Source organism: Serpula lacrymans (genome assembly GCF_000218685.1).
Source record: "Serpula lacrymans var. lacrymans S7.9 unplaced genomic scaffold SERLAscaffold_2, whole genome shotgun sequence".
In the NCBI taxonomy this organism is placed as follows: domain Eukaryota; kingdom Fungi; phylum Basidiomycota; class Agaricomycetes; order Boletales; family Serpulaceae; genus Serpula; species Serpula lacrymans.
The window spans coordinates 4,894-144,625 of NW_006763291.1; the positions used below are offsets into that span (position 1 = coordinate 4,894).

The 139,732-nt window shown below is 43.7% G+C and overlaps 32 protein-coding genes across 32 annotated transcripts in view; 14 read left to right on the top strand and 18 right to left on the bottom strand.

Annotated features, from left to right (window-relative positions):
* Positions 1–1,185: 1,185 nt before the first annotated feature.
* SERLADRAFT_444856 (uncharacterized protein) lies at positions 1,186–4,045 on the bottom strand (the record flags this gene model as incomplete). Its single annotated transcript, XM_007313110.1, has 11 exons — positions 1,186–1,454; positions 1,518–1,719; positions 1,787–1,970; positions 2,078–2,365; positions 2,423–2,564; positions 2,614–2,702; positions 2,776–2,955; positions 3,028–3,188; positions 3,261–3,458; positions 3,519–3,629; positions 3,709–4,045. The coding sequence occupies 11 exons, from the start codon at positions 4,020–4,022 to the stop codon at positions 1,335–1,337; spliced, it is 1,989 nt and encodes a 662-aa protein (XP_007313172.1).
* Positions 4,046–7,757: 3,712 nt separating this feature from the next.
* Positions 7,758–9,122, top strand: SERLADRAFT_432937 (uncharacterized protein; the record flags this gene model as incomplete). Its single annotated transcript, XM_007313111.1, has 3 exons — positions 7,758–8,268; positions 8,319–8,372; positions 8,425–9,122. The coding sequence occupies 3 exons, from the start codon at positions 7,758–7,760 to the stop codon at positions 9,120–9,122; spliced, it is 1,263 nt and encodes a 420-aa protein (XP_007313173.1).
* Positions 9,123–9,295: 173 nt separating this feature from the next.
* SERLADRAFT_377204 (uncharacterized protein) lies at positions 9,296–9,708 on the bottom strand (the record flags this gene model as incomplete). The annotated part of the gene is made up of 1 exon (XM_007313112.1): positions 9,296–9,708. A coding segment is annotated over one exon (197 nt), but the record flags the coding sequence as incomplete, so codon positions are not given.
* Positions 9,709–9,837: 129 nt separating this feature from the next.
* On the top strand, positions 9,838–10,089 carry SERLADRAFT_377206 (uncharacterized protein; the record flags this gene model as incomplete). Its single annotated transcript, XM_007313113.1, has 1 exon — positions 9,838–10,089. A coding segment is annotated over one exon (252 nt), but the record flags the coding sequence as incomplete, so codon positions are not given.
* Positions 10,090–10,127: 38 nt separating this feature from the next.
* On the bottom strand, positions 10,128–10,409 carry SERLADRAFT_432939 (uncharacterized protein; the record flags this gene model as incomplete). The annotated part of the gene is made up of 2 exons (XM_007313114.1): positions 10,128–10,261; positions 10,316–10,409. 2 exons carry the CDS (start codon positions 10,407–10,409, stop codon positions 10,128–10,130), a joined length of 228 nt encoding a protein of 75 aa, XP_007313176.1.
* Positions 10,410–21,082: 10,673 nt separating this feature from the next.
* Positions 21,083–22,533, top strand: SERLADRAFT_456184 (uncharacterized protein; the record flags this gene model as incomplete). Its single annotated transcript, XM_007313115.1, has 7 exons — positions 21,083–21,133; positions 21,195–21,235; positions 21,325–21,413; positions 21,491–21,661; positions 21,715–21,865; positions 21,925–22,311; positions 22,363–22,533. The coding sequence occupies 7 exons, from the start codon at positions 21,120–21,122 to the stop codon at positions 22,383–22,385; spliced, it is 876 nt and encodes a 291-aa protein (XP_007313177.1).
* On the bottom strand, positions 22,532–23,175 carry SERLADRAFT_456186 (uncharacterized protein; the record flags this gene model as incomplete). Its single annotated transcript, XM_007313116.1, has 4 exons — positions 22,532–22,728; positions 22,780–22,870; positions 22,930–22,980; positions 23,035–23,175. The coding sequence occupies 4 exons, from the start codon at positions 23,107–23,109 to the stop codon at positions 22,652–22,654; spliced, it is 294 nt and encodes a 97-aa protein (XP_007313178.1).
* A 426-nt stretch (positions 23,176–23,601) lies between these two features.
* Positions 23,602–25,281, top strand: SERLADRAFT_353836 (uncharacterized protein; the record flags this gene model as incomplete). Its single annotated transcript, XM_007313117.1, has 2 exons — positions 23,602–23,872; positions 23,927–25,281. The coding sequence occupies 2 exons, from the start codon at positions 23,672–23,674 to the stop codon at positions 25,271–25,273; spliced, it is 1,548 nt and encodes a 515-aa protein (XP_007313179.1).
* A 6-nt stretch (positions 25,282–25,287) lies between these two features.
* Positions 25,288–27,504, bottom strand: SERLADRAFT_444859 (uncharacterized protein; the record flags this gene model as incomplete). Its single annotated transcript, XM_007313118.1, has 7 exons — positions 25,288–25,530; positions 25,591–26,132; positions 26,202–26,347; positions 26,415–27,041; positions 27,093–27,260; positions 27,319–27,350; positions 27,432–27,504. The coding sequence occupies 5 exons, from the start codon at positions 27,258–27,260 to the stop codon at positions 25,397–25,399; spliced, it is 1,617 nt and encodes a 538-aa protein (XP_007313180.1).
* Positions 27,505–28,145: 641 nt separating this feature from the next.
* On the bottom strand, positions 28,146–29,719 carry SERLADRAFT_491410 (putative quinone reductase; the record flags this gene model as incomplete). The annotated part of the gene is made up of 6 exons (XM_007314257.1): positions 28,146–28,467; positions 28,594–28,807; positions 28,870–29,023; positions 29,076–29,133; positions 29,183–29,287; positions 29,629–29,719. The coding sequence occupies 6 exons, from the start codon at positions 29,717–29,719 to the stop codon at positions 28,340–28,342; spliced, it is 750 nt and encodes a 249-aa protein (XP_007314319.1).
* Positions 29,720–30,514: 795 nt separating this feature from the next.
* On the top strand, positions 30,515–31,582 carry SERLADRAFT_491411 (putative 1,4 benzoquinone reductase; the record flags this gene model as incomplete). The annotated part of the gene is made up of 5 exons (XM_007314256.1): positions 30,515–30,734; positions 30,790–30,847; positions 30,903–31,056; positions 31,104–31,317; positions 31,377–31,582. The coding sequence occupies 5 exons, from the start codon at positions 30,515–30,517 to the stop codon at positions 31,514–31,516; spliced, it is 786 nt and encodes a 261-aa protein (XP_007314318.1).
* Positions 31,583–32,143: 561 nt separating this feature from the next.
* SERLADRAFT_456201 (uncharacterized protein) lies at positions 32,144–34,647 on the bottom strand (the record flags this gene model as incomplete). The annotated part of the gene is made up of 9 exons (XM_007313119.1): positions 32,144–32,505; positions 32,661–32,840; positions 32,940–33,098; positions 33,169–33,312; positions 33,396–33,665; positions 33,718–33,810; positions 33,874–33,923; positions 33,979–34,085; positions 34,214–34,647. The coding sequence occupies 9 exons, from the start codon at positions 34,516–34,518 to the stop codon at positions 32,398–32,400; spliced, it is 1,416 nt and encodes a 471-aa protein (XP_007313181.1).
* A 411-nt stretch (positions 34,648–35,058) lies between these two features.
* On the bottom strand, positions 35,059–39,986 carry SERLADRAFT_432947 (uncharacterized protein; the record flags this gene model as incomplete). The annotated part of the gene is made up of 17 exons (XM_007313120.1): positions 35,059–35,080; positions 35,136–35,387; positions 35,443–35,733; positions 37,543–37,725; positions 37,793–37,812; positions 37,875–37,936; positions 37,988–38,170; positions 38,231–38,441; positions 38,495–38,588; positions 38,666–38,712; positions 38,782–38,847; positions 38,905–39,075; positions 39,130–39,347; positions 39,398–39,434; positions 39,491–39,502; positions 39,562–39,841; positions 39,904–39,986. 17 exons carry the CDS (start codon positions 39,984–39,986, stop codon positions 35,059–35,061), a joined length of 2,232 nt encoding a protein of 743 aa, XP_007313182.1.
* A 624-nt stretch (positions 39,987–40,610) lies between these two features.
* Positions 40,611–42,778, top strand: SERLADRAFT_345379 (uncharacterized protein; the record flags this gene model as incomplete). The annotated part of the gene is made up of 10 exons (XM_007313121.1): positions 40,611–40,809; positions 40,866–40,998; positions 41,059–41,159; positions 41,244–41,486; positions 41,549–41,725; positions 41,789–41,844; positions 41,917–42,106; positions 42,173–42,254; positions 42,324–42,632; positions 42,694–42,778. The coding sequence occupies 10 exons, from the start codon at positions 40,611–40,613 to the stop codon at positions 42,776–42,778; spliced, it is 1,575 nt and encodes a 524-aa protein (XP_007313183.1).
* Positions 42,779–43,357: 579 nt separating this feature from the next.
* On the bottom strand, positions 43,358–46,075 carry SERLADRAFT_456213 (uncharacterized protein; the record flags this gene model as incomplete). The annotated part of the gene is made up of 14 exons (XM_007313122.1): positions 43,358–43,635; positions 43,705–43,724; positions 43,787–43,848; positions 43,903–44,085; positions 44,146–44,356; positions 44,410–44,552; positions 44,618–44,627; positions 44,696–44,761; positions 44,811–44,981; positions 45,035–45,252; positions 45,303–45,339; positions 45,392–45,403; positions 45,465–45,744; positions 45,807–46,075. 14 exons carry the CDS (start codon positions 45,956–45,958, stop codon positions 43,449–43,451), a joined length of 1,752 nt encoding a protein of 583 aa, XP_007313184.1.
* Positions 46,076–46,442: 367 nt separating this feature from the next.
* On the bottom strand, positions 46,443–47,996 carry SERLADRAFT_377243 (uncharacterized protein; the record flags this gene model as incomplete). Its single annotated transcript, XM_007313123.1, has 5 exons — positions 46,443–46,487; positions 46,538–46,629; positions 46,680–47,067; positions 47,127–47,536; positions 47,660–47,996. 5 exons carry the CDS (start codon positions 47,994–47,996, stop codon positions 46,443–46,445), a joined length of 1,272 nt encoding a protein of 423 aa, XP_007313185.1.
* Positions 47,997–48,653: 657 nt separating this feature from the next.
* SERLADRAFT_377249 (uncharacterized protein) lies at positions 48,654–49,161 on the top strand (the record flags this gene model as incomplete). The annotated part of the gene is made up of 3 exons (XM_007313124.1): positions 48,654–48,760; positions 48,817–48,894; positions 48,943–49,161. The coding sequence occupies one exon, from the start codon at positions 48,961–48,963 to the stop codon at positions 49,123–49,125; it is 165 nt and encodes a 54-aa protein (XP_007313186.1).
* Positions 49,162–49,792: 631 nt separating this feature from the next.
* Positions 49,793–51,633, top strand: SERLADRAFT_412677 (uncharacterized protein; the record flags this gene model as incomplete). Its single annotated transcript, XM_007313125.1, has 2 exons — positions 49,793–50,685; positions 50,743–51,633. The coding sequence occupies 2 exons, from the start codon at positions 49,793–49,795 to the stop codon at positions 51,266–51,268; spliced, it is 1,419 nt and encodes a 472-aa protein (XP_007313187.1).
* Positions 51,634–52,360: 727 nt separating this feature from the next.
* SERLADRAFT_456223 (uncharacterized protein) lies at positions 52,361–53,398 on the top strand (the record flags this gene model as incomplete). The annotated part of the gene is made up of 1 exon (XM_007313126.1): positions 52,361–53,398. The coding sequence occupies one exon, from the start codon at positions 52,690–52,692 to the stop codon at positions 53,056–53,058; it is 369 nt and encodes a 122-aa protein (XP_007313188.1).
* A 1,475-nt stretch (positions 53,399–54,873) lies between these two features.
* On the bottom strand, positions 54,874–55,974 carry SERLADRAFT_432953 (uncharacterized protein; the record flags this gene model as incomplete). The annotated part of the gene is made up of 5 exons (XM_007313127.1): positions 54,874–55,183; positions 55,261–55,442; positions 55,513–55,674; positions 55,740–55,868; positions 55,918–55,974. 5 exons carry the CDS (start codon positions 55,972–55,974, stop codon positions 54,874–54,876), a joined length of 840 nt encoding a protein of 279 aa, XP_007313189.1.
* A 2,866-nt stretch (positions 55,975–58,840) lies between these two features.
* Positions 58,841–60,024, bottom strand: SERLADRAFT_405139 (uncharacterized protein; the record flags this gene model as incomplete). Its single annotated transcript, XM_007313128.1, has 7 exons — positions 58,841–58,992; positions 59,046–59,116; positions 59,137–59,222; positions 59,251–59,508; positions 59,561–59,590; positions 59,652–59,840; positions 59,890–60,024. The coding sequence occupies 7 exons, from the start codon at positions 60,022–60,024 to the stop codon at positions 58,841–58,843; spliced, it is 921 nt and encodes a 306-aa protein (XP_007313190.1).
* A 1,766-nt stretch (positions 60,025–61,790) lies between these two features.
* On the bottom strand, positions 61,791–62,278 carry SERLADRAFT_432955 (uncharacterized protein; the record flags this gene model as incomplete). The annotated part of the gene is made up of 3 exons (XM_007313129.1): positions 61,791–61,895; positions 61,965–62,008; positions 62,071–62,278. The coding sequence occupies 3 exons, from the start codon at positions 62,276–62,278 to the stop codon at positions 61,791–61,793; spliced, it is 357 nt and encodes a 118-aa protein (XP_007313191.1).
* Positions 62,279–62,724: 446 nt separating this feature from the next.
* Positions 62,725–63,184, bottom strand: SERLADRAFT_432956 (uncharacterized protein; the record flags this gene model as incomplete). The annotated part of the gene is made up of 3 exons (XM_007313130.1): positions 62,725–62,816; positions 62,873–62,972; positions 63,038–63,184. The coding sequence occupies 3 exons, from the start codon at positions 63,182–63,184 to the stop codon at positions 62,725–62,727; spliced, it is 339 nt and encodes a 112-aa protein (XP_007313192.1).
* A 2,717-nt stretch (positions 63,185–65,901) lies between these two features.
* Positions 65,902–66,526, top strand: SERLADRAFT_432957 (uncharacterized protein; the record flags this gene model as incomplete). The annotated part of the gene is made up of 2 exons (XM_007313131.1): positions 65,902–65,962; positions 66,030–66,526. The coding sequence occupies 2 exons, from the start codon at positions 65,902–65,904 to the stop codon at positions 66,524–66,526; spliced, it is 558 nt and encodes a 185-aa protein (XP_007313193.1).
* Positions 66,527–87,157: 20,631 nt separating this feature from the next.
* SERLADRAFT_432960 (uncharacterized protein) lies at positions 87,158–91,752 on the top strand (the record flags this gene model as incomplete). Its single annotated transcript, XM_007313132.1, has 11 exons — positions 87,158–87,365; positions 87,454–87,530; positions 87,585–87,758; positions 87,804–87,823; positions 88,646–89,065; positions 89,617–89,954; positions 90,870–90,968; positions 91,047–91,192; positions 91,244–91,460; positions 91,512–91,592; positions 91,640–91,752. The coding sequence occupies 11 exons, from the start codon at positions 87,158–87,160 to the stop codon at positions 91,750–91,752; spliced, it is 1,893 nt and encodes a 630-aa protein (XP_007313194.1).
* A 14,155-nt stretch (positions 91,753–105,907) lies between these two features.
* Positions 105,908–106,132, bottom strand: SERLADRAFT_345841 (uncharacterized protein; the record flags this gene model as incomplete). Its single annotated transcript, XM_007313133.1, has 1 exon — positions 105,908–106,132. The coding sequence occupies one exon, from the start codon at positions 106,130–106,132 to the stop codon at positions 105,908–105,910; it is 225 nt and encodes a 74-aa protein (XP_007313195.1).
* A 5,659-nt stretch (positions 106,133–111,791) lies between these two features.
* Positions 111,792–112,052, top strand: SERLADRAFT_345757 (uncharacterized protein; the record flags this gene model as incomplete). The annotated part of the gene is made up of 1 exon (XM_007313134.1): positions 111,792–112,052. The coding sequence occupies one exon, from the start codon at positions 111,792–111,794 to the stop codon at positions 112,050–112,052; it is 261 nt and encodes an 86-aa protein (XP_007313196.1).
* A 14,341-nt stretch (positions 112,053–126,393) lies between these two features.
* Positions 126,394–131,771, bottom strand: SERLADRAFT_412679 (uncharacterized protein; the record flags this gene model as incomplete). The annotated part of the gene is made up of 23 exons (XM_007313135.1): positions 126,394–126,498; positions 126,755–126,865; positions 126,920–127,074; positions 127,122–127,521; positions 127,567–127,812; positions 127,867–128,022; positions 128,073–128,702; positions 128,860–128,928; positions 129,186–129,280; positions 129,339–129,364; positions 129,433–129,603; positions 129,716–129,757; positions 129,819–129,910; positions 129,975–130,001; positions 130,052–130,073; positions 130,136–130,205; positions 130,276–130,545; positions 130,600–130,658; positions 130,717–130,723; positions 130,783–131,078; positions 131,140–131,206; positions 131,266–131,286; positions 131,342–131,771. 23 exons carry the CDS (start codon positions 131,769–131,771, stop codon positions 126,394–126,396), a joined length of 3,567 nt encoding a protein of 1,188 aa, XP_007313197.1.
* Positions 131,772–132,357: 586 nt separating this feature from the next.
* SERLADRAFT_456230 (uncharacterized protein) lies at positions 132,358–134,266 on the bottom strand (the record flags this gene model as incomplete). Its single annotated transcript, XM_007313136.1, has 7 exons — positions 132,358–132,691; positions 132,759–132,882; positions 132,948–133,283; positions 133,348–133,373; positions 133,430–133,599; positions 133,665–133,880; positions 133,951–134,266. The coding sequence occupies 5 exons, from the start codon at positions 134,206–134,208 to the stop codon at positions 133,078–133,080; spliced, it is 876 nt and encodes a 291-aa protein (XP_007313198.1).
* A 146-nt stretch (positions 134,267–134,412) lies between these two features.
* SERLADRAFT_377262 (uncharacterized protein) lies at positions 134,413–136,033 on the bottom strand (the record flags this gene model as incomplete). Its single annotated transcript, XM_007313137.1, has 8 exons — positions 134,413–134,781; positions 134,831–134,856; positions 134,907–135,073; positions 135,142–135,224; positions 135,285–135,360; positions 135,430–135,779; positions 135,840–135,897; positions 135,954–136,033. The coding sequence occupies 6 exons, from the start codon at positions 135,685–135,687 to the stop codon at positions 134,594–134,596; spliced, it is 798 nt and encodes a 265-aa protein (XP_007313199.1).
* A 390-nt stretch (positions 136,034–136,423) lies between these two features.
* On the top strand, positions 136,424–137,416 carry SERLADRAFT_456236 (uncharacterized protein; the record flags this gene model as incomplete). Its single annotated transcript, XM_007313138.1, has 4 exons — positions 136,424–136,774; positions 136,850–136,983; positions 137,053–137,119; positions 137,174–137,416. The coding sequence occupies 3 exons, from the start codon at positions 136,713–136,715 to the stop codon at positions 137,085–137,087; spliced, it is 231 nt and encodes a 76-aa protein (XP_007313200.1).
* Positions 137,417–139,175: 1,759 nt separating this feature from the next.
* Positions 139,176–139,732, top strand: part of SERLADRAFT_456237 (uncharacterized protein) — a gene marked incomplete at both ends in the record, with an annotated part of 1,120 nt that continues 563 nt past the window's right edge. Inside the window, 3 exons of the mRNA XM_007313139.1 lie at positions 139,176–139,466; positions 139,530–139,640; positions 139,700–139,732. The exon at positions 139,700–139,732 is cut by the window's right edge and continues 393 nt beyond it. Coding sequence (XP_007313201.1) covers positions 139,233–139,466; positions 139,530–139,640; positions 139,700–139,732 — 378 coding nt within the window. The remainder of the gene's footprint in view (positions 139,467–139,529; positions 139,641–139,699) is intronic.

The window sequence follows — 139,732 nt, forward strand, 5'->3', positions numbered from 1 at the left end:
GAGTGGTAATCCAAGGATCTAATAGCTAGGTCCATTTGAAATCATTGATCTCAATCGGACAGTTTGAGTGTGACAAATAGTCCATTTGAGACCATGATCTCAATTGGACCTTTTGGCACTCAGACTGTTCATTTGAGATCATGAGTGTAATTGGACTTTTGGTACTATTATGGTGAAAACCTCTAATATATATCTTTTTTTTTGACCAGAAGTAAAGACTGACACATATCTTACCCTCACGTATTTAGAAAATCATGGTACAATAGCTAGGTTGCGGACAGGTTGCGGATATGACTAATAGGTTGCGGATACCAGGATGGGGCGTCCTGGTAAAAGTAGATTATTAAAGTGACAATATCCCTCCGAAGTATTCCCAGACATAGCATTGGATCGTTGCTATGTCATTTGGATATATTCTCGAGGGTCTACAACAGTTCTCCTTCGTTGTAAGTACGATAGGATATGAGTATGAATGGAGAATAAGAAGAAAAAGGATACAAGTAATAGAATGCCAGCTGTAATCTCTAGTCCAAGAGCAAGAGGAGTGACAGGGAATGAATCGGATGACCATGACATGATGGGAATGTGATAAGAAAAATTGATTCCTCACACATACTATCTTAAAACAATCTAGTCAAATCAAAGAGCTCAGCTTTCGGGGGGAAAGACTGAGGTATATTTGAGTCCTACCTAGTCAAATCAAAGAGCTAGGTACAGGAGTAAGTAAAGTTAAACTACACATATAACCAGGTATATATTCACCTCAGCTTTCGGGGGGAAATACTGAGGTGGGTGTGGTTGCTACGAAGACTTATAAATCACCAGAAAAACGGAAGCAAAGATGTAAGTAAAAATTTCTCCATCAAAACGCACGGGCCAACTCAATCACAACTCCTTCCTAATCTGCTCGCGCCACATCCTGTCTTCGGGCTCGTACAGCGCTTGCCTACAGACTGTATTTCCAACATACTAAAGGCCCCAGAATTTCCGCCAGGCCTTCCAAGCCTGAAATTGCCTTACACCGATCGATATTATAATTGGCGCATTGTAGATTTCAATCTTTCCCGCAAGACAAACCGTAGTCTCCGGTCACAAAAGGCTTGGAACGAAGATTATTGACTATCTGTGTAGAGGCTTGGAGACGGGTGTGCTAGATATCCCTTGCTCGCAAGTTAATAATATTATATATATGTAATATATTGGATTTCTTGTTTTAACACCAGAATATGAAGTTCCTACTCAGATTATTACGTTATTGATTAAACTACAATAGCTACTGGAGTTCCAGCATATACTATTCAACTCACAAAAAAAGCCATCGTGCATGCTCACTATCATGATAATAACTCCGTCAGTGGCCCCACCTGCGTAACCTCTCTTGCCTTCCTCTTCAGCTCTTTATCTTGGGCCTTTGCCATCCTCTCTCCAGCTTTGGCTCTCTTTTCGTAGCGAGCCTGCGAGGTCGAAATTCATACATCTGTCAGGATATCATCGGCCGGGGCACCAGTAAAGCTCACCTGAGCACCATGCTTCAACCGCGTAATAATATTCGCAGCCTCGCCTTTCGTCAGCCCATCTATCCGCTTAACAGAATCTGAATCCAAAGTTGTCGCCAAGTCGTCGTTCGCAATACGGGACTTCTTCGTCCACCTCTTCTGGATAAAAAGCTTCTGGCTGTCGCTAGCAGGCGCCCTCCTCCACTGCGCGGAACGAAGCAGCCTAAGCCAAAAATTTACATCGTCAAATTATGCTCCAAGACACATAGAAGTTTGTTACTTGTACATACCCCAAAGCCAGAGGTCCACGAATAACCTTTTGCACAGCATACGTGTCGCACCCTCTAATCGCACCAGATAGATCCTGGGCAGTTAAAATCGTCCTACTGCGTAAATAAGGCGATAATTTGAGAGCCATGGCAGTCTGAATCGGGATGGACTCAGTATAAGTTGCCTTGTAATGTTCGGGATCGGCTGTACAAATAAAGATGCAAGATGCATGCGTGAGTAACTATGCATATATCCAGATATCCCAAAAATAAATAAAGTTAGATATGAAGGTACGAAGGGAAGAGACTTACACTCATCCCCTTCAACACGCATGACTTTAATAAATCCTTTCCCCATGCACTCTAGCACATATACACCGGCTCCACATCCTACCCATGCGTTCGCACTCATCTTATTAATCCATGGCGCACCACACGACTGTGCAACCAGGGAGAAAGGATCATCATAATCGGTGTAAGTAACAGAAGTAGGGTCAGGGATCTCATCTCCGCTGCTCAGTTGAGGCGGGGAATCCGAGGAAGAGGTGGCAAGAGAGGAGGGGATGGAAGTGCGGGCTTCTAAGGATTCGGTGGTTTCGTCTTTAACAACAGCATATTAGTTTTGTCGGTTGATATTCATACAACGAAAAACAACACCATCCACGATTTCTGCTGGATCAAGCCCGAACAGTGTTGGCGTTGACACTACGCCTGCCACGCGGCTGGTGCTATCGACGAAATCTATGATCCGACAATCGACTTTTCCGGTGTCAGGGCATTGTCTCATACCACGACCAATCTGTGAGATGTAATTAACAGGTCGTTCATACGATTCATACAATACTAACCATCTGAGCAAAAACGTTCCTTGACCGCGTTGGTCGGGCTACAATGACACAGTCGATTGAAGGGATATTCGTACCTTCTGTTAAGATTGCTACACAGAAAGTGACAAATTAGACCTTGTCAATACTGCATATGCTTAGGAGATAACGTAAACGATATCGCACCACAGTTAACAAGAACAGGGAACTCTCCTTCCCTGAAGGACTGTATCAGAGCTGCACGTTCTGCAGTGGGTGTGCCAGAATACAGGTATCGTGCGTCAATGCCGTAGGAGCGAAACGTGCTCGTAAGCTCCCGTACGTGTGCGAGATTAACACAAAAAACGAGCGTAGTGTTTCGGCCCTCTAATGTCATGGGTCAGTTCATTAATACACGATAGCTACATTCGCGTTTGCAGTCGCTGCAAATATACTTACGTGCACGATCGAGATAAGTTTGCACGACGATGTTGTTCACTGTTGGGGTGTTGATAAAATTACACAAACTCGCTGCGTTGAAATCGCCCGTTCTCCTGTTTACTGTAACATCTCTCAAGTCGATGTTCGTGCGTACAGTCGTAAAGCGCACATTACACAGCCTTTACCAAATTGTCAAACCAACTCACGGTTGATGTACTACATATCACACATAAGGACAGACAAGGACGTACCACTGTTCCTTGATCATCTCGAGAAAATCACGGTGGTAGACTATGCGTTCAAATACTGAGCCGAGGGCTAAACCGTCATGACGACTAAATGTGGCTGAGAATCCGAGGATGGCAACGGAGTGAGGAAGGACAGGTGGTTTGAAAGTACTGTCAGGGTTTTTGATTGCAGGGTTAAAGTGAGATAGGATTCGACGGTAACTATCGTATCATTGATAGATTAACAGATGACTGAAGGAAGAAATGCGGAGGAGAGCTCACGAAGGTGCAGCTGCATGATGGGCTTCGTCAATAATGATTGCTTTTATATTGTGAGGGTCAAATTTTGCCAGTCGATGAGGCTGGAGTAGAGTTTGATATGTCGCGACAGTTCTTCACGTAAACACATTTCAGAATACCATTTAATAAGTCGCATAGGATAACGAGCCCAAAACGAAGGAAATCTACTTACACATCAGCAATTCCAGACGCCCTATACTTCACGCCCTGCTCAATCTCGACGTCCCAGTGCGGAAATAGCGCCTTCGCTTGTTCTGCTGCTTGCTGTGCGAGCTCGACGCTGTTCACAATGATGAGAGACCTAGACGTTTGAGGAGAGGGTGCGCGGATTTTGGAGAGGAGAAAGATGAATACTGTGGTTTTTCCGGCTCCTGTGGGAAGAGAAACGCCTATGCGATTTGAGCCGGATTTGATAGCGTTTGTACAGGCATCGATGCAGGATATTTGGTATGGACGCAGGTTAACGAGGGGCGCGCTGGTTACCATCCCACGGAAACGCAAGAGGCCATGGGTTATGTGTTGGAGACATGACCGCGACAGACCAAACATGAAAAAGGTTGCGATGCAGGCTTGGCAAGAAAACACACCTCAGGTTCTCGGCACCAATACAGTCCCGGACAGCCAAACTCAGGTTGTGGCGGACCGGGACATTTTCACGGAAAACTGACCTCAGATTCATACTCAGGATGGCAAAATACGCCTAAAAACAATGCTCCGAGATTTTTTCCACGACGTTTTAGGGTGGCCAAATATTTTGGCGTAATCAGTAATATTTTAAACTCCTTGTGTGAGGGTCGGTCAGTTCAGTAACGACTCTATTGCCATCATGGCACTCTCTGACACCTGCCGGTGTCACTTCTGCTTTTGTATAGCCCATGCAGCGGCTTTCCCAGTCAGCCCATGAGAGAACACTGATTGCTGCATGGCACAATTACTTAGCAAGCAAGATGACTTTTGTGACCAGCAGTTAATGGTTGAGAAGTTTATCAAGGATGCAGGACACGAGTGCATCTTCTTACCAAAGTTTCACTGTGAGCTCAACCCAATTGAGATGGTAAGTTCTGATTGCTTGTAAAGATGCTATTTCAATCTAAAAACATATCTCAGTACTGGGGTTGGTGCAAATATCAATATCGTGAGGTTCTGAAGAAGTCCTTTGAGCAAGCAAAGAAGTACATGCTGTAAGGACCATTTATATTTTCTTATGTTCTTATCTTTTCGTTCCATGTCTTGGTTCTCAGACACTTTTCCCATCACACCTCTGGCTCTAGGGCTAGAGGTATCATTTGCTATTTTGCTTCTCATAGCCCTCACAGGCTTTCTCAACCATCATTACCACTTTATATTGCAGATCAGAGACAGGGTAACACTCCCAGCCAGCCAGCACAATGGGTAAGGACTGGTGGTAGACATCTCGCCAACCAGCTCCAAGCCCCATCAGTGCCTGGAGATATTAATAAATGCTTTAGTCAGGATCGTACCTCATCACAAGGATACGGTTCCTTGTGATGAGGTATGATCCTAACACGCGTAACAATATTTATTATTAGTACACTCTCTCACCTGCTGATTAATCCATAAAAGTCGTACAATAGTTATTCCTTTTCTTATTGGTTGATTTCTTCCTCAGACCACTTTTCTTTTATTCCTCTTTTGGTCTGAGGGATAGACGGTTAGCTATATAAGCCCTACACATTCATGAATAGTTCTTTAGCTTTTTGTTACTTGAATTACCCACTTTACTCCTCATCAGAAACCCTTGAGTTTACTCCCAAGTCCTCTACTTGCTATATTTGCTAGCATCTGTCAACCTCAAGCTCACTGTACCTCTTACTCCCTGCAAGTGCAGCCGGAGACGGGTATTATTTTTGTTATAGTTTAACATTGCCTCACACATGCTTGGGCAGCTTGATACTTGTCCCACCAATGTGATCCACTGGTTCATTAATTGTACATGGAGATTCATGAGTGCATATTGTATTGGGCACATAGGGGAACACTTTGTCTGCATGTTTTGAATATTGAACCCATGTTCCTCCGAGACTTGCTGTAAACCCTTTGGTTTTCTATCTGACAGTGTCATCTTCTGAACCTTGCCTCGGTGTTCAACACAGGGATTGGACTGTGGAATGTGTTAGGCTATGAGAAGACTTAAAGAGAGTATTTCTCAATCTTATAATCAAGAGACTCATATTGAAGGATAATCTACTTAAAAGAGAGTATTTCTAATAGTGTAAAGTGAGTATGATTATATAAAGTAAACTGTAAAATAACCAGACATACCTCAGTCTTATAATCAAGAGACTGAGGTTTGTGTAAGGCAGAGTGCTGCGAGCCAGTTTGGACAGGAAGACGCCCAGGGTTTTTGATTAGCCAAAGACGCTGGTCTCAAGCTCTTTGCTGACAAACTGTTACAATTTGAACCATTAAGAAGTCTTATCTAATCTATAAGTCCCAAATCTTATCTCATCATATTACCTTACTGTCACATGATCATTACAAATAGTAGTATTTATCTTATCTCATCATGTGACCTTACAGTCACCTGACCAAGCCTGAACTATAATGTAACACATCAGTCAGCACCTCATGGCTGACTTTCAGAAACATATATATATCATCACCCATGTACATACATTCTTTAGTTGTTGATTATTTCTTAACATTGCTATTTGGACACTACTTGATTGATTTGAGACTTACACCTCTCTGCTATGCTTAAGACCATCATTGAAAACAACGAAAGGATGAATTATATTGTTCAATTGAGAACTTCTGGGAAGTGTCTAGCCACTTTCTGAGAGCTAACAGGGACAGAATTAGAGTCCAGTATGAGTAACTATATTATCAGAGAGTACAGAATGCGTGGGGTTGCTGAAGTACAGTTGGTGGGCCAATATCTCCCCCTGGACCTGGTGCAGGGACATCCTAATCCAGGCTCAAAGGCATGGCAAGTGAAGGTGGCAAAGGTGGAGTAGGGATGGCAGTGGTAGAAGTCTTTTTCAAGCCAGGGAAGTAGCGCTCATCAAAGTCAGCTCTTTCAGAGATAATAGTTCGTTTGGTGGTAGTAACAAATCTAAGTGAAACTCAGCTGCTGCCCGAGAAGCTATAGAAATGACTTTATTATTTACCTAAGTGAAACTACAATAGATGTTAGTTTAAGGTGATCTCTAATAAATGTAATGTAACATACCTCAGCCGCTGCCCAAGAGGCTAATAGAAACAACTGAGGTATTCCTATACTAAACCCCCTACTACTTATAGTCGGAGATGCTACTCGCTACAGTATAATGACTCCTAGGAGAACAATGGTGACTCCATGGAGAACAATAGCTGTTTTGGCAGAGACCGGGTTTATCCGGTTTTGTCAGGTAGGATTATAGAATTTCCATCCCTTGTACCCAGCAGGGTAACCAATGAACACACATTTCTCCATGTGAGAGCCAAAAACACCTCTCTTATCCTTTTGCACATGCACATAAGCAGTGCAACCCCAAACACGAAGGTGTGATATGTCTGGTTTATGTCCATGCCACAATTAATAAGGAGTAGCATTGACCACTGCATCAGTGGGACACCTATTCCAGACATGCACCAAGGCACCTAGGCATTCACCCCAGAAGATATTAGGCAATCCAGACTCTGAAAGCATGGTAGTGATTCTTTCAGAGAAAAGCCTGTTTGCTCTTTCTGCAACTCCATTCTGCTGAGGCCTATTCCAGGTGGTATGCTGTCTGACAATGCCATGATCATCTGTGAATTGCTCAAACTCCTCGGAGATGTACTCTCCACCTTTGTCATCACGCAGAGCCTTGATTTTTCGCTCTAATTGAGTCTCAGCATAAGCCTTGAAATTCTTGAAAGCATTAAAGACATCTGACTTGGCCTTCAAAGGGACAACAACACAAAATTGGGTGTGACAAAACTGGATAAACCCGGTCTCTGCCGAAGCAGCCATTGTTCTCCATAGAGCATAGCCACCACTCCATGGAGTAACCATTGTTCTCCTAGGAGCACAATTGTACTCCTAGGAGTTATTATACTGTAGCGAGTAGCACCTCCGACTATAAGTAGTAGGGGGTTTAGTATAGGAATACCTCAGTCGTTTCTATAGCCTCTCAGGCAGCGGCTGAATTTCACTTAGGTTTATTAGGTTATGAGCCCTGGTGCACAAAAGCTACGCAGGAAATAATTCTTATTTGAAATGGCAACCTCGGAACCATGACCACAGCACGCGATACATCCGCATGTCCAGTTCTCACTGGACCCAACAATTTTCAGATAAGGAAACTCCGGATCATCTCAAAGCTATGTCGGGAAAAAGTTCTCCGGGTTGTTACTGGAGAGGAGCTTAAGCCCTCACCAGGAAAACCTACCTCCTCGGAGGATCCTGAGATCACCTGGATACTTAAGGATGAGAAGGCACATGGAATCATCCAGGACCACATCTCTGATGCCCTCCTAATGAGGACTGGAGACCTCACCAGCTCCAAGGAGTTATTTGATAAACTTGTCTCACTCCATCAAACGTCCAACATTGCCTCGGCCTTTTATTCATTCCAGCAACTCACCAAATTGTCCTGGGATGGGACATCACCTATCCAGGACCACATTGCAAAAATCCAGACAATTGATTCACACCTCTCCGGAATGGAACTAGGAGTTGATACCAAACCATGGCTTTCACTCTTCTCCAATCTCTCCCATGCACTCCTAAATGGCAAATATTTCAGTCATCAGTAATTAACACGATTGAAGAACATAAACTTACCTTTGATGCAGTTGAGATCCGGATCACTGCAGAAGTTGCACGACAGTCAGGAAAGGCCCCTGGAGGTTCCTCAGATCCGAGATCCAAATGAATTGCAAATGGAACCACATCTGCAAGGAGATGTTCCACAAGCAATGGAACCATATCAGCATGAAGATGTTCCGAGAGCAGTGGGGCAATACCTCCATGGAGACGTTCCAAGAGCAGTGGGAGCACCTGATCAGCTAAGACACCCTCCACAACAGTCTCTACAACCAAGACCTGAACACTGGCCATCTTCAGAACGGAAAGCCAAAGTAGAGTTACAGTCAGTGGGAGGACAGCCCCTCAACATACAGCCAGCTGATGTGGAAAAAGTCCGAATACAGCTAGACAGCCTGTCCATTGGATCAGCTTCTGGAAGGCATACAATACCTCCAAGGAGTCATCCAACACCTCCGAGGAGTGATTCAACACCTTCAGGAGTGAGTGGGGCAACAAATACACAAATGTGTCTACTCCTTGGAGTACCTGCACAAGTTCCTAAAAGAGCAGTCATGCCTGCTGAAGCCCTAGGAGTATGCAGAAGCAGTCGCCAGACCCATCCTACAGACAAAAACCGAGATTATCAAAGGACTCTAGATGAGGAACAGTCTCGAAAAGAGCAGCATGACAACTCCATGGAGAAACCTAACACTCCTGAGGTTCATGAAGAAACATCTGATACAGAGGAGACATTTTTTGCTGGAATAGCAAGTACCGGTCCATCTAACACAGACCTTCCAAGGACACTAAAGGAAGCCTTATCACGTCCGGATCCCCCTTACTCACTTTGAGTTTCACCAAAATTCGGTACCTTCGCCGTCCATATTGTAACTGTCATCATAGCTGACGTCTCCATGTAATCCTTCCATCAGAATCCTATCCTCGTCTTCCCTGCGGATGGGACACCAATTGAAACTATGTCCCAGTGCATGACGGTCACAGTCGGGACAATAGTAGGCTTTGCAATAGTATGTGCAATGATCGCTCCAACCGCAGTTTTGGCAGTATGGAGCGTTGTTACGAACACCTTCATGGTATCTTTGTTGGGTGTTGGATGAGGTGTTGGATTGGGAAGTGGTTGGATCGTCATCTCCCAGGTTGTATGTTCCTGTGTACAACTGATTGATCATGGCTGCGTCGTCATCTACGTTGATTGGGTTGGAGGGAGAGCCAGTCTTAGGCTTGTGCATTGCGCCAGGCGGACTGTCTTTCTGTCCCTTCGACATATGAGACTGCCGTTTCAATGGAGTTCTGGCGGCGGGGATCTGGAGTATCACCTCTTGCCGGCCATGTCGGGCTCCTCGTCGGTTCGTCAGGCGACGGGTTTGGGCGTTTGGCACTGGTCGAGGTGGAGATGATGGGGGAGACGGTGGTTTTGGGTTCGACCCAATGGAACGGGGACTGGAGTGGCTCAACTCTTGTGAGATCGGGCTGGTTGGGACGGTGGGAATATATTTTTCCTCCGATGGGATGGGCGTAGGTCGACGGGTGATGATGTGGTAAGTGTGCTCTGGGGTAACACTGGTCTGGTCTGGGTGCGACAGGGACCGGAGGGACAAACCGGGTGGAGGAGTACTTGTACAACCGTCTCGCTTTATCTGCGTGCGAGCTTCGTTTAGCAATGTCCTCCCGCCTGATTCCAAATATTCCTTTGCCGAGTCCATTTGCCCATTCGAGGAGCTCATCCTCAAGCGTCGTTCCAAAGATTCCAAAACTAACTTTTCCATCCGGAGTGCCCAACAGATACTCAAGTCCTGACTGTTGAGCCGCAAATGCTCGCTTTCCAACGAATGTATTTAGTCTATGGCTTTTAGGAGTTTGTCAGCTATGAGGTCTATGGCAAGGAAGGTATGCATGGAAGAAAGAGCGTGATATGCATGGGGGCAGCATTTTTCGGTCTTGTAAAAGAGATAGGTATAGGCGTCTTTTGCTGACATTAATTATATGGTGTCAGTGACGTTGGCTTGATTGTGTCGTTGCCCACGGGCGAAAGACACTCGTTTGTCGGCTAGCAAGTTGGCGTCGCCGGGTATCGAGTAGGTGGTGATAGGGAAGCCGGTGGAGTTAGAAGTAGACATGTTTTGTGTTGAGAGACAGAGGATTGTTGGTAGTGGGGTGATTGTCTCTTCAACACAGCTTGTGGTCTTTCTTATAGGCTTCCAGTATCTCCGCAGCATTGGTTAAATGTTCTTCCGGTTCCCATGAGTTTTTGGAATGAGGGTAATGGCGTCATTTAATCAGGTAGCGGCGCCCACATTTCCAGGGTTTGTGTCTAAGAATACTTTCTACTTTGTATTCCTCTTCTTTGTTGACCAGGTCAGGTGGCGGTCGGATAAAGTTCAGGCCGTGAGTGTTGGTTTCTGTATACAGCGTAAGAAGGGATGCGTGGAAAACATTGTGTATCCTCCAATGGGGAGGCAGGGATAGTCGGTAGTTCACCGGGGAAATCTTTTTTTGGATGCGGAAAGGTCCGATGTGTTTCATGTTAAACTTCTTGTATTTGGTAGCTTTTTCTCGCAGGTTGGTGTTCTCTAACCACACCTTTTGTCCTTCGGAGAATCACGATCACGTGAACTTTCCGTTGTTTCGTTTCATCATTTTGCTTCTCGCGAGTTCGTGTGCTTTTAGGGTGTTTTCCCTTGCCCTAAGCAGTTCGGATAATCGTTTTTCCACTGATGGGATATTCGTGGATCTGTGTTTAGTCGGGATTCCTCGGGGTTCATATCCCATAAGGAGGTAGAATGGTGATTGGTTGTTTGTGGAGTGTGGTCTTTGGTTGTGACAGAATTCGGCGGTTGTAAGGTATTTTGCCCAGCTGTGTGGTTGGTTCTGGCAAAATATGCGGAGGTAGATCTCCAGTTCTTGATTGGATCGTTCTGTTTGTCCATCCGTCTGGGGATGATACGCAGAGGAGAGTGCGGTTTCAATGTTCAGGAGTTTGTGGAGTTCTTTGGATACTTCAGAGGCGATGTCATGCACCAAAGTTGATTGGTAGCATGGACAGGTGTCAATAACGAAGCGAATATTCAAAAAGACTCGCCTTTGCGCCACACAGGCACAGTGCCACGTGGAATAGTAATTAATATTGCCCTTTTTGAACTTGTGGCTGATCAGCACCACCTCTATTAGGCAATCCAGTCACGCTCACCTTTGCTTTTCCATCCAGTACTTTCCGCGTTTCGGCATTTCGGCAAATTTTCGCGTCGCCACTGGCTACACATTGCATTGCGCCCTCGCTTTTGTCGTTTCCCTTACTCCCCTTCCTTTGCCTAGCCCCACCATGGGCCCCTTCCTCTCCTTTTTATTCTCACCTGACGGTCGTTTCTGGGTCCCCATTCTAATCCACTTGTTTGTCACCTCCACCCTCCTCCTCCTCATCTTATTTGCACCCCCACCATTTCTGATGTCACCACTTCCTATCCGCTTCCGTCGCTGATCCGTTGACTACCACGTGCCACTGCTGATATCAGCAAAGCCCCGGCGGCCGGTCCAAATAGGGCAACAGGTCCATCTTCATGACGTCGATCTGCCATCATATACTATCAAAACATCGGTCGCTCGTCTTGCCTGGTTGGAGCGTGGGTGGGTAGTTTTTGAGCTGGAGAAGGTTCATCCCCTTGCGTCGCCCATGTTCATCGCTGTCCCATTCACTTGGGTACACTTATCTTTTGTCCATCGTCTTCGCTACAGCTACACCTACCATACGCTGCCTGGGACTCACTTGTTCCAAATTGGAACTACTCCTCTCCCTCCCTTGTTTGATCAGGTGGTCCAACATAACCAGTCCATTGGTAAGGCCATGGAACTGTCAGATTTGGACTAGGTGGTGGACCGGTGGCTCCAGTTTCTTTTTCTTCAGCAGAACATTCATTTACAGTGCGATTATTTTTGATTTTTGAATCATTTTTATGGACACATATTTTTTTAGAATGCCTGACTGACAATAAAGGAACTGTGTTGATACTGATAGTGTTTTGCCTTGCCCTTTTGTTTTTACTGTATCTTCCCATGACATCATGATTTTCCTGCTCTCTTTTTGCTATTGGACTTTACTTTATGGCTGTACAAACCTGTGACATTACTCACAGCATTTATTGTTCTATCCCTTTCTTTTCCTTTTTTTGACAATCTTATCCTGTACTACCTACGCAGGATTCGTCAGCGTACATTCCTTCCTTCATATTCTTTCTCATTCTTTTTGCACAGCTATACTGTGCATAGCCTACTTTTCTTTTACTATATAAACCCCTGTATTTTACCTTGTAAAAAAAAAACAACAAGAACTCCAATCCAGACTTCTTCTCTACTCACAAGTTCACTACTCTGCTACTTGTGATCCAGTGTGGTCACAACACTTCCCACTTCTACCACTGTCAACTGCTGTCATCGTCACTTCCCACTTTTGAAGTCATTGTCATCCCTTTTGATTAGAGTCCTTCTGAGCACTACAGTTTGTGCGTCAGGAGCCTGCTATCACTGGGAACCTCGTCACCTCGTGATCCTCGTTGTTCTCAAACCTACCTTGTGCTACCATTAGCAAGGTAGTGCTCGTCTATACTCGCCACAAAGCACCTATCTTCCTATAAATTCAACTATCCCTCCTCCTCAAAACCCACACTCATACACCTCTGGGTTTTACTTTGAAGGATCTTTATACGTACCACCCCACGAACAACCAGACCACTCCACTGTTCTAGGAGGCAAAGCCCATAAACAAGTTCCGTGGAATCTGGGAGGATTGTGTGTTAGTTTGTTTTGTGTGTGGTTTTCTAACAACAGTTCTCATCATCGACAGCAAACTGTGGTCCCCTGTCAGATATGAGTTTATTGTGCAATCCGAATCGTTTGAAGATGGAATCGTGAAAGATTCGTGCGGTTTCGAGTGCGTCAATGGTTTTATGACAAGGTGAGAGGATTACCCCCTTACTAAGTCCTTGGTCTACCACGACCATTATACTGTCATATCCTGAAGATTCTGGTAAATCAGTTATGAAGTCTACGGATAGGTACTTCATTGGTTCTGCGGTTTTTGGGGTCTGGTTTGGGATTAATGGTACGGTGGTGGGATGCGTGTTTACTTTCGCTTGTTGACAAGTTGCGCATCCTTTCACGTATTCTTCCACTTGTTTCATCATTCCTGGCCACCAATAGGCCTTTTTGATCAACTGGTAGGTTTTGAGCCTTCCTGGGTGTCCTGCGGACAGGGAATTGTGGTGATCTTTGATGATCGTTTTTTGTCCTTCTACTTCGTCAATCAGTAATTTATTTTGATAAAAGAACTGTCCTTCTTCTTTTCTCCAATCGTCTTTCTTCGTTCTTCCTGGATAATTATTGTTTGTGAGCATGGCTTGCTCGATTGTGTTTTTAATTGTTCGTGTGTGATACAGGAACGCTGAGGCGGGTATCATTGGTGTGTCATTGTTGTCTCCTTCTGTTTCGACGTATAAATCAGGTCTTCTTGAGAGTGCGTCGGGTACCACCATGTGGGTTCCTGGTACGTGCTCCAAGGTGTAATTGTATTGCGACAGTTCCAGCTGCCATCTCCTTTGTCGTGGTGTGAGTTTCCTGGCTTCTTGCAAGTACGTCAGGTTCTTGTGATCTGTCAGGATTTGGATCGTGTGGGGGCTTCCCAAAAGTAAGTGTTTCCACTCTTTTAAAGCTCTCATTACCGCTAATAACTCTTTGTCGTAGATCTGGTAGTTCTTTTCAGCGGGGGATAGAGTTTTGGAGAAAAATGCACATGGGTGCTATTGTCCTTGGTCATTGGGTTGCATTAATACAGCTCCTGTGGCATGTTTGCTGGTGTCTGCAGCAATTTTTGACGGTTTTGAGGAGTCGGGAATTTGTGTTATGGGGGATTCAAGGAATTTTTGTTTCATCAATTTGAAAGTGTCGTCTTCAGTTTGGGTCCAGTTCCACTTCCTATCCTTTTCTAGTAAGGCATTCAAGGGTCTGGCAAGGTCAGAGTAATGACCAATAAACTTCCTGTAGAAGTTTCCGTAACCTAAGAACTTCCTTACGCCTTTGGTGTCTTTCGGGATTGGCCAATCGCGGATCCCAGCGAGTTTGGCTGGATCCATTGATACCTGATTGTGGGAAACAATCATTCCTAAGTATTCGATGGTTCCTGCTTCGGAGGTGCATTTTTCTAGTTTTAGGAATAGGTCATTATCATGTAGTCTTTGTAGAACCTGTTTCGTTCGGATTTGGAGTCTTTTAATGTTGGTGTCAAAGATGAGGATGTCATCCATGTATATGATCATCCAACCTTCATCGATGTAGTCTTTGAATTTGTCGTTCATCAGCCTTTGGAATGTTGCCGGTGAATTGCACATACCGAAGAACATGAATGTTGGTTTGAACACTCCGTTGCTGGTTTTAAACGCAGCTTTCCATTTGTCTCCTTCTTTTATCCTTACGTTGTTGTATCCCCAATGTAGATCTAGTTTTGTAAAGATGGTGGCTCCTTTCAATTTTTCGATGAGGTCGGGTATCAGGGGTAGTGGATAGGGGTCTTTCACGGTATATGCGTTCAGTTTTCTGTAATCTTGGCACAGTCAGAGTGATCCGTCCTTCTTGCCGATGAAGAAGAAAGGGGACACCTGTGGCGACTTGCTCGGCCTGATGTATCCCTTTCTGTAGTTTTCCGTTAAGAACTCCGTTAATGCTTTGTCTTCCTTTGGTGCCAATGGGTATAACTTGCAATCTGTTGGTACAAATTCTGGTTTCATGTTGATTGCATGATCATATTCCCGTCGCTTGGGGAGTCTTTCCGACTTCTTTTTGTCAAAGACATCCGAATACCCTTTATATTCATCCAGGAGGTTATGCTCCTTCTTTTCTCCGTGTATTTGCGCGTGTTCCATTGCCGAGTTGACCTTTAATTGAATCATGGTTCGAGGATAGGGTGTTTGGTCGGATACATATCTATGAATGGTCTCATACATGTCTTCGTTTACTACGGTTGTCCTGATTTTTGTTTCCGTGGTTGTTTGGTTCATCCTGATGGAGTGTTTGTCCGAGTTTGGTAATTCCTTGTCTTTCCAATTAATGATAGGATTGACTTTTCGTAACCAGGGAAATTCCAGTAATATGTCTTCTCCGTCTAGTCCGGTCAATAGGAACTTTGTGAACCTGTTTTGTCCTCCTGCATCTATCCTCTGATAGGTGCAATGCGTAACTTTTCCATTTTTGTTTGTGGTTCCGTCAACATTTTTACATGTTATAGGAGTTGGGAGTTTTTGGAGGGGGAGTCGGTGTCTGATGGCGAATTTTGTGTCCATGAAGTCGTCTGTAGCTCCTGAATCTATCAGGGCTTTGGTTCCAATGGTTTTCTGTTTCAACAAACAATCAATTCGTAAAGAGTTGGCATTGATTGTCGCTATTGTTACAGTTGCCATTTTTGACGGTACTAACATCGGGGTAGTCCGTCGTTTCAAAAACCCTCGTCTTCTAATTCTTTCATTGCCTCTGTTCTTTGATCTTCTCCTAACTCCCTCCACATCCTCATGAGGTTTTGGACCCTGTCTTCTTCCACCACTGTTTTGGTGTCATCTTCCGTTTCGGTTTGACATATCTTTCTTTCGGGAGTTTTTCCTTTGTTCCTACAATTCCTTCCTATTTGTCCTTTCTCATTACATATGAAGCATCTTCCCTCTTTCCTCCTTGATTCTTCTTTGTCTTTGGTTAATCTTCTGGTGCTGGTGGATGGTCCACTTTTGCGGTTTCTGTCGTTCTGTCTTTCTTTGTTTCTGGCGCCCCACGCTCCTTCCGAGATAGTGTTGGCACTGATCCAGTTGGCGTCTAGGTTCGCTACTGTGCTCATCCAGTCTTCGATGGTGAGTAGTTCCTTTCCGGTGAGTGCCCCGCGAAGGAGGGGTGGCCGGATAGCCTTTTGATAAACCATGATCATGGCTTCGTTGTTGATGCCGCTTTTCCCAGCATCTAGCATGAACCTTGAGTTAAATGCTACTGCATTTTCTCCTTGTTCCATCTTCATTTTCATCAAGGCGGCCGAGGCCGTTCCTTTGATGTTTGCCGTTCTGAAACTGGCTGTGAAGGTTTTCATGAAGTCTGCCCATGTGGGGTAGGCATTCTTCTCTTTGTATTCGGTCATCTTGGCTTCGCTCCATGAGGCGGTGTTGCCGTCCTTTGTGTAGCTGAGGGCCACATATACCTTTTTCTTGTCGGAGTTGTAGATGGTGTCGTTGATATCAAAGTGTAGATCGGTGGACGATATCCACCTTTGGGCTTTATCTGGGGTTCCATCGAAGTCATTGATTTTCCCGATCATCGTGGGTTTAGGGGCTGCAGCGTTAGACATGGTGTGTGGTGGTGGGATGTGGGATGGAGCAGGTGCAGCGGGAAGTATCTGTGGAGTGGGAGGTGGTATCGGGTCGCCGCTTGCTGCAAACTCTTCAAAGTTGTTCTCGTCGTAGAGGTTTTCTACGGTTACTGGGGGATCGTGTTGTGTTGTGGGCAGTAGCTGTGGGTGGCTTCCTGCGTAGTACTGTAGCCAACGTGTTCTGGCTTCATAGAAAGTGTTTGCTTGTTCTCTGGTGTGGAGTCGGGTTACGTCTGGTTGGGGAAAGGGAGGTGGTGCTGCTATCCTTTCTTGTCGGGATGACGTCGGTGGGGTTGCTGTTTGTGGGTTGTCTGAGCTTCCTCTTGCTCTCTGGGATCTGGTTGTTGGTCGTTGCGACGTCTTGTTGACTTTTTCTTCCCAAACCTAAATAGGTGGGACTTCTGGTTAGAACACAATTCTTTTGTTACGCACGAAGTGCTTAACAAAGTCTGAGGGTTCGTCGAGGTTTATAAAGAGACTTATCTGAAGACAAGTTCAAGAACGTAGTTCTGAGTGGAGGTCTTCCAACGAGAGTTGGTCTTCTTCTGAGTAGAAGTCTGATCTTAGGAGTTTAGCTTTGTAAGTGTAAACTGCGTAGAATTGTATTGGAGTATACTACTGCTGTTACATGGTATTTTATAATGGAAAGGAATCGGTGATAGGAGTTAGGTCCTATCTAGGGCAGGTCCGTCCGTTGAGGACTAAGTACTATAATAGGTACTGCGAATGTGAGAGGAACGGAGGTATACGTGAAGGAAATGAGTCATCGGTCCGATGATATAACCGATGAGTAAAAAGAAATGAGTAGTCCTTAAATGTCCAATAGAGATCGTAACACAATGTGGCTACGATTTTCACTACAATTGTTGAATGTTCTTATAAGGGTGAGAATTCTTCAGTTTGGCTACAATTTTCACTGCGTTCACTACTACTGCACTGCTGCTCCTGTGTTGCCACCAAAACCACGCGAGCAAAACTAAGCAAAATAACCGACGCAACATGGCTCACACACGGCGTTTGGGACCACTGTCCCCTTCATTATAGACGAGGTCCAGCCCGTGGCTCTGATTCTATGTTGCATGTTTGACTTGCTGTTCTGTTGTTGAATGTCCTTATAAGCCTGCCCTAAACATGTGCACAGTATACTGAATTCAAGCAGATGGTTCATTGAATCTTTACAAACATCAACATATATTGTAATGTAAAAAGTCTATGGTATTACATTGATAAATTGTTGAGAAATAAAAAAACAGACTCCAGAAATAGTAAAGGATGATAATATGATCTGATATCAAAACACTTTAGTAAAAAGAGCGAGAATTGGGGATAAATCTACTTGCCAGTCACAGATAAAGCCAGTCATAATTTTGGGATACACCACATTGACAGTACATCTGTCATTTGAACCATGTGGAAATAGCACTTTTATTCTCTCTCCTCTCTCCTGAAGTGCAGCAAGACAATGCAACGTAAAATTGCCCATGTAAAAACACTGGAACACATAAATCCAGCCCAACCTGTGTCACTGATTGACCTTGAGACTTGTTGATGGTCATGGCAAAGGCAATGCGGACAGGGAATTGACAACGTGATAGCTTGATGGGCAATTCTTCTGATGAAGATTCCAATTTGAGGCGTGGAATAAAAGCTATCTTTCCTGCATGTTTTCCTCCCAAGACACAGCACTTCAATACTCTTCTCTTCATCTCTATCAAAACCATGCGTGTTCCATTACAGAGTCCATTTAGGGGATCAATATTGCGGAGGAGCATAAGTGGACATCCAGCTTTAAGTCTGAGGTGCACTTCAAGAAGGCCAGATACTTGCAAGGAGTTCAAGAATTTCCACAGGATAATGTTCATGCCCCTCTCCAACCACTTTATCAATTGACAGAGCTACTAACTCTTTTCCAGGGAATTTTGTGAGGATTGCTGAATTAAGGTCGCTAAGGGCATCATTTTTGCAGAGAGGATGGTGCGGTGGAGGAAATAATGGTCATCTTGGTCTCCATTTGCAATTCCAGGATAGGTAGTGTCGACTAATGAGTTTATGGTGTTTTCTGGCATAAGCATGTTGGCAGGAAGCTCAATAGTTCCATCTCCTGCAATTCCACGACCACCACCAACATCCAGGAGCCAGCTAGCAAAGGCTTCACTTTCTGGAGTAGGGTCTAGGCGCATGTTCTGTGTGAGATAGCAGATATGGATATTTGTCCACAGTTGTGACCTTCTAAGAGAGGCAGAAATAATGTGTTGCCTTGACCCTCTTGGAACTACAGGTGTTGTTTGGCGGAAGTCCCCTCCAAAGACCATTATAATGCCTCCAAATGGAAGCTGATTATCGAAAATGTCCGGCAATGTACAATCCAATGCTTCAACCCCATGACAGTGTTGCATTGGTGCTTTATCCCAGACTATAACTCCAGGATGTCTCAATATCCCATGGAGGTCAGAGTTTTTTGGAATCCTGCATGTGGATGTTTCATGTACAGGAATAGGGATTCCAAAGTGTGAATGAGCTGTGCAGCCACCCTCCAAGAGCAGGGATTCAATCTCAGAGGATGCTACACATAGAGCAACATTATGATTATATCTTGCTCAAGCAGCAGCGGCAATTTTATTACAAAGATATGTTTTTCTCTTACCTTCAACACTGTGAATAAAGCAAGTTATTCCCCAATTATGATAGATTGACTGTATAATGGTATCAAAAGCATTCCGCTGCTCTTGACTGAGCTACTCCACACTATCTTTTGAGTAATAATAATATAGTTAAGTGATTAAATTATATTTAGTCAGAAGTCAGTGAACTTGTGCTGCTGTCCTTATAAACGTGAGAATCTCAATGTGGCTACAATTTTCACTGCATTCACTACTACTGTACTGCTGCTCCTGTGTTGCCACAAAAACCATGTGAGCAAAACTAAGCGAAATAACCGACGCAATGTGGCTTACACGTGGCATTTGGGACTACTGTCCCCTTTGTTATAGACAAGTTGCACTCGTCGCAGCTTTGCTGCAACTGTCAGGTGCCTCTGGCACCTTCCACACCCGTGGTGCCACAAAAAACCACGCAAGCGAAACTAAGCAAAAAAATGTGCTCCCACGTGACTTTTGGGACCACCGTCCCCTTCGTTATAGATACCACAGCCTCTGGCATACCTGGCCCATGGTTACCAATGAATCCTTTGATGATGTACAACTTAGCATGAAGATGAATTTCTGCAGATACAAAGAATAGGTGAAGTATTCGAATACAAAGAACTCAGTGGTTTTGTGTGAGAATGTAAGGCCATATCATGCTGAAGTCTCCATTGCATTTGAAAACATCTAAACACCAGATGATTGTCTGTCGTTCTGGTTCACTTCTCCTTCTGTATTCCTTTGAGGTGTTTTTGGGCGATATTTTGAAAATTGAACATCGCTGGTCAAAAGTTGAACACATTGTTTCTGCACATTCAATAGCCATATGGCATGTGTGTTGCTCTGGTGAAACACCCTGAACATCGTCTCCATCTGCTACATTGATAATTTGGAACCCTCAAGCACAATATTTGGCAAGACAAGCAACAATGCGTGTTGGATGCGGACCTAAAGGGGAAACTACCATAGGGTTCAAAAGTATTCTGTATTGGGATGTGATAATTGGATATGCTGAAAAGAAAGAGTCAGCAGAGACGTAATTCATGACCACTGTTAAATGGAATCGAAAAAATTGATGTTACTGCACAAGGAGAGCCTGCCAGCTGGTATTTCATAGGGACATGATAATCCACCTCGACACTGGCTGCAAAAGTTTGACTAAGCGTACATCCTTGTCATTCTGTAGGTCTCGAACCTTTATCAATACGACTGCTCCTTCCATCAATGCACGAAGAACAAGGCAAGGGGGAAAACACACCAAACATAACAGACTTTTGTCACACCCAAAATTGATGAAAAAGTCTGGAAGTAGTTAAAATATTTGATTGTATTTTTGGACCTACAATATTTTGTCAGATGAATGTAATTTTATTGACATAATTTTATATTTCCACACAAAACATAGTATCAATGGAAATATGTCAATATAATTACATTATTCTGACAAAATCTTGTAGGTCCAAAAATACAATCAAATATTTTAACTACTTCCAGACTTTTTCATCAATTTTGGGTGTGACAAAAGTTAGTTATGCTTCGTGTGGAACGACATAATGGTGGTACAGTTGTAGAATACAGACCGAATTTAGGGGGAGAAAAACGCCAATAAGATAGCATCAACATCACGTGATTTAAGCCGGGCCGGAGAACCCTGCAAAAACGGGCGGGACACTTTTCCTCAGCCATACCTGTCCCAATTCTGGGCCAAGAATAGCCACGTGACCACGGACAACTCCGCCACAGCGGTGGACCAGTGGAATCTCTTCATCTCACTCTCGATTTCACTGGAAAAAAAGATTACAATGTCCGTAGCAACGTTCGTATCGTTCATTTCATGAGCATTGGAGTGCACTAACCGACCATGGCAATATAACCAGGCAGCCGAAAACGTCTTGGGCAGATGATGTCGACGAACTAGGTACGACTTCGATCTTCTATCATCGTCCATGTCCTGCAGTATTCGAGTTTAAGCCAAGCTTAGTGTTCTTCGTTCGCATTTCATTATAGACCAACAGAAGCCTGAAGACTACATTGATGAGAATGGAATTCGTGTGACGATAGAGTATGCAATCAATGACGATGGGAAAAAAGTCAAGGTACGACGATTTTCACTGTGATCATCCCGAACGAATCCATGCCTATCCTTCCCCATTACGACGCCTTGGATGTATAGATCACGCGGAAGATCAAACGCACACTTCAAAAGTCTGTTGTTGAACACAATGTAGCCGAACGCAAGAAGTGGGCAAAGTTTGGAAAGGAGAGAGGAAACAGTCCAGGACCCGATCGTGGTACGACTACAGTAGGAGAAAATGTGGCTCTTAAACTAAGCGCAGGGAACAAGGTACCGTCGACTATCCCTAGTCGTTACTCCTGTCTAACTTTTCGAGCCTTTAGTCGACTGAGCCTGAACAAACAGCTGAACAATCCCTCAAAAACGAGCTTGCCAAAGCCGGCGCTGGCAAGGTTGTCTGTCGTCTTTGCAAGGGCGACCATTTCACTGCGAAATGTCCTTACAAGGATTCCCTTGCTGGACTCGAGTCTGCAGGTCAGTCTTTTTCTTTTTTTTTTAATCATATTCATGCGACAGCGCTTATGTTACGTCAGATGCTCTCCCTCCTGATGATGGAGTATCTGCTGAAAACCCTGCTGCCGCCTCGGGTTCTACTGGTGGAAAGTACGTCCCACCCTCTATGCGCAGTGGGCGGGGTCCTGGCGAGTCGATGGGTCGGGCTGGCGGAACCGGATCCCGCGACGATTTGCCAACTCTTCGCGTCACCAACATCTCAGAGGACACTCAAGAAAATGATTTGCGTGAGCTGTTTGGTGGGTTTGGGCGTGTCGCCCGTGTATATGTAGGTCGGGACAGGGAGACTGGCGCTGGCAAAGGCTTTGCTTTTGTTAGTTTCGAGGATCGAGCTGTGGCACAGAAGGCGATGGAGAAGGTACATGGCAAAGGCTATGATAATTTGATTCTGAGCGTACAGTGGTCACGTAAGTAACGCATGTATGGAGTACTACCGTATCACTAATAAACTCCCACAGAACCTAGGCCAGATGGACGATAAATAAAAACGACATATTAGCACCTCTCGTTTTTGTCTATTGTCGCACGTCTGAGTTTTCCACGATATATAAAGATAAACATTTTCTGTTATTATTTTGATGTTTTTGTCTTAGTTTGACATTCTTAAGCGAGAGGAACTCGATCATGACACTGACGGCTTGATGGCTACAATTGAAGCGTGTGCAATTCACTACAGCACTGTACATTGGGTTTGATGATATACACTACAAAGCCTATATCCCATTACGGACAGGTATCACTGGCAGATTATTTTCGTCCAGCTTTCTTCGCTGCCGTTCTAGCTCTTGTTATTTGCTTCTTCCATCCAAAACATTGAGTGCATTCTACAGGATACCTGATCAGTACGCGTTATCATAACTAACGTTCATATTTACCTGCAGATCCGTGCTTCTTGCATTGGTATACACCATCTTTGGTAGTGGTCACAGGGGGTGCTTCCAGACCATCACGGTTGATGGGGTCGTACTGCAAAGAGCATAATTGTCAAGGGATGGTCACGCATTCCATGAGACAGGAATACCCACCCCAAAGAAAGCGTCGTTCTCCTCTCGCCCATCATACTGACAATCGGCGCACTAAATACATGAATGAGCGGAGTAATATAGGGACGACCTCGAAGAAATACGTACCACTTCCTTGAAGTGTTGGCAGAAGATGGCATCGTTGATTTCAATGGTGGAGACTGATGGTTGCACTTCTGCCATATTTGGATGAGTGGAGGGGATGTAGAGAGAGGTATATATGTGAGTGACGATGGGAGGGATGAGAATGAGGTGGAACTATCCGGACGGATTATATAGGGCTCATGTGGGCGTAACAGAGTTACCCCAAAGCGGGGTAAAGGAGCAGGGTCCAATTTGGGGCCATTCATTGATAGAAGTTCTCATAATGATATACGCTCACATTCGGATTTGCATGTCATATCTGTTTAGTTGGAAGGAGCAGACACCTGCTCTGTGAAGACATCACAGCTCTAGAAAACATGGTTCAGTGAAAACATAAGGCAGTATGCAGGAAATACAGGCTAGCTCCCTGGCGAGACCCTACGAGCACCTGACCTGGATGAGCACTCAGGAGAGGGCATATGACCTCATTTCGTGGCGTGAGTGATTGCGTTATATTGATTGCTGTGTGGTCGTGTTTTCCCTGTTGCAAAGCACGTGAGCATACGCGGTCGTTGGACAAACACGCGCTCAGGTTGACTTCATCGATCACAACGCGACACGCAGAGAAATCCACCAAACGGACATTGTAAGGTAGCCCAGAATGCCAAAGGACCTTCCTCCTGAACTATGGTCTTACATATTTGATCTTGCTGCGGACGAAGATGTCATTTTTTATCCTGGGTTGCCGACGACAATGGCTCAGTCAACATGGTTTAAACCACCCTGGAAAGATGATTGGCAGCTAAGGACTCCGCAAGATGCTATCAACATGATACAAAGAAGAAGTTATGCCACAAAGAAGGTGAATCCTTTTAAATGACGCTTCACAGATTCTCTGAAACTAACCCGTCAAAAGACTGTTATTGCCACTTGCAGAGGATGGAGGCGCTTAGGAACGGAGTTCCTTGTACGCTGCCTTTTCTTTGACAATCCAACCAAGCTACGTGACTTGTGCGCCATCTTTGACCGCGATCCTGGTTTGGGATGGTGGGCAAGGCGGATACACATCACTCACTTTTCCAATGGTCGAGGACCTAAGATCGATGACTTTGAGAATCCCCTCATATCGATTCTCCATCACTGTCCCAACCTGGAAATCTTTATCGTCGACTGGCCAATGGCCAGTTCATTTGGTCCTATAGCCGAAACTCTCGGTGCTTACTGCACCAAACTACGCACGGTACATTGGCATGTCCCGTCTGAAACTCTGCCCAAAGTCATCTGGGCACTAGATTCTCTCCCTAGCCTTGTTTCGGTCCACATAGAGTTCGACGCTCCTACAGTGGACTCGGACACGATCACCCTCGGAGCCGCATCCAACGTTCGGCTCAACCTCGTCAACCTCCACCAGCTGTCACTACGCGGCTTCTGCCAAGAATTCCTCGAACAGGCAACAGGCTGGAACTTCCCCGGACTACGCAGTTTTTCTTTCGACTTTGGTTCAAATAGACATGATCTTCCAGACCTTGTTTCATTCTTAGCCCATCACGGCACTCAGCTCCTCCTGCTCGATCTAGATTGCATACCACCACTCGATGTCTGCACTATCCTCGATATGTGTCCTCTTCTTGTAGTCTTTTCGTTCAATCCAGATTGGAAATTGCCCTCCATGAACGGCAATGACACTTTGACTAACGCTAATTCAGAAGATGATTTCAGTCAACCAGTGGCGATCGTTAACCGCCCTCACGAGCACATCAAACATATCGGCTTACACGGACTCCTGTATGCGTTTGGCGTAGGGTATGCGGCAGAATATGCGTCTGTCGATCCTCTGCGCACGATGATGATTCGGCGAGCGAACGATCGCAACTTTGACGCTTTGGTAAAGGCAAACTTTCCGAGCCTACGTTGCGTACGCGTACTGAGTCCTACCGTGCTGTTGGACTTGGATGCTGCGGACGGACCTGACGTTCTATGCTTCGAAAGGTGGGAGAGATGGTGGAATATGTGCAATCACATGGGTGTTAGACTGGAGGATTGCACAGGTGCACAATTGGGAATCCTACCTCAAGACGAGGAGGATGAAGAAGAAGAGGTGGAAGAGGAAGAGGAACGATGGGATGACGATGAAACCGAATGCGAATATAAAAACGATACGGGTGGAGGTGTCAGTGTAACAGAGTTGAGACAGCTCTTGGACGAATGTAGGAAGATGTCCGCCGAAAGAGATAACCCCACCTTTGAATTTACTTTTCATTAGTCACAAGTGATCAATTTATGTTTTCAACTGTTATTCTATCTTTTGTAATATATACCTCCTTGTATATTTATGATATTGCACTGTTGATAAATACCGATGGTACAGCGCACAATATTCTATTTATCAATGTTCTCCTGCTTTTCCTTCTGGCTTCCGGGTTTTGAACAGTCCCTTTTGTCGTACATTGTTAATGATATCATGGGTGCGTTGAAGTGTTCGTCTGTCTTGATCTTCTCCCATCGTTATCCTCGTTCGACCTAGCAATCAAGTAAGATCAGTTACATTGCAAGTGCCTCTACGCATGCCAGTGCAGGTACCTATTATCGCCCAATTCCTCGTACTCGGTATCCTCAGTGTCTCACACTCAATTTTCCATCCACACCATTGACTGAGCCGCGCAAGCCAAATTCTGTACATGGAGTACGAACTTGCATTGCTTCCATCGCCTCCCAGATTGAGCCTATCTATGAAATCAGCATCCGATAGCCCACCTTTGGGATCAGTATATTCTGTTGGGGCGGACCGAGTGTAGCGTGAATCAAAAGACCATGCACAGCATGGGATGGAGAGGTATCCGGATGATTGTGTTAGGGTGGCGAGCACCGGAAGCCATGGAGTAAGCTCGTCGGCGTGGTTCCCAATGATGAATGCACCATGTTTAAGATAGGGATCCATGTTCATGCCCAGATCATCAGCGTCAGGGGTAGCTGAGAGGGTCGTCGGATCAAGGGCATGGACGTGTAACGAATCTGATGTATCCTTTGGATAGTGTTCCCAAGACATGCGCGCGCGGACATCAATTCCGTTCCCTTGGTATCCTTCTGAAATAAGGATGTGCGTAAGGAGACCGTTTCCGCACCTTTGAATTTTGTTAAGGTAGAAAAGCTCGCGTCAATGCTTAACAAAAAGTGGTCGACCAAGTACACACCCCAAGTCTACGAATCCCCCTGGAGGCCGAGGCCAAATTTTCCAGGGAGGATCTTCAGAACCATCGCTACTTGATGTCACAGCATGTGGTGCGCCTTCAAAAGTATCCTTCCAAAGTAGCATTAAGAATGTAGCAATTCCGATATCCTGTATTCAAGTTATCTAGATCGGCTGAAAATACCGAGAAGTATTGAGTGAAGAAATAAATACGAACCTCAAAGACATGTTTTAAAGGGTCCGTGACCTCTTTCCATTCTTGAACAATGTGCTTGTGTCTCTCGCGCATAACGAGGTACAGATCTTGATAGGCGTCTCGAGGCACTAAACAGTCATGCAAAACACGCTTTCTATAGTTTGTCAGTGCGCCCCAGCCATAGCGATGCAATGTATCAAGGAGAGCGAGACAAGTGCGGTAGAGCCGTGAGTTCAGATCGGTGGGTGTATCGGGAAATGGAACGACTTCGATGCTCAAGTTGGGCTGCGTTGAACTTGTTGAGGGGATGTAACGGAGGGCAAGGTGGAATACCGTAGGGTGATAGTAAGGTAGGGTGCCACCCTCAGGGACGATGGGCGATAAGACGAGAGTAGAAGGTATATCAGCAGAATCGCCGTCACTGAAAGCATACAAGGTACAGTATTGCTCCAGTCCTGCATCACGGCCAGGTCGACGGGGTAGCAGTTTTCGATGCACGACTCGGATTGAATGAAGACCTTTGAAGTAGGGTAATGACGATGGAAAAGTAATATCATCTGCGGAGGCTTCTGCGACTGTTTCAGACCGCAATATGAGCGTGGAGTTGTACTCGGGATGATGTATGAGCTGCGAGATTGCAGTCTCAAACTAAATGAGATTCAGTGCGTATGTTCCTGTTCGTACAAAGTAATAACTCACGAGTTCCAAAGGAAAATCCGCTGGGCAGCGCAGCAAGGGAAGCCAGTTATCTTTATCTTTAATAGATTTGAGCGGTGCGTAGCTTTCATCAAGCTCTTTTGAGCCACAAGGTGAAGGCGAAAACCGAGGGCGCGTCGAGGGCGTAGTCTGTGGAATTGGGTTCTTCATCTATTGACGTTTTTCACGATAAGCAATGTACTGGATGATAGTCACGGCATATAGTAACCTTGACAGAGATTTGAAGCTTGAAGACGGGAACTTTTCACATAGTAATCAGATAGACAGACGATATCCGTCGTTACTATGATTGGAATGGCTCTCGACATTCAAGATGCTCACCTGGTCCATCCAAAGCTGAATAACGCTTTGAGTGAGTTTGCGATTGGAAGATATGAAGTGCTACAGTCAAAGGTGCCTGCCACTGGTATGATCAGCGCCTTCCTTATTGCGGCAAGGTGAAATTCGCACGCCTTGATAGTATGATTATCTGATAAAAATGTACTAGTACGGCATCATCGTACATTGCTAACAGCTACTACCACAGGCTTAATTACGAGCAGAATACGCCCGACAAAATGAATATCTCTCCATCATGATATCTTGTGCAGATACAATTTCAAGGACTCGGACAAAGTCTCAATTTCCACCACCACAAATTTTGCTTCACATGGCGCTCATGACAGTTGTTTGTTATGGAAAGGATACATAGGGTCTCAACTGTCATAAAACGAGTCATATGTCCTACTTGGAGCTTGAATTCCGGGAAAAGATGAGTTGTATAGTCAAGAAACTGATTCGGGAAGTTTCATCCTTGTCCTTGCATCACTTTATCGGGTGACACTGATGATTGTGTTGTGTAACACGCAGATTGGCATGTACCAGATCAGCGCGCTTATCGCTATCTCAACATACCATCCCTTTTCACCCACGATCTGCACATCTAGTTACTGACTGTATTTCACAGTACAATCACTCACGAAGAAAGGTCGGTGAATCTTACCTCCATATCGGTTCACCACTGTCACACGAATGTTCGGAACCACTAACAACACTGACGGTCTCCAAAACCAGGAATCTAGAGATTCGAATACCAGGCACTAATACGGTCGATTTAAACTTCTGTTACTATACTGACTGCTACAAAGCACTATAATTATGCCTTTACACCACTCCGAGAAGTATCATACATCTAATCTAACTTTGAAAGCCGGTTTAGGCACTCGTGATCGTGATGTCTTAGTCCTCGACTAGAATTTGTGGTTAGAAACGATTTCCCAAAAACCTTTACCCTGAAGCGAAGCGATCTCGAGTTCGAGAGGGGATGGCTGACGCGAGCCGTCACCACCTGCAAACGTTCCTGCACCCCAAGGCGATCCTGGAAAGATGACACACAGTTAGTCTCGCATTCACACGTAGCAACGGAGATATGGACAGGGCGCAGACGATAGGTGCCACATCGAAATCGATATTCATAGATAGGAATTAGTAAAGCAAGACTTACCACCGCGGACTTCAGTTAAATTGGACAACTGAGGGAAAGTGTGTTTGTAACCAAGAGGAACAAAGACCATGCCGTGGTGAATGAAGGTAGAGAGAGTGTTCATGACGGTTGACTCCTGGCCACCACCTGGTGAGCCCGTCGAGACAAAGACACCGGCGAACTTGCCGGCGAGGGCCCCAGAAGCCCAGAGACCACCTGTTGCATCCCAGAAAACCTGTGGGATAATAAGAGACTTTAAGGAAAGGCGGTAGAAGCAGCGATAACGGATCACATCACCTTCCACTGGGCAGGGAAATTACCATAACGGGTGGGGATACCGAAGAGGAAGGCGTCAAAGTTGGTGAGTTCGGTGGGGGAGATGATGGGATAGCTTTGCTTGGGAGGAGCATGCATTCTTGTGAGCACATCATTAGAAAGGGTCTCTGGGATCCTTTGGATAACAGTGAGAATTGAGAGAGAAAAAATGAGATGATCAAACCGACTGGTAGATCTGAACAGAACCGCCCGCGTTTTCGATACCGGTCTTGACAGACTCGGCAACTGGAAGAAAGGGTGAATAGGAGTTATATAGAAAGAACGGGGAACATACGTTTGGCGATGTGCCCATAGAGAGAGTAGATCACAATCGCGACTCTGGGAGAAGACATTTGGATGAAGAGGGCGATGGGGAAGAGAGCAAGGGTGGTGAAAGGAACTAGATGGTAGATGGCCGGTATTTGTAGGTTTCGCGGCGGGTAGGTCTAGGTCAGTGCTCCAAAAAAAATTGCCGCCAAGTGTCGGTATATCGATCAAAGTGGGCTCTCAAGTGAGATTTATAATGCTTGTGGGTCGTTCCTCAAATGTGAACCCACGAAGCTGATAAACGAACATCGGTTGTATCAATGCTGCATCTCTCAGCCAGAAAGGAAAGGTCCGCAGACAAGAAAACGCGAGGATGGCGAATGATAAGTGCTTTATCGTGATTAGTGGAATGCGCGGTTCTACGTCATTCCAGTTCGCGTTTGGGCGAAAGATGCCAGGCAAACAAGAAACAACACGAGTGCGGTATTTTCATTTCTGGATAATGCGCTGATTGCATTTCACCTGTTGCAGCGTTTGGAGACCTTGCTTTGATTAAAAAACACATTTGTCACTTGCTGCCTGTCATTATTAACAATCTCGGGAACATCTTGCTCAGTTTGGAATCGCTGAATAACCCTGCAATTTCCACAGACAGACTTCCTCGTGCTCGGCCCCCGATCTGTCTCACCTTTCCCTCCATGCCAGGTACAGCAAGGAACATTTCCACTCCATCCTCTTCAGAGTCTTCGAACAGCCAAATCGACATGGCCCACTCTTCTTCTGACCGCTCGATGGACTCTTCGTTGCTTGTAATCGCGAGTCGAGCAAATAAAGTTCATGATCTTGCCTGGTGCAGCTGAGAATATTCTTCTGCACAAGGATAGCATCGGCGTTCATTCACGTATTTCAAGAACCACCGCCATCTGATAATCACTGCGCTACACCCTGCTTGCTGAACTTTTTGCCAAATCGATCCAGTGGCATCGTCTTGGTCAGCGTCTTTTTCTACTTCGGGTAACATTTTCAGGGGGCATGGTTCTCTTCATTGGCTGTCATGGAACATCGCAGCAAGAATTTCCAAGTCACTTCTTTACTCCCTCTGCAACCTTTCTGTTTCAAAGATTATGCGGACTTGCTATTTCGTAACCATGTCATAATCCTCCAGTAATCGCTTACAAACATGAAGCAGTCGAGCCGTGTGCACTTTCTCCTTCTCCCTCTTACTGTCTCCGTGTCACGGTCATACCTCTCACGCGTCTCACGGTGGGACATGTCAACGCGTTAAAGAGGTACGATATGCATTCCATCTCTTTAATCCTAACAAACAAGAGGGACATACCTTTTTATAATCGCTTTCGGAATGTGTTTCCCTGGCAAGCGGCAGAAGGACACCTTCGCCGAGCCCAAACCCACACAGATAGATACAAAAGCTCAGGCAACTGATCCTGAACCCACACCGTTTATTCCCGCCCCTTCTGCTGTACCAGAACTTACCCTACAAGACTCCTCGCCGCCTAGCACCATGCCTGCACCAAGAGTAGCCATCGTCATCTATTCCCTCTATGGGCACATCGCTAAGCGTATGTTACTCCCCCGTCTCATCGATGTTGAGTACTGATCATTCATGCTCAATAGTCGCTGAATCTGTCAAGAGCGGTATCAGCAATGCTGGTGGAAGCGCTACCATATATCAGTAAGTCCACTCACTAATGTTGCTCACCACCTAGCTCATCAATTCCTATCCATAGGATTCAGGAAACTCTCTCCGAGGATATCCTGAAGCTTGTCAGAGCACCACCCAGACCTGACTACCCTATTCTCCTCCCTGATGACATGGTCAACTTTGACGCCTTCCTCTTCGGCGTTCCCACCCGGTATGGTAATTTCCCAGTACAGTGGAAGGTGAGTACACCGTTATCTCCCTTGATCATATGTCCAACACATGCCAGGCTTTCTGGGATGCTACCGGCCCCCTCTGGAGCAAGAGTCTTCTAGCAGGCAAGATGTATGGTGTCTTCGTCTCTACAGGTACACAAGGTGGAGGACAGGAGATAACTATCGCTACCACCCTCTCGACGTTCGTCCACCACGGTATGATCTATGTACCGCTCGGTTACAAGCACACCTTCCCACAGCTGAGTGACTTGACTGAGGTCCACGGAGGCGAGTGCCTTGTCATCGTTTATCAAAACGCAACTAATTTTGCTTGCCTCGCAACGCAGGTTCTTCATGGGGTGCTGGTACCTTCGCAGGAACGGATGGCTCCCGCCAACCCAGCGCACTGGAGAGTGAAATCGCTTCTATTCAGGGCAAATCGTTCTGGGAAATTGTTGCTCAATACCATGGTCACAAGTCTTCTTGATTGTGATACACTTCATTCAATAGCTACGCCGGTTCAGAGTAATTGTAATAAATTATTTACACATATCAAATAAGCGTCTCGCATCTGGTTCAGCACTCACTTGTGTGGGCGATCAAAGCTTTTTTTTTTGGTTGCAGCAAGTGCGGAGGTCCGGTTGCTCCATTGTCAATCAAATGCTTGTGTTACATTCCGCGTAATTTGTTATCGGCCCCCGCTGTTCTGTAAACAAAGAAGAGCAGGGCTTAGTGAGTAACGGCGGCCAAGAGAAGTATTTTGAGTGATTGAAGTGTGACAGATCTATTTCAGGAATACATGATGTCGAGGATTTCTCCGAGGATTTGCAAGCGAAGGTTGTAGGGCTTAGAGTGCTACTCACTAGGGGAATAGTGAGCGAGACGTGTGATAAATACTTTGAGCGTGAGTCTGATTACTCGACATGACTTATAAGTTACACGAAAAGCTCTCACCCTACCTAAAAACCAAGCTTGTAACCATGCGTGTCAAAAAATCTGGACGATACTTTCAGTATGCCTATTATCAGGTGGGTCGTAATATTAGAGTCTCTCTCACCGTCATCATATGGGCGCCGAGCACCGCGGTTTCCGTGAAACTGTATTTCAGTGGATGCAATGGAAGTTGAAACGTTACTCACCATTCGGCCTCCGCAGAATACATCATTTACTCAGCGCGTCAAGATTGAGCTTATGGTTGAGGTACTGAGAGGAGATCTAGACGCGGAGTAGCATGTAGCGGAATACAGAAGCATCGTTGTCGTGGTCACGGTCAGGAAGGAGTAGCACACACAATGCGATAAGATTGCAGGTACGATTGCCGTAATAAACAGTATATCTCCCGTTTTATCTCTATGATCTTGCCCCTCTTTAAGAAAACATTGCATCATCAGTCCAGTTACCTGCCGCACGATCAGTGAATGCTGAGTCGTCGTCCACTGCTGGGCCCCAAGAAGAGTCGTCCTTGTTGCGTACAGCCTAAATGAGATATGTCAGCGGCGACATTTAGCATATTATCAATGCAGATCCAGAACATGAGATAAAGATCGACAGGGGAAAGTTAATAAAGAGGTCGATCAAGAGGATTGTTTCGGGGCCGCAGGTGCTTGAGAAATTGGGCCTGGATGACACACCTTAGTCAGGTACTCTCTGCTTCGTGCCATTTCCTTCTCAAGCCTTGCAAGTTGTGCGCCCTGCTCTTGAGCTTCCATGAGCACCCTATCCACATCTTCCTTGGAGAACGTAGGAGGTGGATCCGCGAAGGTGACAGTGCCATCTGCAGAGATTTGAGCCGAAATCTCGGAAGATTCGACCTATTAGGGCAATAAGTATCAGAGGAGATGAAAGTACGACGAGAACCAGCACAAGAATAGCGAATGATAACCGTATTGGTCGATAGAGAGGTTGCTTACCATGCTCAAGATCAACACTCTCACGTCTTCCTCCTTTTGAATGCCCACTGCCCGACCAATATCAGAAAGACCAAGTGTAAGATATGTAGACGTAAGTTTCGTGATGGACCAACGTGGAGCACGTTCTAGAGCCTGAGAAAGGAGACCCAAAGTTTTATCCTAGAGTAGCCAAAAAAAATCACCAAAAAATTAAGACATTTGACTAGGACAATGAAGGTATGATACACACGTTCGTGAACAGTTGATTATCCTTTTCTAATATCGTGCGAAGTTGATCAATATGCTGTGGATAAAAATTTGCAAAGCTGGTGTACGGTGTGTTTTTGATTGAGCGAAACAACATAGGATTCGTGTATTTGGGCAAAGGCATTATCTAACCCCCCAAAAAATACATCAACATCACTATTCGCGATTCGAAAGAAAGTAGATCCGCAACCAGATGACATGACGACACACCTTGCCCCGATAAATCAGCTGCACAATTAACCACTTTTTGAGCGCCTCCATCTGAATAGCGGCCGGCACTTGCCCAGGGCTCGTTACACATATCTCGAAGAATTCTTCAGCCTCAGACCATCTTTTCAACGCGGCCAACGCCATGCCGCCAGCATAATGGTACACGAGATTATCGTTGTAGTGTATATCAGAGAGTGTAGTATCGATGGTAGTTATCGGATGAGACAAGACAGGAAGTGCTGCTGTAAAGTGCCGGGTAGATACACAGGCCTATGATTATATATCAATATTATTCGAATTAAGGTTACCGTGAAGGACGTACTGATAAGAATATGCGATGGACGGTGGTGAGGTGTGAAGGCGTTGGAGAGTATCTTTCTACTAAACTATACAAAGGTGTGATAGCGCACTTCGGCTGAGTATACCGCGTGTTAAAGTTCAACAATAAAGTGGGACCGGATGCGAGAAACAAACTAACATTGCCTATAGTCTCAGAAAAACAGGCGATTCCTTTGGCTAGTAATGTAACTAGAACGCAATGAACGATTGAGCGAATAATTAAAGCCAAAAAGAATGGACTTGCCTCGATCAGGGGCGTAACGAGCCTGCTCTGGGGAAAAGGAACGACAGAAATCTTCGACATATTGGAGTGGAGGTGGTAGCGAGATTGAAGTATTAAGCCTCGCAGATCTAATATGTTGACGTCCATCAACACATCATCACACAAACACCAAATCGTTATCTCTTTATCGAGGCTCTAGATATCCCACCACAGGCCAAGAGAAAATGCAAACACAGCGTTGGAAAAGAAGACTCACAGTATATACAGTACTCCAAGCGTGTGTGATCTGATATCTAACAATGTTAAAGGATCCTGCCCACCTCCCAAGAAACTGGACAAGATTGTTTCTCGCACATCTTTTGGTGCACAATTGCGAAGGGTTTGGTTGAGTGTATGCGGAGATGAAGAAGTGGTGATGTGCACTAGAAGACTGTCTAGAGATAATGGATGTACGTTATCGCTGGAGCTCTGCTGATTTGAGGTTGATGGAGTATTCGCATTGCTAGCACTGGCTTGCTGACCTGGCTGTAAAGGGGGTGTCGGGAGACCTGATTGATTCATATTGACGACGACGATCAGTCTATCCTGAACAAAAGGCTGAATTCCTGCCCAAAAGACGACGATGTAGGTTTGGGTCTGAGCAGCTACGATGTATCTCAGCACCAAGCTTTGCCTTGTGTTTCTTGTGCTAGCCGCTCAGTTGTACTATAACTGACCCACAGGCGGACTTTGCCGATGCCGTCTCGGTCGTTGCCCGACGCAAAAAAGAGTGCCACATTGAATCATCTAGTAAGCTTAATACCATTCTAGCGCAGCGTGGGGCATCTTTTGAAAGATCAATGATGAACCAATGTCGGAGACGTAGGTGTATATACATGGGTACAATGAAAAATCAAACTAAAAAAATGTGAATTGGTGCGTCACATCCGGTGAAAATATAAGGTCTTTAGGGAAATATCTACTTACTCGCAGAGAGAAACCTGCCTGAGGTGATATAAAGCTGATTGAGCAAGATAGCTGATACGTCTAGCAGAAAGGGGGGTTGTGATGATCACAAAGAAGACAAATTGGTAAACAGACTGATATAATGTAGGATCGGATTTAAACAATAGAACATCTTTGGCTTCAAAAAGTAAGTTGTCAGTAGTCTGGGTTCGAGCGGATATCGATGGACTCACAAGACAGGGGAAGGCTCTGCTGTCTCTGGTAGTGACGCCACACCACTTTCGTCGTCGTATAATTGAGTTTGAAAGGGCTGCACCAGCTCGTGATCCATCTTTTCCTGCATCTCTTTATCTTCGTGAGCACTGGACACTCTGCCACTCGAACAGTTGTGGGTACAGTATAAGGAGCTGTCAAACGCCTCAGACATGGTGGATGAACATAAATCGTGCTTCCGTCGGACATAATGAGTAGAAGGAGGCAGGTTTCTGTTGGTAGAAAGTTTCAGATAGACACTATGCTATATCATACCATGCCACGAACCTAGCACCCGAGATATCTAAACTCGGTGAACGAAAGCCCAAACGTCGAGTGATCCAAGAGAATGCTAGACGATAAAAGTGTCTAGCTTCTTCTGTGAAACCAAAGAATGCGAAGAACGCTAGAGAATAAAAAGCGGGGATCCATCGATAGGATTCATAGTTGAAGAGGCTCGCATAATCATCGGCCCACATGGATGTAGGAACTTGCAACACATAATACAAGTCTGGGTTGACGGAAGTCGTTGAAAGTGAACCCGACGGTGTAACCAATTCAAGGAGCAGTGAGCCTATACTGCACTGAAGTGTACATACGATGTTAATGAAGGTGAGAGCTAGAAGGCGCCAGTAGTGACTAAAATGCAGATTCTCGTTATGTTGCTCGAGTTGCCTGTTGTAGACCTTCCGCTGAATAACGGCGTGCAAAGTAAAACCTATAGCTACCCGTTAATGTCTAAAGTATGGATACTGTATTGAGTTACGCACCGGCATATAAAAAGCTCACTATGCCAAAGACAAAGGGCCAGATGAGATAAAGAGGAATAGTAATTTGCGTGGGAGGTACGGTAGGAAAGCAGCCTATATTCTCAAGAATGGAGAATCTGCTGTGTTCGGTGATGTACTCTTAATAAAGCGTTCAACGAGGTCAAGCCTAGGAATATAATTCGACCCAAACATACGGAAGACCGAAAGCACTAAGGGGATGCTAATCCCAGCACAGAGGACGACGATTAATTCGCGTCGAATCTGGGAACTTGGGTTTAGTTGAAGTAGAACGGTATATAGACTACCAGATTACCTCATGACTGCTATCGTTTGTCGACTTCATCGTTATAATACGATATAGATGGCGGACAATACACAACAATCCGACTTGGCTCCCAACCGCCGAAGCCGTGATCAAGCGGGACGCTGCAATAATGATAATTATGACAATATTCTATAGCAGCAGTAGCCACCCACTCACAGAAGTCACACCAAACTGGGGCCCAGTTGACCACGTTGTTATTCCACACAATGGAGTTCACACAGAAAATGAGGCACAGGAAGCTCGTCCATACGATGTACAGACATATACTGATATTCCGTGCTGAAAGACTGGTTAATAAGCACAATATGGGAGGTTAGAAGAAGACACACCTCGACAGTGCATTGGTAAGAGGATAATTCCTGCTAGGAATCCCATAAATCCGAAAACAGTGAACGCTCGATTGGTAGCTTGGAGGGACATCGATAGTAGGAAGGACAAGCGCCGTTTTCGATAGTGCTTATCGAGCCTTCTTTATAATAAAATGACCTACCCTTACGATATTATCTGATAAAAAAGCCCCTTCGATATGACAGCCAGATTGGAGAAGGCCGCCCGGCCATACAGGATGTGACTGAATGATGGACCGACATTGAAAGAATACCTGGGTACAATTGTGCCCTGGCTTGTCACGGCCGACCAAGCCACTGTGTAGCAAGAGACTGCGACAGATCGATAGTATCTTTACGGACAAGTCTAGGAAACAGGACACACTTGAATAACAAGAGAATTCGAGCTCTGATGTGGCCGAATGCGCAGCCATCGGTGGTAACCTATAGGTCTATATCATGATGAATTTGAATTGTATGGGGGTCATCACTTACATGGTTATTCTTATTGCGGAAGCTAAGCACGGTGGTTCGAGTTTGACAGTTCATGAAATTGCATGCCGGTGAAAGTTGCCAGTAAATCGGCTTTGTCCGGGACGGAGGATCACCGCCCGTAGTACAGCATCTATAATATCTATGTAGTATATCAGGACAGTCCTGGCCCAGACAGTAAGCCAATACAAAATGTTTCAAGTTGGAATGTGTAAAAAAACAAAAGTGCGTAATACAAACAAATCAAATGAAGAAGCTAACGACTCAGAGTGACAGGTACCAATATTTGCAAAGCAATGCCAAGCAGTGTCAGTGTCAAACCACTGTGCCGACTTCAAGCCTCAAACGGTCATCCTGTACAAAGGCGAGGCCGTGCTTCACAGCTTGTCGTAAGTGTTGGGCATAGGTTTCCCGAACATATCGGCTCTTCACACTCCATCATAACATATCCGTTCCAACGAGCACTTTGATTTACCAATTGTCGTCGAACATGATATAGTATGCCATTTTTTGCCTCTCCTCCTCCGTCATGGCCTCAGGAGCAACAAAATCGAATCCAAGTCCGTCCAAGGAGCTGTAACCCACTGAAGGATCGCTCCTATTTTCCAAAGGCCCTGCGTAGTGAGCGATCGCCCAGTATGCAATAACCTCGTTGACGCTGATAGATGATTATACGAGATAAGATATCAGTCCCAAAAACGGTACAAGGTAGGAGTTAGACGCACTATTTTGGTAATCCATCGATCTTAGACACAACAACATTCAATTCGAGCTTTAATGGGTAAGGTGTCACAAATTCTGACGGACCTGCTTTCCACCGTATTTTGCGGCAGCATCATTGAGCCACCCCATATAGAATCGAACATTTGCTGAGGAAGTAGATGTGATGAAAATATTGCGACAATAAAAATATGACATACCCCGGAACCCATCGGGACCAAGGAACTGGAAATGCTTGCCATACCCTCCGCGATCAACAACCCGTTCTTGATACAAATGCCACATGTGCTGGGTGGAAGGGAGTTTGGCCGTGTTTGACCACACTTTCGCGAGCGCTAGGGCCAAATAATCAGTGTAAGTGAATGTTTGAATTCCAAAGTTCACTAGAACAGGTAGTAAAAGTCAGAACTCGTAATATGAATACTAAGGGCCCAGACACGAACTTCCCAGGAAAGCCAGTGTGGGGTCTCGAATATAGAATAAATCGAGGTGGAAGTCACGGATATGGGTTCCATCCCTGGCAAGGAACGGTACTACTTTACTACTTGAACCTTCGTGAGGTACGTAGGATGCGTCCTCGTAGTATTGAGGTAAAAAGGGGAACGAATATCGGAAGCCAGTACCAAATATGACGTGGTCGATACCAGTTAGGATCTTTGAAAATGATTTGACACCCAATCGAAAATAAAAACTGCGACTGTACATACAGTACCATTTACAAGCTCGATCCTTGCTGATTGGATGGTTGTGTCTTCATCCAGCGGAAGAAACTGTTTGATTTCTGGGACTATTGTGGTGTTCCTGGGTAACCGTCGCAAATAATTGATGAGAGCGTAATGTGCGCCAGTGCCTTGTTGATTCCGTTTTAGCCTTCTTACGCTTCTTTACACTTCACATAGAAAAAGGAAGGCTTACTATTGTCTGGCTGTGTGGAAACGATAGTGCGAGTATAAGCTATATTCTGACGTTGACAATCCACTGCATCTTTACTTACCCTGATGGACTGATATATTTTATGGGCCCATTTATTCAGGTCTCGCGATATTTCTCCCCCGCTAGTCTGAATTAAATCAGATGTGATTATCACCGCTCAGCACAAAAAGAAATTCAGTCTCACAGCTGCTCCCACGATTAAGACGGTCTTGTTAGATAACGCTTCCGGACGTCGGTATTGCCGTGAATGTATCAGGTGTCCTGGAAAACGTTGTGCCCATTCTTCAAGACCAGGTATCGAGGGCATGTACGGAGCGTTATATCTGCCAGTAGCAACGACAACAGCATCAAAGTCCTGTATGTGCATATAGTCAGATATACATTCATACGAACGCCATACAGACTTCACTTCAGTCCACCAGGTTGCCCTGTATTTATTTTCTCCGATGGGCACGAGTTCTTTGAGCCACAGCCTCCAACCTTGCTCCTGACCTTTCTCGTTCAATCTCTTCTCAATGCGCTCGACTCTTGTATTGTATGACATTATGGGGTTGTCGTCATTGCTATTTAGACCGTGATACGATGCGAAGGCCCGCACGTAATTGCGCAGTTGGTAATGAGAAAGTTCTGGAGGACTTCATAAAAAGAGATAAATACAGGCAATTCATGAGACAAACCCCAACGAGTACCCTCCGGCCAAGGTATCTCGGTGATCTGATTTTTTCAGCAGTCAGCACATATTGTCAGGAGGATGTTCCGTATCTTATTACCTGCTGCGATTTCTTCATAATGGTGCGGGTAAGTTAAAAAAAATCCAGTAAATTTATAGATAATGTCCTACAGCTGGGGCATTGGACTTTAAAGACTCCCACACGGGTTTTGGACCACGGTGGTCTCTGCGGAGGTCGTCATTGACATCAAGTTCTTCTGTATAAGGAAGATCGACTTCTTCTGGGGCAAACGACGGCACAAAGTCAGCAATGGGAATATCAGCATTGGGGACGGGAGCATCGGCTGCCGCCTCTTCAGTATAGTGCCAGTTTCCTCCAGGGACAGAATCCCTCTCAAAAACGCGTAGCTCAAAACCAGCTTCACTGAGGTCTCTATATGCCATGAGCGCACTGATGCACCAACAGTACATTTCAGCGTCTGGACGAAACAGATAATGGATCAGGGGACAGACCTGGGCCCAGCGCCAATGATAGCTACTCTTCGAATGAATGAATCGAAATGATATTCGTCATTCGTTATCTCGTCTGCATGCATGACGAACGGTCGTTGATTCTGTGTGGACACTGCCACTGTAAGGGACAGGACAAGGACAAGAATGGAAAACATGGCTGGCTGTTTGTAAGATTCAAGTTGGTGGAGGGAATAGATACCTTACTCCCGCCAAGGAAGACGCCTCATGCAAGGACAACACGCTATATATAAGAGATAGTAATTCGCCTTATCTCTCAGCGATGAGCTCAGCTCAAAGCCGCTGCTCCCACGTCCGAATCTTACAGTGCTACTACTCCGTCGACCAAAGGGGTGTTCCATAATGCCAGATAGGAGAATCTGGTGAGCAATCTCACCTTATCACGAAATCGCAAAATATGTTATGGGACTGTCGAAATCGTCTAAACATATGGCGCAAGATAAGGCCTGACTGGAGCCATGTTGGTCTCTACCAATATATGTTTATAGTAGTATTTGGTCGGGATTTAAAACTCTCCATGTTGTGACCATATATGGTTATCCTATCATCACCGCGGATAAGTGAATGATACCAGCCATCCTTCACATGTACATAAGCAGCTATATTCTAACACATTTCATGATCCAGCCACCCTACATGGCTATATATGCGCATACAGGGATCCCTGCCCACTGTTCCATCCAACTCCCATGGCCATCATCATCACTCTGGCTGATGCGACCGTAGTCACCCTCACTGTCCTTTTCCTCGCATTTGTGTATCAAAATCGCAGGAAATTTACATCAACAAAATACCCTCCAGGGCCTCCTGGTTTGCCATTAGTGGGATGCGCGTTTGAGAATCCAAGTTCAGAGAAGCAGCCTTACAAGGGTTGGAGAGAGTTGTACGGTATGTCCATCTTGTTGTTTCCAGCTTTCTCCATTCATTGACGCTTTCCCTCCAAGGTCCGATTTCTCATTTTCGCTTGCTCACTCAGGATGTCTTCGTTCTCAACACCCATAGATTGGCTTTCGAACTCCTCGATAAACGTGCCAACACCTATGCCGACCGTCCTCGACAAGTGATGTGTGCCGAATTGTACGTCTTGAATCCCACGTTCTTCTGCGCCCTCCTTACATACTGACCAATCAAATTAAGGATATCTTGGAATAGAGCGATTGCCCTTGCGCCCGCAGGCACAAGGCATAGAAAGTACCGTAAACTCGTGAATAGCATACTCTCTCCCAATGCCACAAAGCGTCTTTGGCCTGTCCAAGAAAAATCCGCATCTGCTTTTGCCGCCACGCTCTTCCACCAATGATTGGACAAACCTTCTGGTGCAGGACAGTCGCATTCAGGATACGAGTTTCTTGAAGTCATTCGACAGGTCATAGCCATGAATATCGTCAACATCATTTATGGCCCTGAATCTATTGTCAAAGGTGAAAATAGAGGCAGTGAATGTCAGGCTGTCGGCTTTTCGAAACAAGACATGGAGAAGTACATACACGATGCAGACGAGGCACAAACCCTTTTTGCTAAAGCACTTGTTCCATTTGCTTACATCGTAGACTGGATACCATGGTGTGAGTCTCCAAGTCCCTCCATTTGAAGCCTGTAGCATTAATACAACTTAATACCAATTGAGTACAATTCCTTCCCGAGTCTACGCCTTTCGTATCGTTCAAAAAAAAAGCTAGGCAAGCTAGGGAAAATTTAGTCAAGTTGACTATGTTTCCTTATACCAAAGTCCGGGAAAGGATCGTAAGGAGTCATCCCTATAGCCTAACCGCATATACTGATATATCTTCTTTGCAGGCTATGGGTCTTCCACAGATTTCCTACGTGGATCACTGTTTCACAACTACCCCTGACCCCACCCCTGAAGACGAGGAATCTATTGCATGGACTGCTATGAGTGCCTACACTGGCGGATCCGATACTGTATGCGCACCTTTTCCAGCTTGGGCTTCAAACTACATTACTAACGAACGGCAAAAATAAATAAATAACCAGACCATCGCAGCCATCAAGACTGCTTTTTTCGCAGCATCCCTTCATCCAGAAGCTCAAGCGCTCGCTCAATTAGAACTAGACCAAATTGTGGGACAAGAGCGTATGCCAGAGATAAACGACCGTCCTAACTTGCCTTACGTGACAGCCTTTGTCAACGAATGCATGAGGTTGATACCTGTTGCTCCCATTGGTAAGAACTCATCCGCTCCAACCTTCATTCATTGTTCCTATCAGACTTACCGTGAGAGATCCACAGCTGTTCCTCATAGAGCAATGAAAGACGAGACGATTGATGAGTATTTTATTCCGAAGGGTGCAATTATTATTCCAAACATCAGGTAAGGAAATTAATATATCTAGGGGTGTAGCTTGTGACTTGTTTTAACCTTCTGGCATATTGTCATTAGAGAAATGCTCCGCGATCCCGATATATATGAATCACCCTTATCCTTCGATCCCGTTCGTTTCCTTCCCACAACAGGCACACCAACGCATCCAGACATCAAAGGCCGGACTGAGCTCAACATTGGCTCTCTCCCATACGGATTCGGCAGGAGAATATGTCCCGGGATGCATTTGGCAGATTCCGGTGTATGGCTCTATGTGTCTACACTCCTTTGGGCGTATCACGTTTCGATGGTAGACGATGATGGTAGTATCGTCAAGGATAGAGTAGCAGAGTGGGAATCTGCACAGTTTTCTAGCGGAGCCGTACAGTGCGTACCTTTCTTCAATTGTTTACTGGATATACAGTTGCTGAATATGGAAATGTCTCAGGTATCCTCTTCCTTTCAAGGTGAAGCTTGTACCGAGATCAAGTGCTGTAGAGTCTCTGCTCAGAAATGCATGGGATGATCTGTGAGCACATGAGACATGCTCACACATGATGTGACAAATCTGTTTTATCGAGTATTTATGCGCCCTAGCCCCAGGTCAAGGCTCGGCAGGATATTGGCCAAATCCTTTTCGAAACATGTGTGACACGAATTTGTCTGGCCGTGTAGAATGCGGTTTGCGAAAGTGACGCATCATGGCCTAATACAACATGGGAATTCGAATCAGAACTTCGCTTTACACCCTTTTTTGAAACTTCTCTTCTCTTATCCCAGGTTGAACATCAGAACCTTGATAGCAAGACTCACTCCTTCCTATAGTTCTGATAGTAGTGGATAAGACTCGTCTGCAAAACGTATCAGCACCATATAAACAAAAATATCGCACAAAACATACCAAGCTGAGCCAAAGTGTTTTTAGAACTTTGCCAAGCTCGACACCCATTTTGCAAAGCAATGTCAAGCAGTGTCAAACCACCGTGGCGACTTCAAGCCTCAAATGGTCGTCCTGTACAAAGGCGAGACCGTGCTTTACAGCATGTCGTAAGTGTAGGGCATAAGTTTATTGAACGTCGGTTCTTCACACTCCATCATAATATATCCGTTCCGACTAGCAATTTGATTTACCAATTGGCGTCGAACATTATATAGTATGCCATTTTTTGCCCCTCCTCCCGTCATACGACTAGCACTTGTGATTTACCAATTGTCGTTGAACATGATGTAGTACGCCATTTTTTGCCTCTCCTCCCCCGTCATGGCTTCAGGAGCAACAATATCGAATCCAAGTCCGTCCAAGAAGCTGTAGCCTACTGAAGGATCGCTCCTATTTTCCAACGGCCCTCCATAGTGAGCGATCGCCCAGTATGCAGCAACCTCGTTGACGCTGAGAGATGATTGTACAAGATAAGACATATCAGTCCCAAAAACGGTACAAGGTAGGAGTTAGACGCACTATTTTGGTAATCCATCGATCTTAGGCACAACAACATTCAATTCGAGCTTTAATGGGTAAGGTGTCACAAATTCTGACGGACCTGCTTTCCACCGTATTTTGCGGCAGCATCATTGAGCCACCCCATAAAAAATCGAATATTTGCTGAAAGGGTGGATGTGATGGGGAAATATCGTGACAATTCGAAACATGACTTACCTCGGAGCCTATCAGGACCAAGGAACTGGAAGTGCTTCCCATACCCTCCGCGATCCACGACCCGTTCTTGATACAAGTGCCACATTTGCTGACATGAAGGGAGTTTCGCCGTGTTCGACCACACTTTCGCGAGCGCTAAAGCCAAATAATCGGTGTAGGTGAATGCTTGAGTCCCAAAGTTCACTAAAGCAGATCATCAAAGTCAGAACTAGTAATATAAACATCAAGGAACTCGACACAAACTTCCAAGGAAAGCAAGTGTGGGGTCTCGAATATAAAATAAATCGAGGTGGAGGTCACGGATATGTGTCCCATTACTAGCAAGGAATGGCACTACCTTGGTACTTGAACCCTCGTGAGGTACATATGAAGCGTCCTCGTAGTATTGTGGCAAAAAGGGGAACGAGTATCGGAAGCCGGTACCAAATATGATATGGTCGATTCCAGTCAGGACCTTTGAAAATTATTCGATGTCCAAAACATAAGGGAGTCTGTGGCTGTACATACGGTACCATTTACAAGTTCGATTCCTGCAGATTGGATGGTCGCATCTTCATCCAGGGGAAGAAACCGTTTGATTTCCGGAACTATCGTGGTGTTCCTGGGTAATCGTCGCAGATAATTGATGAGAGCGTAATGTGCGGTAGTGCCTTGTTGATTCCGTTTCAGCCTTCCTACACTTCTTTACATTTCACATAGAAAAAGGAAAGCTTACTATTGTCGGGCTGTGAGGAGAAGATAGTGAGTGTAAGTTATACTCTTAATGCCGGCACACCGCCGCATCTTCACTTACCCTGATGGATTGATATATTTTATGGGCCCATGTATTCAGGTCGCGTGATATTTCTCCTCCACTGGTCTGAATTCTGTTAGATGATTGTCAACGTTCAGTACAAACACGTTCTCACAGCTGCCCCCACGATCAAGACGGTCTTGTTAGCCAACGCTTCTGGACGTCGGTACTGACGTGAATGTATTAAGTGTCCTGGAAAACGTTGTACCCACTCGTCAAGGCCAGGTATCGAGGGCATGTACGGAGCATTATATCTGCCAGTAGCAACAACCACAGCATCAAAGTCCTTATGTGCATGTAGTCAGAGACCCATTTAAACGAAAGCCATACAGACTTCACTTCAGTCCACCAGGTTGCCCTGTATTTATTTTCTCCGATGGGCACGAGTTCTTTGAGCCACAGCCTCCAACCTTGCTCCTGACCTTTCTCGTTCAATCTCTTCTCAACGCGTTCGACTCTTGTGTTGTAAGACATCACAGGATTGTCGTCGTTACTATTTATACCGTGATACGATGCGAAGGCTCGCACGTAATTGCGCAGCTGGTAATGAGAAAGTTCTGGAGGATTTCATAAAAAGAGATAAATACAGGCAATTCATGAGACGAACCCCAACGAGTACCCTCTGGCCAAGGAATTTCAGTGATCTAAAATTTCGGCGGTCAGCACACAACGTCAAGATGTTCCACATCTTACTACCTGCTGCAATGGCTACACAAAAAGTGTAAGTTAAGTTCAGAAATCGAGCAAATGCATAAGAATAATGTCATACAGCTGGAGCATTGGATTTCAAAGATTCCCACACAGGCTTTGGACCACGGTGGTCTCTGCGGAGGTCGTCATTGCCATCAAGTTCTTCTGTATAAGGAAGATCGACTTCTTCTGGGGCAAACGACGGCACAAAGTCAGCAATGGGAATATCAGCATTGGGGACGGGAGCATCAGCTGGCGCCTCTTCAGTATAGTGCCAGTTTCCACCAGGAACGGTGTCCCTCTCAAAAATGCGAAGCTCGAAACCAGCCTGAGTGAAGTCTCTATATGCCACGAGTGCACTGATGTACCGACAGGGTATTTCGGTTGTGTGGACAGAACAAACATCGATTCAAAGACAAACCTGGGCCCAGCACCAATGATAGCTACCCTACGAATCGATGAACCGAAATGATACTCGTCATTCGTTGTCTCGTCTGCCATGACGAACGGGTGTTGGTTCTGGGTGGACGCTGCTACTGCGAGGGAAAGGACAAGGACAAGAACGCCAAGCATGGCTGACTGCTTGTAAGAATAGTTGGAAGGAATAAATACTTTACTCCTGCCACGGCAGACGCTTCATGCGGGATAAACACGCTATATATAAGAGATAGATTCACCTTATCTCTCAGCGGTGAGCTCAGCTCAAAGCCTGATATGCACATAATAATCACACGTTACTCCCACGCACTGCTAATAGTTTTCCGTCGACCAAAAGGGTATTCCGTAATAGGTGAATCTGAGCAATCCCATCCTATCAGTAAGTCGCAGAAAATGTTACAAGACTGTCGAAATTGTCTGAGCATATGACGCGAGATAGAAGCATGACTGAGGCTTTGTTGTCTCTACTAATATATGTTTACAGGTGCTCTAGAATGCGGTTTGCGAAAGTGACTCATCATGGCCTAATACAACATGGAAAACGGAACTTCACTTTACACTCTTTTGAAACTTCTCTTCTCTTATCCCAGGTTGAACATCAGAACCTTGATAGCAAGACTCACTCCTTCCTGTGCTTCTGATAGTAGTGGATAAGACCCGTCGTCTGCAAAACGTATCAGCACCATGTACCCAAAAATATCACACGAATCATACCGAGCTATCGTGACCCTTGACGTCTTCAGGCTTACCAAGCTGAGCCAAAATGTTTTTCGCAAGAACTTTGCCAAGCTCGACACCCATTTGATCTGATGGCCCAGATTCAGAACATCGTTAGGTTCGCAGAAAAGGTACACACCATAAGAGTTGATACCCCAGATGACACCTTGCGTAAAAATCTTGTGCTCATACAAAGCAATGAGAGCGCCCAGCATGTTGGGCGTCATCTTCGGGAACAAGATGCTGTTACTGGGCCTGTTGCCTTCGAACACCTTACTCTTCACAAGGGCCTCGCTAGCATTACTACCAACCTCTTTGCGGACCTCTTCTTCTGTCTTTCCGAAAGCCAGAGCTTCGGGCTGGGCGAAGTAGTTGGAAAGCAGGATGCGGTGATGCTTGGATGCAGCAATTGGGTTGTGTGTGGTAGCAGGAGCAAGGAAATCGGCAGGAATGAGCTTCGTGCCTTGATGTACGAGCTGATAGAAGGAATGTTGACCATTGGTACCAGCTGCACCCCAAATGATAGGCTAAAACATTGAACATTGACGATCAATCATAATCTGTAAGAGAGGTCCAAATTTCGTACCCCAGTTTGATAATCCACTCGCTGACCACCTTTGGTTACAAACTTGCCATTAGACTCCATGTCACCCTGTTGGAAGTAATCCGCAAACTTGTGAAGATATTGGTCGTAAGGTAGGAGAGCATGCGTTTGAGAACCGTAGAAATCGTTGTACCAGACACCAATAACGGCCATCAGCACGGGCAAGTTGCTTTCCAAAGGTGTTTCTTTGAAGTGCTTATCCATCCCGTGTGCACCCTTCAATAGCCTTTCAAAGTTGTCGTATCCAATGTACAACGCGATCGACAGACCAATTGCACTCCACAAGCTGTATCGCCCACCAACCCAGTCCCAGAATTGAAACATATTCGCTTTATCGATACCAAAAGCAGTGACGGCCTTGGTGTTGGTGCTCAGCGCGACAAAGTGTTTTGCTACATGTGCCTTGTCCTTGGCAGCGGCCAAGAACCAGTCCCGAGCGGACTCCGCATTGGTGATTGTCTCTTGTGTAGTAAACGTCTTGCTCGCGATGATAAAGAGAGTGCGTTCGGGGTCACAAATCCTGAGGGTCTCAGCAAGGTGAGTGCCGTCGATATTCGATACAAAATGTGCAGTAAGGTCTCGTTTGGCGTACGCCTTCAGCGCCTCGGTAACCATGACTGGACCGAGATCCGATCCACCAATACCAATGTTTACGATCGTGTTAATGGTCTTGCCAGTGTAACCCTTCCAACTTCCGCCCCGTACGGCTTCAGAAAACTCTTTAATGTGCGCGAGAACGCCCCCAACCTCATCAACGCCCTCCTCCTGAATCTTGAAGTCGTCAAAGTTGCGCAAAGCGATATGCAAGACGGCACGATCTTCCGATGTATTGATGTGCTCGCCTGCGAACATTTGGTCGCGGTATTTCTCGATCTCAGCTTCTCGCGCTAGAGATAGGAGGGTGGAGAGAATAGGCTGGGTGATGAGGTTCTTGGAATAATCGAGTAAAAAAGTTGTGCTTGGATCGGTTGAGTCAACATATTCTGTGGAGAACTTGGAGAAGCGGGCAGGATCCTGGGCAAAGAGATCCTTTAAGATGAGGTTTGAGTGTTCCGAGTCGTACACTTGCTGGAGCTTCTTCCAGGATTCGTAGCCTAAACAGAGATCGATGACATATCAGCCATACTGATAAAAACGACAGTCAGGGCAGCAGACCTGAAGATAATTTTCCACTCATGATGGTGCTGGAAGAGAATGATAATCGCGAGATTTCGGGGAGAGTTGGCGTTAAAGCAGAGCCAGAGCTTTACTTATAGCAGACAACTCGGGTTAGCCGTGGGAACAATTTCGGTCCGCCTCTGGCTCCCTTTACTCAAGCATCCGTGAAACTTGCTCAAGACGAGAGAAAATCCAACCATGTTAGTTTATTTTAATGCTCGCTGAGACAGACGTTGTTAGGTTTACGCTGGGACGTGTGTTGGCTTACACGCTTATTGGGAAGAGCATACTCTCGTAGTGTACTTTCGTTGCTGATAACGGGAGGAGCCAGATAGATGATCTCGGCATGATTCGGACATGATGGGAATTCTTGGTGTCTTAGTACAATGGAAGGTACAGATTCCCGTAGCTGCGTGTAAGACGCGTCGGATTTCCAGAGCGATATACCAATCATGCGCCTACACGTTCGAACGAGTGAGAAAATAGACTCAAAGCAGAGAAGGGAGAAACTTACACAAACGAACCTACAACTACGCACGAGCAACTATGGCAGCTGACATCAAACGTTGGACCGAACAAGCAATGTGATGCCCTAAAATGATGATAACTAGATAATTGGCATGAGGGGAGGGCATCTAACCTTCTACAGGTGTAGGCAATGAACGTCCTCTGCTTGATTACTGGAATCGCAGCAGGTAAGTATTTCGTACTGCACAAAGACACCGGCAAGGGAAAGCTATCGACAAAAAAGCAAGTCCTCTCACGGTACTGCGTCACCCCCCAAGCTCGTGGCGAAAAGCAATGGATTCGAGAAATAGCATAGAGTGTGGCGTAATAGGAAATAGGTGAACACAGTGCGCCAGATCAACCACGCAGAAGCTGGAGAGGTAATCATTTATAAAAGAGAGCGACAACTACTTACCAGGGACATACAAAAGTAGGCAGATGATCGGGCACACTCAGTAAAAAACATTGAACGAAACCCCCAAGATCGATAATAGTATATGGGACACGTTCGGCAAATTTCTTGAAAAAAAAGCGAGTACATCGACGGTTCAAAACTTCAATTCAGGAGGTTCAAATTAAAGCAGCTCGACAAGAGCTTTCTTTGTGTGTCGAAGCTTGAAAGTTTGAGCCTTGACCATCACCATTATTATGGAAATCTCGCAAACCCAAGTTAACTAGAAACAAGGACGTGTTTCAGTTTGAGAGACAAAAAGAATGCAGGGTGTGTGCCGGAGAAAGCCGGCTGACCACAATGCCACCACGGGTATTTGCCGATGTTTGTACAGTGTTGCATTGTTCTTTGGTCGCTGAGCCAGACGACGACGGTCAAAGCAAAGGCTGCCCAATTTTTGCTCTTATAACCTTCCTCTCGAATTGGTTGATCCATTTTTCTTTTTCTTCCCACCACATCCACATTACTTTTCTATCAATTCACAGCATTATCCCTGACCGGCGACAACATCTTATCTGACTTGTTTGTTTCAATGTCGACTCACAGAATACTCGATTCGTCCCCAATACCTATCCCTCCAACCCGTCCGCCATTTCATGCTGCCAAAGAAGTTGAAGACGCGGCCAAATCGCGCTCATTGAAGCGATCAGCCTCTGTTGCATCCCTCCCTACGCCTCCCCGTACCCATCACAAACGCACTCGTTCACGTGCACGATCATCTGCGTCCAACCATTCTTCAGATGAGAGTGGCTCTGACCCTGATGGGGATCTAGGCGGTGGGTATGCTGCGAGGCTCAGAGCTGCTGCAACCAGGGATGCTGCCGGTAAAACGGGGCAAAGCGACACAGGTTCACTAGCTGTTGGTAGCAAGAGACGACGTACTTCTAAAGTTCTAGCGGGACAGCACGACGAAGAAGAGGACGAGAACGCGTTCTGGACTGGTCGCAGCGGTACGGCTACCACAAGAGCCAAAGGCGTTGCTGCCACTGCGCAAGATGCTTCGAAGGAGGCATCCCAGTCGCGTTCACCCTCTCCTGCACTACTGCGCTATCGCGTGAAAGCTCCCGTCTCACCGCCACCTTCACGAAGACAGTCTCAAGCACCTGTTCAGACACAGCGTGCCACAACCCCACCTCTCGATGAGCCTCCTCTCCCTGTCACGCCACCTCGTCGCCTGTTCGCACAAACTGCCAAACCCGCTCTTCTGTCTCGTAAAAAGTCTAAATCTCGGGAGAAGATTTGGCCCGTCCGTGATTCACCTAACAATCCTTTCTTGGAAATTGCCTCGAGTTCCGCTCCCTTAGACAACGAATGGGACACTAGCTCGGATGAAGAAAGTGACGTTATTGGAGAGGCCCTGGAGCGGGAAGGTACACCGACTCCAGCCAAGGTACATGCAGAGAAACCGACTATTACTTACGTTTTGTGGGCACCTTTTCACTTTTTCTTTACTATCGTTCGCTGACCTCGTTAACTCGTTAGCCGTGGCCAAAAGGCGACTTTCCAGAATCCATTGTATGACCTGCCGGCTAGCGTGCTTGCGGCCTCGCGACTACCAGTAGACCATCCTGACTTCGAAGCATATGACGCCTGCCCACCTAAGAAACTATTCGTGGAAAAGAAGCAAAAGCCTAAGGACATAGATGCATCATCCGGCGATGGTCAAGATACACACAGGGTTGTACGCGAGAAAGGTAGTAAATCTCGCAGTACCAGTGCTGAACGCGAGCCGGTTTTCTCCAAGCCTCCCCCATGTGAGCCGATGCAAGTGAAGTCGCAACCTGGGTCAGCCTCACTTTCGCGCGCATCTTCTGCTGAGCGTGTTGACAAGGGTCGTGAGCGTGCCGATGTTCTTGTACGTGTTAGGGAAAGCAGGGAGCAACGGGAGAGGGAGAGTAAAGCGCGTATGGAGTCGAGGGAGGGTCTGCGAGCTGGCGCAGTCTACACGGAGAAGGACGACCCGGCCAGGCGCGCAATGGGCCCTGAGAGGCTTTCATCGGGCGCTTAACCTTTCGAATATGATTCGTGAGTAGGTTCCATATTCTTGATCGTGATTGTGTCAAAATGCTCGTTGGTTTGATCCCTCTTACTGGCAATCGTCGATCACGGCTTTACGACTTCTGCCCACATGGCTTGAGTGTCGTTATTAACGTCCTCTCATATTCATTCATTTTATTCTTTTGTTTTCTGTTTTTAACCGTTGTTTTTGTGTCTTGGTTCTCTTTTTCATCCGTGCGATACACCCCATCCTCCTCCTTCTCCCGCTGTTTTTCTGTTTACCTTCATTTTTCAAGTATGCACTCAGCGAAACCCACGTCCTCATGATATGTACCGTCGAATATAGTATCATTAAATATATCTGTTGTTAGTGAATATTTGAGCCTCATTTAAATTACTCTCACCTGGTGCGCAAGGCGTTGACATTAATTTGGATGGCTCGGTTTGCGCATCCACGGTAGGCTCATCGACAAGGCTATGCAGCAGAAAAGGTACGCTCAATTCGGTAGTCAGACATTTGTTATCCATCTCATGAAAAATCAAAATTCTATCCAGTACTTCAACACTTCTCCAGTGGAGCGGCCTCGGTATGCAGGCGACAAACCTAGGTTACCTATCACATGGACCAGTTGATCCATTGATCTGGTAGCCAACAAGTTCCAAGATCTTTTCCAGCATGTCAAGCTATTATAATATGGCATGCCGTATGTCCAGTGCAAGAGTGCTTGTATGCTGCTGGAATTTCAATTGAAACATCCGCTGGATAAATTTGAGCATGGCCCATAGGTGAAAAGGCATTGGTGCTGAAAACGTGCATGCTGTCATGATCAACAGGCCCTCTCGCTCTATACTAAGGTCCTATGCTCAAAAACTACAATTTTGGATCATCGTCATTATGTCCAGGTATTTACTATTCAGGTTGAACACGTCAAACTGGATAGCATCCCTGCGCGAAAATCTGGATGCAGGACTCAACCATTCATTGAAAGGTGTATTGTGTCTTCGCTCTTTGAATCTGGTCGAACTATCTTGCCACGATACCACAGTACGTTTAGTGCGCAGTTGAACCGGCTCGATTTATTGACAGGGGATTGATTATTCGTTAGTTAATTGACGAGATACGTATATCAAGCACTTGAGACGAGAGGTTGTATAAGTTATACTGTTTCCACTACCGCGCACGATGCCTTTGTGGCTTTTGACACTGCTCCATCTACATATCAAAAAAACTGGTAAGTACACATGTTCAGTATCTTCAAATAGCTGTATTTGCTGACAACAAAAGGAGCTACTTCTTCAAGGGAATAATACCAGTATCGGGGCGAAAACGGCTGTTCCCTATCTAGGCAGTCTAGAAAAACGTTATTCATGATATAACCCAGCGCATCATCTGTCAAATAGCTTGCTGTCGATAGACGGAAGTATGTTGGCATGCTCGGGTCATCGTATTCATGGACCGTTGGCGGATTTTCTAGTACATTGTCACGGTCGACGTACCAGCGATGGAGACCCTTTAGCTCTCGCCTTACGACCCACGTCGCACTTTACCGCTACCAAACGTCCTGGATCCCCGCTCCATCGAAAAAGTTCTTTCAGTTGATGGAATCCAGGTATTGCAGTGAGCTATCGGGGCACAAGGGCATGTCCGACGTTCTTGTTACTGGGTGGGACGAACACCGGCGAGGGCATCACACCTACAAGGTTTTGATGTTTGAATGCGCAGCTTGTCCGGTCATCGAGGCTATACCGCATCGCTTGTCTATTAGAACACCAAGAAGGTTGGACGCCTGTCACGCATGACTATTTATTCTGCATCGATTTCAGGACATTAATTGCACGTACAGCATAGAACATAGCCCGATTGGCCCCTTCGAGTGCCCGATGATTCGAGAACTGGATGGCGAGTATACTTTGGGACTTACAGCTGCCAAAATTCAAAGCTATTGTGCCTTCGTGGGGAAACTTGTGGGGAAATAGAAATTAATCAATCCACTGCAGCAGAATCATGATCAGGATATCGAAGCAAGTATGTTCTCCCCATGTTCGCCGCACATTTGCACACATCTCCGTTCAGCTGCTTCTGATAGGGTCACAAGTATAGACCATTGATATATATATGGAGAAGAATGAGTGATACACGATGATACTTTGATGGCGGAGCCTAAAGGCTTCCTCACTGCATCTGAGACAGAATGAAGCTGTATAACAACTTACAATCCTCGGGTTAGGCTGAAGTTCTGCAGGGAGTTAAAACAAGGAACTAGAACTATCATAGTGCTGTCGTTTGCACAGGTAACAAAAGTCATATGGACATGATATGTAAATATGAGTACGAGACGTGGGGACTGCGACTCTTTGCACATGAGCTACCTTTATCTGGCAATCCTTATCTTTCGTGTGGGCAGAGTGTTTCTCGACATGATCGGGGAGATAGAGGTTCGATTAAGATGTCAACGGCATACCACAGGCGAATCAGCGAGCTTAAGAGTTCCTCCACTTCTATTGGACCCCGCTGACGTCGCATCGCCAGAACCCCGTTGGTTGGTCAAACCGTTCAACACGATATCGTTGCTTTCCAGTGACACCGCGAGCAACCAGACTCCTATCAGCCATCGTAGTCGCCGTTGTGAATTCTTCTGTTCTGATACATCAATCCAATAACGGTCTTTGATCTTGCAATACACAGACGAGTCCCGGGTTCACATGTGTGTTCGACAAACGCCCATATCCAACCAATAATAACGGATAGATGGAAGCGCCAGGTGGAGCAAAACTGTATTCATTGCGAAAATAAAAAATAGACTGACAACATAGATGTTTGACAATTTTTTTTAACATTCCAGCACGACGTTACGTGCGCTATAATTTACACTTCGATACATCCTTCGACAACCTTCGATTCGTGTGGACCTGATAGCAGTTCCGCTACATCGGTATCGGTATCGGTATCGACGTCGGCTGTAAACAGAAGATGGTTTACGTTAGCTCCATGCGCGAGATCATGTTGAGACCAGTTATAATAAGTTCGGAATAAGGTGTGTAGAACAGGAAGGTTTAACAGCAAGAATGTTCTAGGAAATGTAACTTCTTTGCAATGCGGAAGGACCCACACTGCCAGGAGTATTGGTCAGAGATAAGGGTATAGCTACAGCGGGTCCAGAACCAGATCAACACGCGCCATGCATGTGAGATTTGAGACTTTTGATAGAGATCGAAATGGCAATTATGAGAGATTGAGATATCTAAACGACTCGAAACACGAACGAGGTAAATGAAAACCATAGATCCTTCCGGGAAAGGCGCAAAGCAAATGAAATCGTGAGATCCAAAGGTAGAGTCCCAAAAGAGAAAAAAACAAAACCAAAAAGGAAGATCGAGATCACAAAGAGAGAAAGAAAAAATTCATAGATCCAAGAAAGACACATACTCATGTTCCTCCATCACAACTGGCAACGACCCCCACGAGCTGTCCGAACTTCCTACAGAATTATAACTATGCACCGGCGAGGACAATTCATAACAAGACAAGCTACTTGGCGGCAAGAGTACGATGCGTGGTGATCGAGGGGCGAAAAGCCGCGCCGAGCGTCTCCCGCGAAGTCGCCGGCCTTCTAGTCAATCGTTCCTGGGCGAGAGCGCGCCACCGTCTTGACTGGCAGCGTCAGAATGGAGAGAATGGATAGATTGGTCGGAAGGGCGGCTGTTGTATTGAGGGTGAGAAACTTTGTTCCACAGTGCAGCGATACCGTGTTTCTCCCTCGACGGCGTACGTCCACTCGGATCGCGCGAGGCAGAGCGCGAGCGAATGTTGCCTGCACCCCCACGCCCGGACGACTCGAACTCGGCGGCGTGGTGACCGTGGATCTCGAGGCTTGGACCGCGTGAAGACGTGAGATTGGCGACGCCTCCCCGGCCGGTGGAGTGCCTGAGTGACGTGGGTCAGTATCATTACGTTCTGATAGTAGAGCTTGATAAGGAAGGGGTGAGGAAAGGAAGACTTACATTCCTTCTCCGTGCGCGTGTTTCCTTCGTTCTTCTTGATCAAGGATGTCTGCATTGAGACCATCTCCGTATTGAATGTTTCCGGCTCCGCCTCTACCGGTAGAGTGTAAGGCAGGACTGGGCCCCTTTGAACGAGAGCGAGATGCGGATATGTTGCCCAAGCCGCCACGGCCGGAGGAATGCTATGCAAGATAAATGTGAGACTGTATTCGACTTGCAGCAAAGAAGAAGGGATAAGGAGAGAATGCATACCACTGGATTGGCCTCTGCGTGCAATTTGCGCACCTGCCGCTCATAGTCTGCATTCGCTGCTGCGTGGTCGGAGAGGATGGAGGCGGTCTGGGGATGGTCAGGCCCGATATCACGGGAGGGCGAGCGGATGTTGCCTGCACCGCCTCGGCCAACTGAGAATACCTGCTGTAGACATGAAGTAACGATGTGAGCATGTGGAAACTGTGGCGAGATGATTCGGAACTCACTCTGTCGGCATTGACGGCTGGTTCTCGACCACGAGTGGGTGAAAAGTCATCTGGGCCGTCAGTAGGGCGAGTATCAGTTGAGATGGAGGAGCGGCGGATGTTTCCTATGCCTCCTCTCCCTGATGATTGCTGAACAATATTTTAGCTCTGATGATTGCAACTGAGGAGGTGAACATACGAATGCATCGCGACCTCGCGAGACAGAGCGGTCTGGTGTTGTAATTGAGTCTGCCATTGGAGTGTGGTGAGATGGGGGTGCGCTGGTGGTGGAGCAAAAGAGAGGGGGATTTGAAAGAGGCGCGCCAGAAAAATGAAAATATGAAAAGGAACTATTGACGAATAAGGCAGGTATCACGGTCGAAATACAGCAAGAGCCGGAACTCGATAGAGCGAGGTCTCCTAGCACGATGACCGAAAAGTGTACAGCATGTACAGCCAGCTCATACAGCAGCGCTTACACCCAGGCTGTCATATACAGACACAAAGTTAAAGCAGCCGTACGGGGAAGATAAGAGCCACAAGTAAGACCTGGAACAGTAATTGGGAGATATCATGGGACAGAAGGCTTATCAGGATGGCCGCAGCGGGGTCCTTATCATGCACCAAAGCTTATCGCAGTGCGACACGAGCTTATCTCCACCCTAACGAGATATGCTTTATAAATGAGCATCGTGGATTTAACACTGACCTGATCCCTGGCTGGTTCTCTTATCGTTCACTAATGTCGTTGTCGTCGATGCCCCATCGTCGCTGTCGTGTGTGATGACTCTGCCTAATCGAGCTCCAATGGCTGATATCTGTTCGGAGAAGGATCTTCGTGGCGACATCGACGCTCTCTCCCTCGACGACGAATCTGACCTATACGCCGACGGGCTGTGCGACGCTCTCCTGTGGGTTGTATTTGAGTCTTGTGTGTCCATGGCTGTTGTTCTTGAAGGACTGCAGTGGAAGAAAAATCAACGTGCGCAAGGATTCGCGATCTATTTTCTCAGTGGCGTATATGGTTATGTCTAGCCTGTGTCGACACTGTTCGTGCTTTGTACCTCATCTTCGGTCACAAGCTCTCCCTCCTGACCTGACGCCAGCCAACGTGTCTCGGTCGGATCATCTTTGGATCATCCGGTATGTCTTTCACTTGACATATCCCAGCCACATGCACCGGTTCCATTTACCACCCATATTGGTTGTCTGCCCTCTTCTAGCTTGTTCGAGGTATAGAGCCTCAAAAGTACTACCCAAGTTGTGGAGACCTACGCATGGACGAGAAGAATACCTGTGACTGTTCTGGATGTCGACTTGCGAAAGAACACAAAAAGCTGAGTACGATATTTACGTTGCAAATAGCATAATCATCGCAAATAGAGAAGAGAGAAGTCGAGCTTGAGCTATTCATGTATGCTGGCCTAATCTTGTTTGTGCAAAATATCATCGCGATTCACCTCATTCCGAGTTTTATTGTATTATTCGAACCTGCACTACACTTTAAGGACTCAAAAAACTGAATGGCGTGAAAATTCCAAGGTTAAGTTAAGGTTAAGTTGGCGATCGAACGAAGCCGTGAAGCGGCTTCGTTCGATCGGTGGGCTGGAGGCTTGATGAAGGAGATACCAGACTGCCCTCAATGGAGGTAGACGAGCAGTTTCCGATTTTATTCCTCATCAGTGGTATCTTCAGAGGTTTATATATGCAAACTGGTGGGAGTAGTGGCACTTTAAATCGCATACTCCGACGGAGTCCTATCAAGGACAAGTCCGGAACTTACACACATCACCGATCACAAGACCAGTTCATTTACTACTTGGGCAAGAACCGCTGAGATGGGAGCTGAGATAGGGCAAAATTTAGACTGGGGTAACCGGGCCGGTAGATCTAGACCGCTGCATCACATCGTTCTTTCGCCTAGAGGTGCTATACTTGAACAAGGGATAACCAATTGCCGAGTCAGCAGTGATTACATGACTCATTCATGCTTAGGGTTTGGGGCCCACAGGTAAAGATAACCCGGCATGTGTTCTGAAGCCGCATTAAAGCCGACTGTGCTTATCAGCCAATCATCAAACCACAAATACAATTGTACCACTTTCTAGACCTGCTCTATCTCCCTCCCGGTCCGACACGAATGCCGGGGGGCAGATAACGGTTACTTCCGGATAAAGATGTCATGACAATCACGTCAGCAGACCATAATAGAGTTTAGACTCAGTGACTCCGCCTTAGGGATGATGTCGTTTCATCATTAAGGTCCGGTAGGAAAGGTCCCAGACCATACTGAAGAGTAAGAAAGGTTAACATTAGAGTAAAGTACGAAGTCAGAAAGACCTCAAAGTACAGGGCACAAAAGGCGTCCCCGTAGGGGCGCCGTAGCGACCAAGGCATTTAAGCAGCTCTGCTATCAATAGCGAGTGAACATACATTTGTTAGACGTGGCGACATAGCAAAAGCTCATAGCACCACCCGTTTGTGGACAGCCGAAGCCGCCCAACGGGTACCACAGTTTAACCTAGCTATTAGGTTCTTCAATTACGACTCGTACTCGAAGGTTCAGACGGTTCAGACAGGCGGTTCAAACTGTAGAACCCTCTCCCAGGTTCAGACAGTTCACATGGGCAAGGTTCAGACAGTTCAGACAGTTCAGACTGGCAAGGTTTAGATGGTTCAGACAGTCAGTTCAGACTGTGGGATCCTCTCCGAGGAGCCTCACACAGTTCACATGGGCAAGGTTTAGACGGTTAAAGCAGTCGGTTCAAACTGTGGAACCCTCTCCAAGGAGGTTCGGACAGGTCAGACACACAAGGGTTCAGACCTCTAAGGGTGTTCAGGCGGTTCAGATGGGCATTTTAGAACATTACTCCCATGTTTATTTGCTGTTCCTTTGTCATTTTGAGCATAACATGCCATAGAAAATACAAACATGCATTTCCTCGGAGGTACCAATTGGTTTGACTTTACCGCTTATTCCTATTCCGGTGTTCAGCCGTTGATTGTAATTTCAAGTTATGTTTCTTTGCCAGTTCAGTCCGAAGATGCGGTACAGGCATTTATGTCAATGGCTATTGAGTCACAATGTATTTACAATTAAAGTCATGAAACCAGTATCCCTATCAAGTACTTAATTTTTTCTTTCGGATTTTACTTAAATCCCAGAGCGTCTCTGCCACCACAAGAGACATCTCAGTGCACTTAACTTGTGTCGCAAGCAGTTCTTGGAGGTCCATTCTGTCTATCTCCTCCTTGGATGGTGGGGCCCACGAATCTAATAAAGGTTGAAGTACGCTATACATGGCATGCCCAGAAGAGCAACCTTACCTTTGGTCCACTGATGCTTTAACAGTGCTTTTCGAGTCTCCAAGGACCTCCAGTAGCAGCGCGCCCATTTCCTTTGACATGGTATACAGACGTTCCCCGCGGATTGTCGACTTCCTTCACACAGCACAGTGGCCCCTCTTTCTTCACATTGTTGAGGCATTCCGCACAGCGTATTACCTATATCGCAAGTCAATTCACTCAGTACGTTACACAAGTGACCACTCATATAAGGAATTGGTTTCGATTTCTTCTTCGGCGTGGTGGTGTCCTTGAAGGGGGTTTCCTTGGCCTTTCCTTTTCCCTTTGAGGGACTTGGGACATTCTGTGTGTACCTTTTTTTTGTGATCACCACTTCTACTTGTCTATATCTCGGCTTGATCCTCTTCGGCTCCTTCTCCCTTTCCTTCCCCTTTGACAAGACTTTCCTGGCCGGGATCCGGATCCGAGGAGGACCAATCTTTGTCTGTTGCATGTTTAGGTTAAATAAACTTTACCCGACAGCTAATTTCACTTACCATTGGTGTCTGTGGTATTTGACCGGGACTCTGTCGTTGTAGTATTCTCGGTCAGCTTTAAAGGCACTTGTGGCAACTCGTCTTGACTAACCTGATATTTCGCCGTCGGAGGGACCTCTTCCTCCATGTCATTCTCCTCCTCTTCATCTATGGCATTGTCCTCTTTTGTTTCCATTTCCCAGACATACTTAACCTTCTCCATAAAGATGTTGTAGAGAGGCATCTCACGGACCTTTGGTATGAGAACCTTAGCTTTATTGAACTCCTGTGACAGCAAGCTCTACAAAAGAAGGTTAGTAAATAAATGCCCAGCGTGATTTTCCGCTCACCTCTTGTTGCCAAAACAGTGCTTTTGCCTCGACATCGCTCGGCTTATTTTTTACTGCTTCCATGGTGGCGTCAAACAGGATTGACCTGATAGTTTTGACAATGTCGGAAAGTTGTTTCTGTGATGCGGAGTTCATGGTAGTTTTGTTGAAGTGACAGCGAGTAAACCCTTGTCCCGTGGAAGCTTGTTTGTCGATTGGAATTGGCCGGCGGCTGTCAAATAGTAGTCTTTCCTATTGATCAAATATCAAAAATGGTCTGCTGATAACAATCTTCCATTTTTGGTCTCACATGCCACCTAAACTCCGGGGAGACTGTAAGCCGGTCATCTGAGGATCATAACTTATTTATTTTTACTTTCAGAACACTTCTATATCACACGTGGTTCCAAATAAACCACTATTGTGATGAACATATCAAAAATTAAATGAAACATCCTCTATGTAGTAAACAGCAATCTGACGATGACTTGGTCTCCCAAATCATCAATGATCCAGTTTGACAATTTCTCTGGTAATGCAACAATCTTAGTCAAGTTCCTTTCTCCAAAGGTTGGTCCTCGCTCCATGGAGGAAAAATACCTTTTCAGTCTCCTAGCACAGCCAAAGTTGACACCATGTTTTCCGAGAAGTTGTACACTGGTACCCCAGCATTTGCCACCTGGTGCATTGGGAGTCATTCAAAGGCTCACGTAGCAAATATTTTAGCAAACATCTCAATGCTGATTAAAGTCCATTCCTCTCTGAGGAGTTTACATACAACATTGGGCACTTCTCAAACATTTTGTATAACATCATGGTTGCATCCATTTGCTGTGTGATATTCATACCCCTCGGAGCACTTTATGTTCTTGCTCAACGTCCTAGTATAAGCTAACCTATATCTTGCTTTTTGACTATGGAACTTGACATGCCATGGGTCCATGAGTGGCTTTCCGTTCCATTCCATCTTGTTGTCCTCTTCTGTGTGGAGCGATGGATTTCCTATCCATACGGTTAAGGTGGGTTGGGCGACTGAACACAATTATAATGATATCAGTATTGCCTGAACCAAAGATTATTGGTCACCCGCTGATTCAATTGTCACTCCTATGCAGGCACTTGCAAATGTTGAGTCTAGGTCCTGGGCTAGTGGGGAGTTGGGAGTTGAGTCAATATAGTCATTGTCGGAATATCATCCTGGACATATACTGTTAGCTTAACATCCCATGTCCTATCTTGTATAGATGTTTTCCAGAGAACACCAAAATGGGGTTTTTTTGTCCGTAACTTGTTATCGTTTCATTTTTCAGACAACTCCACTTGTTCTAAAATCTTCATTCCTCAGGTGAGTGTATCATTTATCCCCATTATTTGAAACAAGGGGTCCTTGGATATTTGCTTATTCTACATGAGAAGCCTTATTGATCAACAACATTTCCCTTGCTCTAATGTTGCCATCGTAATTGGCTATTAACTTCACAAGATCTCTCCTCTTTGTGCTCCACACAGAGTAGGCCTCTTCGTATTCCTTCGAGAGTGTTTCAATTGCTTCCCTGTTCCGACTCATTCTCTCTTTCCACTCTCCCAATTTTTGAGTCCGAGGTTCCCTGGACTCCGGGAAAAGAAAGATCGGTTGGCAATGATAGTACCAAAGGACTGTAAGGAGCGTCTGGCAAGGCAGTGAGATGATGCACAGAGGAACTTGTTGTCTCCCTTGCAATAGAGTGCAAAGTTACAAGGGGTGAGTTGAAGCCTTGATGGGAGAGCGCTGGGGAGAATGATTTGTGAGGAGTTGACTGAGGACATTATTAGGTGGCCAGCTGACATCAAGTTTGTAGATGAAGATTTACCACATTTTATCACAACACAATGGGATCCGCACCCGTGTACAGTGATTCTGGACCTTCTGGGCATGCAACCAATCAGTATGCTTTCCAAGTACGCCTTGGTAGCTTAGTTGGTAAAGCACCAGACCATGAAAGCTGGAGTCCCAGGTTCAAGCCCTGGCCAATGCATGCTTTCTCATACTATAAACAAATGTCATAATTTGTCACATTTCTCCTAGGACCACTTGTGGATTCAACCCCCCTACCAACCACCTCACCCCTGCCCTTGTCGACTGTACTGTCTTCAATAATCCCTAGGAGGTAAAGTTCTGAATCTGATCGCAGATCTTGTAAACCACACAAGTCTTTGACTTACCATGGTTTGCCACATAATTCAGGTCAGTGGACTCCTTGGAGGATGTTTTACCTGACGGTCTGTGCAAAACATTTTTCCTCCCGGACTGTTTTGTGAGTTTCCGAGGAGACACCTTTGGCTTCACGACTTGTCTTAAAGCCTCTTGTGATGCAAAAAAGGCTTCAATTTCCTCCATCGGTAGATCATCCTTCGTTGTAGTGACTTCCATGTTTTTGTCACTGTCTTTGTTGGAAAGGATTATTTGTGAGGTCATGTATTTTCTGCAATGCATCTCTTGTAGGACTGTATATGTCTTCCAAACTCGTTAAATACCCATTCATATATCTTGAAAATAGTATAACTGAGCCAATTCATTTTCACATGAATGCACCTACCCTAAACATTGTTGCTCCAGTTACAATGACAAGTTGAGGTTGGTGAACTGAACTCCTCACAGTTAGTTATGTTACAATACAAACAAAGTAAATTAGCAGGTTAATCAATGAGTCGTTAAATGTGCAATTGTTTTTCCCTCTCCATGAGTCCATAATACATCAACACTGCCTTGGTCCTGAACTGCAGTATTGTCCATCTCTTGTACTCTAGTTCAGCCCATTGGTTTCCACTCAAAACGTAATGATCTAATTTATGCTCATTCAAAGCCTCCCAAGCCTGTCATAGTTGAAGTTTTTCATCGGAATGCTCCTTGGAGTCTTTTTCACTTGCGTTTGTTGGACTGTCTTCAGAGAGTGGTACAGGCATATGATCTGTGTGATGTTGGTTTCAGGAACACAGGTAAAGAAAGACTTCCCCCTTTACTGACCTTCCTGGCTCCTTTCTGCCCATCTCAGAGATTCTGAGATTGCGTTAAGAACCCAAATTCCTTCATTACATTGAACATAATCACTTGCTGTCACCTCTTCCTGCATGCCAACAGATGAGTTAGTAGTAGAGCCATGATCTTTTATCCTTCGAATGGAATACCCACCAGCAAGGAACAAAATTTTTCCGTATATTTGATGTAGCGGACACCACCCCTGTACTCATGCTCTTCCGGAACAACATTATCTTTGTAGAGCTTCTCCAAGGCTCTACTAAACTTTCTGGCTTGGTGTTTGGCTTCTGTCAGTGCCATTGGTTGCAGTCCAAATCATGATTGAGCTTTGTAGAATATGTTGTGTAGTCACGTGCTCGACACAGCATCATGGGAACATTCAAGTAGCCGCTCTGACTGGGTAGTCACCATTTTGCCATGTCTGATACGTCCACCTACTTGAATTGCCTGAGCGAGTTTGATTTTGCGTCAGTAGTAACCAGGGTGAAATTCGATCCGACTGACATTGAGATTTTGAGGGATTTTGGGAAGCAAGGGAGTCATATCTGACGGCCATATTTCATAGTCAATGACAGCTTCATACTTAGCATTATGGTCTAATGCTTTATGACCATCTGCAAGGCATTCCAGGCGTACACGGCTCCCCGGAGCACGAACAATTTTTGGGACAAATAATGGAAGTCATTGATTTCTTATTGGCATCAGGAGTACAATAGTCCTACAACACAAAAGTGTGCTATCTTTGCAGTCGGGCCGGCAAACACTGCCTATGGGATGGGGAGATTCAAACATATGTATCAAGGAACATTCCACATCAAGCATCCTTGGACCTTGACTCTGAAATCGCAAAACTTGACCTCAAACGACTTGCGATATTGCAGTTGTTGTCAGATCTCAACAAACGCTTGGAAGCCATGCAGCGCAACCAGTAGCTGCCAATCCTTCCATTGTAATTTAGCGTGGTAATTCAGTTGTTTTTTAGTACAGTGCTCGTAACAGACTTTAGCATCGTTCCGTTGACTCTGCAAGATCTGTTGCACACAGCGGTCTGCAACCCGCAATCCGCTGACCTTGATCCGCAATCAGGCAATCCATTCTCACGGCACAGAACTCAGAAAGCTACAGGACAGGAAGAGCAATACTTGCACCAGAGTCCCTACTATGTATACTGAAATGCGCTGCTTGCTTGAGCATAATAGCTCCTAGGAGTACAATGATCTCCTGGGAGAATCATGGCAATTTGATAATATATAGTAGATGACTGAGGCCGCCACTGCAACTTTGGCCACGTGTTTGCCACGGTCCAATATGAGATGAGCTAGGGTTGACACTATAAGCATTTGCCTAAATGCCGCTCTCTGTACCAGAACGACAAGCTAGACGATTTCAAAAAACGTTGGAAAAACTGTACGGAGGACGCATTGACCCAACTAATAGATGTAGAGGATGAAAACTCATGATGTACATTGAAAAATTATGGGAATTGCTAGTAAGTGGGCGCTAAAAATAATTGACCATCAGCTCATAAAGTATGACTTGGTAAGGATGAGGTTAACACAAGTCAATGCGTGGAGTGCGTCCACGGAGTGAATATTGTCAACAATATTGCGGAGTCCATTGCATGGGCGGTGTCATGCACCAAAGTTGATTGGTAGCATGGACAGGTGTCAATAATGAAGCAAATATTCAAAAAGACTCGCCTTTGCGCCACACAGGCACAGTGCCAAGTGGAATAGTAATTAATATTGCCTTCTTTGAACTTGTGGCTGATCAGCACCACCTCTATTAGGCAATCCAGTCACGCTCACCTTTGCTTTTCCATTCGGTACTTTCCGCGTTTTGGCATTTTGGCATTTTGGCAAATTTTTGCGTTGCCACTGGCTACACATTGCATTACGCCCTCGCTTTTGTTGTTTCCTTCACTTCCCTTCCTTTGCCTAGCCCCACCATGGGTCCCTTACTCTCGTTTTTATTCTCACCCGACGGTCGTTTCTGGATCCCCATTTTAGTTCACCTCCTCGTCTTCTTTGCTCCCTCACCATTTCTGATGTCACCACTTCCTATCCGCTTCCGTCGCCGATCCGTCAACTACCATGTGCCACTGCTGATATCAGCAAAGCCCCGGCGGCCAGTTCAAATAGGGCAACAGGTCCATCTTTATGACGTCGATCTACCATCATATACTATCAAAACATTGGTCACTCGTCTTGCCTGGTTGGAGCGTGGGTGGGTAGTTTTTGAGCTGGAGAAGGTTCATCCCCTTGCGTTGCCCATGTTCATTGCTGTCCCATTCACTTGGGTACACTTATCTTTTGTCCATCGTCTTCACTACAGCTACACCTACCACACGCTGCCTGGGACTCACTTGCTCTCCCTCCCTTGTTTGATCAGGTGGTCCAACACAACCAGTCCATTGGTGGTGGACCGGTGGCTCCAGTTTCTTTTTTTTCAGCAGAACATTCATTTACAGTGCAACCCCTATACCTAATAAATCCGGCTCTCCCAAGGAGGTCCATATATAGCACTGATGTCTATTCCGTGGAGTTCCGTCTAACCTCCTGATGACATGATTTGGAGGTTTAGGGTTGGCTTTTCAACTGACTGCGGTGTTTCAAAACCTTATCCCAGTGGGTGTCCCTATTTTCCCAAATATTATCTTAGGGGATGTTTCCTGCAAAGTGTCCTCATCATTCATACACTAAGTCAACAATGTCACACTGTCATCGTAACAAAGGCAAGTATCACTCTGTGGATCTCCAATTGCACTCAAACATAGCTTTAGAAATGGTCAAATCAAAACCTCATTCGAAGAACGCTGAGATTGTGCAATCCAGCACTGGGGAACTACACAACGACAACATGGAAGTGGACAACAATGGCGAGCTCTCAATGACTTCATGGCAGCCTTTTTTGGCTCAGCCATGTCCTTATAAAACACATCCCCTCAGAAATTGCCTCCCCGGAAGAAGAATAGGAGATTGGCGGGCCCAAGCAAACCCCAAGCAGGAGAGGAGGATATGTCAGTGCCCGACATAACTCTCTCAGAGTTTTTCCCTTGGCTAAACCCAACGGGACTTTGTGAGTTTTTATGTTATATTCTTTGGCTTTGTGATGTTAACAATCATTTCCAACTACAACCGAGTAGGCAGCGAGAGCACGGAACATCCTCATGAAGAGTCGCCGTCCAACAACAATAACCAGGTAACAAATTGTAGACACAGTGGCAGTGAAAAAGGTAAACAGAGAGAAGGCGAGGAGGAAAAAGGAGATCAATACAGAGGAAAGAATTGCGAAGCTCCTTGGGACAATGCTGACACAACAGTCGAGGACAACAACCAAGTTCCCGAGGTCAGTGATCATTTGCCTTCTACTCCTGTTCCTGCGGTCATCACTCCAATCGCCACTCCTATCCCCGCTGTCACCACTCTGACCCTCACTTCCGTCCTTGCTGTCACCACTCCCAGCTGTCCGCTCACTCCTACTCCTGTTTCCTGCTCTCCCTTGTTCACCTCTCCCTCTCCTACGCACTCAATTCTGAGCGTTCGAGCCCTCAATATGACTCCGGGCCCAAGTCATCAACAGTTCCCCAATACGACAGCCTCTCCTCTGAGTACTGGGGGTTCAGGCCAAACATTTGAATGAGGTCCTCCTGACCCAAGATACGTGAGTAACACCCCTCTTCCTCTGCCACCCACCGCAGGATTGTACCCAATTTTTGTAAATATGTAAGGGTAAGTGCTATACAGCAAAACAAAAAAGTGGGGTAAAGTTGAACAACAAGCTGTAAAAAGAGAAGATTGAGATCACCATTTCAATCTTCCCTTTTTGTGCCTTCACCACATACCCTTTTTATGCCACAAAAACTTCAGACAATGTATTTTTCACTTGACTTTTCTATGCATATATTTTGCTCATTTTGACTCCCACAATTATGGATGTGGTTGATAATATACCCAGGGATGGTGTGGCAATGACTTGCCATGTATGGATGATTTGACATCTCTGATGGTTCTTGTCCCACAAGGTCATATCCCATGAGGTCTTTTACCACTAGGTTTTGCCCCACTATGCTTTGGTTTTATCCCACAAGGTCTTGTCCTGCAAGGTCTGTTCCCACTGTGTCATGACCCACAAGGTCTTTCCCATTAGGCCTTGTCCCACTAGGTTATGCTCTTATTCAACTAGGTTTTGTCCCACTGGGTCATGGTTTTATCCCACTATATCATATCTATTCTCCTATTTTGTGTCCCTCAGATATACTATATAGATTACTATTTACAGCATTATATCCATCTTGATCCATACAGTGGAGATTTAAATATATTTACCACAACCTTGGCTCAAAAGCTCAATTTGTTGAAAGCTCTTTGTAAACTAGCAACTCTAGTATGGCCAGAAATTATCACAAGTACTATAAGACCCATCCACATTTTGGACACTACACTTGGTTAAGCCTGAGAAAAATTTCTTACATTTATTTACTGCCAGAAAAGCTGTTGGGGTAGCTGGAAGGAATGAATTATTTGTAACTAAGCAGAATTAATTAGGGGTTATGGGAAAATAATGTATTCCACATATAGTTGTGGCTAAGTATCCTCATGTATAGATATATGTAAATTTATGTGATCAGCTATATCAACAGTACAACTTTGTGCCATATAACCAATATATCTGTAATTTCAGCAAAAATTGTTGTAGCTTTTTTTGTTACAACAGCCAAAGATTAATACTATATTACTTCCAACACTAATCTAGTTTTCTTTATATGGCTGCAAAACCATCTGAGTCATCATATGAGCAGTCAATGTATCATCTCATCTGTATTGAAATCTTTACAATGTAATAACTTACAAATAACTTTTCCACAATCATGTCCTACAAATAAATCTGTTCTATTATTTACAAACTCAACAGCTTCATATGCCACATATGGTCAAAATAAATTAAGACTTACTGCTCTATGAATGATTTGTGTGTAGTTTATGATGTAAACAAGGTCATTTCAGCAGGTGATACCACTTTAGTTAACTAGAATAGTGGAATATAAGAGTATTTTTAGTGGATTTGATGAATTAAATCTTGGTGTTTGATATTTAACAAGAATTCAGGCTTTGGTTGTTCTAAATGCAGAGTGTAAATAGTATGTCCAAGCCACCTGTATCAGAATTTTATTATCATCTCCTGATTCAAAGTTGCTATGAGAGGGCACAGTATGGAAAATTGTTAAAAAATTTCTGGCATTGCTATAGAAGGATGAATCTGCTTTGGCCATCTGTATTGACACAATATTACCTATATTTTACAACTAATTCTTATGTTGGTTGATTCATAACTCCATTCTTGATGTAACTATACTCACTTCATCACTTTATCGGGCAATGGAAATAGTATAAAGTGGACCATAAGATAAAAAACACCAACAAAAAAAGCTGATTAATTATTACATTAGTTAGGAATGTGCCCTGGTTTTGATATCACATGTTACCATATGAAGACCCCAACTGTCACGATCGTATCCACATGACTCATCTTTTTTATCTAATCGCGAGATAGAGACCATTATCTCACCTAATCTAATCTCTCTTTGATCTTATCTTATCTAGTAATCACGTGACACATTAGTAATACTCATTACCAATCAGCCTCACGCATTACACATGTTACTTACCAATACGCTACATCATACCTCACCGTAGCCTCATGCCTTCTTCTATATAACTAGCACGATATCCATGTACATACCCCAGTTGTAGATTTACTCTTATACTTGCTTGTCAGACACTTGTTGTGTGATTTAAGTCCTACGCTGCTCGGGTTACCGGCATAACAGCTAGGGTCTTTACATAATCTACAACTTTGAACGACACCTGTTGATGAGCAAAAGCACAGCTATCTTAATCATCACCCTATTCCCTCTCATCGCAATCATACTCTTTGGCATTGCCAAACTCTACGTCTATATCACTAAACCAACCATCATCACACCTATCACCCGACCATCCACCATTGCTTCATTTTTTCCTGCCAATGTCTCACCCACAGAGTCGTTTGTCGATATCCCCCTCACTCCCCCTTCCAACCCTTTAGCTAGAACCCTTGACGGCGTGGAGCCCGATAGGTATTACTTAGTTTAGAAGAGCTTCTTTACCCTTCTGACCAGGCCGCTCACTTGAGTCCGCCAGTTGGAAAAGACCTGCACGCGGTTATTCGCTGGGTATCACTGAGACAACCGTTTGGACCTCAGTTACTATACTTTAGAACACCGATATATCAAAGTAGAATTAGTTACGTACATAGTCAGTGCGGGACAGAAGAGGAACCGCTTGACTAAAGAAGGAAACAGATAGACCAGTTGATCTTACATTAGAAAGTGTTGATCCGACTTATCATCGGGGAACTCTTTTGTATGCAACCTGGGAAATTCGAAGAGTGGCTAGCAGAAGAACGCTTTCACTCCGAGAACAGATTAGCTTGGGAAATTTACTTCACATTCCCAGAAATAGAACCAATCAGAACCCGATACCACACCCCCTACCCAGATCATGACGACAGAAGTGTACGGAGAATGGCGAGGTCCGCGCGAAGAGCCGGACACACCAGAGATAGGAATGGGAGAATTGTCAGGTGCACTCCCACCTTTGGAACCACAAGCACCAACATCGAGGGAAGCTGGACTGGAACAGTACGTTCAGACCAGAATAGAACAGGAGCAGAGATGGCTCCACGACCTTTACGAAACACAGCTGAAAGAGGCGAAAGAAGAAGTCGAAGAATTGCTAGCCAAGCTGAGGTTAGCTACGTCGAATTCTTCTACGTCCGCTCCCGCCGCATCCGCACCAACGCCACCAAGTACGCAGCCGAGACGCGTAGATAGAACGAGAACGGCGCTCCAGAAGCCTGAGAACTTCGATGGAGACCGAAAGAAGTACAAGGCTTTCCGCGAGGCCTTAATGCTAAACTACGAGGATGATGAGGAGTATTTCGCGGATGACAAGAGAAAGATCGCCTATGTGCTTTCTTTTATGACAGGAGGAGCAGCGGCTGCCTTCAGAACGGAGTGGATGGAGACAAAGATAGAAAAGAGGATGCGAGGAGAAAACCTCAAATCCACTTACGAAAGTTTTGAGTGGTTCGCCCACAAGATGGAGACTCGGTTCAAAAATGTTCACGAGCAACTCGCCGCCCGCAATGACATTATGATCTTGCGCCAAGGGAAGAACACGGCAGAGAAGCACTTCGAACATTTCGAAGAACTGAGAAGAGAGGCTAACTACCTCCAAGCAGCCAATGAGGACTTCCTCATTTCGCTCTTACGTAGAAACATGAATGAACCCCTGGTCAATCAGGTGATATACGGCGGCCGAGAGCCAGCCAACTACGAAGAGTGGAAAAAGGAGTTGATTCGCATTGACTACTTATGGCGCCACAGAGAGGCGGAGAAGGAGAGCTTCAGAAGCACGGAGAAAAAAAAGCAAGACGGAGGAGGAAAGACCGAACCAAAGGTCGAAAGAAAGAAGGACGGTAGCGGATACCTTTATACCCAAACCGGTGACCCGATGAAGGTCGATAAAGCGGAGTACCGACAGAAAGGGCTCTGTTACCGGTGCGGAGAAAAAGGACACCGATCCTTCGAATGCAAGAAAGAAGCGCACGCAAAACCCCAATTCAATGTTAGGGAGGTCTTGCAAAACATGAGTGCGGAAGAAAGAGCAAAGATCCTTCAGGGTTTTTGAAGAGGCCAGCGGTAACACATCAACCGACTGTGCCTAAAGACAATAGTTTCCATAATAGTTTCTCTTCTTTGTCGATCGAAGACTCCTGTTCGCCGTCTGCTGTATATTATACCGATCATGAAAATGAAATCGCATTAGCCAAAGACGCAGCAGATCTAAGATCAAAAGAAAAAGAAACTAAAAAAGATGTGAACCTGAATAGGGAACGGGTTAAAAAGATCCCAAACAAAGAGATTACGGCGCACTCAAAAGAGGAAAGCGCAGTAACTAAAAAAGAATTTGTGAAGGAAGTGACTCAATCGGGCAGCACTTCATTGGAAACAACAGAACCACAGAAAGCAGTGACTCAATTGGGAAGCACTGATGTAACTGATGGTTCGACCAGTTCCAAAGAGGTCAGGAACACCTCTAATAAAAACCTAGACCACAAAGAAAGAAAGAAACTGACAGCGGCATGGACACCACTTTGGGTTGCTGAAAGATTACGAGACCAAAAGGAAGACAGATCCATTGGTATTCTCAACATCTGGACGCACCAAAAGAGAAGCAGAGAAGTCACAATAGAGACAATACAAGAGTTAAATGCATTGACGCTACACGATGCTGAACTCGCTCTATTAGAGTTACACACCCCAAAGAAATATATTAGGGGAACGCAAGGAAATCAGATGAACATTACTTGCAAACTCACAACTCTTGACACAAACCGATCAACGACGATCGAAGCTCTCTTAGATAGTGGATGCACAGGGAGCTGTATAGATTCAATGTTCGTAAAAGAACAAGGTTATGAAACAAAGAAGATACCGAGACCCATTCCAGTTTATAACGCTGATGGCACACTTAACAAAGATGGTGCTATCAAAGAATTTATAGAATTACGATTGAGCATAGAAGACCACGAAGAGAACATTCACTTTGCCGTAACAAGCTTAGGGAGTGGTCGCATGTTCCTTGGACATGAGTGGTTAACGAAGCACAATTCCACTATAGATTGGAAGAAGTCGGAGTTAAACTTTGATAGATGCCCGAAAGAATGCAAACGACAGGTTGACTTCCTTGATCCGGAAGAAGACCCTGACACATACTTTTCGGAAGTAGATCGCTCAGATGGGGATCAGCTGATCCAAGTGAATCTAATGAACTACGAAGATACTTCTATTGATGATCACTACTACCATATTAGGGCACAAGGCACAACAGCTCAGAAACTTGCCGAAGCCGCTGGTAAAGATCAGAAAGAAGGAGGATTCGAGAAAATAGTTCCAAAACACCTCCACGATTACAAAGACGTATTCGATAAGGAGTCATTTGATGCACTGCCAGAGAGACGCCAATGGGATCACGCCATAGAACTCATCCCAGGCGACCATACTCTGGACTGCAAATGTTATCCACTGGCTTTAGGAGAACAAGAACAATTAGATGCATTCATAAACGAAAATCTCGAATCAGGAAGAATCAGACCTTCCAAATCTCAATTTGCATCCCCGTTCTTCTTCATCAAAAAGAAAGATGGAAAACTTAGACCCGTCCAAGACTATCGGAGATTAAACGATATCACCATCAAAAATAGATATCCGCTACCCTTGATAAATGAACTTGTAGACAAGCTCAGGGGCGCGAAATACTTTACGAAGTTAGATATCAGATGGGGATACAACAACATCCGAATCAAAGACGGAGACGAACACAAAGCAGCCTTCAGAACGAATAGGGGGCTCTTTGAACCATTAGTGATGTTCTTTGGACTCACAAACTCGCCAGCGACATTTCAAACCATGATGAATGCGCTATTCAAAGATTTGATTGATGACGGAAAAGTCGTAATATACCTCGACGACATCATGATTTTCACAAAAACAATTGAAGAACACCGCGCAATGACGCGCAGAGTGTTAGATATCTTAAGGAAGAACAATCTTTACCTAAAACCAGAAAAATGCGATTTCGAAGAGACCTCAACAGAGTACTTAGGTCTTATCATTTCAGAAAATGAAATCCGCATGGACCCGGTAAAAGTAAAGGGAATCATGGAATGGCCAGAATGCAAATCAAAGAAAGATGTACAAGCATTCTTGGGTTTTGTGAACTTCTACAGAAGATTCATAGAAGGCTTTGGGTTGATCGCCAAGCCATTAACGAAATTGACCGGGAAAGTAGAGTTTGTGTGGGGACAGGAACAGATCGACACTTTTAACGGATTAAAAACCCGTGTCGGATCAACTCCCGTACTCGCCTTACCAACTGATGACGGCCAATTTAAGATAGAAGCTGATAGCAGCGATTATGCTATGGGGGCAGTTCTTTCACAAATGCAAGACGGGAAATGGAAACCGATTGCATATCTCTCAAAAGCGTTAAACCCTACAGAACGCAATTATGAGATTTACGATAAAGAACTTCTTGCTATAATGACTGCGTTAGAAGAATGGAGGCATTATCTCGTTGATGCTAAAGAGGTGTTTGAGATCTGGACAGACCACCAGAATCTTCTCTACTACAAACAACCTCAAAAGCTCAACAGAAGACAAGCTAGATGGGTCATGGAATTGAGCAATTACCACTTTACGCTCCATCATATTCCAGGTACCAAACACATCAAAGCAGACCTTCTCTCGAGACGAGCAGATCATGAAAGGGGGGTGGATGACAACGGAAACGTAATCGTTCTAAAAGCAGAACACTTCAGAATGATGATTTCACACACAGAAAGACAACGCATGGCAGAGCAATCAGCCGATGCAGTGAAATTATACAAATGGATCTGTAAAAGAATGATGAACGTAGACGAAGTAGCGCAAAAAATGATAGAGAAAGGGGAAGACAGAGAAAAAGGCATATGGATGGAAGACGAGATGTTGATATTCAAAGGAAGGATCTATATTCCCAAAGACGGGAAATTACGAGAACACATCATAAAAGAAAACCATGACTCCACTGTAGCAGGACACCCCGGACAGTATAAAACCAAGGAATTGGTAACTAGATGGTATTGGTGGCCGTACATGGACAGAGACATCCGAAAGTACGTAGAAGGCTGTGAAACGTGTCAACGCACAAAGATTAATCATCAAAAGAAAGCGGCACCGTTACACCCGAATGAAATCCCAACCAGACCATGGGAAATCATTACCACAGACCTGATCGGACCATTACCGGAATCTCTCGGTTACAATATGATACTCGTGGTAGTAGATCGATTCTCGAAGATGATCAAAGTCATGCCGACTTATGATAAAGTGACGTCAGAAGGAGTAGCCAGATTATTTAGAGACAACGTCTTTAGAAATCACGGCATACCAGAAAAGATCATTTCAGATAGAGGACCGCAATACGTCTCTAACTTCATGAAAGATCTCTATAAGCTCCTCGGGATAAAAGGAAATCCCTCGACCGCTTATCATCCTCAGACAGACGGACAGACAGAACGAATAAACCAAGAGATAGAACAATATCTCAGAATATTCGTCAATCACAAACAAACAGACTGGGCCGAATGGTTACCACTAGCGGAATTTTCTTATAACAATAAGTCACACTCTGCAACTGGCTACAGCCCTTTCTTTTTAAATTCAGGACAACATCCGAAAGTCGCAAAAAGAATTAGAAGTACGGTAAAGACAGAGAGTGCGGAGGAGTTTGTAAAGAGGATGGAGGAAACAAGGAAGGAGGCAGAAAAATCGCTGGTAAAAGCAGCAGAAAATATGAAAAAACAATATGACAAAGGAAAGAGAGAGGCTATTGCATATAAAGAAGGAGACAAAGTATATGTTGAAGCGGAACATATAACCACCGATAGACCCGCAAAGAAACTTGACGATAAAAGACACGGACCTTTCCCCATCGAAAAGAAAATAGGCGAAGGAGCCTATAAATTAAAACTTCCTGGACGATGGAAGAACATACACCCGGTCTTTAACGAAAAGTTACTCACACCCTTCAAAGAACCAGAGTTCGAAACTCAAAAGAAACCAAAAACCGCACCACCGGTGATAGTGGAAGGAATCAAAGAATATGAAGTAGAAGAAGTTCTAGACTCACGATTGAAACGTGGGAAACTAGAATATTTGGTACATTGGAAAGACTTTCCAAAAGAGGATCGCACGTGGGAACCCGAATCTAACCTAAAACACTCACCAAAACTCGTAAAACAGTTTCATGATAAAAACCCCAGTGCACCCCGAAGGATAGAATTTACTTTAAATTACCAACCATTCGAAAACCTCACCATTCCAACTCGTATTCGAAAATCCTTATATAACTGGGAAACCGGAAAACTAGACTCTCACTTTCGGGACGAAAGTCCTAAGGAGAGGGTAATGTCACGATCGTATCCACATGACTCATCTTTTTTATCTAATCGCGAGATAGAGACCATTATCTCACCTAATCTAATCTCTCTTTGATCTTATCTTATCTAGTAATCACGTGACACATTAGTAATACTCATTACCAATCAGCCTCACGCATTACACATGTTACTTACCAATACGCTACATCATACCTCACCGTAGCCGGTGTCACCCCATCAGATGCACAGTCAGACTGGTGCACTGTTTGTTGGGTGTCTCTAGCATCAAAACAGAGCTCTAATAGCTCTTGCAGATTATCACGTAAATGAGATGGCATGGAGGTACTTATAAAAGCAAGTAGGGTGCCATCAGCATTACACAAATCCAATGCATAACTGTAAACACAATTAAATCTAGCAACCCAGTATGTTTAGATAGAATACTCACTCAGCAATTGTGGCCACAGGGACTCTAATATATGTGTTAGGCACATTGCAGCCCTTTGGATAAAACCCCTCAATCCATAAATCAAATTAATCAAGATAAAAAATAGTTAATATTAAACTTACAAGGTGTTTCAACTCCTTCATATTATTCACAGTGATACCTTTATCTTTGATAATATTAATAAAACTAAGTGAAACTACAATAGATGTTAGTTTAAGGTGATCTCTAATAAATGAAATGTAACATACCTCAGCCACTGCCCGAGAGGCTATAGAAACGACTGAGGTATTCCTATACTAAACCACCTACTACTTATAGTCGGAGGTGCTACTCGCTACAGTATAATGACTCCTAGGAGTACAATTGTGCTCCTAGGAGAACAATGGTTACTCCATGGAGTGGTGGCTATGCTCCATGGAGAACAATGGCTGCTTTGGCAGAGACCGGGTTTATCCAGTTTTGTCAAATATGCCTCTAAAGTTGGGTCCACTATGCTTTATCTTGAAGATTATGTGGTACAGAATAACAAGTGTTTAAGACAATAGAAGGGTTGTAAGAGGTTTTTAAGTAAAAAACAGAAAAAGATGGGTTTGAGGAACCATTGTCTTCTGGATAGCTAGAGCTGGGTAATTTTACTCCTGAAATGCTTAAAATAAGGTCCCAAATATGTACCATGAAAAGAGGTGTTTTAAGGGAAGGTAACAAGCAAGGAACCCATGCAGTTAAATCACTTTCAAGTAGATGAAAGTCACTATAGATAATTTTAATATTAGAAAATCTCCAAGGAAAAAAACCTCACTTTACAAAAAAAAACAGTCAAATAAGCAATCTGATTCTGCTAGCACTGGGTGCATAGCCAAATATATCCTTGAGAAAAATCTGGAAAAAAAGCTTGAAAAACAAATACTTTTTTCAAGATATTTCTCCCATAACAAATTTTTGTTTGTCAGATAGAAGTGCTCAGTATTTGATAGGTTTGGAGACTGAAGTGAGTAAGAGGCATCAGCAGGAGTTTGACAAAATACTGAATACTTCTATTTGAAAAAAAAAAAATTGTTATGGGAGAAATATCTTGAAAAAAGTATTTGTTTTTCAAGCTTTTTTTCCAGATTTTTCTCATGGATATATATTGGCTATGCACCCAGTGTAGTGCTGTGCAATTATGAACCTTTTGAAGCCCATAAGACTTGATGTATGTATCACTAAGTGGGTTAGGCAGTGACAAGGGTAATAAATGTTGCAGTTTGTCGATATAGGGTATAATAACATCCAGGACAAGATCTCCAGTCATAGTGTCTATAGAATTCTAAATTTTAGTGATTTTATAACCATAATAGAAGACCTATTGGACTTGGGAGCTCTTAATATGTCTCCAGCTTCTCTGACTGTCTTGTAGCAAACTCTTTCCATTTTCCAATCCAAAGTGGCTAGAAGTGCTAGCACGTAAACAGACCCCCCAGCAGCTAATAATACCCCATATTTACTTCCTAAAGCCCTCCACTCTTGAAACCTTTGTAGTGATGGCCTTGCTTCTAAGTTTGCTATTTCCCCATTATAAAGGGCAGTAATGTTGGAATAGATAGACGTCTGTGAAATAAGACTTGTACTTTGTCAATGCCTGGTATATAAATACTGGATAAAGAAAATACCTTTTGCAGTTCATATAAAGCTGCAAGTAGCTCATTATCACGAGGAAATTATTGCCAACCCCCTTTTGTCTAAAAGCCTGGCAACATGAAATTGTTGCCCTAATTGAGTGGTTAGAGTCTGATCCAATGTTGTGTGCAGTAGTATGTTTAATGCCTTCTACTATAGCCTTAGGGTTGGGCATCTCTCCAGAGAGACAGCAACCTGCTAGTTCAACAATAAGAGCACCTGCACCTTGTGCATAGGCTAATTCTTGGGCTACTTGTAGTCCTTCTGTAGGGGCCCAGTGGACCCCATTTTGATGACAGGGTTGTTGAGCAGATTGGGCTGTGCCTTGAGTCTGAGCTATTGAGGACCTCTCCGCTGTGTTATTGAACTTGCTAGGGTTTTCCCAGAATCTAAATTTTCCTCCTCTTCTTCTTCTTCTCTGTGGTATGTAAAGATGAGATCAATAATAATGCTGTGAACAGACAAAACCTACTTCAATAAATCTATAGAGCCAAAGATTTGTTGCCCTGACTTATCCCCTGTATCTGCACTATCAAAAGACTTTAAGTGTAATAGTAGGTGTTTGAGGATCTCTTGTTCAGCATTAGAAGTTGGATTGGATAGTCTGCTGACAAGCAAGGCTGCTTGTTTTGCTGAAAGTGTAAGGAAGTGCACACATGAGAGTATTGTTCCATTGTTGTTATTGTTATAGTGAGTCGACAAAAGTCAAAATGCCTCAACTCCTAACCCTACTCTGCGCGCAGCAACCCTAACCCTAACATTTTAGGTCTCCTACACAAACCTGCCAACTTGTGGCTGCAATCCTTCATCTTGGCAATCTAGGATTCACAGTCATTGTTCTTGTAAGATTGATAATGTAGTGATGCAGAACATTGGCATGTTGGATGGAATACCCAAAGGTAGGTATGTTGTAGCTGCACGTGAATTATAGGCAAGACATTTGGAACAAAAGGCTTATCGGGAATAGCCACTCATGGAAAATGATAAGGCCACGGTACTACGATAGCCATATGTTTAGCCATTAGGTGAGCAATGTCTAGATGGCACATACCTGCAACAAGACTGCATAAACTTTGAGCAAGACTTCTGTAGCTTTTGGCTGATTAAGAGGAGAAACCTGTAGCCTCAAGTTCTTGAACTTGTTGCACTAAGAAAATACCTGGTTAGTGAGTGCTTAGACTAGATGATTACTGATAAAGATCTGACTGCGGTATTTACAGGTGAATTTGGGGATAACAGACATGGTGGAGTGATGTTATTGTGTTGGTCTGTTTAGCCATGGGTGAGATATATGGACGAGATTATTAGGCGCTGAGAAATAGAGCCATGCCCTAGTCGTACAAAATCGAGTCATAGTTTAGTCATTGGTGAGTAGTGTTTCTACTCACTCATTGTCCAGATTGTGTTGATTTGCAGTTCAGCGCGATACATCATTGGGACACTAACATCATGTGGTTTTGTTCCACTCATCTGATTGTCATATATAGGGGGGCATAAGGTAGGGTCAAAGGATATAATCAAGGGGAATCAGGATGGGAGGATGAGCAATGTGGGAGAGATTATTCGGTGATGTCACACTGTCACAGGGCCTGTTTGGGGATGTATGTTCTTCCAATAAGTACTCTCAGAGAGTCACTTGCACCAGAAAGCCTTTATGCTGTATTATTTATCTAAACCGCTATTCACATCATATTCTCTTCTCTATTGGTCTTATACCACAGCTTCATGGTTGTCGTATTGGTGAGCTTCTTGCTTCAAAATCTCTCTCTGTTGCTCCCTGGAAATTCAATGTTGTCATATTGGTGAGCTTTTTGCTTTGAGATCTCTCTCTGTCGCTCGCTGTGTGAAATTTGATGGCATATGATGCGGTGTGAGATACCACATCAGACAAAATCACATTTTGTGTTTTAAAAGTTATCAAGAGCAAAGCACTAAATTAGTGCGCGGCTTTATAACCGGGGGCGTATTGGAAGTCAGATGTTCTCTACATCTTGCCAACTCCTCTTTATTGCTCAAATGACCATGGTATACACAGCAATGTTGTATTGTCACCCAACCGCGAGGTAACCATCCCTTTTGGCTTGTTCATGAACAACCAGTTTGTCCACTTAGCAGGCTCTCATAAGCTCATTTAGTATGGCTTTGACCCAAACCTGATAAGATACCACACTGACATCATTCAGTACTATTAATCCCATACTGAAGAACCTCTTTGATCCGTAGTTGCAGGTAACAATATTTTCAAAGTATGTTTACTATGTTATGAAGATAATATAGGATCTGCAAAAGATATTAACATAGCTCTTGCGGCTGCTCATCAAGCATTCAAGACAATATGGGGAAAGAACATCACTGGATTTGAAAGATCCAGGTTACTGAACAAACTCGCTGACCTTATAGAGGGGGATGTGCAGGCACTTGCTGAGGTCGAGAGTCTTAACAATAGAAAGCCTGTCAAAATTTCTAGGTAACCGTCTTCACACCCGATGTTGATGATAAGAACTGTTGTTAGAAAACCACACACAAAACAAACTAACATACAATCCTCCCAGATTCCACGGAACTTGTTTATGGGCTTTGCCTCCTAGAACAGTGGGTGCTCTGGTTATTCGTGGGGTAGTATGTATGACAATCCTTCAAAATAAAACCCAGAGATGTATAGGTGTGGGTTTTGAGGAGGAGGGATAGTTGAACTATAGAAGATAGGGGCTTTTTGAGACAAATATAGGATTTTTTTTACAAGGTAAAATACAGGGGTTTATATAGTAAAAGAAAGGGAGGCTATGCACAGTATAGCTGTGCAAAAAAAATGAGAAAGAACATGAAGGAAGAAATGTATGCTGACAAATCCTACATAGGTAGTACAGGATAAGATTGTCAAAATAAGGAAAAGAAAGAGATAGAACAATGAATGCTGTGAGTAATGTCACAGGTTTGTACAGCCATAAAGTAAAGTCCAATAGCAAAAAGAGAGCAGGAAAATCATGATGTCATGGGAAGATGCAGTAAAAAAGGGCAAAGCAAAAAAAATATCAGTATCAACACAGTTCCTTTATTGTCAGTCAGGCATTCTAAAAAATATGTGTCCATATAAATGATTCAAAAATCAAAAATAATCACACTGTAAATGAATGTTCTGCTGAAAAAAAGAAACTGGAGCCAGTGGTCCACCACCTAGTCCAAATCCAACGGTTCCATGGCCTTACCAATAGGCTGGTTGTACTGGACCACCTGGTCAAACGAGGGAGGGAGGGGAGTAGTCCCAATTTGGAACAAGTGAGTCCCAGGAAGCGTGTGGTAGGTGTAGCTGTAGCGAAGACGATGGACAAAAGATAAGTGTACCCAAGTGAATGGGACAGCAATGAACATGAGCAACGCAAGGGGATGAACCTTCTCCAGCTCAAAAACTACCCACCCACGCTCCAACCAGGCAAGATGAGTGACCGATGTTTTGATAGTATATGATGGTAGATTGACGTCATTAAGATGGACCTGTTGCCCAATTTGAACCGGCCGCCAGGGCTTTGCTGATATCAGCAGTGGAACATGGTAGTTGACGGATCGGCGACGGAAGCAGATAGGAAGTGGTGACATCAGAAATGGTGGGGGAGCAAAGAAGATGAGGAGGAGGAGGCTGGAGGTGACGAGGAGGTGAACTAAAATGGGGATCCAGAAACGACCGTCGGGTGAGAATAAAAACGAGAGTAAGGGACCCATGGTGGGGCTAGGCAAAGGAAGGGAAGTGAAGGAAACAACAAAAGCAAGGGCGTAATGCAATGGATTGCTATTCCACGTGACACTGTGCCTGTGTGGTGCAAAGGTGAGTCTTTTTGAATATTCGCTTTGTTATTGGCACCTGTTCATGCTACCAATCAACTTTGGTGCATGACAGCATCAAACAAATATGCCACAGGTATCAACAAGTCTCTTTTGATCAACAGTGTCAAATGTGTAATGTAGGCTCATTCATCATTCTACGAAGTCCAACAAGTTTTACACTATTTATTACTCAAATTGTGCCTAAACTTGAGAATAGTTTCTCTTCAGAATATGCCTTAGGCTTACTCTTTCTAGGCTTCACTGAACTAATAACTTACACATACAGATGACCTTTATCCAAGGAATCATACTAAAACATTGTAGTGCTCTGTGATTTACAAACACCCCCACCCAAGGAGCAATGTATCAACAGGTGCTGTATGAATACCATTTAGAAGGCCATATCATGCAGCAGCTCCTTAATCCCTCCCCCCTCTCTTAATCTTGAAGGTCAAGCAATTTTCATAAACCTGCAATTATGAATTGTTTATTTGTGAACACATGACTGGAATTAATATAGAGTAGTAAAGTTAAGTAGAGAGCCACAAACCTTTGTAGAGTGAATCTATATATCTCTTGGAAATGTATATTTCTTTTATCACAATATTTTACAATGTTATCAATCCTGGAACTTCACAGATGGACCCCTGATACCTCTGACATGTGACATTTTCTGGAATTGCCCAACTACAACTGCCCAGCTGGGATTACCCATATGGGATTGCCCGGTGGAATATCCCACATATACTGTGGGCAATCCCACACAGTATGAAAGCAAACTTGGTGCACCATGCTCCTGGGGGGCTACTAGCTGGACAGGTTTGTAGAGGATGATCAAGCTAAGAGCTTTAGAATTTGGGTAGCCTGAAGTGTATTACTTACATTTTCTTGCAGTGGCCATACAGCCACCCTAGTGTTTCAGCCAGTCTGAGATTGAAGTTGCTAAGGGAGACTGGTCAGATATTTCATCCTTGGGCCTATTTACCTAAATTAAACTGTACTTTCACTTATGCCCATATTTAACTCACACACAAAGTTTTGTTATCCTCCTGTATTCTGAAATTATTTTGTTTTGATAATATTGTTCACCTTTCTTGAGTTATTTTTCTTTATTTCAATATCCTGAGAGTTTCTCCCTTTTGATTGCAAATATATATATCAATCATGATTAGGCTTAAAACTATGTAGTACTTTGTCTCCCTTTTTTGGAGATTCTCTTTGCTCTAAACTTGTATTGATCTTTTTAAGATAATGATTTCCTCCACTCTTTATTTATACGACATAATAATAAGACTCATAAGGGTTGGTATCTTATGTCCAGACAGCTGCAAGTACTTTCAGTCCATACATGACTTTTGAATTCATCATTTAAAATACAGTATCTGAATTCAAATATTTCTTCTTTTTCAAGGAGCATATGAACTTTCAATATCTGACTGAAATCTCTGCTAGACACAAAAGTACTTCTAAGATTTAGGAATAGTTGCTGTAGGTTGCTATATCAGAAATACTCTTCAATGTTGTTCTCTTGTTATTTTCACCATGATGTTATATCACCCATGGCAATTATTGATAAGCAACACTTTCAATAATTCATTTCTATTTATATATACATTACATATACATGCAGCAAAATTGCTATCAGTACTTTAAAGAATATAACTTTAAAGTATATAGTTTAGTGAAATGGTATTATATATCCTTTCAAAAAGATTTTTTATATGGTGGTAACTGAATTTACCCTAGTACTGGGATCATTCCACCGGGACTATTCCAAATCATGAGATATCCCATTCATGTGATATTTGGGATGATTGATCCCAGAGATAAAAATAATGGGACAGACCAGGGAAAATCAACCTCTTAGGTGGATAGATGTACAGTGGGTGATCAACCTAAATGCTAAGCTGTTAAGGGTGTCTGAAGTGCTACATATAGCTTTTACTCTGGTGCCAGCCCCTTCTCAGATAGCTAACCTATCATTGGATAGTCCTATGTAAGATATTTTCATCAGGGTTTAAATAAGAAATATCTTGCATCTAATTTGAGGCTTTCACTTATTACAGTCTCACTCAATCCACAAATCTAATTTTTGTGTTTGTCATACATCCTAGTAATCAATGAATATGTAAATCTAATATTATATTATATCATATTTGAAACTCCAAAAACCTAAGGTCAAAAAGTGCACCAATTATTATCTTCTTATTATCTAGTGTTCTCAGAGTTTTCCAGCTACTCTGTTCATTTTTACAGAGTAATTGTGTGTTGGTTTGTGCTCAAACATACAATTCTAACTGGTAAGCCACTGGTGCAACTAATCTGGGAGGGGCTATTTTTTCTGTTATATGTCCCTGACACCTTGTGACATGTGACATTTCTTTGGGATTATCTCTGGGATAATCCCAGTGGGATTTGACTAAACATGCACCACCTGGGGATTATCCTAACTTCTGGGATTTGCCTAAAAAAATAGACATTTAGGTTGAAAGGTTTACATATAATTTTCAACCTAAATGCCACCATTTGGGAGTGACTGAAGTGTGATTGGCTCCATGGGCATATCAAATCAAGGATAGCACCCTTAAGACTTTTTGCATCATCTGATCTTGCTGTAGAACCCCCTTTTTGTATCTAATAAGGTCAGGGCAAAGATTAGTACATGCAATATATGCTACATACAAGTTCTGCAATGGTGACAACAGTATCAGCTTCACATGTACAAAGCAGTTGTTACGATAACACAATTTTTGGACCTTTCCTTCTTTTTCATTCTCCGCTTTAACCTTGTACACTTTAGCTTTCACATAGGGTGCCACGTGGCACTTCCCTTTTTGTTCAAACTCCTCTTTCTCGTGCTGCGTTGCCTTCTTCTTACTTTAGATATAACTCTCTCACACAGTGGAGCTGGTCATGTGGGCTAGGCCCCATGACATCATCAGCCACTGACTTTATCAACTGTACAGTACATAAGTACAAACACTCTGTATTAGTATATATACCCCAATAAATCCAGGAGACTCCTTAGCAAGTCCTCCTGTTGTATACCAACAAACTCTCTGCAGCTTAAGGTGTAACCACTCCCTCAACATCTTCTTTATAGTGTGTTCTTGTGTGCGCCAGAGTAACTAACTCTTGGTTGTTACAGCAGTTCCTCCAAACCAGGTACTAGCTGAAGTAAGGCTTGAAAAATGCGGGATCTGTGCCTTTCTCTGCTTTGCCAACAATATAGAAACATGAACAAAAAAAGTTGATGTACTTGAATGTGAAAGATTCCTCAGGCTCCTCTGATCTATCTCCATGACAAGAAATACCACAAGAAAGCAGTGCCTGAATGTTACAAAGAGCATGTATAGATTGCTCAAAGTGTCATCCATAATGGACTTAAGGATCAGTTTGACAGCTAACTCTGCTGCAAACACATGAGTTTGATAACTAAATGAATTTACTGACAGTCTCTTCCTAGGGCCAAGGTGAAGAGCACTATTATTCTCGGTGTCTCTCTGGTGTCTACAGCTGAAAGAAGGGGAATAAGGGCCTGTGTTGGAGCAACCAGGAAGTATTCAAACTGTGGTGTACCGGGTGAAAAAACAAAAGGAAGCCTATACAAAATAAGGCCAGAATGCAATCAGCAACTTTTAAGACAAATAAGGAAGAATCAGAGCACAAACAAGATGTTGTGAATTGAGCAATGCATACCAGAGAGAGTCAAGACAATAAATGAGACTACAAGGCAGTCAACAGATTATGCACAAATAAGATAGGACAATCAACTGAACAAACAATGTCTCCTAGACACTGCAAAGGCAAGTGATGATAGTATTAGAATGATAGATTGAAGGAAGTGCCTAGCCACTTGCTGAGCTCTCATGGACAGAACTAGAGTCCAATGTGAGTAACTGGATTATTAGAGAGTACAGGAGGTGTACAGTACCCAGAGTTCAATGTGAGTAAGTAAAGAATAGAAAGCATTGCATCAGCAAACCAAAGAGTCCGTGGGATGCCTCTCCACATAATAGAGATAAACAAGAAATACCACAGGTCTCAGATGCAAAAATAAAACCATAGAAAATGGTCAATATTTTCCTACTATTACAAAAGGTACCAATTTTTGCAAGTCATTTTAGAGATGTCACACCAGCATTGGAATTCATCTGTCAACTGAGCTACATATTCCTTACTATGGTGGTGCACACAAAATTTTTGCTAGGATATGTATTTCCCCAGAGGTAAATATCATTACAGTAGGCTTCTCTAATCCCCAAGTATTATCAGCGAACATTTTCACAGAAATATATTACAAGTACAATTCAACTGTTGTTTAGTACCTTGATTCCAGCAACATATCGGTTTTACAAAACAACTGTAGCATGATGTATGTTCAGCTTGAATATTGAAACTGTATAGCAATGCTCGGATTAATCTGGGTTACCATATTGGGGACATTGTCTATCTGACCTCAGTTACCCATCTGGGTAATGATCATACCGTAGTCCACCCAGCATGTAAGTTCATGTAGGACACATGTATGTTATGCGTGAGGTGGATATTATTATGGGACTCTTCCTAGCTTTTCTTGCGGTCTGAACAAGGACTCAAGGCTGAAGAAGAGCAAAATCAAGGCTCACGGACTTCAGCATTCAAGTCACGGTTGTTCTTAATTAAGTACAGTATTTAAGACTTGGCCACAGTAGACTACCCTATAGATCTCCCTACATTGATAACAACCCTACATCCAGACTGCCTGCGCACTAACAATGAGTGAGTGATTCAGGTGCTACCAATATTGTTCTTTTGATTAACCTGATATTTGTAGATCAAGACAATCTTTTAAATTTTCAAGACTTCCCATTATTTCCAGCTTAAAATTTTGATGATGATGTGCCATCCATTCAACTTCCCGATTATTTGACCCAAAATAACAATCTAGCCCCGCAGCTAATGTATGAAGACAGGGATGGTGAGTTTTCCTTTAGCTAACTCAAATTATCAGCGCTGATCACACTTTCTGAGTTAGTCATTTGAGCTGACAACAGTTTTACATATATGGCAGCCTGTTCAGGTTTATTGTCAGATCCAGTGGTGTTAACCACTGATGATGATTTAAACAATGTATGTTCATCTACTTCCTTATATACATTTTACTGACCATCTTCTTAGGTCACCTTCTTGAGCTCTGCACCTCTTCATTTGTGGTCTAGCGGCAGCTCTTTGATGTCAGGTACCGGTGAATCATATCTCTTTCTATCCAGTTTGTGATTACCGATTTTAATAATTTGTGTAGATCGCTCACACACTGCTTCCATGTTGGGGCTAGTAGGACCCAAACCATTGTACCTACGTCATTCACAGTGTTATTTGCTCATACTACTAACTTGAAGTCTTGTTTTAGATGCTTGATCCCCGTCATAACAACCACTACTTCCTCCAAGATTCCCCAGACCACCTCGACCATTTTCCACTGTAACCATTTGTACCACACCCTTGCAAGCAACTGTAGCACCAGACAATCTACATTCAGGCTTGTACTTACCACTCAACACTCCAAGTCCAAACTTGGACTTGGATCCTGGGCCTTCAATCTATCCAAGTTATAATCTCTTTGTGCCGCCAATTGCAACCCCCCAAGCCACTTCAAGTCAGCCTAGGACAACTTGTTGGCATATCCGGTTTGTGATACACTCACATTCTATTATTTTATCCTTTTATTTCTTCATTTCCATACACCATTCTTTTATCTCTACTTGACTGCTTTTCCACTACATTATATAAGCTCAAAATGTTCCCACACTTATTCCAAAAACTCGTAGCACTCTGCCTTACACAAACCTCAGTCTCTTGATTATGAGACTGAGGTATGTCTGGTTATTTTACAGTTTACTTTATACCATCATACTCACTTTACACTATTAGAAATACTCTCTTTTAGGTAGATTATCCTTCAATTTTAGTCTCTTGATTATAAGACTGAGAAATACTCTCTTTTAGTCTTCTCATCGCCTAACACAACTAATAGAAGGTCCCACAATTCAAGATCACACCCCATACTCCCTTCAGCTCAGCTGCCCCCGGTTCAGCAATCTCAGTTCATATCCTACACCCCTCCACATCTTGCGTCAAAATCACCAACATCCCAAGTCCCTCCGACAGCATCTTCTTTGACTTCAAATTCACAGCCATTGAGTGGATCACAATGATCATGGCGTAACACTGTGACCCAGAATCAGCCTTGGCAGACTCAAATGCAGCAGATGTCTCCTAGGCCCCATTCAGAACCCAAAACAACATTTGTTCATTTTTCACCACCACGCTCTCCAGTTCACATGCCTAACCCCGAACTGCCTCCCTCAGCAGATATCCCATCAGCACTCCCACCTTTATTTGATGCACTATGCTCTCTGGATCTGAACAATCCCACCCCCTGGATAGCCTCACTCGGTGAAAACAACTACATGAAGATTGTGAAGGATATCACATTGTTTATCATAAGAGCTTTTGAGCTCTATGGAGCTCCTGTTGCAAAAGCACAAGGTAGGAACGACTAGGCAGTAGACATAGCTAAGTGTCTGACGAAGAAATGGAAGAGGGTTAAGTACCGCTTGCTTTTACATCTCGCTAGATGTTCTCGCTTACCGTAGTTCCACAGAGGTCTCATTAGATTTCAAGAACAAGCATGGCAAAACTTTAGTAGATCAGGTATGTGTCTCCTTGCGCTGGCTACTGAATGCTTTTTGCTAACATATTTTACAGATTGGCATCGCTGGTGCTAGTTGGACATCAAAAATTCAAAACTACTTGGAGATCGTCAACAAGATCTTTGGACTGGTGAATGGATCTATGCCTGGCTGGGCACAGAGGAGGATCACACAGGTAAGGGCATCAATATTTGCCTTTGGCAATGTCTCTTCGGATCCTACTCCTGAGGTACGTGGACCTATCCGTTAGGATTAGATCTAACAATCTTTCTAGGATGGCCCTACGGGCCCCAAGTTAGCTAGATTTGTTAACATGGGGCTTGCCACCATTGTTAATTATTTTCTTATAATTTTGCAGACCTTACTCACGCTTGGTATGCAAGCTACCAGCACAAATATGGACACCCTCCTAATTGGATCCCTGATGTCACAGTAGCTTTCCTTGTTACAATGGTAAGCGCTCAAATCTCTCATCACACTGACGCAATTGACAACAACTGGATTCAATAGAGGCTTGATGGCTTTGTTGGCAACAACTTTGTCAACAACCGCATATTTGACAAGAGTTCACTTAGGACACATTTTGTTGTAATACCTGTGCATGCAGTTCATATGCCTTGACAGTACCATTTGACTTCTTCCATGCAATGTAGTGTTTGAGGCTGTGGATCTCTAAATCTGTTAGGCTGCTTGGCTCTGAAACAGAGGATGGATGGGGGAACAACTGGACACTTGTCTCTATCTAAGAGTTTTGCTTGCAGGTCCCTTTGAATAGGAGAATAGTTGGCAACAGTACTATTACTGTGGAGTATATGAGGATTCTCATCATCCAAGTCAGCATCAGCACCATAGCTGGCTGGATCATCCTGGCATTAGTGTGAGGTGGGGAGAGTGGACAAAACACAATTGCAACCCAACACTGTGGTGCATCAGATAAGAAAGTGCCCAAAGAGGAAGCTAACTAATAGATATTTGTTGCGTGAACACAGGCTGCTCGTTGCTTGCCATGTCAACAACAATTCTACATACAATGGACCCTCTGCAGCCTTACAACAACCCACTGTCATCAAGTCTGTACTATAGTAAAATTTCCTCATTCAAATTCCACTCACTTAGTACGACTAATGACATTATTTTTCTCCAAGTTCCTCCTCTCTATGCTACATCTGCCCCACAGCCCACAACCTCAGCCCCATTGATTGCAGTCAACCCACTCTTGATCGAATCGCTCAGCTTTGAGGACATTCTGAAAAATCATCACTTCAGCGCCACAGTTCAAAAATATCAAATTGCGGCTGATCAGTTCCTTGAGAGTCAAGCTTACCAGAACAAGCTCGCCGGGCAGATTGAGGGGCTACTTGCTAAAGAACACATCCACATCCACCAGCAACATGAGTCGGAGGAAAAAATCCGGAAGTATAAAGATGAAGTACAAGAATTGACTAAGCAAAACATTAATTTACGACAAGAAAACCACCACCTACTACAAGAAGTTTCACACCTGCAAACTGCCCTGGGTCATCAAACAAATTCTGTGTAAGTGACCTATGCAACCTGAATTCTCTACTGACAGTCTTTTTTATATATTCTAGTGCAGGAATATCTACCATCTATCTGTTACAATTAACATACCAGCACCTACTTACGCTTCACTTTTGTACTTCTACTTTTATTTTCCAAGTCACATGACCAGTCATGTGACCATTTACTTTACTTTACATTTTCGACTTTTCATAGTCACATGACCAGTCATGTGACACATCACCTGACCAGTGTCTAGACTCATCATGTGACCGGTCACATGTTAGACATCGGACTTTGAACTTTATTTACAACTGTACAGTACCTCATGTATTTTAGTATATATACAAGAGCAATACATGGGGAAGGACTCAGCGAGTCCTCCTGTTGTCTAGCACAACTAACTCACTGCAGCCTAAGGGGTAACCACTCCCCATCATCTTCTTCATAGTGTGTTCCTGTGTGCGCCAGAGTAAATAACTCTTGGTCGTTACACTATCTGAGCGACTTTGTGTCACATGCTGCCAACCCAACCCCAGCACGTTTAATAGTATCTACAACTGAAGCCCAGCCCCCCAGCCCTGCCCTGATCAATACCCATTTGAGATTCTATGGGAATTTGATGACTGCAAAAAGGACGAGGATGCTGGACTAACAGCTCAGAACCCCGCTCAACCTGCAATAGAATGTGCTGTCCGACATGCTGATGGCACCATGATCTCCAGCGAGGAATGGACCGCCATCAAAGCTACCACCCGCGTCACTCAAAACAAGCTCGAGCAGTTGCCCCTGCCAAAGTGTCGATCCCAGAAATGGTCGCGGAATTACTATCAATCTGTGTACCCGGCTCAGTGGGCAGCTATCATCCAAGAGATGGAGCAGCAGCAGCCGCTGCTAACTCTATGTTAGAACCATTGGAAGACCAAGCATGTCCTTGGCCAAATGTTGAGGTCTAGTAAGCTGGTTGATGAGGTGGCTATTAGCAATGACAATGAAGACACAACTCTCACTGCTATCTCATCAGAAACAGAAACAGGAACAGGAACGGAAGCTCAAAAATGACGTTGAGCAAGGTCAAGTGTCTTGGAAACAGCAAAGAAACAACGGCCAGTGAGCAGCGCAGCTCTAGAGGCCATGTCAGAGGTACAGATGAGGATAGACAACTCATCCTTGGACGCATTGATGCCTCCACCCACTACCAGCCAGTCCTTTTTTTCTTCTCCTCTTACTACTACTGTACTGACATCAGATTTTCAGTACCTATTCGAAAATCACTTCCTCCCCATCATTTCTGTCTGTTGCCTCAAATAAAGGGTCCAAAAAATACAATGTCAACTTTATAGAGGTCAGCTCCTCTATCTTGACTTGAAAAGTACATTTTTTTCATTATTTTTCACTTATTCATACACTAACAAAATCTAGCTATCATAACTCGCAACCTTGACTCCAACTCCTTTGGTATCAACCTTCTCAACGCTATGGAACTATTAAGAACAAAGCTTGAAGGAAGTGTCTAGCCACTTGCTGAGAGCAATCAGGGACTGGAACTAGAGTCCAATGTGAGTAACTATATTATTAGAGAGTATGACAGGTATACAGTACCTAGAGTCCAATGTGAGTAACTAGAGAATAGGGAGCATTGGACTCTGCAATACTGTCCAAAGTTTTGTAAACAAAGGTAAACAAAGCAGCCATAAAGGCAAAATAATAGAGAACACAATCAATAGTGAATGATAGAAGAATAGATAGAGAAAGGAATGAAAATATATAGGTAGCACAAAGGTGCAGAATCACCAAAACTAACAGGAACTCTCTACAGGCTTCTCCCCCGGCCCCCCTTCCTCCCTTGTGCTCAAATTTATTGAGCGCATCGAGTGTGCTGACCCCAATTCCCCCAAATTCAATGAGGATGACCATGGTGTTTCATGGGGCCATCATCAGTTTACGTTGGGTTCAATGACGTCTTCCTCTGTACTAACATCTTGGACTGCAATAGGTAATTGCGAGACGGCAAGACATCTAATCGCTGCAACGAGGCACATATGTTTCCAGGAAAAGATTTTGTCCTTGACCTTCCTTGCCGACAACTATCTCAACAATATACTTGAACAAATCTGGGCTGCCTGGAAGGCAGCTGGAGGAGTAAGTTCTTTCCCTCATTTCATAATATTCAAACTGATGCTACTTTTACAGCCGGTATCTAAGGGAAAGGCTTCTTCAGCGGTCTCTATGACATCAGCCTCTGCGTCTTTCATTTCAACAGCTACAGATCCCCCCTCTTCTGTCTTGTCAGCATTGGCTCTCACTTTCCTTGTCTTAGTGGCCACCTCTGTCTCATCAATGGAACAATCCACAGTGGGTGGGTCAGATTTGGCCGGCAAAGATGATCGTTGTGCAGGGTTACAAGTAAGTCATCACCAAGGTCCATCAATATATCTATTGACTCACATTCGGTTTACAGGTCTTGCAGAAGAGGAGCTGATGGAATGGATCAAGGCTAGTGGGAATGTCATCACTAACCTGAAACAGCGGACAAAAAAAGGTGATTGTCAATTTTACACTTCGATATCATCTCACATGGTTTCACAGATCTGGTCACCATTATCCTGGCCTTACCCATCAAGAAACAGCCCTCCGAGGTGGAAGTCGAGTCTATTATGTCCAAGGCAAGTGGCCCGCTATATCTCTTACTAAACTACTAATTTACATTACTATTACAGCGGAAGGCGAAGAATGTAACATCCAAATCCAAGAAGTAATCAGTGGTTCTCTTGTCGTCGTCATCATGTTCTTTAGGAAATTTTTTTATTGTCATCATTGTGTATATGCTTTTCTTTTGGACTGATCAGGAGCTCTCATTGTCATTATGTTGTGATTTTTGTATGCTTTTGTATATTATTGTATGCTCTGTGCTACTAGGACTCAGCAATGTGACTACGTTGGACTTAATATTGGACTTTGATTGACTGTTACTGAACTTCCAATGACTGTTATTATGTCAATTGGACTACATCAGATTTCAGATGAACTGGACCTTGCTGGACTCTCACTGGACTATGTTCTATGTTCCCCGAGAAATAAGACTTCATTAGACCCGTTACAGGACTATTTATACGGATTCTAGTCATAGTTCTTGCATATCAGACTGTTGCTGGATTATTATTGACTACATGTGACTACACTTTTTACTGAGGGTAATGGGTGGCTTCAGATAAACAATTTTGGTCCCATCATTACTGCTATTTTCAAAACACTTGTCACAGGTGATACTTTACACTTTTATAACCTCAAACTCATGAGAATTTTAATTCCATCATTTTTGGGCCTAATTCTATAATTCTTGATGATCCTGAAAGGTAAAAATAAGCCCTAGATGCTGGTATAAAAATAATACTTATATAGAAAGAAAAAATATTAGTATTAAAAATGCCCTTATACTGAGGATATATGAATTTTCCTGTCCATTTCATTCACATAAGTGAAGAGAAGTAGGCTATAAACTAAAGCTTTAAGCTTATGCTATATGCTTGTACAACCTATTGGTATCTATACATATTCAAATATATTTTTAAGAATAGATAACTAGTTTCACAAAACTGTAACTGTAGTATAATATGGGTTTATATAGACTTCAAGTTATATAACTAGTACTAGCACCTCATAGAAGTATAATGCCTACTTTTTATATTTATTTGTTCACATTTATGACAATAGAACAACCAGGAAAATTCATGCATCCTCAGTATAAGGGCATTTCTAAGACTAACATAAATTTGTTTCTATATAGATATTATCTTGATGCCAGCATCTACAACTTATTTTTACCATTTAGGATCATCAAGAATAAATAGAATTTGGTCCAGAAATGTTGAAATCAAAATTCTCATGAGTTTGAGGTCAAAAAAGTATGAAGTGTCACCTGTGACAAGTGTTTTAAAAACAACAGTAATCTATGCATATTCCTATTATATATATTACTAAATCTATCACATGTTTCACAACCATGTCTATTTTTATGACACATATGTTTTTAGAATGCCTGACTGACAATAAAGGAACTGTGTTTTTATGGACACATATCTTTTTGCAAGACTACATTACATTATATTACAAATACTTTACCAAATTTTCATAAGCAAGTATAGTACCATATGGAATGGTATCCTCACTCACCCAATTTGCACTTCAGGCACCCCCAGGAGCCTAACATTTAGATTGATCACCCACTGTACATCTATCCACCTAAAACGTAGATTTTTCCTGGTCTGTCCCACACTTTTTGCCTCTGGGATCATCCCAAATATAATATAAATGGGACATCCCATTATTTGGGATGGTCCCAGTGGGATGAACATAGTACTTGATTAGCAATTACCACCATATAACATTGTTTTCACAGGATGGATAATATCATTTTACTGTGTTATATATATATTTTTTAGAGGCTTATTGCTGAAATGTTGACACATGTATGTAATGTAAATATAATCCAAAATGAAATAACACATAGAGTATATTTGTGGTCATAAAAGGAAAAGTATGCTTCAGAGTATTACAAATTATTAATTGCCAAAGGCTACATAACATCATGATGAAACTCAAAACAGCACAGTCTGAAAAATATTGCCAATACACCAACTGATACAACAACCACAAAAATTATCAAACCTGTGAAATGCCTCTACCCCTTGTAGAGACTTTGGAAATATTTTGAACTTTTGATATTCTCTTTATGAACTAATAGATGTTTGAATGCAGGTTTACTGAAGTGTTGAATGATGAATCATATATCACATGGATAACTAGAATATGTCTGGCTATTTGTGCTTAGGAATGCTTATTCTTGTCCTTTTAGCAGTGTCATATAGAAATGAAAAGTGGAGGGTAATGTTATTATAGAAAAGCTGATAATCAATTTAGGTTTGGCAGAAAAAACATTTTTAAAGGAGTATGGCATACTATTATATGATAATAAATCCAATAACTATTGATGTATGTATTTGTAGCCAAACTGGTAATACTCTTGCTGTATCAAAATAAAGTAAGGTCATCAAGAAATATTATTGAAGAAGGGTGGAAATGTTACTGAAGGAAAACAGTGTTAAATACACACATAAATAAAAGTGTTTGAGTCAAAGATGGACATAAGTGAAAGCACAAATCAGACTAGTCAAGGTGATTAGGTTCAAGAATATAATATCTGAGATTGTGAAAAGAGAAAGCCTGTAAGTAGGTAAGAATGTTCCACATAACTGATTGGGGTCTTCTATATGGAGGCTGGGATGGTCCCTACAGTAGCCGCTATAGGACAACTGCTATACAGGTCATGGGATATCTTTAATGCAGGTTGGGACATCACATATTCCAACTGGGATGGCATGGGCCACAGTGGTTATAGGGCATCCCAAATATAGGTTGGGATGGTCCCACAGTGCTCATGGGACAATCCCATATAGGCCAAGGGATATACAACATGCAGGATAGAATTATCCAACAGTGGTCATAGGTTTATGAGAAATGGTTTACTGATATATCTTGAAGATATTATATCTGGTGTCTTGCCTAAATCCCAATCCATTTGTGACAAAGGTATTGTTGGTATATTACACTCACTCTATAGATATAATTCTCTCTTTCCTATTCTACCTTCTTTTTCCTTCATGAATTGACCGCTTTTCTTTGACATTACATAAGCTAATATTTCCCATGCTTACTCCAAAACTCGTAGCATTCTACCTTATACAAACCTCAGTCTCTTGATAATAAGACTGAGGTATGTCTGTCTACTCTACAGTTCTCATTATATCATTATACTCACATTAAACCATCAGAACATCTCTTTTATAGGTAGTTTACTATTCAATAACAGTCTCTTGAAAATAAGACTGAGAACATCTCTTTTATAGTCTTCTCATAGCCTCACAATATTGGATTTAGCCATGTGACCTCACATAGCCACCTGACCACAGGGAGTGCATAAAAGCAAAGTGGACCAGCCGGGGATTGAACCCAGGACCTTTGCCTATATATAGTGGTGCTCTAACCAACTGAGCTACCAGCCCTTGTACTAATGTCAACTCATGACATGTGTTGTCTAACAAGGCTAACAGGCTTTGACCTTGACTATTCCAACAGGTATATAGGGAGTTAACCTTGGAAAGTCTAGTCACTGCCAGATTTCATGTTTAACACTTGACCCATAAGCTTCAGGTCTCCAAAACACAATATCCTTCATCATTATTCAGAGCCAATGAGTCAGATAGAGTTGGATTATCAGGCATTTACTCTGTTACTACCTCTCCAACCTTTATCCTAAATCTGGTCTATTTGTAGGCAGTTGGCTCCAGATATACTATGGAAGATTATTGTACAAGAAGATTAAAAGGCTGAATTCTGACACAGGAGTATATAATACATCAGATACCTCAGAATCAATTCTTCCTCAATTTATAACCATGTGCAGTTGGTTCAACACTTTGCAACCCTAGACCAACTAATTTGGATTTTCCAAACAGTTTACTTTATTCAGCCATATTAGAACCCTAGGCAACCGGTGCCAGTGGTTGCACCTTATTGCAGCTACCTGAACATCTGTATGAAAATTGAGTGAAGATTATAAAGGTATTTTGTCTGTATAAGTCTATCCCAAAGTACAACACAGCAGATGGTCTCTGGCCCTTGAGAGCTCTAGTTTTAAATATAGTCTCCAGCAACCATGGATACACAAAACAATACCAGATTCCAACAGGTGAACATATTATTGCCACCAAGTTCAGGTATGGTATATCCAAGGAACACTACAGGACCGTCCCACTTTACACATGGGATATCCCATAAGCACTGTGGGACCATCCCATGATCACTGCAGGACTATCCTAGAATGTAGAGGAGGATAATTCCACACACATCACATCCCCAGAACAACTCCATAGCCAAATATATATGTAGTATTAGTGGGGGAGTTCAGAGTACTTGTAATGTATGTTTTGATCCATAGGTTCACCAGTGCTAGACTGCAACTGTCTGTTACACTAAATTACAGGCTTGCTATTCCTAGATACTTGTACATAAGACTTGCACATAATAAGCCTTGTCTCAGTACTCACCTCAATAGATACCCTGCTATATTATTATGTTGACTGCACTGAAAAGTGGTGCAATTGCTTTGCCAAATATAGGTTTTGTTTCACCATCTGGCAACACGCGCAATGAACCTACGGTCTGGAATGACTGAAAATATTACTTTGTATTCCCGTAATACACCCACAGCCATTGGGAGGCACATTGTCTTACTACTAGTACATTAGTATAGTGAGATTTACTTGTAGACACAGCCACAGGGGGTGTTTCAGCCAGTCTGAGATTGAAGTCGCCGAGCCTGAGAGAGGTCAGATAGCAATGAAACTTTGTATTTTTTTTTGGAAGGACATTTATAGCAGCTACAGTGGGCCACATATTATTGTATCATTCAAATTGTGACAAAATATTTTATCATGTTGTCATTTGATAGCCAGCCCTTGCATAAAGTTGAGATATTTTAGACATATAAACTCAAGTTTGTTATTAGTTAAATCAAACAGACATGTTTTATGTGATAGTTATCTTGATTTTGTGTTCATAGTAAGTTATTCATGATATGCTGTAGCAAAATGAAAAATGTGCAAAATTAACTCTAATATTAGCAAAGTCTTTGTATTGTATTTGACCACCACAAAATATAAAATCAAAAGTTTTGTAGATAAGAACTAAAAACCCTTTTCAGGGGCTGCTAATGATTTCAGTACAACTCTATTACACCTGAAGAAAGGTAAAGCACAGCAGAGATAAAAGAAAACAATTAGACAGAACTTAAAGTACGTAGTAAAATACCCTTATGAGGTGGGATGTAGTGTTGCTGCAGATCAGTTATGGTTGGTTTTGAGTTGGTTATTCTTGGTTAAGGCCTAATTTGGTTTATAGGGTTTAATTAAATAAATAAAATTATCAATTTCAATTTGATTTCCATTCTCAACTGGTTTCAACCTAAAATAAACACCTTCTCTAACCTATGCAAGATTGTAAGCTGTGATAATGCCCACACAACTCAGACAGGGATATTGTTGTTTGATAGAACTAATTCATTCTAGTCTACAGCAACCTTATATAGTTGTAAAGTATAATATAAATAAAAGAAGCTATGGGTCCTCTTCTACCGCTTGGAGAATAGCATTCAGTACATCAGCAGATGTATTTGTATCAGCATCAAGCAAAGTATGAAGAAGATCCATATCAGGAGACTTATCATCCATCATTTCTTCTGTTCTAACTTGCCATCCTGAAGTAAAATTTAATCGCTCCTTCTTCAGGTAGAACTTGAGTACCTGGAGTGCTTCCATCAGTCAGTAGAGGGCTGATACAATTACATTTTTTGTATCTGTTTCACTACTTGATGATAATACTCATTCACAAGGAACATATGAGGCTTAAATTGGAAGATAATCCATTGCTATAGCAAAGAGAGTTGGAAAAACTTTCCCATCTGCCTGCACAAAAGTCACAAACCAGACTATAGATGAAATAAGATGATTTGTGTACTGCCCAAAAATTTAGAGGACTTGTACCCTCACATGAAAGTGGAGCCAAGGCATAGACATTATATTCTTCCTCCACAGAATGTGCTGTAGGTGCTGTTCCCTGTTTCCTTCCCATTTGCATATCAGAAATACCATATGTATCTGCAAGTGACATATATGCAAGACTAGAAGTTGACTGAGATAGCTCTTGAGGCTCTGAAGCTTGCAATTGGGAAGACTTATGTTCTCGCATCTAGTTCATGAATAAGCGACCATACTTTATTCTATTTCTTGTGTATAAACTACTTACTGTGTCCAGGATTGTTGATTTGGCTTGTCTGATATAGCAGTTTTCCCAATGTTTGCTAATCCAGGAAAATTGTATTGTGGGCATGATCACTATAAAAGAAGAGATTAAACATTGTATCGCTCCAAATAAAATCACTTACGCATGGCCAAAATATAGGCACTTGTATTATCCACTTGTTGATAATATTTGTTAGCCCATTTTAAGGCAATAGAAGTAAAAATGCTAAGGCGTGGACTATTTTCCGCTAGGGTTTCCCATTGCGTCGTCACAGTTTCTAGCATTGGAATGCATCCTCCAAGGAGAGGCATTGACTCTCCAGACATTACTTGTTGTGCAATGTGAGGTACCTAATAAAAAAGGATCATCAGATAGATAGAATACCATGAGAAAAACACTTACCATAAGAATAATCTCAAAATCCTGCAACACTAACCATTCAGCATGGGTTAATAAGATATTGTTAATTTCAGCATTGTGGGGCTGTGATAAAAATGTTTGATGGCCTATTTTTTTATAGTTTTTCCCTAATGATAGTATAGACCACAACTTACTAGCTTAAGTTCCCTCAGTCTGTGTATCATAAAGTAAACTGAATCCCACCTTGTGCGCACATCCCACAAAAGCTCTACAGCAGGGAGTTTTTCTGCTTTCCTAGTTGGTGTTTCTTTGAACCAGTTTCTCTTATCACCTGCCAAAATTAAATTCCTAAATTCATCTTTCCTTTGTCCTGAAGCTCATATAGCTTCAACAACAGCTCTTCTAAGAGTAATAGGGTCCCATTTAAGAGCCTCTCTATATTCCTCCAAATCTGGAAAGCCCTGTGAAAGATTGTTTACCCAATTATCTGATAGAGCTTCATAGTTGGCACTTGAGAACTCATCAATTGTATGCTTGACACAGATATTAAAAATGTGAGGGAAGCACATGATCCATCGTTCTTGTGGGTTGAAGTCTATTTCTCTTTCTTGAAGCATGGTAGAAAGATGCTCCATGCACATTGCATTGTTTTCTGCATTATCCATAGTGAAGTGGCCAACCTAAATATCTCTTGTGATTATACATCCGCTTGGATTCATATACAATATACACTCACATTAACAGTTATACCAGCCCTGTCCAAGAGATGCCTGATAGTACGTGCTAATGCCTTGCCAGAATGGTTTCCCTTCAAACAATGAAATGCAATAAGGGCTGCCTTGGAATGGAGTCCCTGAGTAGCCTCTTCTCTAACAATATAATGCGCTGTCACAGCAGAATATGCTCATTGTGATTTACTAGACCATATATCAGCAGTACAAAAAATTTGACCCACAGCGTGCTAGAAAATAAATTAAGATACAAAGCTGAATAAAAGATGCTATACTCACTGTCATGTCATCTTTCAATAGCATGAAACAATTTTGCCATGCTTCAATAATAAGCTCATGTAGCTTTGTTTGATGACGTATATCTTCCTCTTGGAGTTCATGTCGTAATAGTAAAAGAAGTTTTCAAAATTCTGGATGCTTAACCATGTTCAAAGACTAAATCCATAATTATAAGAGAGTCAGCTTATCTTTGAAAACACTCTTGTTACTTACTTGGTCATCAGCAACAATAAAGTTGACCAGATGTTCATAAAAGGCTCTGATGGAGAACTCTGGATGTGCATGAGACTCCTGGCTTCCCATATCTCCAAGCCCACTACAACCTCCTCTGGATTGTATGCCAGAGGCATCAACAGCAGTTCGATCACTAGCCAATGCCAACCCATTCACTACTTCTCTGTCCTGAAGTCCTTTCCTAGTCATTAGAAGAGTAACAACCCATTGATGCCGTATTGCAAGCTGCTTTCACTCCTCATAATGAAATTTCTCTATATGGGGACGGAGAACAGAAGTAGATTCATCAGATTTATAGATGTAATTGCGAGAACATTTTCCTCTCTTCTGAGACCATTTTTGCTGGAAGTCTTCTGGATTGGCGTTGAAAAGGTCTCTGGAAAGGTTTGTATCACATGAGGAAACTAAGGAGTAGGGATATTGATGTACTGACAATAGGTACAAGTGGTTCCCTCCTCTGTATGTTTGAAAAAATGATAGACATCATCTGTGGAACCAACACATCCTGGTTCAGGGGGTTCTATTGCAGCTGGAATAGGAGCATGCTGCAGACCCCCAATATCTGTGTTAGCAGGAGTTTCAGATGGGGGTTGTATCCTGAGTTTTTCCATAAGGTGAAGAGTATTCAAAAAATAGATGCTTTGGGTCAACAGGAAAGTGTGTACCATTCTCTTGTTCATCATCTAAAGCCCCCACATTTGGGTCAAACTCTTCTCTTACAGCTTGGTCAGGCTCCCTGCATGGCTGAGGAGACCTCAGCCTCGACCCTGTGGGAAGTTATGTGCTCTGCTATGGTTAGGCATAAAAATTGGGTCAAAAGTGTAGTAAAGCAAGGGTGAATGGGACCAGAGAAATATATATAAGTGGACAAGCCTATGAATCATACCTATAAGGGTGGGGTGATGTGGCAGACAAGCAGCAATACCAGTTTTCTATTGTGGGAAAGAACTTCTAACTTTACAAAGTGCACATTTGCGCATCTTAACCCTAATTACCCTCAGCTACCCCAGTCTGGGTGCTCATGGGGAACGGTCTTATGTATGTACTGTAGTAAAGCTTTGATCTGCGAGCTTTGGCCTGGAAGCCACGGTATGGCATGGCTTCCGTGCCAAAAATGCAGGGGGACGGAAAGCTGAGAATGGCCTTGAGTCAGTCGCCCCAGCGCCAACATAAGTGCTGTAGGTGTGTGCAACGTCCAAACAGGCCAGATAAGCTGCTTTGACTTCTCAACAAGCAATAATACAAATTTGTCGTATATCAAATTCTGAATGTACAGCTGTGAACTGGCCATGCAGTCCCGACCAGTGTGTGGCTGTTTAGAATGTGAATTGAAGAGGAAGCCATCGGGGATTAAGGGAAGGGTTTCTATTCTGGGTGTAGCCTGATCAGGATTGCGTCATGCACCAAAATTGATTGGTAGCATGAACAGGTGTCAATAACAAAGCGAATATTCAAAAGACTCGCCTTTGCGCCACACAGGCACAGTGCCACGTGGAATAGCAATCCAGTCACGCTCACCTTTGCTTTTTCATTCAGTACTTTCCGCGTTTCGGCATTTTGGCAAATTTTTGTGTTGCCACTGGCTACACATTGCATTACGCCCTTGCTTTTGTTGTTTCCTTCACTTCCCTTCCTTTGCCTAGCCCCACCATGGGTCCCTTACTCTCGTTTTTATTCTCACCCGACGGTCGTTTCTGGATCCCCATTTTAGTTCACCTCCTCGTCACCTCCAGCCTCCTCCTCCTCATCTTCTTTGCTCCCCCACCATTTCTGATGTCACCACTTCCTATCTGCTTCCGTCGCCGATCCGTCAACTACCATGTTCCACTGCTGATATCAGCAAAGCCCTGGCGGCCGGTTCAAATTGGGCAACAGGTCCATCTTAATGACGTCAATCTACCATCATATACTATCAAAACATCGGTCACTCATCTTGCCTGGTTGGAGCGTGGGTGGGTAGTTTTTGAGCTGGAGAAGGTTCATCCCCTTGCGTTGCTCATGTTCATTGCTGTCCCATTCACTTGGGTACACTTATCTTTTGTCCATCGTCTTCGCTACAGCTACACCTACCACACGCTTCCTGGGACTCACTTGTTCCAAATTGGGACTACTCCCCTCCCTCCCTCGTTTGACCAGGTGGTCCAGTACAACCAGCCTATTGGTAAGGCCATGGAACCATTGGATTTGGACTAGGTGGTGGACCACTGGCTCCAGTTTCTTTTTTTCAGCAGAACATTCATTTACAGTGTGATTATTTTTGATTTTTGAATCATTTATATGGACACATATTTTTTAGAATGCCTGACTGACAATAAAGGAACTGTGTTGATACTGATAGTGTTTTGCCTTGCCGCTATTGGACTTTACTTTATGGCTATACAAACCTGTGACATTATTCACAGCATTCATTGTTCTATCCCTTTTTTTTTCCTTTTTTTTTACAATCTTATCCTGTACTACCTATGCAGGATTCATCAGCATACATTCCTTCCTTCATGTTCTTTCTCATTCTTTTTGCACAGCTATACTGTGCATAGCCTACTTTTCTTTTACTATATAAACCCCTGTATTTTACCTTGTAAAACAACAAGAACTCAAATCCAGACTTCTTCTCTAATCTCAAGTTCACTACTCACTACTACTTGTGATCCAGTGTGGTCACAACACTTCCCACTGCTACCACTGTCAACTGCTGTCATCGTCACTCATCACTTTTTGAAAGTGATTGTTATCCCTTTTGATTAGAGTCCTTCTGAGCACTACAGTCTATGCGTCAGGAGCCTGCTATCACTGGGAACTTTGTCACCTCATCATATTGTCATTCTCAAACCTACCTTGTGCTACTATTAGCAAGGTAGTGCTTGTCTATACTCGCTACAAAGCCCCTATCCTTCTGCATTCCAACTATCCCTCCTTCTCAAAACCACACACCCATACATCTTTGGGTTTTACTTTGAAGGATCGTTATACGTACCACCCCACAAACAACCAGACCACTCCACTGTTCTAGGAGGAAAAGCCCATAAACAAGTTCTGTGGAATCTGGGAGGATTGTGTGTAAGTTTGTTTTTGTGTGTTTTTTTTTCTAACAACAGTTCTTATCATCGACAATGCGCGGGAAACACCTTCCTTTTCTGATTTTAGACTTACAATATCTCACAATACTTTGTTTCTCCACTTACACTAGTTTTACCTCAGTCATTCTACAATTGACTGAGTATTTCTCTATTATTTTTAGTATATTGAATTACCACAACCAGAGAAGTGTATTGGAGGAACACTGACTTTAATAAAGCCTTTATATAGACTGGTTGCTGGAGATATAATATGGGGGCCAGACCTTGGTTGAGCATGGCCAAACAGGTGATGAGGATAAATCAAGAATGAATGGAGTTAACTAGCTACAAGTATAAAGGTAGCAAGTGAAAGAAGAAAATAGTTATGAAAATAGTAGTATACAAGTAAGAAAATGAAGATAATTTTGAACTTTGGGGTATATGGGATTGCAAAATTGCACTTATCAGTATTATGTAGGACAAGGATATATGAGATATAAATGTCAAAGCAGGTGTAGTGCACTCTATCCATGCTGGCGTCTGCATGTGGAGTGTCAGCTCTTAGGTTTTATAAATTACATTAGGAGTAGTTTTTGAGTGCCTCAAAGCTGAGCTAAAATAAAAGCCAAATATAAGTTTCCCTCTAATTTAAGGAGAAAACCTTTGTGCTAATAAAACTAAGTGAAACTCAGCCGCTGCCCTAGAGGCTATAGAAACGACTGAGGTATTCCTATACTAAACCCCCTACTACTTATAGTCAGAGGTGCTACTCGCTACAGTATAATAACTCCTAGGAGAACAATAGTTACTCCATGGAGTGGTGGCTATGCTCCATGGAGAACAATGGCTGCTTTTGCAGAGACCGGGTTTATCCGGTTTTGTCACTCCCACTCGAGTGCAACCGTAGTCCCATAGCTTTAGAGAATTTCCAGTGTTTTTCGTGAGTGAGGGGTTTAGTGAGAATGTCGGCAACCATATCTCCTGTAGGAACATATGTGATTACTGCCTCTCCCTTTAATACTAAGTCATCTCGGATAAAATGATATTTCTGTTGAATGTGTTTTGTGAGAGCACGGAACTGTGGATCTAGTGTAAGAATAATAGCTGCTTGATTGTCACAGTGCAATGTTGTAGGTCCATTTTGAGCATGTCCAATTTCTTCAAAAAGTGTCTGAAGCCATGCAAGGTGTTGTCCAGCATTGCTCAATCCAATGTACTCTGACTCTGTGGAGGATAAAGCTACCATGCTTTGTCTTTTGCTTGTCCAGGAGATTGCTCCTCGGATGGTGATAAAGACAAACCCTGATGTTGATTGAGACGTGTCTGGGTCTCCAGACCAATCTGCATCTGAATATCCATAGAAATCCATGTCCATGGAGACATCTGTGCCATCATATTGTAGTTCCATGTCCCTGGTTGCTTTCAGATATTAGAGGACACATTTTGCAGCTTCTCAGTGATGGCTCCTTGGAGCTGAGCTATGCCTGCTTAGTATTCCAACGATGTAGGCAATGTCTGGGCGGATTCCGAGCATGGCATACATGAGGGAGCCTACAATTGAGAGATATGACACTTGACGCCCTTCAATATACATCTCGTGTTGCACAATATCTTCCCCTGGAGTGTTTGCGAGGAGTTTTGATTCATGGGCCATCGGTGTCCATACTGGTTTGCAGTTCTTCATTCCAGTACGCTCCAGGACTGTGTCAATGTATTGGCATTGCAATAGGGATATTGTTTTGTTTGAACAATCATGTTGGATTTCTATTCTGAGGATGTATTTTACTTCTCCAAGGTCCCGCATTTTGAATATGGATTTGAGTTTGGCTTTTGTGATATCCATGAATTTTTGGGATGAAGCTCCTAGGAGGAGGTCATCTACATAGACAACAACAAAGCATATTTGTTTGTTGTCCCAAGATACATAGAGACATGTTTCTGCATTTAGTCTTGTGAAACCAAGCTCCTGGAGCTTGCGATCAAAAGTTTTGTTCCATGTACGACCAGCTTGTTTTAACCCGTAGATGGATTTCTTCAATCTCCAGCAGTATCCAGGTTGGATAGAAACACCCCCTGGAGGAAGCATGTACAGTTCTTCTTCAAGTTCTCCATTGAGATAAGCTGTAGATATGTCCATTTGATCAAATTCTAGGTTGTACTTTGCTGCCAGGGCTAGAATAATTTGGATTGACTCTAAGTTTGCAACCGGAGCAAAAACCTCCTGGTAATCAATGCCCTCCCTTTGAGTAAAACCTCGTGCAACAATCCAGAGTTTGTTTGTATCTCTCAATGTTTCCGTTTTGATCAAACTTGATCCGGAACACAGGTTTTGATGTGATGGGTTTTACTCCCTTCGGAAGTGGAACAGTGTCATATACTGCATTAGTATTGAGACTTAGGAGTTCCTCCTCCAAGGCAGACATCCATAATTCTCCATCCGGACGTGATAAGGCTTCCTTTAGTGTCCTTGGAAGGTCTGTGTTAGATGGACCAGTACTTGCTATTCCAGCAAAGAATGTCTCCTCTGTATTAGATGTTTCTTCATGAACCTCAGGAGTGTTAAATTTCTTCATGGAGTTGTCATGCTGCTCTTTTTGAGACTGTTCCTCATCCAGAGTCCTTTGATAATCTCGGTTTTTGTCTGCAGGACGGGTCTGGCGACTGCTTCTGTGTGCTCCTAGGACTTCAGCAGGCATGACTGCTCTTTTAGGAACTTGTGCAGGTACTCCAGGGAGTAGACGCATTTGTGTGTGTGTTGCCCCACTCACTCCTGAAGGTGTTGAATCACTCCTCGGAGGCATTGTATGCCTTCCAGAAGCTGATCCAATGGACAGGCTGTCTAGCTGTATTCGGACTTTTTCCACATCAGCTGGCTGTATGTTGAGGGGCTGTCCTCCCACTGACTGTGACTCTAATTTGGGTTTCCATTCTGAAGATGGCCAGTTTTCAGGTCTTGATTGTAGAGACTGTTGTGGAGGATGTCTTAGCTGATCAGGTGCTCCCACTGCTCTCGGAACGTCTCCACGGAGGTATTGCCCTACTGCTCTTGGAACATCTTCATGCTGATATGGTTCCATTGCTTGTGGAACGTCTCCTTGGAGATGTGGTTCCATTTGCAATTCATTTGGATCTTGGATCCGAGGGTCAGGATCATCCTCCTCCAATTTTTTTTGTTCTGGATAGTGAGCATTCTCTGGAATAAGTCCCTCCCACTGATCTGTGCTAGTGTCTGTGTTCCAGGGAGCAGTGTTGTCCTTTTGTACCTTTCTGGATTCATTGAATATGACATGCCGACTGGAAAACACAGTTCATTTTTCAGTGTCTAGGAGTTTGTAGGCTTATTTTCCATGTGTGTAGCCAATCATTATGGCTTTGCGCCCCTTGGAGTAAAACTTCCTTTGCCTTTTGTCTTTTGGAATCAAGGGATATGCTTGGCATCCGAAAGGGCGAAACAAAGTTGGATCAACTCTCCTTTTACACAGTATTTCATATGGGGTCTTTCCATGGAGTCCTGATGCTGGGCTGCGTGCTGTGATATATGCAGCCGTTTGCGATTCATGCATTTTGCAATGCCATTTCGGTCTGGAGTATCTGCAGCTGCAGTTTCTTGGATGACACCATCTCCTCGGAGTTGATTTTTGAATGTATTGCCAGTATATTCTCCTCCCCCATCGTTCCAGAGGAATTCTGTGTACAGTGGAGCAAAGTTTTCTTCTCCCAAATGAGTCTGGAAGAATGTTTGGACATCTTCTTTCCATTGCTTGTATTGTTCCAATGCTTCACTTTTGTGTTTTAGGAAATATATCCATGGAAATTTGGAGAAATCATCTACAATGATAATCCAGTTGACAAATTATGAGCTTTACCAACTAAGCTACCAAGGCGTACTTGGAAAGCATACTGATTGGTTGCATGCCCAGAAGGTCCAGAATCACTGTACACAGGTGCGGATCCCATTGTGTTGTGATATAACATTTTTAAAGCATGTCAGCCACAGTGACTAGTGACCGTCAAACAACGGCTGACTTTGAAAATAACCCACTCCAAAATAAATCCTGTCAACTGTCTCAAATTATTCGTTTTAGGCGATAAGGTAATACCTGGTTTATCATAATATCCAGTTTTACCTTGAAATTATTTACTGTTGCTGTTTCAACGCTAATAGCAATAGCTCGGATGCCTGCTTTAGCCAGTGTTGTAGCATTCTGTTTACCTAATAGATTTAGTGGTGTAACAATAATTTGTATATATCTTGGCCGAAGCAGTAGGGGTATCAGAAAACCCAATGTTTTACCCAGACCTGTATCAGCTATACAAACAATATCCTGGTCTCCTTTTGCTATTGCCTGTCCAACTTTGGCTTGAAATAGACATGGATAAAGGCCTATACACTCCTTTGTTAGATCACAAATTTCTGGCAATGTTGGAATGATGCAATGTCTTGATGGAGAAGCCTCAATGGACAACATGCAGGTAGATACTGCTGGATTGGGCAACTTTGATCAAATTTCCAATGTGGATCATTTTTATTGTTGTTACTTTTTTGAAGTCAGCGGTCACTTGACGGTCACTAGTCACTGTGGCTGACATGCTTTACAAACGTTAAAGTCCAGCCGCTGTGGAGAGGTTCAGAATCAAAGTTCAGCTGACTTGCAAATTTTTATCTTATCATTTATCTAATCTAATCTACATGTCCCTAGGATAAATTCTGAACCTCAAAATAGTGGATGGGGAGGAGCCTGGGTGATATCTGGAGGGCATCACATACTGATTTCTGTCTATTATTATAGTGTTTTCAAATTAAACAATATTGACTCAAGTGCCTACTAATATTGAAAAACAGATTTGACTGAAGTATTGTGTAATGTAGTGTATTGTAGTTTTTAAAGTTTCCAAGAGAATTATGAAATGTGATAATTTAAAGCTAGCTTTGTTATAAGGAGTTTCAGCTGTAATACAGATTATTACATAATTTTCACCTTCTTCTCACTATACGTTACAATATACCTGTTGGAATTGTCAAGGTCAAAGTCTGGGCCTTGTTAGACAACATTGTGCAATTGAGTCTTGATATCCAAGGGCTGGTAGCTCAGTTGGTTAAAGCACCGCCATATATTGTCAAGGTCCTGGGTTCAATCCCCGGCTGGTCCAATTTGCTTTTCTGTACTCTCTGAGTCCACTGTGGATTATTACAAGACCTTCATAATCACTGAATCCATAATGCTTTGATTTGAAAAAGTGCACAACCTGTGATGAACCTGTGTAGTTATAAACACAGTTTTAACTGAAATTTTGTTTGATTGAGTAAACTGTAGCTTCAGAGAAGATTATGACCTGTAACATTTCAAAATTAGCTTCATGATGAGAAGTTTTAGCTGCACTAAAGCCAGATTCCTTTGTTGACCTCAAAATATATGTGACCATCACAAGAGAAAACTTTGATTTGAAAAAGTGTGTGACCTACAATGAGCTAATAACTGTAACTGTATAGTACTGTAAAATTATGGGGTTAAGCTTGTTGCATGCCACACATGAGTGACTTTAAATTAAACTCATTCAATGTGATAATCATATTGATTTTGAAGTATTCAAAGGTAAATTATAACAATCCAGTGAAAGTTTTGAAAAAAAGAAATTTGAAAATTTATCCTTAGTATTTCAACAGCCCCTGTACTGATAGAGCTGTAAACAAGAACAAGGAGATCTGCATCAGTGTCTCTTCAATGACTATGGACATGCTTATTTTCATTTTGATGTGATGTGACACAAATGGAACTAACTTTTGGAGCTGGTATTCACCTGATCACACCAAAATTAAGCCATGCCCCTATATTCAAGTTATCTGACTGTTTATAACCCTATAAAGAACTTTGGAAGTCCCACTGTCCTCAGGACATCCCATGGTGAATCTGGGGTGTCCCACTAACCTTATGGGATGTCCCACAGTGTCCTTGAGACATCCCACAGATTCCTTGGGACATCCCACAGTGTCCTTGGGACATCCCACAGTGGATTTGGGATGTCCTACTGACCTCATCGGAAATTCCACAATAACCTTGGGATGTTCCATGCATGACACCCATGGCATATCCCTATTAAGAACAAAGCTTGAAGGAAGTGTCTAGCCACTTGCTGAGAGCAATCAGGGACTGGAACTAGAGTCCAATGTGAGTAACTTTTATTATTAGAGAGTATGACAGGTATACAGTACCTAGAGTCCAATGTGAGTAACTAGAGAATAGGAAGCATTGGACTCTGCAATACTGTCCAAAGTTTTGTAAACAAAGGTAAACAAAGCAGCCACAAAGGCGAAATAATAGAGAACACAATCAATAGTGAATGATAGAAGAATAGATAGAGAAAGGAATGAAAATATATAGGTAGCACAAAGGTGCAGAATCACCAAAACTAACAATCCCCCCATGTAACATCTTACAGATTACCTTGAAACCTCCTCAATACACTGATCCTGCCACTTTCCTGGGATGACCTTAACCATACAATGGGGATGATTACACAAAATACCAATAGGATATCCTCTTTTGTTTTCTATTTGTACATGTACATATTTAAAAGACACCATATCAGATTGCTGATTTTTATACATATTTTGCACTTCAAACTATAATATTATGGCCCTGCCAGGTATCCCTGGTTCCAGTTAATGTATATGCAATCTGGACATCAGGAATCAAACTTGCAGCCCAGAGTTGCAAGTGTTACTTGCATAAGTTTGACCGATGCGGGGAAAAACATTAGTTGTCTGGGGGGCTGTGCCAAGGTGTCAATACATTTGTATGGTTGATTTATGACTGACACACCCAGTCTCCTTCAGTACAATGTCCAACCCAAAATACCTGTATCAGGTTTCTGAATAAAAACATATTTTGGTTCATATTTTTCCATGCTAATGAACTATTTATTATCCCTGTATTTTCACTATATTTACTGTACATATACTACTCACAGCATTCATGTTAATCACATAACACTCACAAGAATTTCACACTACATGTTTGAATGAACACTATCTTCTCCTTCAAGGTGGAATAACTTTCAAGTCATACCTTAATTGACAAAACCGGATAAACCCGGTCTCTGCAAAAGCAGCCATTGTTCTCCATGGAGTCACTATTGTTCTCCTAGGAGTCATTATACTGTAGTGAGTAGCACCTCCAACTATAAGTAGTAGAGGGTTTAGTATAGGAATACCTCAGTTGTTTCTATAGCCTCTCGGGGAGCGGCTGAGTTTCACTTACATTTATTAGGTTATGAGCCCTGGTGCACAAAAGCTACGGAGGAAATAATTTTTATTTGAAATGGCAACCTTGGAACCATGACCACAGCACACAATACATCCGCATGTCCAGTTCTCACTGGACCCAACAATTTTCAGATATGGAAACTCCGGATCATCTCAAAGCTACGTCGGGAAAAAGTTCTCTGGGTTGTAACTGGAGAGGAGCTTAAGCCCTCACCAGGAAAACCCACATCCTCGGAGGATCCTGAAATCACCTGGATACTTAAGGATGAGAAGGCACATGGAATCATCCAGGACCACATCTCCTAATGAGGACTGGAGACCTCACCAGCTCCAAGGAGTTATTTGATAAATTTGTCTCACCCCATCAGACGTCCAACATTGCCTCAGCCTTCTATTCATTCCAGCAACTCACCAAATTGTCCTGGGATGGGACATCACCTATCCAGGACCACATTGCAAAAATCCAGACAATTGATTCACACCTCTCCGGAATGAAACTAGGAGTTGATACCAAACTTATGGTCTTTGCTCTTCTCCAATCTCTCCCATGCACTCCTGAATGGCAAATATTTCAGTCATCGGTAATCAACATGATTGAAAAAAATAAACTTACCTTTGATGCAGTTGAGATCCAGATCACTGCAGAAGTTGCACGACAGTCAGGAAAGGCCCCTGGAGGTTCCGAATCAGCACTCAAATCCGAGGAGAAGTGGTGTGACTTCCACAAAGCCAAATCACACAATACCTTGGAGTGTCAAACACTTCAGTCAGCTGGAAAAGGTCAAAAGAAGAAGGGAAAGGAAAGACACAAGGATAAAGGAAAAGAGAAGGAAAAGGCAAATACAGCGGAGCAATCATCTGGATCTGACTCCAAGGAGGAACAAAGTCATATTGTATTGGAACATGTAAATATTTCCAAGCCCCTTGTCAAAAGCATTCAAGCTTACCTTGTGTCGGAACCCGATAAGACCAAAATAATAATCATCATTGACTCTGGAGCAATATCTCACATGGTCCCTCACCGATCCTGGTTTGAGCCAGGTACATACTATGTTCTGAATCCTCCGAGGACAATCAGTTTTAGGGATGAGTCCTCTGTAAATGCCATTGGAATTGGAAAAGTAATCCTACAAGCAACTGTTGGCAAAAGGGACTACAATATTGCACTGTCAAACATTTTACTTGTGCCAAACTTCACTTTAGCACTTGTTTCTTTCCACAAATTGTCTAAAACGGGGTTATCAACACTTTTTCCAGCAGGGTCAAATGCTTGTGAAGTTCAGAAAAAGAAGGAACTTATCCTCACTGCCTTACACAAGCGAGGACTTTATCACATCCAAGCAAAACCCAAAATCAACCTGGAGTCAGCTTTTGCAGCAGTAGATGTAAAGTTATTGCACAGGAGAATGGGACACATTGGAATAGACCGCTTGCAACAAATGGCTACAAAAGGACAGCTCCAGGACATAGACACCCTTACCAGAACCCTGGAGTTTTGTGAACCTTGTGCTTTAGGAAAGATGAAGAAATTACCTTTCAAGTCCACTGGAGGAAACTGAGCCAAGCACCCCATACAAATTGTGCACACAGATGTTGGAGGACCAATCAAACCAATTTCCAGGGAGGGTTTTTGGTACTGGATTAGCATTGTAGATGATTTCTCCAAATTTCCATGGATATATTTCCTAAAACATAAAAGTGAAGCACTGGAACGATACAAGCAATGGAAAGAAGATGTCCAAACATTCTTCCGGACTCATTTGGGAGAATAAAACTTCACTCCACTATACACAGAATTCCACCGGAGCGATGGTGGGGGAGGAGAATATACTGGCAATACATTCAAAAATCAACTCCGAGGAGATGGTGTCATCCAAGAAACTACAGCTGCAGATACTCTGGAACAAAATGGCATTGCAGAACGCATGAATCAGACATTGGCTACATTAGCAACCACTATGCTCCATGATTCCAAGCTCCCAAAGTCATTTTGGGTAGATGCCATGCAAACAGCTGCATATATCACAGCACGCAGCCCAGCATCAGGACTCCATGGAAAGACCCCATATGAAATACTGTTTAAAAGGAGAGTTGATCCAACTTTGTTTTGCCCTTTCGGATGCCAAGCATATCCCTTGATTCCAAAAGACAAAAGGCAAAGGAAGTTTTACTCCAAGGGGCGCAAAGCCATAATGATTGGCTACACACATGGAAAATAAGCCTACAAACTCCTAGACACTGAAAAATGAACTGTGTTTTCCAGGTGGCATGTCATATTCAATGAATCCGGAAAGGTACAAAAAGACGACACTGCTCCCTGGAACACAGACACTAGCACAGATCAGTGGGAGGGACTTATTCCAGAGAATGCTCACTATCCAGACCAAAATACATTGGAGGAGGATGATCCTGACTCTCAGATCCGAGATCCAAATGAATTGTAAATGGAGCGACATCTCCAAGGAGATGTTCCACAAGCAATGGAACCATATCAGCATGAAGATGTTCTGAGAGCAGTGGGGTAATACCTCCGTGGAGACGTTCTGAGAGCACTGGGAGCACCTGATCAGCTAAAACACCCTCCACAACAGTCTCTACAACCAAGATCTGAACACTGGCCATCTTCAGAACAGAAACCCAAAGTAGAGTCACAGTCAGTGGGAGGACAGCCCCTCAACATACAGCCAGCTGATGTGGAAAAAGTCCGAATACAGCTAGACAGCCTGTCCATTGGATCAGCTTCTGGAAGGCATACAACACCTCCGAGGAGTGATTCAACACCTCCGGGAGTGAGTGGGGCAACACACACACAAATGTGTCTACTCCCTGGAGTACCTGCACAAGTTCCTAAAAGAGCAGTCATGCCTGCTGAAGTCCTAAGAGTATGCAGAAGCAGTTGCCAGACCCGTCCTGCAGACAAAAACCAAGATTACAACAGGAGGACTCGCTGAGTCCCTATGTATTGCTCCTGTATATATACTAAAATACATGAGGTACTGTACAGTTGTAAATAAAGTTTAAAGTCTGATGTCTAGCATGTGACCGGTCACATGATGAGTCCAGACACTGGTCAGGTGTTGTGTCATATGATTGGTCATGTGACTATGAAAAGTTTGAAAATGTAAAGTAAAGTAAATAGTCACATGACTGGTCATGTGACTTGGAAAATAAAAGTAAAAGTACAAAAAGTGAAGTGTAAGTAGGTACTGGTACCTCAATTGTAACAGAGGAGGCATTCTTTGCTGGAATAGCAAGTACTGGTCCATCTAACACAGACCTTCCAAGGACACTAAAGGAAGCTTTATCACATCCAGATGGAGAATTATGGATGTCTGCCTTGGAGGAGGAACTCCTAAGTCTCAATACTAATGCAGTATATGACACTGTTCCACTTCCGAAGGGAGTAAAACCCATCACATCAAAACCTGTGTTCCGGATCAAGTTTGATCAAAACAGAAACATTGAGAGATACAAACTCCGGATTGTTGCACAAGGTTTTACTTAAAGGGAGGGGATTGGTTACCAGGAGGTTTTTGCTCCAGTTGCAAACTTAGAGTCAATCCAAATTATTCTAGCCCTGGCAGCAAAGTACAACCTAGAACTTGATCAAATTGACGTATCTACAGCTTATCTCAATGGAGAACTTGAAGAAGAACTGTACATGCTTCCTCCAGGGGGTGTTCCTATCCAACCTGGATACTGCTGGAGGTTGAAGAAATCCATCTACAGATTAAAACAAGCTGGTCGTACATGGAACAAAACCTTTGATCGCAAGCTCCAGGAGCTTAGTTTTACAAGACTAAATGTATTGCGGGACAACAAACAAATATGTTTTCTTGTTGTCTATGTAGATAACCTCCTCCTAGGAGCTTCATCCCAGAAATTCATGGATATCACAAAAGCCAAACTTGAATCCATATTCAAAATGCAGGACCTTGGAGAAGCAAAATACATCCTCGGAATAGAAATCCAACGTGATTGTTCAAACAAAACAATATCCCTATTGCAACACCAGTGCTGATCTTTGTCACAAAGCCATGCTCTGCATTGTATATCTGCAGTGATTGTATTAGAGTTTATTGGCCTTCAAAAAAAAGTTGGCGGAGTCTCGGTTCGGTATCTGGAATTGAACCACAACCAAACAACCACCATAGAAGGCCACCATGCTTCCAAGAATTCCAGGTTTGATTCTGTTCTTTCAGGCTGATCCCCTGCCAGTGATCCGGCGAGTCATAAGTGCGTCCTAAAGTGTGTAAAAAATCACACACACTACTTCCATGTTCAATGCTGTTCTGTGATTCTTTGATGCGTGAGTGCTATCAGAAACACGTGAAATGTCACCTGCTGAACAGAAGTTTTGGTTCTTTAGGCAAGACTCTGAGTCGTCCTTGTGACAGCTACTCTCCTCAGTGCCAGTAAAGCCTCATGGCTGCATTATTCACCCCAACATCCTAATTCTACCCAAGGTATTTTCAGAATACTCCCTTCACAATCAGTTTATCCACCAGTAATCGCCGGGTGGAGTGTCCCTTTACCAACCTCTAGCCTGGGCAATATTGCAATTTGGACCGCAATCTGAGCTTTCTATGTTATCAAGGCTTCATCTCACTGGCAGGTTGGGGCAATGCTACCTCAACCTGAGAGTCTTGGGTGTCAGGCTGGATCAAGCCGCATGTCTTTGCCTAGCTATTAGATCCTTGGATTACCACTTGTAATCAAAGGTTCAGACGGTTCAGACAGCAGAACCTCGCAACCATACAATGGTCACATGACAGATGTATATGGCAAGCTATTCCCACGACCAAATCAGGATATAAGCCCGGGATCATGTGGCACAAACCAGGCAACAACACAGAGCCAAATAAAGCCAAAAATACACAACAAAAATGAGATTTTTGCGATAATCACCAAGTCAAAGGGACGACAACCCACCACCAAAGTAGGATATATCCCCGGGATCATGTGACATATCCCGGGCAACAATACAGAACCAAATAAAGCCAAACATACATATTATGATTTTGCCCAGGGTTTCTGGGCATCTTATTATCAACACTGTGCTCATCAAAAGCAACTTCCAGATGTATGACAGGACTGCAATAGGTGGTATGACCAAGAAGAATCTGCTGCACATGATAAAAATATCACACACCGTAAGATAAACTCAATTTGTGGTGTTGACCCATTCTCCATGAAACTCTAACTACACATTGCAATAAAATGTTGGGCCTGACCATCCAACTTGTTTATGACTTGCAGCAGTGGCTGAAAAGTTTCAAACATCAGCTGACAATAGAAAGCTGAGTTAGCCAGCTTGAATTCATTCTTTGAAGCCAAATCTAAACCGCATTTTGAGACATTTAAACTCCGATTTTAACACTTTCCCACGCGTCGAGCCAGCCACTTAATCCAGAAATAACGGCTGGCTCAATGCATGGGAAAGTGGTTAAATCGGAGTTTAAATGTCTCAAAAAGCGGTCAGATCTCTCTATAATGCCCATAGTGTTGTGCAAAATGTGTTGTCAACTGTGGGAAAGTGCTACTGTGCTGCAGTGCACTCCCTTCCTCTATTATGGCTCACCACTGTGGCACACAGTGTCAAAATGTGGGAATTTTATTTACCTTTTCACATTGTCATTTTAATACTATACCAAACCAAAATAAAAACTCAAATGGGTTGAAGCCATTTGGGCTGCAAATAGGCCGGTCTTTCTCAGTACTTGTAAAGAAGGGCCTCTGTGCATTGGACTTGGTATATTTTCACTGTCATATTCTCCCTATATTGGTGCACAAGAACTTTCCACCTGCTGAAACTATTGTTTTAGATTTGTATTTGTTTGTATCATTTGTATTTTTCATCTTTGCCACATATACTGAACTTGTATCATTGGCTTGGTTTTCAGGACTCCAATACCTAGGATTATACATTCTAAATGATGCAGTTATCTGATGGCCAGGGGCAGAGCTGCAATAACTACTCCTTCTCCATCATCACCACCTTCAAACTAAAACAGTGACATTATTAAATTCAGTTATGTTGGTGTTATTTGATATTACTATTCACAATTTCTAGGCTACTTCTGAAAGACCTTTGGCTCTAGTAGCATACTCTGTAAGTGTTCATATCTTTTTTTAAATAAAACTAACAATCAATATTGTTTACCAGATTGAATGTGCTTTGCTAGGTGCTATCAACAATGCCACAATAGAATTCTCAGAGACAGCATTTTCTGCCAGGTACATCCCCTCAATCACTATAAATCTGTACTTACTATACCTTTACAAGGTGGAATCATCATATGAGGTTGCTGGAAAATTTTCAGAAATGTTCTCCTACATACCTGGTGGCTGTAGTTGATGAGATTGATAAATATGTTTGGTAAGAGCTTACTACATAATTATATTTAAACATTTCCTTAACCTCAAGTATTTTTGTAGGAATGGTTGTATAATAGTGGGGCAATCTGATGTTTCTAAGCTTATATTTGATTTTGATGCTTTAGAGAAAGCAGCAAAAACGTCAAAATAATTTTTATAAATATTACTGCTGCAGCATTTTTAAAATCCAATATAATTTGCTTTATTAAAGCTTTTTTTGGATATGATTGAGTATGGATCGATATAATTGCATTTACAGTGAATTATAGTAAAAAAGTGCAAGGTTATATTTGTCTTAACAACTGTGCTATAAACCACTTTTTATGATATAGCGATATTCTAAACTGATATTTATTGATATTTATGGAACACACTATAGAGAGAATGAAGAGGGAGTGGTTACCCCTTAAGATGCAGAGAGTCAGTTGGTATACAACAGGAGGACTCGCTGAGGAGTCTCCTTGATCTATTGGGGTTTATATACGGTTACAGGTTTGTTTGTACGTATGTACTATACAGTTGCTGAAGGCAGTGGCTGATGCTGTCATAGGGTGCAGCCCGTGTGACCCGCTCCACTGCGTGAGAGACTTGTAGCTAAAATAAGAAGAAAGCAGTGCAACGCGAGAAAGAGGAGTTTGAACGAAAAGGGAAAGTGCCGCATGGCACGGAGTGTGAAAACTATAAGAGAAAGTTGAAGAGGAGAGTGAAAATTAAAGGGAAGGTCCAAAAATTGTGTTATCGTAACACTACCCCCCCTCTAAGGCTCGACTTCCAGGCGAGACTAAATACCGGAGGTAGTGGTTAAATTTTTGGGCATAGTTTGAAAAAGAGAATTAAAAAGTTTTGAATCCATGCCTCTAAGCTTCCTAGGAGCCGAGGGGTTTTTAGAATAAAATTTGCGAACAGCGTCACGGGAATTGTCCAGATGGGCTTCTGGTTCCCATGTTCTGTCCTCGTCTCCATAGCCCTTCCATAGGACTAGGAATTCTAGTTTTCCACGCTTCAAGCATGCGTCCATCACCCATTCAACTTCAAACTCTTCTTCACCTTCCTGGGTGACTACAACCAGTCCGGGCCAGTCTACATGCTGTCCCGGCAGCGGCCCTTTGTAAGGTTTCACACGGCTAATGTTGACCGTGGGTACTACCTTCATTCGTTTTGGGAGTTCCAGATCCACCGTATTAGGTTTGACTTCCTTAATCCAGTAAGGACCAATCCACTTTTCAGTCAGTTTTCTAGACTGCCAATCTTTTAACTTTAAGTGGTCGGTATCTAACCAGACTAGGTCGCCGACCTTGTAGTCAGGGGCCTTAGAGCGTTTACGCTCTGCCCTGCTTTTCATCTGCTCTGCAGTTTTGAATAGCGCCTTGCGCATTTTGTCCAAGACAGATTTCATGTCCTTGGCCATGTTCTCAGCAGCCTTGTTCTTGCTTTTGCCAGGTTCTACACCCATTCTGGGGAGGTACAATCTCGTCACCTCAAATGGTGCCTTTCCTGTAGCCAATAACCGTTGAATGTTATATGAGAACTGGGCTATCTTCAGCCACTTGGCCCAATCCATCTGCCTGTCATTAATAAATATCCGGAGATATTGTTTCAACTCCTGGTTGAGTCTCTCCATTTTTCCATCAGTCTGCGGATAGAACACCGTTGATAATTTAGGTTTGATGCCCAGCATCTGGCATAATTCTTTCGTAAATTCGCTAGCAAATTGTGGCCCTCTATCGGAGATAACCGTTTCTGGTAACCCATGGATAGACCATACAAAATCTTTAAATAAATCTGCCGTACCAGCGGCAGTAATGGTTTTGTTGGTGGGAATGAACACTACTTCCTTGGAGAAGCGATCTACTACCACCATTACTGAATCATACCCATTCGACTCGGGCAGATCTGTTGTGAAATCAACCTATATATCCTGCCAGGGACCAGCTGGTATCGGATTCAGCATAAGTTTACCGGCCGGTGGTTGATGAGAATTTTTAGCCATGGCACATCTCAGACAGGATTTTACGTATTCCTGTACGTCTTTGACCATGCCAGGCCACATATAGTTTCTGGAGATTAACTCTATTGTCCGTTGCCACCCAGGGTGCCCAGCCACTGGAGTGTCATGATGTCTATCTATTGCCTTGATCCTTGTGGACTCAGGCACATAGATTTTGTTTTTAAAATGAAAGAGCCCGTCTTTCCATAGATAGTTTTCATTGCTGTTGTCATGCACCAAAGTTGATTGGTAGCATGGACAGGTGTCAATAATGAAGCGAATATTCAAAAGACTCGCCTTTGCGCCACACAGGCACAGTGCCACGTGGAATAGTAATTAATATTGCCTTTTTTGAACTTGTAGCTGATCAGCATCACCTCTATTAGGCAATCCAGTCACACTCACCTTTGCTTTTCCATCCGGTACTTTCTGCGTTTCGGCATTTCGGCAAATTTTCGCGTCGCCACTGGCTACACATTGCATTGCGCCCTCGCTTTTGTCGTTTCCCTTACTCCCCTTCCTTTGCCTAGCCCCACCATGGGCCCCTTCCTCTCCTTTTTATTCTCACCTGATGGTTGTTTCTGGATCCCCATTCTAATCCACTTTTTCGTCACCTCCACCCTCCTCCTCCTCATCTTATTTGCACCTCCACCATTTCTGATGTCACCACTTCCTATCTGCTTCCGTCGCCGATCCGTTGACTACCACGTGCCACTGCTGATATCAGCAAAGCCCCGGCGGCCGGTCCAAATAGGGCAACAGGTCCATCTTCATGATGTCGATCTGCCATCATATACTATCAAAACATCGGTTGCTCGTCTTGCCTGGTTGGAGCGTGGGTGGGTAGTTTTTGAGCTGGAGAAGGTTCATCCCCTTGCGTCGCCCATGTTCATCGCTGTCCCATTCACTTGGGTACACTTATCATTTGTCCATCGTCTTCGCTACAGCTACACCTACCACACGCTGCCTGGGACTCACTTGTTCCAAATTGGGACTACTCCTCTCCCTCCCTCGTTTGACCAGGTTGTCCAACACAACCAGTCCACTGGTAAGGCCATGGAACTGTCAGATTTGGACTAGGTGGTGGACCGGTGGCTCCAGTTTCTTTTTTTTCAGCAGAACATTCATTTACAGTGCGATTATTTTTGATTTTTGAATCATTTTTATGGACACATATTTTTTTAGAATGCCTGACTGACAATAAAGGAACTGTGTTGATACTGATAGTGTTTTGCCTTGCCCTTTTTTTACTGCATCTTCCCATGACATCATGATCTTCCTGCTCTCTTTTTGCTATTGGACTTTACTTTATGGCTGTACAAACCTGTGACATTACTCACAGCATTTATTGTTCTATCCCTTTCTTTTCCTTTTTTTGACAATCTTATCCTGTACTACCTATGCAGGATTCGTCAGCATACATTCCTTCCTTCATGTTCTTTCTCATTCTTTTTGCACAGCTATACTGTGCATAGCCTACTTTTCTTTTACTATATAAACCCCTGTATTTTACCTTGTAAAAATAACAAGAACTCAAATCCAAACTTCTTCTCTAATCTCAAGTTCACTACTCTGCTACTTGTGATCCAGTGTGGTCACAACACTTCCTACTGCTACCACTGTCAACTGCTGTAATCGTCACTTGTCACTTTTGAAAGTGATTGTCATCCCTTTCGATTAGAGTCCTTCTGAGCACTACAGTTTGTGCGTCAGGAGCCTGCTATCACTGGGAACCTCGTCACCTCGTGATCCTCGTTGTTCTCAAACTTACCTTGTGCTACATTAGCAAGGTAGTGCTCGTCTATACCCACCACAAAGCCCCTATCTTTCTATAAATTCAACTATCCCTCCTCCTCAAAACCCACACTCATACACCTCTCGGTTTTACTTTGAAGGATCCTCATACATACCACCCCACGAACAACCAGAGCACCCACTGTTCTAGGAGGCAAAGCCCATAAATAAGTTCCGTGGAATCTGGGAGGATTGTGTGTTAGTTTGTTTTTTGTGTGTGGTTTTCTAACAACAGTTCTCATCATTCGACACCGTCTAGGCACACCTTCTCTTCTGAGGAGATGTCTTTCTTGAAGACTTCCAGAAGATCAGAATCCTGCCCGATTCTAACATTGGCAACCCTTGATTGGTTTATCAGGGTGACACCTTTGTTATCATCCTCAATACCATTGGCATGATCCTCTCTTCTGGATAAAGTGTCTGCTTTCCCCATAGAGCTTCCAGGCTTATGAATTAATTTAAAATTAAACCTTGATAAGTACACTGCGTAGCAAGCCTGTCTTCGGTTCAAGTCTCAGTGTAACAACCAAGAGTTAGTTACTCTGGCACACACAAGAACACACTATAAAGAAGATGATGAGGGAGTGGCTACCCCTTAGGCTGCAGAGAATTTGTTGGTATACAACAGGAGGACTCGCTGAGGAGTCTCCTGGATCTATTGGGGTATATATACTACTACAGGGATGTTTGTATATGTGTACTATACAGTTGATAGAGACAGTGGCTGATGATGTTATGGGGCCTAGCCTGCATGGCCAGCTCCACTGTGTAAGAGAGTTGTGTCTAAAATAAGAAGAAAGGCAATGCGGCGCAAGAAAGAGGAGTTTGGACAAAAGGGGAAGTGCGGCGTGGCACCATGTGTGAAAGCTAAAGTACAAGGTTAAAGCAGAGAATGAAAATAAAGGAAAGGTCCGAAAATTGTGTTATCGTAACACTCGGGCCGTCATAAAATAGTCTAGATTCTTATGATCAGTCCAAATTTCAAATTGGTGCCTACCACCTTCTAAGTAGTGCCACCACTGCTCTAAAGCTCTAATGATGGCCAGCATCTCCATGTTGTATATTTGATAGTTGCAGTCTGTAGGCGACAATCTATGTGATAAATAGGCACAAGGCCTCCAAAGATCATCAGGGCATTTAATTGACAGAACAGCCCCAGTAGCAAAATCAGAAGAGTCGGTGTCCAACCGGAACTCTTTGTCTAATTCTGGAAATGCTAATATGGGCGCTGTTGTAAACACCTGCTTAAGCTTATCAAAAGCTTCTTGTTCTTTGGCGCCCCAGTGCCAAACAATGTCCTTTTTAGTGAGGTCGTTCAACAGTCTCGTGATCTTTGCGAAGTTTTTGATAAACCTTTGGTAGAAATTTCCTAAGCCAAGGAAGGCCCTAACTCCTTTGATGCGAGTAGGTTCTGGCCAGTCTAATATAGCTTGAACTTTCTCAGGATCTATCCTGATTCCGTTCTGGCCTATGATCATACCGAGGAAGTCTACTTCCTTCACTTTAAAATTACATTTTGCAGGTTTGACAAATAGGTCCCGTTCCTGTAGGCGTCAAAGGATTTCGTGCACGATCCTGTCATGCTCAGCCTCATCATCCGACTTTGTAAATATCAACAAATTGTCAATGTAAATGACGACACAGTTTTCCATATCCGCAAAGATCTCGTTCATCATGCTCTGGAAGGTTGCTGGTGAGTTGGTCAACCCAAAGAACATAACAAGGGGTTTGAAGGATCCTCAGTGGCACGTGAACGTGGCCTTCCAAGCATCTTCTTCTTTGATTCGTACATTATTGTACCCCCAACTTGAGATCTATCTTTGTTAAGATCTTGGCGCCAGCCAATTTGTCTACTAGCTGACTGATCAAAGGCAGTGGATATGCATTTTTAACCGTGTGCTCATTCACGTAATGATAGTCCATAATCATATGCTTTTTACTATCCTTTTTAGGAATGAAAAACACCGGGGACGTCATAGGGCTTTTGGAAGGTCTGATGTAACCCTTCCTAAGCTGTTTGTCTATGAAACTTGACACCTCATCTTTTTCTGGAGCAGAGAGTGGTATCATGTGTCCTTTTCTCGGTTTGAAGGTGTCCTTCAAATATATAGCATGGTCCCAAGGCTTAGCCTCTGGGAAGCGCTCTGATTTATGTTTTGAAAAGACTTTCCAGAAGTCATGGTACTTGGGAGGTACCAGCCTCTTAATCTCTTCCTCGGGTTTTACCTCGTCATCGTCATCGTCAATCTTTTCTAGAGGTCTGAGCTCATAAACGTGACCAGCGTTTATCTTTTCAAGACACTCATTGTGATGGACGTGATTTGGTTTACCCAAGTTCACACACTCCTGAGGGCAACGTGACAACGTGACAACCCCTGTCTGCCAGTCAATCTCAGGATTGTGTTTGAATAGCCAGGTCCAGCCCAAGATTAAATTAATCTTCCCTAGTTGGGTAGCTTCGGCAGTGACTTGTTCCCTGTGTCCTTGGTACTCGACAACAAAGGAACATTTGTGTGTGATACAGCCACCTGCGTTAAGCGTACCGTCAACATTATAGATGGGGATAGATACATCTAATTTTACAAGGGGGAGTCCTATCTGCTCCGCCCAGACCTGGTCTATGAAGATGCCATTGGCGCCTGAATCAAGCAGTGCACTGGTTGGGTGTACCATGCCCCGGGCAAGGTTTTCCACACCAACATCTAAACAGATCTCTTTTTGGAATAAATATGTGCACATCAACACACGCCTTGGGGATTTTGTTGGGAAGTGGCTCCGAAGAAAAAGTATCAAAAGAAACATATTTTTGTATTTTATTGTTACCAGAATCAAGCACCCTAGTGTTTGTCTTGCCGGGGCCATGCTCTAAAGGAGACACTGGTACAGCGGTGGTATTGTGAGTATTGTCAGTGTTAACTTTTTCATCGTCTTGACCTACGGCATCAGTGCTCAAAGCAGCTATATTAGCCAGAGGGTCCAAGGCGAATCCACAGTCACAGCTGCTCATACAAGTACATACTTCTGATAGTAAACTAAGAAATCTATTTATAAATTGGGGAGCCACCCCCTTCTTTCCGTTATTGCTTGTGCAACACCCCAAAGCAGGGGCCACTTTGTTGTGGTTTACTTTATTGTTTCGAGGAGCAAAGGCACCCAAGTGACCTACACTCCGAATTCTTTTCCCTGAGCCTTCATTTCATTGACCTGTTGGTCGTAAAAAAAAGCCCGGATCTTGTTGTAAGAACAACCGGCCAAAGAATGGAGCCGATCGTCCGGTTTTTCTGTTTCTAATTGGCGCGCCTGGCGCCCTTGGTTATTTTTTTGTTGAGTGGCCTGCACTTTGTTTCTACAATCTCGGGCCATGTGCCCCTCCTGCCCACAGTTGAAGCAGGTGAATCTGCGCTTTTGTCCACCCTGGACCGTGCCGATATCCATAGGAGCACCCCGCCCTGGTTGCAACCCGAATGGTTGGAATCCGCGAGGGTGGTTTTTATTTTGGTTTGATGACCCAGGACTCCTCTGGGAATTGTTGTTTTTGGTGGTCCCGCCACCTTGGTGCATTTTGTAGAGCTCTATGGCCCTACATATCTTTCAAACCTCCTCCGCTGCTTGAGAGAGATTCTTACTTCTCATATCCTGCAGGTAAAGCTGTTCTGCAATGTGGGGGTTCACATTGCATTCCAGCAGCTCTACTGCATGTTCATTACCAAGACCCCCTTGGATGGAGAGGGCCAGGAACCGGGTTATGAAATCATCCATCCTCATGTTGCCTTGTTTGAAGGAACGGATTTGCTGACGCGCCCAGTCACGCTGTTGATGATGAGAACTATTGTTAGAAAAAACACACACAAAAACAAACTAACACACAATCCTCCCAGATTCCACGGAACTTGTTTATGGGCTTTGCCTCCTGGAACAGTGGAGTGGTCTGGATGTGAGTGGGGTGGTACGTATAACGATCCTTCAAAGTAAAACCCAAAGATGTATGGGTGTGGGTTTTGAGGAGGAGGGATAGTTGGAATATAGAAAGATAGGGGCTTTGTGGTGAGTATAGACAAGCACTACCTTGCTAATAATAGTACAAGGTAGGTTTGAGAATGACAATATGATGAGGTGACAAAGTTCCCAGTGATAGCAGGCTCCTGACGCACAGACTGTAGTGCTCAGAAGGACTCTAATCGAAAGGGATGACAATCACTTTCAAAAGTGACAAGTGACAATGACAGCAGTTGACAGTGGTAGCAGTAGGAAGTGTTGTGACCACACTGGATCACAAGTAGCAGAGTAGTGAACTTGAGATTAGAGAAGAAGTTTGGATTTGAGTTCTTGTTATTTTTACAAGGTAAAATACAGGGGTTTATATAGTAAAAGAAAAGTAGGCTATGCACAGTATAGCTGTGCAAAAAGAATGAGAAAGAACATGAAGGAAGGAATGTATGCTGACGAATCCTGCATAGGTAGTACAGGATAAGATTGTCAAAAAAAGGAAAAGAAAGGGATAGAACAATAAATGCTGTGAGTAATGTCACAGGTTTGTACAGCCATAAAGTAAAGTCCAATAGCAAAAAGAGAGCAGGAAAATCATGATGTCATGGGAAAATACAGTAAAAACAAAAGGGCAAGGCAAAACACTATCAGTATCAACACAGTTCCTTTATTGTCAGTCAGGCATTCTAAAAAATATGTGTCCATATAAATGATTCAAAAATCAAAAATAATCGCACTGTAAATGAATGTTCTGCTGAAAAAAAGAAACTGGAGCCACCGGTCCACCACCTAGTCCAAATCTGACAGTTCCATGGCCTTACCAGTGGACTGGTTGTGTTGGACAACCTGGTCAAACGAGGGAGGGAGAGGAGTAGTCCCAATTTGGAACAAGTGAGTCCCAGGCAGCGTGTGGTAGGTGTAGCTGTAGCGAAGACGATGGACAAAAGATAAGTGTACCCAAGTGAATGGGACAGCAATGAACATGAGCAACACAAGGGGATGAACCTTCTCCAGCTCAAAAACTACCCACCCACGCTCCAACCAGGCAAGACGGGCAACCGATGTTTTGATAGTATATATTAAGAACAAAGCTTGAAGGAAGTGTCTAGCCACTTGCTGAGAGCAATCAGGGACTGGAACTAGAGTCCAATGTGAGTAACTGTATTATTAGAGAGTATGACAGGTATACAGTACCTAGAGTCCAATGTGAGTAACTAGAGAATAGGAAGCATTGGACTCTGCAGTACTGTCCGAAGTTTTGTAAACAAAGGTAAACAAAGCAGCCATAAAGGCGAAATAATAGAGAACACAATCAATAGTGAATGATAGAAGAATAGATAGAGAAAGGAATGAAAATATATAGGTAGCACAAAGGTGCAGAATCACCAAAACTAACAGTATATGATGGTAGATTGACATCATAAAGATGGACCTGTTGCCCAATTTGAACCGGTCGCCGGGGCTTTGCTGATATCAGCAGTGGCACGTGGTAGTCAACGAAAGCGGATAGGAAGTGGTGACATCAGAAATGGTGGGGGAGCAAAGAAGATGAGGATGTGGAGGCTGGAGGTGACGAGGAGGTGAACTAAAATGGGGATCCAGAAATGACCGTCAGGTGAGAATAAAAACAAGAGTAAGGGACCCATGGTGGGGCTAGGAAAAGGAAGGGGAGTAAGGGAAACAATGAAGGCGAGGGCGCAATGCAATGTGTAGCCAGTGGTGACGCAAAAATTTGCCAAAATGCCAAAACGCGGAAAGTACCGAATGGAAAAGCAAAGGTGAGTGCAACTGGATTGCCTAATAGAGGTGGTGCTGATCAGCCACAAGTTCGAAAAAGGCAATATTAATTACTATTCCACGTGGCACTGTGCCTGTATGGCGCAAAGGCGAGTCTTTTGAATATTCGCTTCATTATTGACACCTGTCCATGCTACCAATCAACTTTGGTGCATGACACCGCCCGTCCTGTCGACAGAACTTGCTAATCTGACTGATCCTCGTTGGCACCCCGGCATCACTTGTCTTTCAGGACTGTCACAGACTTGTCACCTCATGTGATGTTGGATGCCTTTGCATAAGGCCTAACTTAAGAGACGCAAGAGATAATACAAACACTACACTCACTATGCATTCTTCTTTTGCTTGTGTTTGCCGATAATCCAGGTTGGTGTTAGCTTATAGTAAACATCATATGGAGGAATTATGTACCTGCTTGTCAAATCTTGTTTTGCTATGTTCATAGGCATGTAAGCCAAATTTATTAAATATAATTCTCAAGTGACAAAGTGAATCCCTTGAGTTAAATAATGAATATGTATTGGGGAAAATTGCTTGGTTTTGTAAGACCACCCTGGAGTATGGTGGGGAAGTGCAATGAACTATTGTGAAAATCCTGAAACAGTGTGGGGGAAATTCTACATTCTAATGGGAATATCTTGGAATACTGTCTGTGTGCAGTCCTGCTTGCCTAGGTCTATCTGACCAGAATACAAGGTGATTATAGGCAACTTGGAGAAGATCTACATCAGGAAAACATGACTTAGATATAAATGCAATAAATTGCAAATATATGCTATAACAGCAAAGATATCTCTTATATCTATAAGTGCAATTCTTGCACAGTCCCTTACTCTAAACTGCTGTGTGCGCCGGAGTAACTAACTCTTGGTTGTTACAGCTGGAGTCCCAGGTTCAAGCCCTGGCCAATGCATGTTTTCTCATACTATAAACAAATGTCATAATTTGTCAGAGGACCCATATCAAGGTCCACCACACAGATTCCATGTCATGCAACCCATTCATCTGAAAAGGAGGTTCTTCGCCCTCGTCCGTTGAAAACAGGTATCCCTTAGCGTCTACTTCCACCACCATGAAATGGGGAGTGCCCTGCCAATCGGTGATCAGTGGGTGAAATCAATGTTATCGTCGGATTAATCTCACCGTTCGCACATCATGAGACTTATTAGAATGAATACATTTTGCATATTCGAAATCGGCAAGTTTGTCAGTGCCCTGATCGATGATCCATAATACATTTCCAACGCTGACATCACGATGCACCCAGCCCACTTTATGCATGTAATATAGGGCTGATTCTGGCGTGAACAAATGAATGCAAGAGAGAAAAGAGGAAGTATCCTACCTTTAAGCGCGTCCTTTAAACAACAGATGATATTTGCTAGGCTGGTCGTATCCTTAAGGGCAACACCCACATCCTCAAAGACGGTGAGAGAGTGAATTCTGCGCGGCATGAAACTATCATCATTTAGCGCAGGGACACGTAATATGGGCCTGGCGCTATCTGGTATATGTCCGTCGCTGGGCGAATGCCGCTGTGAGGAGAGGGCCATGCTGCTATCAATGGTCAACCACTGAAAAGTGCAGCTGGCCCCACCCTCCGTGGGGTCGAAGGTTAAATCACAGATATCACCAATTAAAACATCTTCGTAGGCCAGAACTTTCAAGAAATGTTTCTCCGCTTCTGCTGCTTCACGTCCAAACTTTTCCCGAATAGCCAGCAGAATCTGCTCTAATATGGCGCCCTCTGCATCACGGTCAAAATCTCTCCACGAGTCTTATAAAGCAACCGTCTTTCCAGTATCGTCATCGCGTGCCTCATATACGCGAGTTCCACGGCCAACCATAGAGTCAGCGCCATAAGTCGCTATTGGCCGTATCGTGGTAAACGTCATAAGCCGATCCTTGTGATGAAGAGAGAACCTGTAATGGGTTTCATCCTGGATCGAGATGCGCTCAATAGTGGGATCCCATCCGAGACCCACGTCAGTGATGGATCCAAATAAGTAAAAGAGGGAGATGACGTTGTCGAAGTCCTAAGGGTTAACAACAGTGAGTGCCGAGACATACATTGTATTACATCGACGTACACTGAGGAAGTTGATAGGCTCAGTAACCGCAAGGAAAGCACGATTGCTCAACCACAGTCTCAGGTTCGTGTTCTCAATCGTGATGCCATATGCAAAACGACGACACGGGTCCTCTCGCATTATGTTATGGAGGCTCCAAATTAACTTCTGTTCGTTCTAAGAAAAACGTTGGCGAATTGGTGTGGAGAAGGATACTTCTGACTTACATCCCTGATGTCCCCTGGATCTAATCTCTTCTTGAACTCGGCGGGTACAGCAATGTCAAACCAGTGGACCTTGTCCTCCACGGGCAGCTTGGCTATTTTTGTTTTGGTTAACCTAAGGTACCCATCGGGACGGGAGGTATTTTTTCGATTTGAGTTTGGCGTGATATATCCGTTGTTGTGAATGCGTACTACATGATTCGAAGTTTCCCTCAAGATCCCATTGATGATATCACCTAGAGGACGAAATACGACTTCTTCGAGCTCTTTAGACTTGGCGGGTTCAATGTCGAAGCCCTTCCATTGTTTAGCTGCTACTCCATCGATAACAACTCCATTTCGAGTGATAATTCCGCCTCCCTCCAAATTTGCACGTACTCGAGCGACTTCTTCTTGAGGAACGCTTGCTTTGAGACGATTGAATGGAAGCTTGAGGACCTTCTTCAAGTCACGGAGAACAGCGGTGCGAGACAAGTTAAGGTCTCCCGTACGGTAATCACTCTGCGTAGTATAGCGGGCGACGGGATCTGTGCCTGGCAAAATTGACAATGACTTTGTGGGGGGTGTCTTGGGATCAACTGTACATTGGAGAGCTCGAAAGTCCTCGACTCTTCTGAAGGCCTTAAGCTTAAGCTAATAAACTCAAAAGGTCGTCATACAACCTACTATCTCACCAACTTCTACCCAAAACAGTACGGTACGTTGGAGTAAGTTTACAAGAAATAAATGTGGAGTCCATATAAACAAATTTCTGAGTCTCGAAGAATATGTTTTCTTCTTTTGGACGTACCTTATAATTACCACAGTGCAAAAATTCTGAGATATTTTTACTCATGAAGATACGTGTACGCACACGTAGCTATATACTGTTATAAATCACTAGGCACGATGTGCGCCATTATACTGTTATACATGTTCAAGTTCACCAAGAAATCCAAATATGTAAATCACATTATGTCCCAGAGAATTCTATTTAACCCATAGTGGTGTACAAAAGCACAAAACCCAAGGAAATTACAGTCACATATGTACACTCTAAAGAAAATCTATTGTCTATGCTTTACTAGTAGTTGACGCCCGAGTATGAGGAGGGGAGGAAGGGAACAAGAACCACACCAAGAACATTGTCGCTGTCTGCGCAACAGTGACATATGTCAGAACCTGTACGCCGAATATATTTGAAAGGAGCCCGGTGATAAATGGAAAGAGGGCTGATCGTATATCATTGACATCAGTGATTTGAGGAAAAGATAGAAAAAGAACACGTACAACTTCCGAAGCTGGCAAAAGATGAACTGGAAAGATACCGAGAAGTGAGTATATCTCCCCATCATTCAGACTCAGGAAAAAGGAACAGACTTACATGATGGCCATGGATACCATGTGCACGTCCTCTGGCAACACTCCATTCGCCAGGTCGAGTGTGCTGGGGAAGATGGGGCCGTAGCAGAGACCTACGACGGCTGCTGAGAGAGAGTTTGCTATGTCCGAGTGGATAAACCAGATTAAAAGGTGCATGCAAAGAGCGAGTGCTGTATAATATTGTTCGATGAGACAAATGCTTGAAAAGATGAAAGCCAAATCGTACCACTACAAATTATGGTTTGTCAGTTTTAAATAAGCCGTAGGATAAATAGAATACTCACATGCACCCATGAATGATATATTTGCGTTGTGTGTATGTCGTGCTGAAATTTGGAAATAGTGAATTACAAATGTTAAAGCCGGTTAAGAAATGTGAATACAAACATTGGAGTAATGTATCCCCATGTGAGTCGGCTGATAGCCATCCCACCCCAGAAGCCACTACTCACATAACCAACCGTGTTTGGGTTGGCATTCTATGGTGGAGTAAAACAAGTCAGAAACATACTTTCCATGCACTGGTAATGAAAATCGGCATACACGAGTGACCGACAGGTATGTGACAATCTGCCAAAATGTGAGTGAATAATTCACACTCATGAGATAACATGACTGACGAATCCTTGCATTGTGGTTTCACTAGAAGCAGAATATAAACAATAAGAGCGGGTTCAATCTCGAATGAAGAGAAATTCACGTACCTGCCATTATACATCCAAGACATGAATGAGAACGCCCATTGATATGGCATGCAAAGAGCACGTTTAAGGGCTGTGAATAATGTGCACCCGGCGCTCAGACTGATTTGAAACATTTTCCACAAGGATAAAAGTACACGTACTGTGTCCACTTTGCACGGGGACTGTGGCGGCGGGGCAGGTAGCGGACGATAGCTGGCACTGATTAACTGGAGTAGCGCTCGCAGGCTTCTGTGACTCCAGCGCTGCCTTACGCTCGGCTAGGTACTCATTGTGCGTAGGACGAAAAGAGTAAGCTATAAATGACGTGTTGATCGCAGACAAGACGAGAGAACCGAGGTAAAAATTTTGCCATGGGACGCCTTTCGCTATGATAGTCTGGCAAACAAGAGGGCTTGCGAAAGAGCCAACACCTAGGCATATCATGTCATAAAAAGAGCACTTCACGATAGTGCAAGGAAACTTACTCCAACAACCAAATATAATTCCTGTGGTTTTCTTCGGCGTCAATGAAACATACGCGTTTCTGAGTAACGGACAACTAAAATGAAGATAAAGCTCGGATATACGCGCTTAGCACTCACAAGGAAGCTATGACAATATACAGATTAAGTCACAACAGCAAAAAAAACCAGTTTTAGACCACTTACCGGTCAGAAAAGCGCGAGCAAATGCTGCGACTACGTATGCAATGAACAAGGTTGGGAAGTTGCGCGCAGTCCCCATGATGACGAAAAAACAGGCATGGAGTACGCTAGAGAGAAACAGAGCAATGAATCTAGATTTGGAGTTTGAGTAAACCACAACGGGGGTATTTTTGGGCCCAGGTGAGGGGAGAGAGGAGAAGGAAAGGAAGGTGGGTATATATGCCTTAGGTCCGGAAGATATATCGAAACGAGCTAGACACTTCACAATTCGCTCAACGAGGAGTGTGCCAATCGCGAATCTAAGACAAAGATATCAGAATTCTACGAGCCAGCTGAAGTCATATCATAAATGTTGCTCACCCTGTTGTGCTTCCAGCAAATAGAAGGGATGAGGTCATATAACTCAAATGAAACTCGGCTTCAAAATCTGCATAACCGAATTCATATAAGTTGTGGATTATGAGGGACACAACTTGAAGATCTTACATGGAAGAACGGTTCCAGTGACTGCAAAAATATTAGTCATCCTGGAGAAATACAATACCGCATTAAAGGAACTCACGTCCATCCCCCCACCCACATACAAAATAGACGTAGTTGGCGCAGGCAAGACGAAGCGCCATGTTCTCCCACTGAGGATGTGTCGAAAAATTTTCCGGTTCCAGTTCTGTGCTAATTGGCATATCTTCCCTAGTCGCACAGGCCGTAGAAAGGTCTAGGGGGGAACTAGAATAAAAAGTCGCCGAAGGAACAGTTGATGTCGGCGAGAATTCTATTTTTTCGGAAAAATCGGTAGAGATATTAAGGGTGGGTGTTTGCGATAGCGCAAAATTATCAAATGGGTGTGGAACAGTCGCTCCTACATTGGGATCACTGGGCGGCTCAGAGTCGTAAGACAACGCGTCGTGCATAGCGCTCTTCGGAATATCGTGAGGATAAAGCGTAGAGTCATTTATAAGAACGTTGTTTGTAAAGTGAGAAGTGCTGCCCATGAGTCGTTGAGGAGATGGATAGTAAAAAATGGAGCTTTAGTTATTAGATAGGAGAAAGAGAGAAAAGGAACTAACGAATGGAGAATACAGCTGAGGGCGTGCTTTTAAAGGGAAAATCTCTAGGGTAGACTACATGACTACATGGTCCGAAAACTTGAACCTAGAGGATCCGCGAGATACAAATCAAGGCCCTGGAACCCATGGCATCAGTGGGCTCGACATCATACACTATTTTGATGATTGCAGATGAAATCGGACCGTTTGTTCGCTTCTACGACGATTCTAAGACATGCATGCCTCAGCGATTGGATGGTGTACGCGGAGAGTGACATAAAACGAGTGTTATGGTGGGTGTACACGAGGAGAAGGCATAGAGCCGACGAGATAAAGCTGCACCAGGACTGGGTAAAGCCAAGGATGTTCCCATATAAATTTCCGGCGGACGGGCTTGAGATAGATTGCAGGGATTTACCCTTCGCTACGATGGTCATTAGGACATTGGAAGTCGGACCGGACGCTGGCAATGGGGAGAATGGATAGTTCTAGACTGGTGTAGACGGCATTATTTTTTATCTCTAGTAACTTGCGTGTGTGGATGCGCAGTCAGAGGTGCATTTGACAGGTAAAGGTTGGTAACATTTACACGTTAAGAGCGGACTCATGACCGTGATAACACTCTTCTTCCAGTTCCGGAAAAGGAAGGTCAAGTTGCACCGATGTTTCCCACAGTCTGTGGCCATTGGCGGACCAAAACACTCGGCCAACTCATTACCATTTCCTTGTCTTCCGTCAAAGCCATGAACACCGGATTACTTTCCAGGAGTGAAAGACTGGTCCGAGGCCTAGCGGAACTTATAATCGTATGTGAGCGAGGTGGCACAAACTCTAAAACCCTGCATGAACCATGAACAGCTGATAGGCTTTCTACGCGCATTACACAATGAATAAGCGAGTAAATACCGGATTTGTAGATCAGGTGAGTACTTGCTTTTCACCACGAGGACAAGGTTCGTTCTAGAGCGCGCTTCTGGATGGCGAACTGTTGTGCATACGACGATGTGGTCCCATTATCCCGATATGTTGCACTTCTTGCTGGCCCTGCGTTTCACTCCTCGTTTGGAGCCATGAGTTCAGAAGCAGAAAACTCCGGTCTTATTAAATTCTAACTCCACTTACTTCGCTAAAGCATCATCTGTTCATTGACTAACGTGAACTTGCCCGTGCTTATCTCAAGATACTCATCCCCATAACCCTTGTCTTGGCAGAGATAATGAACGCGAAACCCAAAAATTTACAGGATTGCTACTCAGCTACGAGACTCTTGCTTTTTCTGACCCTCATACATTTGGAAAACTCGATCCAATTTTCCTTCTTCGAACTGCTCATAGCTGCTTCTGACTGATGGACCAATCGGGGCCTGAACGTCGCCATTCTCCAGACGTTCCATTGTGAGCTTTGTAAATTCATCGAGGGGCATCCAGAATCGAGAAAGCGTGTCTGCAACACCCTGGTCTAGCGATATCGTCATATAAGATTAACATGTCTTTGAGACTACCAAAACCTCTAGCAGACTTACGGTCATGTAGCTCTGACTCAACCAAGCTAGAAGGAATGGTAATTAGAATGGATAGCAACAGGAACACATGAGCGGACCGTACGGAGGGAATATCTCGACAACATGTACGTTTGAATCCCTTAGCTGTGCGTTTAGAGTCAGGCTCAAACTATGAAGGGCTGCCTTTGTAGCACAGTAGTTTGGCACCCAAGCGCCTGGCACAATAGCAAGGCTTGATGTCACAGTATAGATGAAGGTGGGCCTTCCTTGCTTCTGAAACGATGGATGGAGCCAATCAATGGGCGTCGTAAATCAGCTAACAGAAATATATGACTCACTCCAAGCTGAATGAGGTGTGGCAAGAAGAATGTTATCATGCTGACTATGGAAGTATAGTTCGTATTTAGCTCGCTTGAAAGTTCTGTATTGCAATAGCTTGGTGAAGATGGTGCACAGATGTATTGTAAAGACGACTGACTGTCAAGATCAACTGAGTCAGGCTTGGTGAAATCAAACTGGTGCTGTATACCAGCTGAAAATATGATCGCGTCAATCTGACAGATAGAAATGCATATAAGTCCGAATTCTCCGTCGACAATACGTATGCGATGATAGTGTACATACATTGGGATACTGACCAACAATATCCTTCACTGTTACTTTTAAAGATGCTGGGTCAGCATTGACATCCATATTCAGAGTTTTCAATCTATTTTCGCCTGCGTGCTGTTGAGCAAGGCTGTAAAGACGCTCCTGACGACGCCCTGACACAATAACAGTCGGTTTTGTGGGCAAAGCTAGGATGCTGAGAGCGAGAGCGCGACCGATGCCGGAGGTTGCGCCGACAACGAGGACGCATTTGCAGTCATGGATGGACGGCATGATAAACTCTGGGAAAATAGTAACGGGATGTGGGGATTCGAGGGAAAGGTTGTTTATCGAGTTGTGGACTTGGTGGGTCTTCTATATATAATTTCATGATGACTGAGCACGTGAACTGCGGAAGAGCTATGTTGCGATCGGTGGATATCGACTTTGAGCGCTTTGAGCAACTAAGAGTGGCACAGTAGATTACTATGGTATGATATCACGACGAGTTGGATAGTACGTCATCGCTGCAGTGATCTTCAGTGCATAATTAAAATATCACGTGACTCACTGAGCCAGTGAACATAAAAAGCTTGTTGGCCTCTGTAGACATTCGGGAGCCAACAGTGTTGCCAATACAGTCGATAAATTCTCGACACTGCTGACACTTTCTTTACGTTTACATACGCTTGAACATTTGAATCACTTGATCCACCTTCCCCTCCTCGAACTCTTTGTAATTTCCGCCAACCATGGGGCCAATTGGAACCTGAATGTCGCCCTTTTCCAAGCGCTCCATCGTGAGCGCCGTAAATTCCTCCAAAGGCATCCAGAAACGAGACAAACGTTCATTTGCACCCAGCTGGTCTGCAAGAGGAGCGTCAGCTTGAGACGATACCTTTCATGAAAGACCTACGGTCATGAAGTTCCGATTCGACCAATCTGCATGGAGTATTGTTAAAACTGCATCCAGGAGGCGGAGAGATTCTTACGGTGGGATTATCTCGACCACATGTACGTTCGAGTCTCTTAGTTGTACATTGAGGGACAGACTCAAACTGTGAAGAGCTGCCTTAGTAGCACAGTAATTTGGCACCCATGGGCCTGGAACGATGGCGAGGCCAGACGTGACGGTGTAGATGAAGGTGGGCCTGCTTTTCTGAACGAGTGGGGAGCAGGAATAAAGTAGTGAGACTCTAATTTCGTCTGACAGTTCGATAGACTCACCCCAAGCTGAATAAGATGAGGAAGGAAGAAAGTTATCATGTTGAATATAGCATTGTAATTCGTATTCAGTTCATCTGACGCCTCTATATAGTAGGATTATGGTTAAGATAGCATCAACGATAGGAAATTTATTAAAGGCTAACGGTCAAGATCAATTGACTCGGGCTTGGTAAAATCAAACTGATGTTGTATACCAGCTGAAAACATAACGGCATCAAGCTGTAATTAACATTTTGATGTGAGGACAAGTTCAAAGCTAACAGTAGGATAAGTATAACATGAACATACCTCAGGATACTGACTAATAACCTTGTTCACAGATGCTTTAAGGGATACTCTATCGACACCAACATCAAAATTGAGTGTCTTCAGTCTAGGTTCATCGGCGTGCGCTTGGGCGAGCTCGTCGAGACGGCCCTGGCGACGTCCAGACACGATAACAGTTGGCTTTGAAGGGAGAGCGAGGATACTGAGAGCGAGAGAACGCCCAAGGCCAGAAGTTGCGCCTATGATAAGGATGCACTTGGAGTCGCTAATGGAGGGCATGATGGTTTCAGCGTATGTAGGAGGATGTGTTGGTGGTCTTGAAAGAATACAACTTCAATCCCCTTTATAAGGATTTCATGGTGATGGGAATTCTAGAAGCACGTGAACAGGAGTAGAAAAGACACTGCAGATTACGAATCGAACCCGCTTACTTGGCTGAAGACTGCGATGCGAACGCGCAGAGAATACGATGTATGCGATGGAAACATACTAGTAGTAATAGATCAGCACTGATAGGATGACCCAAAATGACTCGAGGATGCTACATGATCTGTAAGACTGGACGTTGCAGACATATGCCGTCGATACACGCGTCGAAAGCCGGCGTGCTTGTATACGTCCCGCCGTAAATACAATTGCCTTCCTTGCGATAAATTTGAAGGAGTGCCAACGGTGCCGGTCAGCCGAGACGCTTGTGGTCCACCTGCCGACCTGAGTCAACTCAAAAGTTTGACTCAAAGGACCTTAAGCTTGTGGCATCGTTCGTCACTCACTAAAGGCACCGCGAACCCATAAGTTTAACATGTCTCCCTTGCTGATCTAATCCAATATTGATGACAGTCGATCGATATATTGTGGATAAGGGACCATGCATCCTGTTCAGGTCTTTCACTATCGTTCTCCGGGATACGTAGTCCATATGTAACTCAGCACTCAGTTCCAGACAAATATTAGCATGACATAGTTTGGATTTGGCATCTCTTAATCAAACTAGCACGTCCTGTCAAAGCATTTGGGCGCTGTGTTGCCAATCTCACCCGGTTAAATCAACTTATTCCTGACGTCCTCGTGTACTTTTATCACCCGTTCCAGCTTTCCCTCCTCAAAGTTCTTCATCATTGTCTTCAACTATGGCGTCATTCGGAATCTGGACGTCGCGGCTTTCCAAATGCTCCATTGTGAGCGTTGCAAATTCACTGAACGACATCCAGAAACGGGAAACGCGCTCTTTAGCACCAGGCTGGTCTGCAAGTCACCAGTGTTTGAAAAAGAAGGTAGTGACCTAAAGGATAGGACCGATCAACATGAAGGAGAATGCTTGCGTCGAGACCGATCAGTCGAATAAGTTAAGGAGCCTTGCTGGCTACTTCATAAAAGAAAAGGATCATTATTTGTGTCAAACGATCGAACGTTATAGTTTTCTCGAACATTGAAAACTAACCTTACTGTCAGATTATCGAGACTGTAACTCTTTCGTACCTTCCCCGATAGCCCAAACAATATTGGTGGTATTATCGCTCCATACGGCGGAGTTGACGAAGCAATTGAGACAGGCTAGCCCAAACCACACCATAAGCAAGCATGTCCCACATTTCTTGCTTAAAAATATATGGTCATTGATGCGGTGAACAAACTGGAAAGCAGATACTCACTTCGGACATGCAAAGACAACCGAATGAGGAGGAGGAGGAATGCGATAAGTGTGAACGCGGTATGGGTGTGATTTGAAGTTTGACTGAAAATTCAGAGCCTTACCACAGAAAAGGGGGACGAAGCGATGACCGCAGCATATATGCTATCCAAAGGGAATCTGGAGTGAAGAATGGAGATAATGCATAGTTTAATGGGATGAAAGTCGAAATTCAACTTAGTCCAAAGTACTTGAGGTCGAAACTTACGATATTCTACACATTGTCGCCCGGTGTTCCGATATATCGTGTATTCCAACTTAGTGATTATCTCCTATGCCAGTGACGACTGTGCACAAAAACCGCTAAAGCAATTAATATTGATCACCATGGCTCGAAAAAAGCTAAAGATTTGATGCTGAACGGTTGTTAAAATTAAGCTTTCACAATACGACTTACTAGCTGGGACACCCTACCATCCCTGTTAAGTTGTATGGCAGTATATTTGGTATTATCATCCAAATTTTTCAGCCAAAGTACCCCAAAGTGGGCACTAAGTTTGATGATGCAGATACCCTTACGAAGCTACATGCGGCGTGAGACTGCCAATGCTCACACAAAATACTCTCGCCTGTCCTACCCGCATCGGCGCTGATCAGTCAAATGCTTGTGATATTTATAGACATTGTATGGTGCACTCACAGCCTGGAGATAATAATTCCTCCGTTTTCTTTCCCCAGAAGCACCGTTAACGCAAAGCTGAAAACGACCAAGGAGGATAAGTTTATCTTTTGAATTATGTACACGCCATGTATGAACTGGCTCTACCGTCATTCGTATCTTGCACCGTAGTGTTATCCTCTGTGCCGGCATCAAACTGTCACGTCATACCTTCCTGGTACGGCAGTTCTGATGAATGAAAACATATTTGTGGACTGTGGCAGGAGCCATGATCTTGATCGACATGCACTTTGCATGAGAGTTGATCCAGGTCTGCATGTCATCCCTAAAGACATAGTAACGAGTTTGTGACGATAGATCGGCAAAAACGATATTACCGATCACTGACGATCCAGCGAATCCTCCTTTCTTCAACCCACGACTCTTCTGAGTCGAAGATTCGAGGCCAATGCCAAAGAAAGGTAATTCAAGTAGAGAAGCAGCATCGTATCTACCCCTACGACTTGCCCTAGCCCACCTACACGTGGTTTTCTGGAAGCGAGTCTCTCATCAAAATAACATTTATTGCAGATGCAAAATCGAGATGAGTGAAAAGCCGGTCCAAGCATTATGAGAGTCAATATTAGCACATGAGCTGCACATAGCAGCAAGCCCCCTATCGCTTGCCCTTGACCACAGCATGCATGTTCAATAACATCGCGATAGGATTTTGCGGCTCTGCAAGCTGTAAAAAGTCTGCCAGTGTGCTTCGAAAGAATACCCGAAAGTATGGGGATAAGCGCAGTAACCAAAGTAAAGTGTAGGGAATCATGGGAATGACCTAGGGATAACCGTTATTAGATGACGCAGAACTACTGCATTGCACCTGGTAACACAGAATCCAAAATCACAGGTGTGAAATCAAGTACGAGCCTTGCCACGCGTCAATGGCTAATGGGGGAAGCACGAGAGAGATAGATGGACTTTTTGCATTACTTCAGACAAGTCCACCTACATTTCCCCACTACCTCCCAGAATGAACATACAACGCGATAGTTTGATCCCTGCCGGTAGTTATGGGCGAAGGCGACCATGGTTGGCGCATAAGATTCCAAGTGAGGATATAGGCGTGCCTTCGATGTCCCACAGAGCACGGCAAAGCAACCATAGTAAGAACACGCGCCTGTGCATTTGATATCTCGCTGGCACTGCGGCCTCACAGAGAAAGAACCTAAAAATGCACGGATGCGAGAGTAACGGAGGCAGGCTGATCGAAGACTGATTGACATGTCCTCGCAGAAGCACGTCCTTGCAGAAGGCCTGCTCATGTTTCTTGGAGCGGTACTGATAGTAGTAACATATGTTTTTCTTATGTCTGCAGTGACCGTGTGTTTGCTTATGGCAAGTGCTGCACTGACCAGGTGGCTGGAGCAGCTCAGCCACCGGCTGTAAAGAGATAGGTTAGGGTTGGAGTGGCACGCCTCTCAACGAACGACCGCCACGACCAACACCCATCGCTGTCAGACGGCTTCCGCGATGCCTGCACCAGCGCCCTTTTCGTCCCCGCACAACCAGCCTGCATTCCCCGCTCTTTACCTTTACCCCCTCAACGACACTTTTATCCCAAAACACATCGCTCTCGTCAACAACCAGCGCGTGAAGATTGGCAGACAAACAAATGCCAAAACTGTCCCAGCAGAACGAAACGGTTACTTTGACTCGAAGGTTTTGAGTCGCCAGCATGCAGAGATATGGGAAGAGGACGGCAAGGTGCATACCCTTCTCATATCCCAAAAAAATTATCTATTGACCGCTCGTCGCTCATTCTTGTAGATATACATCAAGGATGTCAAAAGCTCAAACGGCACTTTCATCAACGGCAACCGTCTCAGTCTTGAGGGTGTTGAATCCCAGCCCTTTGAGCTGAAAAACGACGACATCGTGGTAAGTCTCTTTCAGCCTCATGACCCGCTCGCATCGCCTTACTCTCCACCTCATCATAGGAATTCGGCATAGATATCATTGGAGAGGACAAC